General features: G+C 33.7%; 23 protein-coding genes and 1 non-coding gene across 35 annotated transcripts in view; 17 read left to right on the top strand and 7 right to left on the bottom strand.

Annotated features, from left to right (window-relative positions):
• The window catches only part of LOC106659329 (unc-112-related protein-like), a 54,059-nt gene extending 33,280 nt beyond the window's left edge, over positions 1-20,779 (top strand). Inside the window, exons 2-8 of one of the 2 annotated variants that reach the window (XM_014381827.2) lie at positions 17,484-17,717; positions 18,282-18,553; positions 18,614-19,033; positions 19,174-19,596; positions 19,679-19,894; positions 19,974-20,210; positions 20,277-20,779. In XM_014381827.2, coding sequence (XP_014237313.1) covers positions 17,484-17,717; positions 18,282-18,553; positions 18,614-19,033; positions 19,174-19,596; positions 19,679-19,894; positions 19,974-20,210; positions 20,277-20,477 — 2,003 coding nt within the window. In that variant the 3' untranslated portion in view covers positions 20,478-20,779. The remainder of the gene's footprint in view (positions 1-17,483; positions 17,718-18,281; positions 18,554-18,613; positions 19,034-19,173; positions 19,597-19,678; positions 19,895-19,973; positions 20,211-20,276) is intronic. The other variant, XM_014381836.2, reaches the window with a different exon arrangement.
• LOC106659382 (testis-specific serine/threonine-protein kinase 3-like) lies at positions 20,776-23,242 on the bottom strand. The gene is made up of 3 exons (XM_014381930.2): positions 22,793-23,242; positions 22,548-22,718; positions 20,776-22,467 (listed from the first exon to the last, which is right to left on the bottom strand). The coding sequence occupies exons 1-3, from the start codon at positions 22,874-22,876 to the stop codon at positions 21,781-21,783; spliced, it is 942 nt and encodes a 313-aa protein (XP_014237416.1). The 5' UTR covers positions 22,877-23,242; the 3' UTR covers positions 20,776-21,780.
• A 142-nt stretch (positions 23,243-23,384) lies between these two features.
• Positions 23,385-24,776, bottom strand: LOC106659388 (40S ribosomal protein S25-like). The gene is made up of 3 exons (XM_014381941.2): positions 24,597-24,776; positions 23,935-24,027; positions 23,385-23,735 (listed from the first exon to the last, which is right to left on the bottom strand). The coding sequence occupies exons 1-3, from the start codon at positions 24,759-24,761 to the stop codon at positions 23,472-23,474; spliced, it is 522 nt and encodes a 173-aa protein (XP_014237427.1). The 5' UTR covers positions 24,762-24,776; the 3' UTR covers positions 23,385-23,471.
• A 488-nt stretch (positions 24,777-25,264) lies between these two features.
• LOC106660406 (zinc transporter 7-A) lies at positions 25,265-27,333 on the top strand. The gene is made up of 2 exons (XM_014383366.2): positions 25,265-25,415; positions 25,803-27,333. Exon 2 carries the CDS (start codon positions 25,841-25,843, stop codon positions 26,960-26,962), a length of 1,122 nt encoding a protein of 373 aa, XP_014238852.1. The 5' UTR covers positions 25,265-25,415; positions 25,803-25,840; the 3' UTR covers positions 26,963-27,333.
• A 12,616-nt stretch (positions 27,334-39,949) lies between these two features.
• LOC106660102 (sphingomyelin phosphodiesterase-like) lies at positions 39,950-43,295 on the top strand. The gene is made up of 7 exons (XM_023461069.1): positions 39,950-40,246; positions 40,317-40,885; positions 40,975-41,337; positions 42,478-42,670; positions 42,732-42,916; positions 42,987-43,142; positions 43,223-43,295. The coding sequence occupies exons 1-6, from the start codon at positions 39,950-39,952 to the stop codon at positions 43,099-43,101; spliced, it is 1,722 nt and encodes a 573-aa protein (XP_023316837.1). The 3' UTR covers positions 43,102-43,142; positions 43,223-43,295.
• Positions 43,296-48,976: 5,681 nt separating this feature from the next.
• Positions 48,977-52,891, top strand: LOC106660472 (selenoprotein M-like). Its single transcript, XM_014383444.2, has 4 exons — positions 48,977-49,189; positions 49,708-49,778; positions 49,861-49,930; positions 49,989-52,891. The coding sequence occupies exons 1-4, from the start codon at positions 49,097-49,099 to the stop codon at positions 50,094-50,096; spliced, it is 342 nt and encodes a 113-aa protein (XP_014238930.1). The 5' UTR covers positions 48,977-49,096; the 3' UTR covers positions 50,097-52,891.
• A 340-nt stretch (positions 52,892-53,231) lies between these two features.
• LOC106659813 (E3 ubiquitin-protein ligase RNF185-like) lies at positions 53,232-55,988 on the bottom strand. Of its 3 annotated transcripts, none has more exons than XM_014382530.2 (4): positions 55,806-55,988; positions 54,132-54,304; positions 53,873-54,004; positions 53,232-53,803 (listed from the first exon to the last, which is right to left on the bottom strand). In XM_014382530.2, exons 2-4 carry the CDS (start codon positions 54,278-54,280, stop codon positions 53,533-53,535), a joined length of 552 nt encoding a protein of 183 aa, XP_014238016.1. In that variant the 5' UTR covers positions 54,281-54,304; positions 55,806-55,988; the 3' UTR covers positions 53,232-53,532. The 3 variants fall into 3 exon arrangements, with proteins under 3 accessions (XP_014238016.1, XP_014238008.1, XP_014238025.1); XM_014382522.2 differs by lacking the exon at positions 55,806-55,988 and adding an exon at positions 55,499-55,719; XM_014382539.2 differs by lacking the exon at positions 55,806-55,988 and adding an exon at positions 54,964-55,467.
• A 4,251-nt stretch (positions 55,989-60,239) lies between these two features.
• Positions 60,240-63,129, top strand: LOC106660187 (WD repeat-containing protein 78-like). Its single transcript, XM_014383110.1, has 8 exons — positions 60,240-60,335; positions 60,407-60,780; positions 60,852-61,218; positions 61,299-61,673; positions 61,745-61,993; positions 62,139-62,295; positions 62,360-62,754; positions 62,833-63,129. The coding sequence occupies exons 1-8, from the start codon at positions 60,240-60,242 to the stop codon at positions 63,127-63,129; spliced, it is 2,310 nt and encodes a 769-aa protein (XP_014238596.1).
• A 591-nt stretch (positions 63,130-63,720) lies between these two features.
• On the top strand, positions 63,721-66,278 carry LOC106659653 (glucose dehydrogenase [FAD, quinone]-like). The gene is made up of 3 exons (XM_014382332.2): positions 63,721-64,255; positions 64,346-65,637; positions 65,722-66,278. The coding sequence occupies exons 1-3, from the start codon at positions 63,769-63,771 to the stop codon at positions 65,857-65,859; spliced, it is 1,917 nt and encodes a 638-aa protein (XP_014237818.1). The 5' UTR covers positions 63,721-63,768; the 3' UTR covers positions 65,860-66,278.
• Positions 66,241-68,266, top strand: LOC106660260 (glucose dehydrogenase [FAD, quinone]-like). The gene is made up of 3 exons (XM_023461086.1): positions 66,241-66,752; positions 66,827-68,019; positions 68,098-68,266. Exons 1-3 carry the CDS (start codon positions 66,263-66,265, stop codon positions 68,233-68,235), a joined length of 1,821 nt encoding a protein of 606 aa, XP_023316854.1. The 5' UTR covers positions 66,241-66,262; the 3' UTR covers positions 68,236-68,266.
• Positions 68,267-71,999, bottom strand: LOC106659749 (solute carrier family 12 member 8). The gene is made up of 11 exons (XM_014382439.2): positions 71,818-71,999; positions 71,391-71,688; positions 71,149-71,329; positions 70,927-71,072; positions 70,628-70,859; positions 70,361-70,562; positions 70,035-70,269; positions 69,636-69,953; positions 69,410-69,568; positions 69,162-69,340; positions 68,267-69,091 (listed from the first exon to the last, which is right to left on the bottom strand). Exons 2-11 carry the CDS (start codon positions 71,571-71,573, stop codon positions 68,932-68,934), a joined length of 1,995 nt encoding a protein of 664 aa, XP_014237925.1. The 5' UTR covers positions 71,574-71,688; positions 71,818-71,999; the 3' UTR covers positions 68,267-68,931.
• A 533-nt stretch (positions 72,000-72,532) lies between these two features.
• On the top strand, positions 72,533-72,674 carry LOC111694156. The gene has a single exon (XR_002763568.1). It is a non-coding gene; the product is annotated as a small nucleolar RNA SNORA16B/SNORA16A family (small nucleolar RNA).
• A 1,200-nt stretch (positions 72,675-73,874) lies between these two features.
• Positions 73,875-75,673, bottom strand: LOC106660381 (survival of motor neuron-related-splicing factor 30). Its single transcript, XM_014383328.2, has 4 exons — positions 75,192-75,673; positions 74,510-74,880; positions 74,391-74,396; positions 73,875-74,261 (listed from the first exon to the last, which is right to left on the bottom strand). The coding sequence occupies exons 1-4, from the start codon at positions 75,228-75,230 to the stop codon at positions 73,967-73,969; spliced, it is 711 nt and encodes a 236-aa protein (XP_014238814.1). The 5' UTR covers positions 75,231-75,673; the 3' UTR covers positions 73,875-73,966.
• Positions 75,674-75,920: 247 nt separating this feature from the next.
• LOC106660172 (60S ribosomal export protein NMD3-like) lies at positions 75,921-77,786 on the top strand. Its single transcript, XM_023461083.1, has one exon. It carries the CDS (start codon positions 76,168-76,170, stop codon positions 77,686-77,688), a length of 1,521 nt encoding a protein of 506 aa, XP_023316851.1. The 5' UTR covers positions 75,921-76,167; the 3' UTR covers positions 77,689-77,786.
• Positions 77,787-78,679: 893 nt separating this feature from the next.
• LOC106659716 (pre-mRNA-splicing factor CWC22 homolog) lies at positions 78,680-82,291 on the top strand. The gene is made up of 6 exons (XM_014382398.1): positions 78,680-80,194; positions 80,278-80,749; positions 80,834-81,210; positions 81,291-81,571; positions 81,658-81,759; positions 81,834-82,291. The coding sequence occupies exons 1-6, from the start codon at positions 78,779-78,781 to the stop codon at positions 81,901-81,903; spliced, it is 2,718 nt and encodes a 905-aa protein (XP_014237884.1). The 5' UTR covers positions 78,680-78,778; the 3' UTR covers positions 81,904-82,291.
• A 1,409-nt stretch (positions 82,292-83,700) lies between these two features.
• On the top strand, positions 83,701-89,526 carry LOC106659463 (MATH and LRR domain-containing protein PFE0570w). 2 transcript variants are annotated; one of them, XM_014382048.2, is made up of 5 exons: positions 84,709-84,797; positions 84,874-87,145; positions 87,215-87,943; positions 88,037-88,274; positions 88,345-89,526. In XM_014382048.2, the coding sequence occupies exons 2-5, from the start codon at positions 84,912-84,914 to the stop codon at positions 88,615-88,617; spliced, it is 3,474 nt and encodes a 1,157-aa protein (XP_014237534.1). In that variant the 5' UTR covers positions 84,709-84,797; positions 84,874-84,911; the 3' UTR covers positions 88,618-89,526. The 2 variants fall into 2 exon arrangements, with proteins under 2 accessions (XP_014237526.1, XP_014237534.1); XM_014382040.2 differs by having other exon boundaries at positions 83,701-87,145.
• Positions 89,527-91,512: 1,986 nt separating this feature from the next.
• LOC106655228 (CSC1-like protein 2) lies at positions 91,513-99,091 on the top strand. Of its 2 annotated transcripts, none has more exons than XM_023461088.1 (12): positions 91,513-92,136; positions 94,228-94,351; positions 94,440-94,660; positions 94,749-95,025; positions 95,092-95,195; positions 95,273-95,465; positions 95,566-95,680; positions 95,762-95,958; positions 96,034-96,360; positions 96,434-96,709; positions 97,051-97,284; positions 97,367-99,091. In XM_023461088.1, the coding sequence occupies exons 1-12, from the start codon at positions 92,114-92,116 to the stop codon at positions 97,577-97,579; spliced, it is 2,304 nt and encodes a 767-aa protein (XP_023316856.1). In that variant the 5' UTR covers positions 91,513-92,113; the 3' UTR covers positions 97,580-99,091. The 2 variants fall into 2 exon arrangements, with proteins under 2 accessions (XP_023316856.1, XP_014231038.1); XM_014375552.2 differs by having other exon boundaries at positions 91,517-92,136; positions 95,563-95,680.
• Positions 99,092-100,331: 1,240 nt separating this feature from the next.
• Positions 100,332-108,028, bottom strand: LOC106650343 (histone-lysine N-methyltransferase NSD2-like). 3 transcript variants are annotated; one of them, XM_014368285.2, is made up of 11 exons: positions 107,302-108,028; positions 106,834-107,095; positions 105,868-106,259; positions 104,507-105,803; positions 104,203-104,425; positions 103,947-104,136; positions 103,444-103,873; positions 103,093-103,357; positions 102,790-103,013; positions 102,490-102,722; positions 100,332-100,736 (listed from the first exon to the last, which is right to left on the bottom strand). In XM_014368285.2, the coding sequence occupies exons 1-11, from the start codon at positions 107,497-107,499 to the stop codon at positions 100,572-100,574; spliced, it is 3,879 nt and encodes a 1,292-aa protein (XP_014223771.1). In that variant the 5' UTR covers positions 107,500-108,028; the 3' UTR covers positions 100,332-100,571. The 3 variants fall into 3 exon arrangements, with proteins under 3 accessions (XP_014223771.1, XP_014223780.1, XP_014223796.1); XM_014368294.2 differs by having other exon boundaries at positions 107,409-108,028; XM_014368310.2 differs by having other exon boundaries at positions 107,747-108,028.
• Positions 108,029-109,904: 1,876 nt separating this feature from the next.
• Positions 109,905-113,784, top strand: LOC106659641. 2 transcript variants are annotated; one of them, XM_014382319.2, is made up of 4 exons: positions 109,905-110,173; positions 110,281-110,504; positions 112,129-112,588; positions 112,665-113,784. In XM_014382319.2, exons 2-4 carry the CDS (start codon positions 110,349-110,351, stop codon positions 113,174-113,176), a joined length of 1,128 nt encoding a protein of 375 aa, XP_014237805.1. In that variant the 5' UTR covers positions 109,905-110,173; positions 110,281-110,348; the 3' UTR covers positions 113,177-113,784. The 2 variants fall into 2 exon arrangements, with proteins under 2 accessions (XP_014237805.1, XP_014237795.1); XM_014382309.2 differs by having other exon boundaries at positions 109,905-110,219.
• Positions 113,785-115,096: 1,312 nt separating this feature from the next.
• Positions 115,097-120,370, bottom strand: LOC106657745 (spermine synthase). 2 transcript variants are annotated; one of them, XM_014379447.2, is made up of 8 exons: positions 119,982-120,370; positions 119,097-119,386; positions 118,715-118,826; positions 116,073-116,195; positions 115,837-115,991; positions 115,660-115,749; positions 115,394-115,585; positions 115,097-115,323 (listed from the first exon to the last, which is right to left on the bottom strand). In XM_014379447.2, the coding sequence occupies exons 2-8, from the start codon at positions 119,376-119,378 to the stop codon at positions 115,177-115,179; spliced, it is 1,101 nt and encodes a 366-aa protein (XP_014234933.1). In that variant the 5' UTR covers positions 119,379-119,386; positions 119,982-120,370; the 3' UTR covers positions 115,097-115,176. The 2 variants fall into 2 exon arrangements, with proteins under 2 accessions (XP_014234933.1, XP_014234995.1); XM_014379509.2 differs by lacking the exon at positions 118,715-118,826 and adding an exon at positions 117,534-117,642 and having other exon boundaries at positions 119,982-120,369.
• Positions 120,371-122,126: 1,756 nt separating this feature from the next.
• On the top strand, positions 122,127-123,542 carry LOC106655381. The gene has a single exon (XM_014375792.2). The coding sequence runs from the start codon at positions 122,194-122,196 to the stop codon at positions 123,472-123,474; it is 1,281 nt and encodes a 426-aa protein (XP_014231278.1). The 5' UTR covers positions 122,127-122,193; the 3' UTR covers positions 123,475-123,542.
• A 1,581-nt stretch (positions 123,543-125,123) lies between these two features.
• LOC106655469 lies at positions 125,124-126,485 on the top strand. The gene has a single exon (XM_014375914.2). The coding sequence runs from the start codon at positions 125,236-125,238 to the stop codon at positions 126,463-126,465; it is 1,230 nt and encodes a 409-aa protein (XP_014231400.1). The 5' UTR covers positions 125,124-125,235; the 3' UTR covers positions 126,466-126,485.
• A 5-nt stretch (positions 126,486-126,490) lies between these two features.
• On the top strand, positions 126,491-128,410 carry LOC106655558. The gene has a single exon (XM_014376037.2). It carries the CDS (start codon positions 126,914-126,916, stop codon positions 128,123-128,125), a length of 1,212 nt encoding a protein of 403 aa, XP_014231523.1. The 5' UTR covers positions 126,491-126,913; the 3' UTR covers positions 128,126-128,410.
• Positions 128,411-129,635: 1,225 nt separating this feature from the next.
• The window catches only part of LOC106650734 (FK506-binding protein 5-like), a 13,744-nt gene continuing 5,539 nt past the window's right edge, over positions 129,636-137,840 (top strand). Inside the window, exons 1-6 of one of the 3 annotated variants that reach the window (XM_014368921.2) lie at positions 129,636-129,768; positions 132,205-132,318; positions 132,431-132,582; positions 135,681-135,744; positions 135,817-136,046; positions 136,126-136,447. In XM_014368921.2, coding sequence (XP_014224407.1) covers positions 132,217-132,318; positions 132,431-132,582; positions 135,681-135,744; positions 135,817-136,046; positions 136,126-136,447 — 870 coding nt within the window. In that variant the 5' untranslated portion in view covers positions 129,636-129,768; positions 132,205-132,216. Of the gene's footprint in view, positions 129,788-132,204; positions 132,319-132,430; positions 132,583-135,680; positions 135,745-135,816; positions 136,047-136,125; positions 136,448-137,840 lie in introns of all 3 variants that reach the window. The other 2 variants (XM_014368938.2, XM_014368929.2) reach the window with 2 other exon arrangements.

Raw genomic sequence — 137,840 nt, 5'->3', positions numbered from 1 at the left:
ACGCCCGCCAATGTTCGCTGACACGCAGATTATGCGCAAGGTTCGACCCAAGTCAGAATATATATTAATCTTTATACATGTAAATCTCATGGAATTTCAAAGCAGTAAAAATCCCGATGGATATCCAGTTGAGGGGTAAAAAACGGTGACTTCGCATATCACTTCTAACATAGCGCCAAAAAAGCGAGGCAAGCTTACGTAAAAAAGTGATAAGTGCGCAGACTAATAAGCCTTGGGACGTTTAGTCGGCGTAAATTCCTTTTTTTCCTTTTTGACACCCTTGTCTACGAGTTCGCAATACATTCATGTCAGCTCTCGTCTTACTCTAACTTACTTTTTCTCTTTTTTCGCGAATGCAGGCGCTTTGTCTGAAGAGCTTTGATAGCAACGCGCTCGTTTGGTGTCGTATATCTCAAATCTAATGGATAATTCCCGATAGATAGACGCGCAAGGGGTTCGTTACTCGCGCATCAACGCTCCTCGAACTGCGTGTGCCAATCTACTATAGCATTGGTCGTTAAAACGTCTCACGGTTTAAGCAATAGTTAACGAGCTATCTATGAACTTGTCAATTTTACTCAATGCCTGATCTCCTACGTAACTTTCGATCGAGAAATTTATTTGTTTTTTCTAAACAGTCGTTCTGGTTGCAGTATACTACGATTATGAATTCCTTAACGATAATATTTTATTTGTGCATTTTTTTTCGTCAGCTGTAGTGAATCGGGTTTCTACCTTCATTTCATTTGGTCTTCTTAAATTAAATCAAATGGATTCTATCTTTACTTATACACATTATTAAAATCTATTGCTTATGGAATTGGATGAATTGATGAAACGCTGTACCGGGATTAAAAACATTGAACGTCTCCTTTTTATTTGTCTTATCACGCTCGAGCTTTGCAACTTTCTGTGATTCTATATAGCAATAAAAGTAATATTAGAAATATACATGTTTATGAGAGTAAATTCACTTTTCCAAAAAATTTAAAGGGGCCTCTATACACAGTTTTGCTAAATCTAGTAAATTGGGATTGTCATTCGCAAATTCTTGACTTGACGTACATTTCTAATACACCCAATAACATTGTACCCATTAGCATTATTAAAGGAGTAAAGTAAAAACTACTAATTATCATAAACAACTAATAACAATTGATCATGATTATTCGTAATTTTCATTTTACTCCTTTAGTAATGTATTGGATTTGACGAAACTTGACCACAATGTTAATGGGTGTATTAGAAATGTACGTCCAATTGAGAATTTACAAAAAAAAATTTTTTGAATTTTTCAGATGTAGCATGAATGTCATGGTAGGCTAGCGTTACTATTAAGGTCCTCGCTGTGCTCGGGCTCTAAACTACGCCGTGTCAAAAAGGGTTACTTATAGCACTTGTATCGTAAATTACTATTTTTTTCATGACTAATAAATTTCACGAAGGGTAGAATACCTATGCTTTTCGATTCTACGAGGAAAGTCGTAAGAAAAGCTTCACTCAATACCCCTCTGAAATCTTTTCTGTTCCTTTTTTTTTGTTATCAATAAAAGATGAATTTTTCAATATTTTCCCCCTTATGTATGTTTTTACTTGATGTTAAAAGTAAGTTTTATGTTAATCTCACTGCTATTTACTGTTTCTCAGCTTAAGTTTTTGTGTATGTCGAGTATTAGAGCGCAGAAAAGACGTTGCCCGCAGCTGCAGTGGCCAACACCCTTCTTCCAGAATCTATAAATACAGCCGGGTGGTGAGCCACGCGACCCACTTTCTATAGCCGATGCTCGCGCTTAAATTATAAGACGTGGGCTAGAGGAAAAAGGGAGCGAGTCCAGATTTAGCTATAGCTACTATGTAAGAGCTCGTGCCGGCGAAAGTGCAACGCCGGAAACAGTTGCAAAAATGAGGGATTGGCTCGAGTTGACCCGAAGACGGGCTGGAGGGGACAATTCATTCAATTCATCGCTTTTTATAAACGTCGATGACCTTGTTCCATATACACGCGTTCAATTGTAAATAAAGAAACTCGTCTCCATGTCTGATGGGGTTGATTTATTTGCCCCCGTGGCGTATTCATATGTACATACTTATGCGCGCATTGACCGAATTGGAACGCACAACAATGATCATGCTATATTTGCTACGCCAACCAGCAGAGAAAAAGTAATTGAGTTCGTCTGGTTCGAATTTTTTATTAAAGATAGATGGGTTCGGATTCATTGCTCTATTCAAAACTAGGTTAGCTAATGCAAACACACGAATCTTATGCAATCTTCTGTACTACAGAAAGCATAATAAAAAATTTTATATTTTACTTACAAAACATGGTGCTATTTTTTCAAGTGAGACAATTGTTTTTTTTTATCAATCATCGATTTGGTCATTCGTGGATACTTGCAGCAATCGTGAATTTGTTAAACTATTTCAATGCGTGTGCAACAAACTCGATCTCGCTTATGCGTAATAATGTATTTTGGCAAAGTTCCCAATCATTTTCCGAAGTTGTGGTGCGACGCGTGCGTCGTAGAAACTTTCCAGTTGCCCGATTTTGTAGGTCAGTTATTTTCTTCATACGTTATTGCTCTCGTCGAATGTTTATTGTTCTTTTGTCGACTGAAAAGCATCGAAGTTTATTGAAAGAAATGAGGTGCGAGGCTAATTTTAAAATGATTTAGTAACATTTCCTTACGAAGTCGCAAAAACATTTCATGTAAAATACAGACACATTAAGGTATCCGTAAATGAGAAAAGAAAAATTCCAATCGTAATAAACTAAATTTACCCGTCAACATTTAATTCTCTGCAAATAATTTCTTGCTCGATGTTTCCACATTTATAGGGTGCGGTTACATTAATTAACTTTGCGTTCTTTGCCCTCTGTGTCTATTTAATTTCTAAAAACGCTGGTTTCATTTGTTATTAAGTGCATAACAGTAACATTAAAAAAAGAGGCCTCATTGGGTGTTCATAAATTTCTTATACTTTCTATAATATTATGCTTTCTTATTACAAATAAATTAAAAGAAAAGAAGAGAAATTTTTTTCAATGATGATAGAAATCTATGTACCAAATCCAAAAAAATGTGCATATGTAATATGGAAACCTAAATAAGATTTCATGTAAAAGGAATTTTTTTATGACATGAATTTTTAATTTTCGTGTTACATGAAAGACAGTTTTTTTACGTTCAATAAAATATTGTATGCCATAGTTAGGTGAAATTGAGAACAGAGTATCTGAAGAGATTAAATTTTGGAAATAAGATTGCGTGCTTTCAATCGCTAAAATAAGCAATGAGATGAACATGGAATCTTTACTAGAACTTCTTTGTAAATGTTTGAAAGCAGAATGTTCGAGTGATACTACAAACCAAAGTTTATGGACTGCAATTTATGTTTGGACTTCTCGTGGTCTCATAACGTTCGTCTTGATGCAATAGCTTTTCTGGAACTTCATTCGTAAGAAATTCAAGTGGGAGTTTTTTTCCTTTCTATCCAAGTATGCTTGCATGCATACATACTTTAATTGTGAAGTCATTTTTAGATAGTTGAAAAAGATGCATTGGAAATTACAGTTGAAAGGACATGCATAAATCCAGTTAAAGTGCAAATATGCTCTCAATCGAATTCGATAAAGATGCACTTGTAGGCAAGTTACGTTACTATTTCTGCAATTAAACCTATGATTCCACAAAGTTCAATTCTAATTTTTATGTCACTTAATACATATAACCTAATATATATAAACCATTAAATGCTCTCTTATGAAAACCTGGCATAAAAATGTTCATGGTGACCGAGTATAACCTTTTAATCAAATGCAGCAATCTAATACTTATTTTTTATGCATGTTTTGTACTTTATAGTTTTAGTGAGAATGTCTTTGACTGGCTGCATTCATAACTTCCACGAGCCATGTTAAAATTATTGTAAGATCTTGTAGGATCGAGTGAGATTAGAACATATTTTTCCTTTTTTAGTAGCGCCTTGCTTTATCTCACAGAATATTTTCTTTAAAACTGAAGAAATCAAAAAAAGTATCAATTAGTTTCTTTTTCGTTGGCACTACTACAAGAGGGTAGAAAAAGCATAAAAAAGCACACCTTTTCCATGGTACATTTTGTTTGTATATAAGTTTTATTTACGTAAACGGCACGGCTAAATGAAAGAGCACGTGTCTGTAGTTCTCTTTTTCTCTTTCAAAGTATGAAGTAAAGCATGAACGGTTTTATTATAAGAAAAAAAGTGCCTCGTGCCGAGTATACAGCTTTTGTTAGACATAACACCCGAAACCGACTGCCCTAATCGGTACAGGGCTCTATTGTGCCACTTCTCTGTTGCATTAAGCTTGAATATTTTTTACCTTCTGCGGATCAGATTTCATGAACATACACTCACAATCTTATATTTTATATAACGAGTTGTTGTAGAATATTTATTCAAAAAACAGCTACTGCTTTTAGACAATTTTCTTGAACATTTATTTCTACTGACTGATTTTATTAATTACAAGCTCTTAGCCCCTTAGAGGACCATCAATAGAGGAATTTCAAAAAAAAATTTTTCCTGCAGAAAATGTATCATCTGAGCAAACTAATGTAAAATATTTGGAGGCTAATGACTTTATGTCATGTGTCCTAACCTGGTTCTGTAAAAGTTAAAAGTTCTATGAAATACTTATCCCAATGCAATTACTTTCCTATATACTTTTTGGTAAGTCTCGTAACTTATAATTATATGTTTAACAAAATTGAATAGCTCCATGTACCAAGCCTTAGGCGTTGATTATTATCATAAATAAATTATCAAGTTCTGCGCGATCTAATTGATGCTGCGATACTTAAGTTTCATTTTAATAAGTGTCGATTAGAATGCTTGAATGAATCGTGGGAACGGAAGAGTAATATTATCCGAATAGTTAAAAGTTAAGTATTTTTTTGCATTGCAATCGGTATCAAGTATTTAAATCATTCTTATTGGGGTTTGGCTCATTCAAAAGCATAATAGTCGTACACAACAGGTATGGTAGCACTGCCGTGGTTTCACGATGCTTGCTGGTGCGTGAAATGAAAAACTCACCTGATAGCGACTCTAGTAATACTATCTATAATAACCGATCGTTCTAATTGTGGTAGCTTTTTTTCAACGCACGAGTGTCGCTAACAAATGACAAGTTTCAGTGAGTAGTGATTAGAGAATATTATTTTGCCTTTTTCTTTTGTTATTGGGTTACTTCGAACTGATTTCACGTTGTTATGGTAATATAGGAAAAATAATAATAAGCTTGATACATTCGGGGGAAAATGAACAAATTGATTCGAATCCTTTGTTTGATTGAGTAAAAACAAAGCTTGAACATTTTTTGTATCTATTGCTTGTCTTTGTGCTAAAACAAAGCTCTAACTGAGTACAGCATCTTCTTGTGCTCTGTTACACATCACAGAGTTCCTTTGTACCGATGTCTGGGAATCTAGATCGTCTGCATGTAGGATCTTTGAAACACGTCACAAAAGCACATCACAGAAATTAGAAATCGCATGAATTGACAATAACAAAAACGACAGTGTTTGATAATGATTTAATTGATCGGGTAAATTTAAAAAATGTTAGCCATTGATCTGGCTATGAGAAAATCGATAGGGTTATTGAGACAAAAGGATTCTCATCTAGTATTTCTATATGTCTCAGTTACAAATTATGTATACGTCGAGATTTTTCTTCTCTTAGGTGCTACTTGAGTCAGATTGCAGTACCATGAATTAGTCAATCGTAGGCAAAATGTTCTTGAAATCTATCGTTTTTTCAGGAGACACACAACTTGATATTGTTTGTTATTCACAAATTTTGTTTTTGTTAAAGTTTGTTGGGTGAAATCGAAGAGAACTTGCACTAAGCTTAATATATACGATTATCATCGACAGTGCAACGCCGGCACAACCAGCTAATGTTGCTAAAAGTTGTTTTCTATACAACAACGATTCATGGTTATTTTTACGATTTGAATTTTTCGATTTGCCGTTATTCTGAAATGGTTAATTTCCAATTTAAAAAATTCTAGTTCTGATATTCTGACCGATACAACTTCACATATTACGTTGATATTTATAGGAAAGTATATTTATTAAAAAAGTTTAAAGCGAAATTTACTAATATATAATTTTTTAGTAGTAATTTGCAAAAAATCTCTAGCACTCTGGTTCTTTTTACAATTGTAATTATAGTATTAAATCATTATCATATTCGTTAAATTTCGGGAGTGCTCATGAGGCTTGTCAGTAATTAGTTTACCTGCTCTAGCTCTAGAACAACAGGATTTATTACGGCATAATCTTATCTACCCCCAGTGTCATTTCCCCACACTTTGATGTGGTAGTAAAAAAAATAAATACACTATAAATTAATCTATTGTATAAAAATTGTTTACTATACTTGATCTTAGACTTGATACATGTCGTGTACATAAAAAGTATGTTATAGCACATGATAGTATACAAATAATATAATTGTTTCTGCGAAACTCGTAATTGGAAAAATGAGATTCGATCAGACTTTGTATTTTTCGAGAGAGTGTGCATTATTGGCAACTCAGTAGTTTTGCAGGATAAGCAGCGTACGCGTGACCTCGAGGCGTCACTAGAAAAACGTACGTAACACACGCATGAATATTCACTGATCAGCGATATGCAAGACTCGCTATTACCCGCATGCGTAAGTGCACTCGGACGAGGACGTTCGCGCTACATCACTCATTCGACTTGCGATTTCTCAAGCGTATTCCTTCGCCCGTGCGCGTCTGCGTTTATTATGTTTTGAATTTTTCGATGCTTTTTTCTTTGCACTGAAGCTTGATCCACTATATTTTTTTAACCGCACGCTCGAGACACAGCGCAGACAACTACTCTAGCCTGTTAATATGACATTCTGCATAGACGTTTTGTGTGAGTCGAGAGCATCTCGTAAACAATCAACTATCGTACTCGACGTTCAAATATGGTTATGTACCATAAAATTGCGATGAGCTTTACTGAAAAAATCAAAATTCTTCGTCGGGTTTGCCGGTGATGAAGCAAAAGCAAACGCCTCATCGCATGCGTCACCTCACAAATATGGTAAGAACCGTTTCTATATTTTCTTACGAAATGAGCATCATATACCGCTCTCAGGTTCGTCACCAATTCGTTTAGGGTCAACCTGCGCTACATACATTATACACATTGTGTGCAACTCGTCAACTTTTTACGACAGGCGAGACACCGTAAAAAAAGCGCACCTGACCTCAATAATTGGCGTCGCGTGTACGCGCTTGGATAAATCAACGCCCGTGGGATGACGACGCAAATCGCCGCTGTGATTGACATGTTAACCATCAGCCGATCGACCCACATAACTACTAAACTCTTCGCTCTAGTGTATATACAGGCGAGTCAAGTTACTATTGTGGCCTCTCTTAATCACCAATCGATCGTATGATCACAATAAGCGCCTTTACAATATTTTTTCGATGGAAAGAAATATCCCAAAAACATCTTTATATGTAAACAATTATACTAATCGAACCTCTCAGCATCACGGTTTTAATTTCATTTTTGACCGATTCATTTTTATTTCTTCCTTTATTTTTTCAGCTTCAGCGTTACTATTTCTTGGATAGATCTAATTAATGGTCGTTTAGTTTAAAGTTTTCGTTATGTAAGCTTTTCATTGACATATATTGAAAAAATTCAGATTTTCATTTTCGTGCGTAAATGAAAATTTGGCTCTACTACACCTCAAGCGTTTTAGCGTTTACTTTAAGTTGAAATTGTTGAAAGTTTGTTAGTCAAATTAGGGCATCAATAAGTAAATTCTTGTTTGTTTTTTTAACAAAAATTTGGGTTACTAAAAAAAAAACAAGACAGCTTTTAAAACAAATATGGGTGGGATGTAATAGCAAATTGTTTGTGTCAATTTTTATCTATGAGAAAGAGAAAAAAAAATTTTTTATACAATTTGCATATATATTGCGTAAACGGCCTTATGGCTCGTATGACTTTAAAATCATAGGGTACATTACTTCAAACCCATAGATTCTCCTGTCAGCAAGATTTGTTCCCCCTTCGTTGTTTTTAAGTGCATCATTAAAAAGCAAGTGCAGCGCAAGAGCATGACACGAATCAAAAGATAAGTTCACGCCCTTTTTCCATGCATCGAATTCACGAAAGCAAACTACGCAGAGTCATTCATGTACATTACAAAAATGTAATTCGATATTTACGGAAAATTTGCCTAGCCACAATTATTTAAAGAAGTGGTATATGTCGCTGATAAATCTAAGCATAGCTACAGCTTATAAATGGTACAGCAAAGAAAATATTGCTGGAGGTGGGCGCAAATGAAATATTTCAGTTGCGTTAGTTTTATTTGGAAGACTCAACGATTTTTTTCAACATGAAATTTTTTATCCGTAAATACGTGCTCTTTTGCTTTGTTCGCGCATCTACTATTGTATAAGGAATAAACGCGCGCACGTATAGTACACGCACCTACATTTCCCTTGTCGCCCTTATCTTCCCTTGCATGGCTCTCCAAGTAGCTCTTAGCTCTGCTCTATCAACTACCTATAGATACGTCTACTTTTTATACATATATATATTATATAGAGCATGGTGTTTGTATAGTCGAAAGACGTGTGCGAATAAACGCAAACAAGCGTGTGTAAAGCGCAAAAAATCCTCTGTTGTACTTCGTTGGTTGCTCTGGCAAAGCACGTAGGGGTTCTGCTTGATCTTTTGCTTGAGCTTACGCACACACGAATATTATTATTGCTTGCTATATCTTTATAATTACTATTATTATTATTATGGTGTACAGTACGCACTATAAGAGCTTGTAAGGTAGAATCGTGTGTACGGCGGCCCTCATCCCCCATGCGAAGACGAAAGCCAAAGAGAGTTAGTTAGAGAGATCCACCGCACTCCTATCTACATGGTTGTCGCTATCTGCGAAATTCCGGCTTTTGTGTTCGTGATTATGCCCAGCTCCTGCTTGTTTTCTTTTCATTTTATACGTACCCTCAAAATAATTATGAAAAATTATTCTATCATCTCGCTGTGAAGTTTGCGGTTTTCTTTGTTCCTCGAAACTTTTCTCAATTGTCACTGATCCTGGATTATAAATTCCTAAACCCTCTCTTGTCTGCGCACAGTGAAAATTTAATTTCACGCCATTCGTTTTTCAATTAAAGGATAATAATCGTTGGCCTCGCGTGTCAAGATCAATTCACTGCTTCAGCTTTGAAGAAATACAATACTATCTAAACGATCATCTATCACCGACCCTTTTTGTAATTCGCGCTCTGGTCCCATTCACAATGTTTGTTTTTACGTTATATATGAAGTCTAAGCCTTTTTGAGTAATACCACTTCACGTTCCTGAATTGATTCCTATCCTGTATTTTGTATTTTGTACTCATATGTACCGCCCGAGTTGAGCGCGGACTATAACCAGCATAAATCACAGGTACTAAAATATTTTACAATGCCATTACTATTACCTAGGATCTTTTGCGTTACTTTAAATCGTACAAATTCAAATTCTTGGTCACCTATCTTCGCTTAATAAAGCTATGAGTACTTTCGAGTTGGAATCTTTCCGGGATTGTGATTGAGCGTTGTCATGAGTCGTGAAATTTTTTGTTATACATATCATATGCATATTATGACTAGTTCAGCGTGGGTATCATTCTCCATGCATTTAAAAAAAATTCGAACCAAAAAGTTCAACGTTAAAAATTGTGCATATAGAGAGATATTTTGTTGAATGCATTTCAAAAATCACATATTAATATCAATATCACACAATGTTTTACAAATCAATTATTGATAAAATTTCTACGAATTTTCGAACCATAAATAAGTTTAAGTTGCACGAAATGCGTTGGATGAGACTAGTACAGTTTTAAAAATGTAATTGAGATGCTAGTTGGCATGAAAAGTATTGTATAAGAGTAAAAAAAATTTTCAACTTTTTATAATACACGTCTCCTTTTGTCACGTGCCACATGATTCTCATTTTCTTTGTTATTTGCGTGTGTTGAGCATAGTAAGGGTTCACACAGGCACGTAATAAAGCAACACGCGTGCTTTTGTTTTCTCAGCGACATTTCATCGGTCACGCAGAGGTTCTTCTGTCACTTGAGCTCGGCACTGTTATGACGCCAGTTCACATAGATTTGTCTCTTCATTAAAATACACTCCTCAACATTTTCTGTATTATATGTAGATGGATCAAATGAATACGCCCAGTTCTTATGAAAGGATGACATACCCAATAAAGCTTGCTAAAAAACTAAAAAAAGTATTCAGAAAAAGTACCAAATCACCAAGATGATATCAATAGAAAAGTTTAGCACCATGGCGTACGTTTCTATTTACACTGCTTATGCTGACTCTTGTTTTTAAAAATAGAATAATGTCTAGTTCCGAAAATAAAAACGCGTTATAAGCGTAGATTTTAATGGTGGTCCATTTCCGTCATAAGGTTTAAGAGTAATTTTTTTTTGCTTTGACTCGAGTAAAAGTACACGAAACACATACGAATTTCTTTTGCAAGCTATCGGTTTTTCTTTGAAATAAAGTTTTTACAATACTGAAAGCTTATCGTACGAGTGATATTCACTAGAGGAAATTTTGCGAATGATCAAAGGGCAAGAGAACGAACACATACAGTGTTTACGACTTCAACTCGTGCCAGGTCAATATTGCTTTGTGCAATCGAACTTTGGATTGTATGTTAAGCACACATACGCATACGCGCACGCCCACACACGCATTGAATTTAAAAATATGCTTTGTGCCTCCGATTGTTCATAAGTTAAAAATTTCAATTTACATTGTATTTTCAAAGGGATACATAGCTAGGAAAAATTAGCTTGTGTAATGATACTTTTTAGAATATTTTCAACGTTGTTTTTAAAGCTAACCATTGAAACTTTTCAGACTCAGAAACAGAGAAATAAAAAAAAATAAAGTCATATTGTTACGATGGAACGTGCAAGTTCGTGAGCGCACACCCCTTACATTTTACCCTTTTACACGCTCGATGCACTTGGATAAAGCATGGTAATGGTTTCTGTCAGGAAATTGAAATACACGCGACATTTAGCTTAGCTGTGTTAGCATGACAAGAGTCAGCCGCAGTACCTGTAGAGATTTGAGATGCTGGCCTGTTCTGTATCGTTATTTCGAATTGCCGCGACTATACTACGCGTTAATATACACGGTTTTTGATCTCCATAGCAGTGGGAGAGGTAGACTGAATAATTGACTCGTGAAATTTCGTTAAATGAATATGCATGACAAGTTGCCGCACAGTTGACAAGTATACTCGTTCGAGTTTAATACTGCAACTGCTAAGTCGCGAATTCAGTGTAGTAGGGATTGTTCCTATTTGTTGTGCGTGGGCGGCAATAAATAGTAGGCGCATCAGGTGAAATAAGCCAAGTTGCTGCTACGCTGAATACACAACTGTAGCAGTTATTACAGAATTAAACTTGAGGATACTTGTTAATTGCAGACAAATTTTCAGCTAGTAATCATTTGCATTTCATCTTGCTTGTTACTTTAACTGTTATTTTTAACATTCGCAGCGTACTCATAAAGATTAACATTGTATATGTTGCGTATTATATATTGTATTCGGATTTTTTTATTCTAAGAATTTGCGAGTGAGGAGACAGTGGAAAATGCGAGAGAATTTGTCGAGCGTGCAGAATCATATAAGCTTGACAGAAATTACCGAGATTTTTCGTCGTTTAGTTCAGCACAATCAAGACTCGCTAGCTTCGTGAATTCCGAAAATCTACGAGTTTAGTGTTGTTCGTGGCTTGTGCTCTGAAGCGTACTTTATATATATTCGTGTAAGATATATAAAGTAATTCGCGAGCATATAGTAAACTGCTGCTTATTATACCACCAGCGTGGCAGACTGCTATGTACGCACTGCTGACTGTGTTTCTGCGAAAAAGATGAAAGAAAGAGAGAGCAAGAGAGTAAGAGAAAAGAGCTCGTGGAGTACATCATAGTGGCACAAGAGGTGCTTTGGTCTGCGTATGCATGCGTGGGCAAGGGTAGCGTAAAGAATATATATTGCTTGCATGTAACACTGCGTATGTGCAGTGCGCTGCTGCATTTGGATCTAATCTCGTTAGAGGCCTCGGGTGAAAATCAGGTGCAAAGCGCTTCTTGTCTCCTTTCATTGCGTAATCTGATTCGAACAAGATGATGACAGAGTAAGACGCGAAAAGTGAAAACAGCTACTTCTCACATACACTTGAAACTGTATAGTACTCTGATATGCAATTTAAAAACATATGAAGACACGCACTCGCATAAAAAAAATAGTCACAGTTAAAAACTAAATAATTTTTGAAATTCATCGAAGCACAAATCAAACAAGTGCTTGACATCTTTAACTTATTGATATTATCTAATTGATTACGAATTATAAACTATTCGATTTTGTTATATTATTTATAAATATATTTTATTCTCTTGTTAATTTTCCTCATTTAATCGTGATAAGAGTAGAGTAGAATATCTGCCGAAAACGTGAAAACCAAGCATTACATTTTTGTTGATAACGTTTGTCAAACGTACGTGAAGGCAAAGTAATGGATATGTAAATTGTACAAACTCATTTCATTTTCTATAAAATAAAACAATTGAGCCATGGTCTTTTTTTATTGCATATTTTATACATGTGCTGTGTTTCTACCTACCCATTATACTCATGTCCAAGTCATAAAGATGACGCCGACTGTCTATACATGACTTTGACCGTGGAGTATTGATTTCATGAACTGTTGTTTAATTTGTTAGCAATATAATATTTCCAGTTTCAAGAGCGCCGATTCGATCATTGAAAAATGGACTCGTGTGTCGAACATATAAGCAGCGTATTACATGTATGTTTGTGTGTGTACTATAGCGAAAAGATGATCGTTCTCGTTTTTTGAGTGCTGAAGCTGCTTATAGTCCAGGCCCCAGCTTCGCAATGGTCAAAAAAATTTTTTTAGTCGAGTTTTTTACACATTCCCATGTAAAATTGCCCGCTGAATCCGAATTTGCATGTTGCCAGGCCAAAAAACGTGCCCAAAATTGTTTAAACAAATTTTGTTTAAACAAATGGTCAAAATTTATGTTTTTTGACCTGGCAGTACATTTTTTAAGTTAATTGGATCATTTTAAAGAGAAAAGGTCTCTTGACATTTTTCTCTAAAGTTGATAGATTTCGAGTTATTCAACATTTTATGGTGCAAAAAACTCGAAAATGTCCAACTTCGACATTGAAAAAATATGTGAAAAACGTAAAATTTTGATGTTGCCATAGCGTTTTCTTACACTTCAAACATCCCTTTATAAAGTCCCGAAGCGTTTTAGACGATAAAATTGTTGAAAACCTGTTTGTTATCAACTTTTAAATCAGCGAGTTTGACGGTAAGGTTAGCCATACGCATTGCTCCCGCAACTTGCGCTTGAAATTTTCATCAATTTTATCGTCTAAAACGCTTCGGGACTTTATAAAGGGATGTTTGAAGTGTAAGAAAACGCTATGGCAACATCAAAATTTTACGTTTTTCACATATTTTTTCAATGTCGAAGTTGGACATTTTCGAGTTTTTTGCAACATAAAATGTTGAATAACTCGAAATCTATCAACTTTAGAGAAAAATGTCAAGAGACCTTTTCTCTTTAAAATGATCCAATTAACTTAAAAAATGTACTGCCAGGTCAAAAAACATAAATTTTGACCATTTGTTTAAACAAAATTTGTTTAAACAATTTTGGGCACGTTTTTTGGCCTGGCAACATGCAAATTCGGATTGAGCGGGCAATTTTACATGGGAATGTGTAAAAAACTCGACTAAAAAAATTTTTTTGACCATTGCGAAGCTGGGGCCTGGACTATTATGACATTTCGCACACCACACGAGCAAATGGGCTCACGCTGCTAACTTTAAACATGTGTGCATCTATAAAGCGTTGAATCTTCTGTTTATTTGCAATGAACGACCTGCACACTCTGTGTTTTATACAAGACTAGCATTGAGGTGTTTCGAAAATTTTACTCATGCCAACTGTCTGGCGTAGGATATAATCGAGTGGAGCCAGTTGCCCCTTCAATCGATAACATAAAAAACATTGAGCACGAGAACCAACAAACATGTTAACAAATTCATTGACCAATTACTTTCGAGAAAAATATTTTAATATCTCTGTATATCAATCGATATCTTTTTAACTATAAATATCGAAAGGGATAAATAAATAGAACTTCACATTTGCCCGAAATATGAATAAGACATATTCTTTGAAATATTTTAGGATACGGCTTGATTTTATTATTTTTTCAAACAAATCCAGCGAATTCTACTATTTTAGATCAAGTTTACAAGTCACGAGAACAATAATTTGACATGGACTAAACTTTTTCAATTTTAAAATCGTAAAAAATTGACGTGAGAGTATAAAAGTAGAAGAATACGAACAAGTTTGCTGCATTTCAGCATACATCCTGGAAAAAATGCCAACCGCTACAGATGACAATAAATCTCCCATGCGCATCACAAAAACCTGGCGACATTTAGATATGAAATATGTTTGTAATACCTACGCGTATCAATACGTACAAAGAATATGTTCTTCGTGTAAATTGGATTGAAAATATCGCGGTCGTTGCTATTTTTCCATTTTACTGCAAATATTCGCCTGAATTGATAAGCTCCAAAGCAATTGAAAAATTTCTAGAAACGAGGTTTTACAAAATATACAGTAGTAGAAGTATTATTATAGCTGGTAAAATATCAACCCCATATCGATGGGAATATTTCACGGTTTATATATTTTGCACGTAGTTATTTAATGAAGTTATTCATTGAAATATTATGATAGACTACATAAAATCATTTATTCTATAAGTTTATTGTTTATTAAATTCATTTTATGGAGCAACATTTTTACGAAGCATTTTACAAAGTATTGTCTACTTGCGTATACATGCTGCCAATAAATGTAATGCACGCGTTAGATCGTATTCGATTATATCGTATTCCCCCTTGTTCTCGGAAATATCGAATGTGCTGTAGTGCCCAGGTGCATTTAACTGCATGATAGCTTGTAACCCAAACTGAATTAACGTTATTACCTTTACTTTTGCCTCGGCTACCAGGCAAGCTGTTTCATAATTCCTAGGTATTCATTAACACAGAAAATTGGAGGTACAAGTAAATCATAAGTGAGTATGGTAACATGAAAAATAAGTTGAATAAAATTTAACAATGAGAAAAACTTCTGAGATTGAATCATTTGCCTGTGCATTCAAAAATAAAGTTCATTCAACTTTTAAGGAGGCTAAAAGATTTTTCAAGACTTTTCAAAACAATACCGTGACTTGAAGAAGACCTTCAAGTGAAAATACGCTCAATAAAAGGGACAAAGAAAATATGGTATTTGCAACTTATACATATCAACTTCAAAGAACAGAAACAAAAGGGGGAAGTTTGGGAATAAGGTTTTGTATATAATTGAAAAATCAATGTTGTTTAAGGCTTGTTGGTTATTAGTTATTCAATCGGAAGATTTTTTTATTGATCGTAAATTTAAATATTTATGAGTTAAATTTTATCTGTCTTAACGTGTTATTGTGACTGCAAGCAAAAAGGTGAACTAAAAATTAAAATTTCTTCCTATAGTGAGTAAATAATTCGAAAGAAAAAATATCAGCACGTAATCATTGAGCTAAATAAACAATAAAAGCCATTGCAAATGCTGAGGCTCATAGCAGATCGTAGCACGGAAGTCGCTCTGAGCCCCTCGAGATGAGGAAGTGAAAAAAAGCAAAGAGAAGAAAGACAACTATATAACCAAAGCACATGCGGCACGAGAGGAGTGCATCTTCCTCAACGAGAGGCTGACGAACTCGGTGGTGCGTTCGCCGACGGAATGCAGAAGGGGAGAAGCGAGTCAACGAGCGGAAGCTACAAGCCGAGCTTCTTCTTTTTTGGTAGACGCTGAGAAATACTCGTCGCCTAGTATAGTGGTACCTCGCAGCTTTCTCTGCCCCTAGAGAGAGAGGGACTGATAGTCAAGAAGGCCTCGGCATCTTTGAGCGACACAATGCCAACAATGAAAGTGACATCAGTGCAGGCTTGTGCTGTGGGTTTTAATGCAGGTTTGGCTTGCTGTATTAAATTTTAACTGCATCGACATCGTGTGCAAGCTGCGAATGACTATGACGATTACCATCCTCAGAAGATGCAGTTGGCTCCTTGAGTTTCGTTGGTCCAAAATCTTTGTAATATCGTAAAGACAGAAAACGACGTGGACTAAACGTATGTCATGAATAGCTACTTATGCTTAGAACTGCTTGTGTAAACGAGCAGACTTTGAACAGACTTTGCCGTACGTCGTTGTTATACGGCTTATTCTCAACGCAACACGAGGACGGCGGCTGAAATTGTGCATGCGTCGACAGTTTAGGAACAGAGCTCGGCTTTTGAGTAAACAACCGAGCTCAAGTTTGTCAGGTTTAATTTAAGCAGAATTAGCGAGCTTGGCTCATATACCGTTAGGCATTTTAATTTGGCATGTCTGTCCAGCGTACCGCAGATAATATAGCTTGAAACAGAATTTTCGAATAGAAAAGGAAAATTGAAGATGCTTTGGTATATTTATGCGAAAATGGGATTTCATAATGAGGTCAGCTACGGTCAAGTGAGTCTAGCCATGCACGCACCTCAATACGTTTCGCAATAGCCTATTAAAATAAAGCCTTGACGCTGCCACGCATTAAAGGGCTTTATGTTCATTTATATTTGCTAATAGATGCCAAAAACATACAGATGCTTTCGAAGTTTAACTTTTGCGTGTTTCGACGAGTGCAAGCTTCAGGCAAAGTAAAAAGAATATGTTAGTAACCATGGCTTTATGAAGAGGAGCTTTTGAACAACTGGTTGAATCAAAACTAATGAATGTCTGCTGGTATAGGGAGGACAAATGAATTTAATTGGAGTTAGAAAGCGATGTGTCGTATAAAAAAGTTAATACATTGTAATTTTGTTGTAACTTTGGTTGGAAATGATACAATTGTTTAAGATGGATTTCTGGATTCGATGGGAAATTCCCTTCCATCCAATACTTACAATAATATGTTCACAATAATATTACATTTGCAATTGTTTACAATATTTCATTCTTTCATATTAAACATTTAATATTGATGTTATATAAACGCATTGAGTTCTTTAATAATTTTTAGTATGTTATTTGAATTTGTGGTCCTTGTATCTTAACAGAAATTTATAATTTTATTACATTTCTTTCTTAAACTGAGATTTTTCTGACGTCCATTAATCTTTTTCATTATTCAAATATAAATTGATTATTCGCGTTGAATGCTTTACAGTTGAAAAAAAACTGATTTTTGAATTATTTAAAATTTTGCAGACATAGCAATGGATTGGTCGGATCATGCTCTGTGGTGGCCTGCGCGGAATCACTGGCTTACCAGGACGCGTAGCACTCTTGATCAGTACGGCGTAGCAGCCGATGCTATTCTTCATTTCACCCCTATGCACAAGATCTTGAGGGTTCAGCTGCCGGATATGCGATACATTGACTGCAGAGTCGACTTTTCCGTCAAAACGTTCAATGCTGTTATAAATCTTTGCAAGGAGCTCGGTAAGTTTGAGTAGTGATTTTCTTTTCAAATTTTTATTGAAAATTTTTCGTGAAATGCATAAAAAAAGTCTATATTTGCTATTCAAGACTGTTTTTTCACGGGCTATGAAAACCCGGTTACATTATTATGCGAAGGACGTGTTAATTATGCAAGCCTATACCTTAATTTGAAACCTTTGTGACGTTCTTGTATCATTCATGAAACAAATATGGGCGTCCAAAAATCAAATTTTCCAAAGACGACCTTCTTTCATGTTCTTGAGGGCATTATGGAACCTTTTAGAGAACTTTTCGTTAGAAGAATTGTAGAACATGGAATTTATTGTTTGAGTTGTGGATTGGAATATATCCATCCCCTTAAGCATGATGGAATCGTCTCAACTTTTCTAATTCAAAGACAAAGAGGTTCTTTTATCCTATTTTATCATACCTCGGAGAATTATATTCGTTTCAAAGTGATTCAAATGAATCGAATGGATTCTTTCGATTGAAAAATTTCGAAAGATGCAGCGATTAATTGTTTTTTTTCTAGCATAAGCAATGAATAAAGATTGTTTGTTTTAGGTATTCGACATCCCGAAGAGTTATCGTTTTGTAAGCCACTGGAGGCCAATCACCTGAAATACAATTTGAAAGACATGCCAATAAAAAAGAAAACGGAAAATCATAAAAACGGGCATCAAGCGGTGGCAGCAGACACAAACACCTTCATAGCATCGACACAGAGTCCTCGAGGATCTATCAACAGCCTCGATCGATCGAGTCCGTTCATGTGCGGCCCGATGACGCCGAACAACTATCGGAATCACAGCACACCCATCGGCACTCCAGTAACGGTAAGAAAATTGATCCACGCGGTCGCTCGCGAATGCCTAATTGATCCTCTGGTTCGATAGCACACGAGCACGTGGAAGCGCAACAACAAAACCGTGGGCTTCGGCAGCACGGGCTCGTTCAATGCCAACAACAGCACCATGAGCCTCGAGGCCCTCAACGGCGGACTGAGCGAGCATCTGCTGCAGTCGCCCAGCAGCGTGCCTCCGGACGTGCGAGCTCGAGTGCTGCGGCCCCGCAGTCTCGTAGAGAAGGCCCGCATGAACGTCGCCTGGCTCGACTCCTCTCTTTCCATAATGGAGCAGGCCATCCACGAGTACGACACTCTCCGCTTGCGCTTCAAATTCTACTCGTTTTACGACCTCAACCCCAAGACCGACGGAGTTCGCATCAACATGATCTACGAGCAAGCCAAGTGGCAACTTCTCGCCGAGGAGATCGACTGCACCGAAGAGGAGATGCTCATGTTCGCTGCCTTACAGGTAACTCATCTCTCGCTTTTAATGCAGCTGTGCCAAAATATCGCCCGATCCTCGTAGACTGTTGGATTTTGGAGTTTCGAATCTTGTCCTGACCACTGTACGACAATCTATTATACATCCTTTTTATTGCCTGCTTTTAGGTGCAGACTAATCTACAATCTAACGTGCCGCAAAGCAGTGTAGACATGAACGGCACGTCGCAGTCGGCCCTCGAAGATGACATCGACGCCGCCCTCACGGATCTGCAGGTCACTCTCGAAGGCAGCAGCATCAATACAGGGCCCTGTGACATAACGCAGATACCCGAGCTTTGCGATTATCTTCGATTTTTTAAGCCCAAGCGCTTTACCCTCAAGGCCTTCAAACGCTACTGGTTCACTTGTCGCGACCTCCAGCTGAGACTGTTCAAGGGCCGCGACGATACCAGCGAGCCCGTGCACGTCATCAACTTGCGCGGCTGCGAAGTCACACCTGACGTTCATCTTGCCCAAGGTCGATATGGTATCAGACTCGAAGTGCCAGGCTCCGATGGTATGACTGAAATGTGGATCAGATGCGACAATGTGAGTAAAATATGGCTAAATTATCCACCGCGTCGGCACTTCTCGTTGCTCCAACTACATGCTGATATTTTATTATTCGCAGGAGCAACAATACGCCAAATGGATGGCCGCTTGTCGATTAGCATCTAAAGGTCGCAGTCTCGCTGACGCATCTTACGAAAGCGAGGTAAGCAGTATCGTTGCCTTCCTCCAACTACAAAGGCCCGCTCCAGCTCCAGCCATTAATCCAAATTCTCTTGGAGATATCGTACCAGAAAACTATGTGGCACCTCGCTTCGTGAAAAAATTCAAAAATAAAGTTTGTTGACACCGATTCAAAAAAATTCTATTTATTTATGTTCGATTTTTCAACTTGACTTTCTTTTCTTTTCCAACAGTTAGTTCAAAGAATTCTGGAAGCACATGCCAATGTAAAAGATTTGTCTTTGATTGAAGCCAAAATGAATTATATAAAGGCATGGCAAAATTTACCTGAGTATGGTATATCTTTATTCATAGTAAGGTTTAATGGTAAAAACAAGGATGAACTTTTGGGAATTGCAAATAATAGAATTATGCGCATGGACATTCACAGTGGAGATCACATTAAAACCTGGAGATTTAACACAATGAAGGTAAGCAACAAAAACCTTTAAACATTAAACACAATGTAATTTTTTCTTTAAAAAATTCTTTTTTAGGCTTGGAATGTCAACTGGGAAGTCAAACATATGATGGTTCAATTTGAAGAGGAAAATATTATATTTGAGTGTCAGTCAGCAGATTGTAAAGTTTTGCACGAATTTATTGGCGGTTACATATTCTTGTCGATGCGCTCAAAAGAAGTCAATCAGACGCTAAATGAAGAATTGTTTCATAAGCTTACTGGTGGCTGGGATTAAATCTATCACTTTAAAACTAGTAAGAATAGATTCTTCCATAATATAGGATTCTATGACTGGGATTCGAATCAATCAATATTTCATAAAAAGATGTTTACTTATACTTAAATACACATGCAAAGTTGAACGACAACTTTCAAATGCTTTTTTAAGAAAAGAGCCCATAGATTTTTATTGTAAATATTTATATAGAAATCCAATTATCATAAATTCTTTCCAATCAACTTTTGAAATGAATTTTTTATAATACTACGAAAGAAATAATTGTAAATGAAAAAAAAATTTTTTTTCTAGATTTTTTTAAAATGAATTAAGTGCCTAATAGAAAAATGAGAAAAATGTACTCATTCAATCTGTTCTTAAAATTTTATCGTTATGTCTTTATTGAATTTCACTGCGATTGACTTCCATTATTCAAATTAATATACTATTTTTTGAAGTATGATGATTTTTTGTATCTTAAAGTGTTCACTATTAAAGTACAGTTTACTAAAAAATTAGTCAGTGTTTCCTGAATAACTTGCTACACAGCAATAGTTGATTTTATTTTGGTTAGAGAGTGTATTAGTATACATTTTTATAAACGTTTGAATGGTGCTACTTGTTGAATGATTTCGATTGAAGAATGTGGATTATTTGCGAGCACGTGTAATCGTTATTAATTTTATTGTAAAAAATAAAAATATATATACACTTACACACCACACACATATACCGACTTGTAACTAAAATGTAATCATTGTAATATCTTATATGTATATTTACAATATGAATATGATGCATACCCGATATTGCAAGTTATTATTAATCATGTACCATCAATACATGTAACCAAAAATTATAGTTTTGTATATTAATCTAGAATATAGTTGTACAATGAATAAATCATAACTAATTTCATTTATATTCTGTATAATTATTAAAATTTTTACATATCATGATAAAAATGTTTGTACATCATCAATATAATTTACTAAAGAGTCAAATACAGTATTAAAATTTAACGTTCAGAAGCTTTTATACAATATTTGTAATTATTAATTAAATATACTCGAAATATGTTCTCATTCTTTTTTTGAAAATTCTATTCTTTTTGAATGTGAACCAACACTGTTTTTCAATGATTTTTCTCCAAATCCTTTGATACATAATTGTTGCTGATTTTGTACTTTCCAGGTAGATGGACCAATGTCAAACACAGCATTTTCATTGAGAATTTCTTTTTCCTGGTGGACAAAATTACAGAATATTCAAGGAAATTCATCAAATGATATGTAATTTATGCAATCATTTTAATTTTTTATTATTTATAGTTCACTTTTGTGATTACTTCATGATGAACTACTGGTGTAGAGTTCTCTTCAGAATTGAGACAACATTTTTCTGTTTTCATGCAAACCCATTCGTGGGACATGATTCTATCAACTGTATATCTTAATGTAATATCAGGTTCGAGTATTTTCTTGACAAGATTTTTAGCTGCAGCAGATATTAAATGTCGAATTTTTGGTTGGAATGCCCACTTTTTGTTCCATTGGTCTTTTAACAATTTATGTAAATGCTTATCATTAAATGGCATTATTCCATTTAGCATGATGAATAATATAACTCCGAGAGACCAAACATCAGCCAACTTGGGATTGTATGGTATATTAGCAACGATTTCTGGAGCAGCATAAGCAGCTGACCCACAGTAAGTTTGACTAAGAATCCGACGACCTTCAGCATTCACACAGTAGCGGGCAAAGCCAAAATCTGCCAGTTTTATGTGGAATTTATTAGTCAAAAGAATATTTTCACATTTCAAGTCTCGATGAGCTATATTCAATTTATGAAGATAGTGCAAGCCTGAAATCATTTGATGAAACCATAGTTTTGATAGTTTTTCTGGTACTGGACCAGTTTGCTGTATGAAATCCAATAAATCACCATTTTCAGCATATCGCATAAAAATAAAAAATTTTGGTCCTCTTTGTAAAATTTTATGAACCTACGGTAAAATTATTAATAGTCAAAATAATAACGAAAATAAAAGTAAAAAAATAAATCTGATTTATAACATAAACAAACATGAATGATATGCGGATTGTCTAATTTTGTGAGAATTTCAAGTTCTCTTGGAAAGCATCTTAAGATATCTTTGGGAGCATTTTCTTTATCAAAAATTTTGCATGCCAGTTTGATTGTTCTAGTACTATTGCCATCAAAAAATTTTGCTAAATGAACTGTAGCATGTGTACCCTACAATACAAACATTTCTGGAAGTTAATATTAGGTAGTATAATGTAAATGGTGATATTAAATCAAGTATTAACCTGTCCAATTTTTTTTCCAATGACATATCTTCGTTGCTGAAAATTATTTATTTCAGAATTTTGTAGGCAGGGTCGTGTGGCCATAACAACTGAATTAGTTCATAAGACAGAGCAATTTTAGTGGAAGTTAACCTCCTTATGACTGTTTAGAAATTTTCTTCTATTTACCAATACAATTATTTATAAACTTGTATATAATTTAGTTTTTATTTTGAAGTAATGTTTGACAAAAAAATCACAAAAAATTTGGTTCAGGCCTAAATTTTGGCTTTCACTTAGTGTTGAAAAAGGAGAACATAATATTCATGAAATTTTACTTAAAAACTGTCATTATTGATAATTTATTAAACAAATGAGAATTAAATTTTTAACCTTCAATTTATATTCAGATAATAGAAGAACGTGATGTCATATACATCTTATGTATATATATAAGTATATGAATATATGATTTTGTATTTTACAAAATTTCTAATAAAAAATGAATCACAATTGAATTTCAACACGAAAAAAGTATTAGTTGATTTTTACTACTTAATTATTAAACTAAGTTTGTAACAAGTGTTAAGTATGAAATTTAAATCTATCCAAATAAATTTTCAGAGAATTCAACTCATTTACTAAGTATAAACTGTACAAGTAATTTTTTTATTAAAAAATGTACATTTTTTGATTAATTTTATGCAACAGGATCATCACTTTTGGTGGTTCTTGTGTATATCAATTGTGCATGGTGTTGAACTACCTGTTTAATTAGTCCTTTTTGTTGTAGTTCAATTAGAGCCCTCCTTGCTAGTGATCCTCTAACCTTTAGTCGTTCGCTTACAATAGATGGTGTGATCAATTTATATGCAGGAACTTCTTTTAGAAGTTTATCATATGTACTTTTGTCAAACAACACCTGGTTATTCAACTTATCACGTACTTTTCCTTTAGACCACTTCTGAAATGGAAATATAACATGAGTTGTATCATTTGTTTGGGAAAAATAAGGGCTTCAACTTTTTGAACTTAATTTTCAGTCTCATTAAATCAGTTTTAAATTCTCATGGAAATCAAAATAAAAATTGTCATCATTTATTTTATATTTTTTAAGCACTAAAATCTAAAAAGTTTAATGCAATTTCTTTAAATTGACTTACCTTCTTTTTTGCTTTACCACCTGAACCTCCTTCTTTTTTCTTTTGAGTTTTCTGAGGTTGCTTTGCACCTGCCTTTGAATCTTTCTTAGGAGGCTGTAAAATTGAATGAAAATGATTTTATAGTAAAAAAAAAGATTGTGATCATTATAGAAGCAGCAGGTACTCCATGTTTTGAATAAAGTTGATTCGACATTGTAATACATTTTAATCAAAGATAAGATTAAATAGGGGAAAAAGAGGCTTAGAGGCAGTGAAAAACAAACGATTTTTCACGAAGCGCAGAAAGTCAATATCATCATAAATAGTAGTGAGCTTGATGTACTTTAGATTTGAATGATCAAATTAACACAAGTAATTTAGGTTAAGCGTTCAAAAATGCATACGTGTAATAGTTTTCGTTATTGTGAAATCGATTAATAAATAAAGTAAATCAAGAATGCGCATCAGTTCATTGCATATTTAGACTTGATCGTTTTTAGTGAAGTGCAAAACCTGGCAAATAGTCACGAAAACTTGTGCTTTATATCAAATTGGGATTGATATAGTTTTATGCCTACATTTTAGACACTTCATTGTTTAAATAAACCGCTATTTTGTGTGAAGAAAACGGTTAATTTATTAGGCAAATATATTTAGCAATGTTTATAAAAAGGCATTCTTACCATTTTTAATATGAACAACAAAAGAGGCGAGGTGTTGTAAGGATTTCGGCACGCTGCCCGCTGCCGCTCGTCAGTTGTCGTTAACTTTGCACTGCGATACGCGAGCCGACGCGAGGGCCAATTGGTGACCAATTCGAGTGATGAGTAGTTTGACGACTGACGCATGTCACTAAATTATTAAAAGCTGCATAAAATCGTAAACTGCACCGCGGTTACGACAGTCAGCTTATCCTAAACGGGTACACATGACTGTCACTTAAAATTTTAGCCTAACTGAAGTCCCAACTTAGAACAGTACCGCGAAAATCAAAAAATAAAAGAGAATATTCTCAGATAGATACTTTAACCCGTAAGTTTTCATATAAATTTAGGTTTTGAATTTTATTTAAAGCATTATTAAATATATTTATGTTTTGGATAGAAATACTGTTAAAAAATAAGGGTCACATTAAAAAAATTACCAGAAATTAAATGAAGTGTATCTGTAAGTACTTGATGCACATTTTGTTATTATCAAAATAACAAATTCTTAAAACTTGAAATTGAATAGAAATTTAAGAAAAGTTTACAATTTCGTATGCATTCGTAATTTGTTTTTCTTTACTTGCACTCGTTAACGCTTATTATAATATTATTAGATGCTTTGCGATTACAGTAGCTGCTTGCAGTATGGTTGACTACATCAGTTTGACATCATGATAACTCATATATAAACCTCTATTGTAGCTTACAATGGGATTTAAATAAAATTACGATTAGATTGGTTAAAACATTCAAGTACTTTTATTCAATCTAAACTATTGGAAGAATTTTTTTGAGGTGAGTTGATTTTGAATATAAGTAAACAATCCTTAACCTCCTAAATGAGATCGTGGACGTGTCAATGTAATTTTTCCGATGTAACAATCCATATTCTCCGGTGTCAACTAAATTAGCAAAGTTTGTCAATATGACTTGTTAACAGTGTATTTATTTACTATTGTCAGAATTTCTCTAGTGTTGACTATTTTTCATTTAAATTATTTTCCGATGTGTATAAACAATACGTTTACTTTTTTTAGCAATATTTCAAATTCTGTTTATATAAAATTATCCGCAGAAAAACTTAATTAATTGATGTAACTTCAATTTTTTATAAAAATTAATATTTTATTGTGTGAAAACTAGCTGTTATTCCTATTGATATTTAATTATAATTATTTTCAGAAAGTACATTTTACAAGACAACAACACTACACAGCAAAATGCTTCCTTTAACGCATAATGATTCACCGAGTTTTATGTTTGCAATAAAAGAAAAAATTCATGGATGGAAAAGACTAATATGGTCAGATAAAGATACAAGAAATTTGTTTCTCTTCTTCATTCTAAATTTTACTTTTGCATTTGTGGAGTTGTTATATGGTATGTGGACCAACAGCTTAGGACTGATATCTGATAGTTTTCACATGTTCTTTGATTGCACTGGTCTAATTGCTGGTTTGGTTGCATCCATAATTACAAAATGGAGAGCTAACGATAAATTTTCTTACGGATATAAAAGAGCAGGAGTTCTTGCTGGGATGGTAAATGGATTATTTTTAATCTTCATTGCATTTTTTATATTGTGTGAAGCTATGGAAAGAGCAGTAGAACCTCCCGAAGTTAAGCATGAAAGACTATTCTTAATTTCGGTACTAGGATTATTAGTAAATCTTGTTGGAATATTTGTATTCAATCATGGCCATGGTGGAGAAGGTTGTAGTCATGGACATAATCATAGTCATAATCATGACCATAATCACGATCATAATCATGGACATAGACATTCAAATAGTCATGGACATGTTCAATCACTAGGAGATCATAATCATATGCACAATCATCATAGTCATTCTCACAATCATCATGGGATTGAAAATGATCACCTTCAAGGAAGTGGAACTTCATTAATTATGAAAGGAGTTTTTTTGCACATATTAGCTGATACACTAGGTTCAGTAGGAGTAATCATTTCTGCAATTTTAATGCAGATGTTTGGTTGGATGATAGCAGATCCTATTTGCTCAATGATAATAGCAATCCTAATATTTATTAGTGTTATGCCTCTTATAAAAAAATCCATGATAATTCTAATGCAAAGGCAGCCCACAGAACTAGATCATGTTCTGCCACAATGTTACAACAGAGTCACACAATTAGCTGGTGTATATAGTGTCCAAGAACCACATTTTTGGACACTTTGTTCAGATATTTATGTGGGTTGCTTAAAACTAGAAGTTGCTAGAACCGTTGATCCTAAGTATGTTATTGCTAGTACACAATCGATATTTCACGCAGCAGGAGTGAAACAATTAACGGTTCAGTTAGATTATTCTTCATCGTGATTATAGTGCATAAACTAAGTGGTGTGTACGAATGTATTTTCAATAAGTGCTATCACAAAGGATTAATAATTATAGAAAAATGAAAATATTCCAAAATTTTTCTCATTACAATTGAGAGAATGAATGCTGTGTAGCTATTATATGTAAAAGATGTGATTTGAGTAGCATTTTTGTCACACTTGAATGAAATTGGTGTAACTATTGTATTGTACAAAGTGTGAATCGAGGTTTTCTATTATTCTTGTTGTTTATTTATCTTTGAAGTATAGTATTTTTAATGTTTTTAAAAAAATCTATAAACACAAAATATTGAAAAATAGCTCTGAAAATTATGGAAGTTCTTCTTGAATTAAAGATAAATTAATTACTGAGATAAGATTTTTCACTATACCCTGAACTCAATATTTGTAATTAAAATATTTCAATCTGTCACAAAAACTAGATTAAAATAACTGATAAAGTTGGAAATATTAAAAAATAAAGATTAATTGAATAATTTGAGTTATTATTTTTAAAAAGAATATATTAATAAATATGCATATATTTTTATTGAATCAAGTTTTGCAAACTCAAAAACAGTATTTTTTTAAATGTGATAAACTTGAATGTTATTATGAGGCAAAGCAAACATTATGTAATTTTTTCAATATTAGTCAAACTTTCTCCATGCCGTAAACTGTATTTGACTTACAACTTTCGAACCATTGTTTGGAAAGTCTAAAATGAAGTTTTACAATTAAAAATTAATTTTTTCCATGACTTATTAAAGTATTTAGAGTTCTTATCATTATTAGTAGTAACTAATAACAATGTTGTAATAAACATTCAATAGAATTTTGGTGTTTAAACTATTCCTCTTTAAAAAATAGAAAAAAATTATAACTTAATTACAGAATGCAAACTACTGTACTCCGGTAATACTCCAGTATACAATTACGGTACTCGGAAATAATTAAAATTTACAGGTTTTTTTCTTGATAATGTTCAAATATAGTCAAATTATTTACCTATTATGCTTTATTTCATTTATCATTCATTTTTTTAAAATAGATTGAAAATAAAGTATTAAAAAAAGTCTGTTAGAGAAATGAAAATTGTTTTGTTAATGATCCTTTATTAATGATATTTTTATTTTCACTAGAATAGAAACTAGTTGAAAGAACAAGAACCGCGCACAATATTATATCGAACATACCTTACTCGCTAATTCTTGCTTGGTTCGTAATGGAGCAAGAATATTTAAGAAAGCATGGAATGAAAATTGAATATTTTAGTAGGCGCTATAAAAATTAGAAAGATTAGCGAAACTTTTTTTCCTTCTTTCTTTCCTATTCATTATTATTTGTTACAATGTAACAAAATTGGGTATTTACTATAGGTATATACATTAGTTGTGTACCAGGTATTGTATAATAATAGTTACAGGGTGAATGTGGCATATTTTGGACTCTTGAAAAAACTCTTTGCTCATTTAAAGAGCTTGTGAATGACGTTAAAAAAAAAGTAAATTTTCGAATGAGCACATACACTTGACCAAAAAATTGGTGATAATTGTAAAAAAAAATGTTTAAAGCCAAATAAAAACGAATCGTCCATTTTTTGACTACCCCACTGAGTCGTCAATGAGCTAGAACTTGGAACTCGGTTAAGTTTTTATTTATAGTCAAAATATGTCAAAATACACTAATTGTTCCGTGACACTTGAATAAGTACACGAAAAAAGCTGAGTGCCTAGACTAATCATAAAAATTAAATTCTAATGTCCAGCCGCGGTTATCGTATCCAGTCGTAAAAATGGAATTGGATCTGTTTCAAATCGAACTGTAACAAAGGAACAGTCTAACGAACGTTCTGTTCTTTTTTCTTGGTGGGAAGGTAAAAATAAAATTATCAATATTTCCTACGTCTTCTCATATATTACTGATGTTCGATCAATTCAAATCACTACTGCTGAACTAGTCCTTGAAAGCATTTTTTCAAGTTAAGATGCTTTCATCGTGAATGAGAGCGTATTACTTAATAAGATGAGTAATGAGAGCGTATAATTTAATGTAGTTTTGAAAACGTTCTACAGTGCGCAATTTTATACTAAAAAAAATAATAAATAGTCTTTAAAGTTTAAGAGGTGCGTATGCAATTTCTAGAAAATAATTATTTTTGCTCTACGAACTCTCGGGTATTTATATTACATGAAAAATACCTTAACTCGGGAATGCAAATCACTCATTAAGTTTTGAAAAGTTTATAAAACTGCTAAAAAAAAGTTTAGTTAGTGACCACTAATTGCACAATCGAACGCGAGTAATCAAGCATCTTTATTTTAGTCTAAATTATATAGATTAATAAATTGAATAATCTATCTATATACATATATATATATGGGTCAGATTCAGAATTTTTCAAATAAACCTGCGGGCGAGGTTCACGGATTTTCCAGAAATTTTGGTATGTTATAGTACATGATAAAAAAGTGCCAAAACCAAAATTTTGGACCCCCTCCCCCCTCCTACCCCCCTCCTCCCCTATAGACGTCCATTTTCTATCTATATTTTTTCTGAAGGCCTGAAGCTATTAAAAAATCTGAAAAAATTCATGAAGGTACTTTTCAACAATCCGAACAATCTTGAATTTTTTCAGATTTTTCGAGTGCTTCAGGCCTTCAGAAAAAATCATTGAAAATTTAAATTATTTTATTTTCGGTGAAATGGTTCGATATACCAGACCGGAGTATTTTTTTCTGAATTCTGACGTCAAAAAACGATTCCTTGAATTTTTTCAGAATTTTTCATTCATGTCCATTCAGCCTAGAGCTGAAAAACCGCTTTTTTTCACGAAAATAATTTTTTTAAGGCGCTACGGAGCCTCAAAAAATCTGGAAAAATTTTTTTCTCATTTTGTTCATCAAAATACATAATCTCAAATTTTTTCAGATTTTTTAATTGAAGGCGATAGCGTCTGGAGCCGAAAAACGTTATTTTTAACAAAAAAGGTTCCTGGAACCCGATGGTTCCGGTAAAAAAATTTGAAAAAATTTTTTTTGAATTCCTTGTCAAATTTTAATAAATTTTGACCGTCGCAAAATTTCGATTGGAGCTTCCTAGCTCATTCTAGAGCATAACAAAGATTAATGCGAAATTCTGAAGACATCTGAAAAAAATTTAAATATGATGAATGTCTTCAGAATTTCGCATTAATCTTTGTTATGCTCTAGAATGAGCTAGGAAGCTCCAATCGAACTTTTGCAACGGTCAAAATTTATTAAAATTTGACAAGGAATTCAAAAAAAATTTTTTCAAATTTTTTTACCGGAACCATCGGGTTCCAGGAACCTTTTTTGTTAAAAATAACGTTTTTCGGCTCCAGACGCTATCGCCTTCAATTAAAAAATCTGAAAAAATTTGAGATTATGTATTTTGATGAACAAAATGAGAAAAAAATTTTTCCAGATTTTTTGAGGCTCCGTAGCGCCTTAAAAAAATTATTTTCGTGAAAAAAAGCGGTTTTTCAGCTCTAGGCTGAATGGACATGAATGAAAAATTCTGAAAAAATTCAAGGAATCGTTTTTTGACGTCAGAATTCAGAAAAAAATACTCCGGTCTGGTACATCGAACCATTTCACCGAAAATAAAATAATTTAAATTTTCAATGATTTTTTCTGAAGGCCTGAAGCACTCGAAAAATCTGAAAAAATTCAAGATTGTTTGGATTGTTAAAAAGTACCTTCATGAATTTTTTCAGATTTTTTAATAGCTTCAGGCCTTCAGAAAAAATATAGATCGAAAATGGACGTTTATACCGGAGGAGGGGGGTAGGAGGGGGGAGGGGGTCCAAAATTTTGGTTTTGGCACTTTTTTATCATGTACTATAACATACCAAAATTTCTGGAAAATCCGTGAACCTCGCCCGCAGGTTTATTTGAAAAATTCTGAATCTGACCCATATATATTTATATAAAGCGAAGTTGGTGTCTGTTTGACCTTTATGATCTCAAAAACTATTTGTCCAATCGGCTTGAAATTTTTACCACGTATTCATTATACCACTGCGCAGGTTTCTATCGTATTAAAACCATTATTTGCTTATTTATTTTTGAGTTCAGAATTTTTTTCGTATTTTACCACTTCATGCGCTCGCTCGCCCCTTGCCCGGTTAATTTTTGAGTTCAGAATTTTTTTCGTATTTTACCACTTCATGCGCTCGCTCGCCCCTTGCCCGGTTAATGGTTATAAAAAAGACCGAAAGCAGATGTTTTTTTTTTACACGCGGTGAATCGGAATACATTGTATTTGATGTGTACATGTGTTATTACGCTATTCGAGTTCTACAAGTGTGTGGACTCAACTTATACATTTCCTACTACGCACTTGACGTGGCCTGTTTAAGATCTTTTAAACAGTCGAATTTGTTAAAAAAATTGAACGTGGGCGAAGCCACGACGGGGTCGCTAGTCATATATATTTCAAAATGTATATTATACCTGTCAATGAATTTGAAAGGATTTATAAACATTTGAAATCATAACGGTTTTCATCTAGATACATATCTAGCCATTATATTTAACTTCACCGGCTGGTTTAGATGCCGATCATGCTCGAGTTTTTCGTTAAATTAAAAAAAAAAATTGTTATTTCAAATAGCATCTACAAATAGTTCTTTAAAAAATCATTTGAAAGTAAACAAAATAGTATAATTATTGCCCTAGACCTTATTTCGGCTTCGCCTCGGTCGCTTATTTCACGGGCCCTGGGACTTTTCTATTTTTCCCGGTATAGGCCAGTATACGATTTTACATACTTTGGACCCAAAAATAGCAATATCCCGTTTAGCGCAGCGGCAGGGAAATGCTACTTTCGGGCCGCTGGTAAACGCGGGACGGACACATTTTTGATATTTTTTTGAACCATCGTACTTTTGCTAAAAATGGGGTCTGGAGAACTTGCGAGTTAGCAGACTTTACGCAAAATTTAATGAACTTTCCGAATCCGGAGTCAGATTTTCGATATAACAAACAGGTCAAAAGTTATGGATGGTTTCATCCTAAAAAGCGTGATTTCGAAAAAAATAATTTTTCTTCTTTTCGAATTTTCACACGAAAATATTTTAAATCTTGGCGTCTTTGGTGCAAATAAAGCGTCCATGGGTCCTTCTCTTAAAGTTATGATGGTTCCAATTAGTGAAATATGATTTTAAGTACAAAAAATGGCGGCTGGAAAACGAAAATATATAAGGAAATTTTTGGAATTTTTAACTCAAAATGATGGATTTGAAGAAAAATTTTTTACTGATGAATGAGTTCTTTGATAAATTCTACACCGGATTCGGAAAGTTCATTAAATTTTGAGTAGTATATTCTTACTCGCAAGTTCTCCCGACTTCATTTTCAGGAAAAGTACAACGGTTCAAAAAAGTATCCAAAATGTGTTCGTCCCGGACTTAATGGGTTAACATGTATCAATATTTATTTCAGTTAAAAATATTTACTTTCAGAAATTATCTATCTATTAAAACATAAATAAAGAAAAAAACACGTTATTATTTTACCCTCTGAATATGATTAAAGGTATAAAAATGAACTGATATTGCTGAAAAATTTACAGCATTCTCATTCAGCATCTTAAATCTATACTTGGACCAACCAAAAATGTAGTTCGATTACTCTAAATCTAAAATTGTTTGAAGGTCTGTTAGTATCCAATTCGAAAAATAAAGTCTTTTGATTTTTATGTTTTTTATAGAGCTTATGATGCGACCTATTATTTCGAATCCTCGTAATTATTTTATCGTGACTAGAAAGGGAGAAGCCAGTGGGAAAATTGAATTTTTTTATTAGTATTTTTTTCTGAGATTTAGACTAAATAAGTAATAAGTTTCAGGGCACGTGTATATAATATAAGCAGCCGATATGAAGTCATGCCCTCGCTGCACTTGGGCAATGAAGCAATAGTTAAATAAGTCATCTGTAACAAAATAATATTATGTTACTATGTAATATATCATAGTATGGTACAATATATTATTTTATGTTATACTACGATAAAACGTTTTCCCTTAAATGTAAATAAAAAATTAATTTTTACAAGAACGTTCGAATTATACGATTTTAAAATTCGTCTTTTAGTTGATTGATTATTCATATAATCTAAATTTTACTAAATTAAAAAACTATTCTATTTAAATATACTCTGTTTGGAGCTTTTTGTTTAAGGAGATAACGAAACCAGGCTAAAATGTAAATTTTTAACCACTTTCTCTGAGTTTTCCACTTAATATTTCTCTCAAAAATTCATCAATCAAATTATAGATTGAATTCAATTGAATATAAGCCACTTTTTGTCTACAATTAACAATAATTTGTTGCTATTTGTCATACGTTTAGTAATGCCGGAAATTGCATTATCTGTTGGGCCGTCCTGACGAACCCATCGCCGACTTAACGAGTATATAATTTGTTTTAAGAATCGTTATTAATTATTATATTATGAATCTGATTTCATGTGAGCGGCAAGTGTGAAAAGATAGAACTTAATATATACTTATATCTTACATATGAACAGAGAGCGGAGAGTCGAAGATTTGCTATGAGAGCGAACGGAGCTCGAGTATGCGAGTTGAGCGCGACATCCTCGGGGATATCTACGTCGGATTGACGAGTACCGCGCGGGTAATAAGATCCTACGTCGCCCGAGTGAAGAGTGCGAGTGCCTGTACGAGTCAACCCGAGTGTGCGAGAGAGAACCAATAGGTCCAACGGCGGAGCAGACCACAAAGACAGCCAAGGGTTGATCTGAACTAGGAGAGGATCTTGATATCGTGTGGTGAGTCGGGCAGCCCAGCCCTCGGTCGTTGTGTTTGTGAGTCGTACGTGTCGACGCGCCCACCAGAGCTACGATCGTTGCGTCTGACGTCAACCGGGTATTCGGGTACTCTCTAAGGCCGTGTATAATGTTTATTGCATAAAAATAAACCTGGTGGTTGTTATTGTTAATATTGAGTGTTTTTTTCTTGGTGTGAGTGAGTTTGAATCCCTGTATTCCCCTTTCTTTCACCCTCTAGGAATATGCGCTGGAGAAGCTTCTACGCACTAGGACGGACCTGCAGAGCCAAGGGACACACGTGTCCCGCACGGGCGCGTAGAGCGTGAACTTTATGGGTTACAGTTTACACGTTTACATTGGGATTTTCTGTGTTTCATAAAAAATATTTTATTTTTATTTTGTAAAATTTTATGAATAGTTATGAGTTTATTGTAGTATTCATCAAAACATTTAAATTTAACAATTTATTTTTTGATACTTAAACTTTCAATTTAAATTTGCATTTTTGAATAACTGAATTATACGTAATTTTTTTAGAATTGAACGTTGACCATAAATTTTCAACTCATCAAATATGTATCTTTCTGCACTAAATCACATTTTCTGTAAAGTTAAAATTAAAACTAGTGGCAATTTTTGTTGCACAAAGCTGAGCGAAGTTAGGTGAACGTAACAATTAATTTTAGTTATTGAAACAGATTAATTTGACTTTTTTTGTAAATATTAAGTAACTTTTCAAATAAATTTCTCCTTATTTAGAATGATTGTATACGAACATATAAATTAATTAGGCGATTACTTAAAACTGCAAGAAATACTTATAAAAAATAGGTTGACATAAAATTGTAGATTTCTTAGAGCAGCGAAATTTTTTTTATAACAATAAGTTAATTGAAAGACTATTGATTCGCGGCATCGTTGGTCATCAGTGTCAACGCAGAAATGCATCGTGAGCAAGTACGACGGATTGATAGAGTAAAGTCAATTAGCTCAAAATTATATATATGTCCGATTCTCTGTGAAATCGAATGGCCAAAAAATTTTTTTTTCTGCAAATATGAAAAACTTGCTGTTTCCGATGTCAGAAATGTCCCCAAATTTTATTAGAATTTTTGGGACCATCTATCACTCTTTTTCAGGGGCCCGAAGTTGGCCATTTTAGGGTTTTTTTGAAATTCATGAAAAATCACAAATATTCAAATAATTCCTGGACCAGGGTAGAATGATTCAAAAGTAAAAGTGCCCAGTAACTTTTTTGTTGGAAATTGTCCAAATTTTCAGAAAAAAAATATGCCAAAGTGATTGGAGCCACCCAAAGAGAGCATAGTGGGGAAACATAAAAAAAAAACACAAAACAAGAAATCTACTCGAGTTCGAACAGGACTTTCATTTCCTAAACTATGTGAAAAGCTTCCTAAAGATGTCAACTAATGCCTGATAAAGTTTTGTAATGGGTCTTAAAGTTTAACGCAATGTAGACAACAATGTGTGGCGAAAAACATGCAAAAAAGGTCTGAAAATGGCTGTTTTTGGTGATTTTAGGCATTTTGGGCCTATTTTTGACCTTTTTTGCATGTTTTTCGCCACACATTGTTGTCTACATTGCGTTAAACTTTAAGACCCATTACAAAACTTTATCAGGCATTAGTTGACATCTTTAGGAAGCTTTTCACATAGTTTAGGAAATGAAAGTCCTGTTCGAACTCGAGTAGATTTCTTGTTTTGTGTTTTTTTTTATGTTTCCCCACTATGCTCTCTTTGGGTGGCTCCAATCACTTTGGCATATTTTTTTTCTGAAAATTTGGACAATTTCCAACAAAAAAGTTGCTGGGCACTTTTACTTTTGAATCATTCTACCCTGATCCAGGAATTATTTGAATATTTGTGATTTTTCATGAATTTCAAAAAAACCCTAAAATGGCCAACTTCGGGCCCCTGAAAAAGAGTGATAGATGGTCCCAAAAATTCTAATAAAATTTGGGGACATTTCTGACATCGGGAACAGCAAGTTTTTCATATTTGCAGAAAAAAAATTTTTTTGGCCATTCGATTTCACAGAGAATCGGCCATATATCAAGGCACAATTATTAAGTACGTGCTAGAGCTCTTAATTTATTTATTGCGTAAAATTCATGCTATGGCTTTTTCTAATGAAACATTTTTTTTTTAGTTAGTTTTTCGCAAATTGTACGTTATTTTAATCTTTATTATAATACTGCAGCAATTTAACATAAAGCATGTGAAGTTTATCATATGAGAAATTTACATTTTTTTCAGCAGTGTTTTGAATAAATGCACTAAATCGTAATTTGGGAGTTTTTAACTTAACGGGTTACATAGCTTCGTGTGACGGAAATTATTATTTTTTTTTTGAAAACTCATATTTTAAAAACGAAAAGTTCTATTTATTTGAAATTTTTAGATAACGAAGTTTATTCATTAGAAAAGCTGTACAAAAAATTTTCATATAAAAATATTGAAAATTGTTAATTTTCCATCAGTTTTCCACGGTCATACTGTTGTCCTGCGGTAGGCAGGATTTTTCTTGACAGAATCATCTGAAACCAAAAATTCGACATATTTCTTAAAGGTTATACCCTTGGCTAGTGATTGGTCGAAGGAAAAGAAAAAAAATGAAATTTGATGAATTGACAAGAGTTTGAATGCATTTTTGCCCTGATTTTTAAGCATTTTTCAAATTTTGACCATTTTTCACTTCAAAATGTTATTTAAAATAACAACGAGACGACCGATCAAAAATCCCTTCGATCAATCACGAGTCAGTACCCTAGAGAGGATTTGTGAAACATTTCAGCTCAATCGGTCGACTCACTCTCGAGAAATTATTCCTACCGCACGAGAAAACAAAGTTGTGAGAAAAGCGCGTTTAAAGTTTCTGTACTGTGATTTGAACGATTTGAATGATTTGAATTGTATATTATAGCGACTTACATCAAATCTTCGATTCCGGATACATATAATGATTCCTTAGCTTCACCTGCGATTTCTAGAGCAATTTTTCGATGTTGTCGATAAATAATTCTAGCCTCTCGAGTAGTATTCAAAGCTCTTAGCTCTTATACATGCGCACGGTTTTGTAAAAAAGTATTATTTTGACCCACATTTATAATATGATGGTGGAGTGAGCTGGAAACATACATTAATACATACACACATTTACATACACATATAATGATAGTAAGGTGAGCTGAAAACACACATGCATACATTTGTATACACAAGAAATATGTAAAAAATAATTATAAAAAAATAAAAATTTCGGAAATAAATAGCCGCCAGAATGAATTGTCGAAATTAAATTGTGGGGGTTTAGTAGTAACAAGATTAGTTGTAAAAGATTATTAATCCGCCGTCTTGAGGACGGATTTCGAAAAATTGCATAAAAAATGCACACAAATGATTAGAAAAGTGGTGAGATATAACGATGCGACGCAATAAAAAAAAATACTGACCACGCATGAATACAAATTTAACGGATTTTTTTAACATCTGTTATCAAAATTTGAAAAATTATTGAAAATTTTAAAAGTGCATAAAAATTGCATATAAATGCATTAAGTTGCGAGGTAACACCATACGACGCGATTAAAAAAATTAATAATGACCCAGTATCAATAGATAAAAAAATCCGTTGTCCAAAGATGGTAATTTATCAAATTTCGAAAAATTGCATAAAAAGTGCACAAGAATGCACTTTTTGCATACAAAAAACTTATCAGTCCCAAGGAATATACCCCTAAAATTTCAAAGCAATTGTATAAAAAGATTTCAAGTTATCGTATGACCGCGAACACACGAAAATTATTATGACTAACAATATAAAACTTACCATCGGTGCTGATAACTCCTACCAACTAATTAAACAATTAGTGTACAAGCTTCAAGATAAACCAAGCTTAAAAATAAAGTGTAATCTCTGCTTCCGTTCGTTGAGGGACTTATTGCGCATAATTTATTTAATCGCATAATTCTCTTTAACTTGGTTTACATATAGACTTGGTAAATTTCCATCACTTTCATCGGCAGTCTCACACAGGTTATTAAATAATTTTTAAAAGTATTCATTAATTAGGTGAAAATTAATTTATGAATTTATGCAACAGTAAATCTTTATATCTGATCTTTATATTTGATGTTAGATGAAATCATACAGAGAAGTAATTTCAAAATTATATTGTGCATCTGAAATATTATAAAGTACTATTTTGTTATTACAAATTAGTATATTTCAGCTGCCTTTTATTGCTCTTATTTCTTTTATTGCATTTGTGTTTTTTAATTTTTTTTAATTTTAAATATAACATTCGTTATTAATTAAACTTTTGGCAATATTAAATAAATTGTTGTGTGGTCATTGAACAATCAGGGATAAATAAAATTGTAGGGTTAATTATTTTTGGACATGATTTTAATTCAATTTTTTGAATAATTTACGTGTAAGCCCCTTATTTTTCGAGTCTGTTTATTTTGGCAGAGAACATTTTAGATCGTAATTGTATCACGAAAAACTATATTATGACTAGTATAGTTGCTAGACGCTACACTTGAGCATTAATTTTTGCGGTACTTTATATTAAAAGCTAAAAAATATTCGAAAACGGCCTTCAGTCTCAAAAAGTGTAAAGAACTTTTTTTATAACTTTCCGTCCAAAAGAGTACTTAGTAATGCTGAATACTTTTTTCGAATAAAATAATTTATGGTGGCCCAAGTACACATTCAAACGATAAATCTGTTTCAGTAATAGAAGGTCATTGTACGCTCAATAATATTACTTAAAATATGCATTGCTTAAACTAGAGAAAATTCACAAGAAAACTAAAAAAATTGTCCTAATGTATAATTGGTCGGAGATACAGCATTTGAAAATTAACGAAATTTCAATGAAAATTTTTGCAGCGATAATTTTATTGCGAAGTTCAGTTATTATTATCCTACTTTCATTATTTATTGTTATTTTTTTATTAATTTATGCTTTTCTTTTATTCAACACCCGGTAAATTTTCATTAACATTAAAAAAAATTCATTTTCATTTTTTCGAAGTTGATAATATTAATAAAATGAATTGTTATAAGTTGGTAGATAAACGTGATAAAGATAATTAAATATTTTTCTCAATCTTGATTTGCACTATATCCGTTTGGTATAGCATATATTCCTTCATAATTTCACAAGATAATTTCATATCAGTCAATTTTAAAATGGCACTTAAAATTCTTTTGTTATCGACAATTTATAAGTTTGGATATCAATCGATTATTCATTTCGGATATGAGATATAATTCGATATTTATCAACTTACTAGGTTTTATTGAAATTTCTTTCCTTTTCAAATAATGTTATTAATTTTATATTATAACTATAAAATACTTTGAAATATGTGTGGGAATAAAATTCAACAGTCGAACTATTCTCTAAAACCATTGAACAACTACTAAAATAACTTTTATACAATTTTGAAATAAAAAATTGCACTTATTTTTTATTTGAAACCGCATTTTTTATAATTTAACAACATTATTGATTTAAGAACTTAAAATATGCTGAATAGTATTTTTCAATATATATGAATAATATTATTATCAAAAATGTGTAGCACAAATATATTTTTAATCTTTCTAATCGGATATCTATAATCGCGTCGGTTTATCTGATTTTCAAGATTTCAAGCGTAACGCAACACTCAAAAAAAACAGTCAAAACATTATATTCGAGTAAGTCGTCTAAGAAACATCGAAAGTTATTGTTTTTTGACAAGAATCAAGTATCGTATGAGTAAGTAAAAAATATTAACATAATATTAAATCATGAAAAATATGAATATAAATAACCGTTTCATATGTTATTTTGTTTTATTTTGCAGAATTAAGTGAAATAAATTTGAACAAAATGACGAAATATAAATTTATTTTATTGTTTTTCATACTACTGATTTGCGTTTCTAATGCTGAACAAAAATTTTTTCAAAAAATACATCAAAATAAAATTAAAAGAGAAATTTCAAGAAGGGAATTTTCAGAACTTGAGAGTCCTGAAGTCGATAGTTCGGATCCTAAATGGCTAAGAAATGTGATTTCATTTGATGAACATTTTGTTTATAATCTAAATTACTGTGTAAAGAGCTGGTGAGAATGAAAAAATGTATGTTACAGATGAATTATGATCAATGGATTTCGGATATGAAAAATGCTTTTGAACATGGCAATTATTCCAAATGGGCAAGTAGCGTTAACAAACAGATGAATGTCGAAGAAATGGTACAAGAAGTTAACGATTTATATAAATCATCTGCTTCTTGTATTGGCTGTAAATTTTTAGTTAATATGGCTCGCATCATGATGCAAAAAGGCAAAAGTAATGATCAAATTCTGGATATTGGAACGAAAATTTGTAATGTGTTTAAAATTCAAACGCCCAGAGTTTGTGAAGGTGTTATGAAAATTATTGGCGTAAGTTTGTAATTTGATGAATGCACTATGGGAAATCATATACTGAATTGAAGCCTTATCATCATTATAGGTCGATGTAGTGGACGTTGTACGTCATTCAAATTTGAAGGGATCACAAATCTGCAGATTTTTTTTAGGTCAGCCATGTGTCAATGGGTATGCAGCACAACACGATTGGAATATAACAATATTTCCAGCTAAAGAACCAAAAATCAGACATCCACTCACTAAACCATCTGAAAAAGTACCACCATTAAAAATCCTTCAAATTTCTGATACGCATTTCGACCCTCTTTATGAAGTGGGATCAAATGCTGACTGTGGAGAGCCTCTTTGTTGTAGAGCCTCTAGTGGTACCCCTAATTCCACAAAATCAGCTGCTGGAAAATGGGGTGACTACAGGAAATGTGACACACCTTTGATATTGTTGGAAAACGCAATTAAGCACATAGTTAAAACTCATAAAGATATTGATGCAATTTATTGGACCGGCGATTTACCTCCACATGACGTATGGGTTCAAACTCGAGAAGATAATATTGCTAATCTTAAATTTACCTCTAAATTGATGGCAAAATATTTCAAAGGCATTCCTATTTTTCCATCAGTTGGAAATCATGAAAGTGTCCCGGTAGATGGGTTTGTAGCTGTGTTTAAATATCTATATTATTTTTGTATGTCTTTTATATAATACGCAATGAACTAACTTTCAAAATAATATAATTTAGATTCGCTCCGCCACATGCACCACCGCATAAAAACATGTCTTGGTTGTATGATCAGTTAGCAGTAGAATGGAGCCGTTGGTTACCAACTAAAACTCATGAAACAATAAGAAAAGGAGCATTTTATTCGACATTATTAAAAAAAGGCTTTCGTGTTATTTCTGTAAATGGAAATTATTGCAGCAGAATGAATTTTTATCTTCTCTGGAATAGTACTGATCCACTCGACCAGTTGGCTTGGCTCTCTAAAGAACTACAATCAGCTGAAGACAAGGGCGAAAAAGTACACATCATTGGGCACATACCTCCGGGTGGTAAAGAATGTCTTAAATCTTGGTCAAGTAGCTACTATGATATTATTAATAGGTTCGTATGATAAGGAATTATTTCATAACTTGACCTTAACAATTCTATCGATTTTAGTTTAAATTATAGACAGTTACCTAGCTTAGCTTACCTGAAGTTATCGAGCTTATGATTTTAAGAATCACCACCTAAATTTTGGTACGGAAATTTGAATTTTAAGTCAGTCAAACTAAAGATTGAGTGCAAGCAAGTATGTGGTATTTAATAGCAGAAGAAAATTTTGATTGTTTTTTCCTCGACCGTTTTGTTAGCTAACTGGTATCCTATGTTGAAAAATCGTTGACTGATCCCTTCTGAAATTTTTACTGCTTATTGATGGCATGTGTAAATATGGGTGGAACCTCTCACATGTTAAGAATTTCGAGTTTAAGTATATTTATGGAGCAAAAAATCGCAAAAAAAAAACGTATGGTATATATATATAATATATGGCCGATTCTCTGTCAACTCAAACGGTCTAAATTTTGTTTCTATATCTAACACGATAAACATGTTAGACAAGCCAGGAATATCCAAAAAATTTTAAATGATTGGGGCCTTCTATGACCCTTTTTCAGAGGCTCGAAGTTGGCAATTTTTGCATTTTCCCGAAATGATCAAATATCGCAAATATTTCATTAACTTCTAGCTCGGTGAAGAGTGACTCAAACGATAAAGTGCGTGGGAACTTTTTTGTTGAAAATTGTCCAAATTTTCAGAAAAAACAGGTTTCAAAGTTATCTGAGCACTCTGAAAGCTTGTACAATAGAAATAATTAGAAAAAAAATGAAAAACTCGAAATCGAATCAAGTATGATCCAGACGTTCCTTTCCAAAACTACTTACGCCCTATAGATGCTATTAAATATCAAAAAACATGCAAAAGATGCAAAAAAAGGCCTGTACAGCAGAATATAACCTTAGATCCTCAGATGGTACACATGCTAGACAAACTCAAACCTTAATAGTAGTTAAATATAGCCTTCAAGACCACAAAAGTACCTTTAATTTGGTAAACATGCCTTTTAAACATACCATATTAAAGGTAATTTTGTGTTCTTCATTTAATACATACATACATCATTTAATAGAATTTGTTTTTCATTAGCATTCAATGTGCTATTTGAACTAATATGTATTTACTTTTGAATATCATTGTTAGATATGAAGGAACAATTATGGCTCAATTTTTTGGCCACACTCACTGGGATGAGTTTGAAATATTTTATGATTTGGAAAATTTGAAGAGACCAGTAAATATTGGATACATCGCTCCATCTATAACACCTTGGGAGAACGTTAATCCAGCTTATCGTATTTATTATGTCGAAGGTGATCACCCGAAAACCAATAGGGTACGTTTTTATTCGAACAGCAAAATTTATTGCGTAAATGTTCAACTACATATTTGTGTAGGCTATCATTGATCACGAAACTTGGAAAATAAATCTTGACGAGGCAAACAGAAATGACAATCCTGTGTGGTACAAAGCATACAGCGCCAAAAAAGCTTATAATATGAAAGCTCTTTCACCAAAAGATTGGGATGATCTCTTGACTCGAATGGATTCTAATGATGAACTTTTTGATACTTTTTATATGTAAGAAAAAGTTATTTATTAACTTATAATTTCATGATAATCGAATTATAGCATTATGCTCATTTTGCAGGAATCATTATCGCAATTCACCAGTTAGGCCCAATTGTAATAATGATTGTCGGAAAGAAATTTTATGTAATTTGAGAAGTGCGAGAAGTGAAAGTCGAACAGATTTTTGCAGTTAGTATTAAAAACTTACGAGAACATATTGGAGAAATATATTCAGGTGATTAAAAAAAACAAAGAAAATTAGATAGTCAGGAGAGTCAAGATTTTGTGAATAAATAATGTTTTCCATTTTTCTAGCTAAATATAAACGAAACCTACATTTTTTTCATTGGCGATAAAAAGATTTAGCACTTCAGGACGTTAAAGTGACAATGTATTATAAATTCATATTTTTATAAATTGTTAAATCACTCATAATTAAGATTTTCTTTTTTTTAAAGAAACGTTAAGAATTTTTTTTTAACGTGACAAGAGTAAAAGATTAATTTTTTTTTTTGAGATCCTCTATAATTATTTCTTCACATCCATTTTCATATACTTATGTGCCAAACTATATTGCAAAAATCGTGCTTTGAATGAAGTATATGGCCTCGTTTGAATTAAAATTTTTTATTTTCTAAAATTTGTAAATATCGTTACAAAGATGAAATTAAAATATGCAATATGAATAATGATTAAAAAAAGAAGATTTCGTCGTACTCTCGTACGTGAAAAAGAGAATTACTCGTCACTGTGCTTCTGTCTGGTGTGCGGCGCGAAATACAAAAACTTATACCCATGTAGCAGGGACGGAGTGGATTTATGACGCTTCGAAGTTGAAAATGGAATTAATACAGCACATAGTTAATGAACTTAGGCTGGTTCAAGCAAAAGAGTCAAATTTATAACAATGAATTTCACTGTTTTTGGGAAAAAAGAAAATTCGCATTGGAACAATTTACGCACTGCTTTTAAATTTCGATCAAAAACTTTATTGAAATCTCAAAACTTAAGGGGGCTCAACACATTATGCAAAAGATCATCTAACATGATAAAACTTATATCAATCGATTTGTTCAATCTTCAAAATGAGATTCCAAAACAAAAAAATGTGGTTGACGAACTAACTTTCGAGATAAATAAGTTTGAAAATCGCGATTTTAACACGGGCTCTTATGGGACGCGGTCTTTTATTGTTCATAACTAATTTAAAAGATCAACCATCTTAATAAAAAATATATTTTCTGAAAGAGAAAGTTTCAAGCTTTCGATTGATATGTTAAAAATAACCCCTTAACGAAGTAACTAATGAGTAATTAAACAAAATCATTGATTTCGAATAGTACGAGTAGTTGTCTGCCTAATGCGAGAAAGAGACAGACAGATGTCTCGAGAAAGAGACAGACAGATGCTGCGCTGTACTATTGTTATGATTGGTGTAGAGCCTCCTTAATTGAGAATTCATGTGAAAAACTGAAACAAAATAAAAGAAAAGTTTTCTTGAATTGTCTAGTCATGCATTTTGTCTGGGCAACTGTGAGAAATTTCATGCAATTACACGTTTATAAAAGTGTAATATGAACTCTTTTAGAAGATGTATGTCAGTGAAAAAGGTAATTTATTCATCTTACACTTTTCAAAAAAGTTGAATTCATGAAAGTTATTTTTTTAAAAAAGTGTAAATGATTTAATTTATACTTTTCATCGATGTACCTCTTCTGAGAGATTTTGAAGAAAGAAGAGTATTTTGCGCATACGACACTTTGGTAAGAATAGAATTAACACGTTTGGGCTTAAAGGGACATTAATATTGGAAGTGGAAAAAAATAATCGATTATTTTTACATAAACGTTAATTCTTTACAATCATAAAAATACTCTGTTAATATTTTAGAACGAAATGTGTAAAGGAAAAGTTATGTACAATTATGCGAAGCGGATAGGTGCTCGATATGTAACAAAACAAAAAAAAACTTTGAACGTTTTTCTCGAAACCACTTTTTTCAAATGGTATCAACAATTTGAGAGAAAATTATAAGTCCGATCCTCATGTTTCGAATATCTTTTAAAAATTCTCTAGAAACCTCTAAAAAGTTTGAAAATATCATCCCTAATTTTTTACGGGGTTGGATCCACCTCTAAAATTGCTTGTTTTTTCAATTTTTCAGAAAAACTCAGGCCAAAATCGTAAAAAATCTAAACTTTTTAGAGGTTTGTCCTGTAGAAAAAGTTGTAACGATCAAAAATACATATGAAACGCGAGGATCGAACTTATATTGTTTTCTCTCAATCGTTGGTACCAGTTGAAACGAAGATTTCAGCTACTTCTTTCTACATCAGACAAAATGTGTCTCAAGTCCCATAAAAATGTTTTCTTTGTAGTTTAATATGCCAGGAACAATACCCAAAAAGTTCGGAATTAATCAAATTCATAGATCTAGAGAAAAAAAAATTTTTTAATTAATTTTTTTTATTATTTGCAATGGGAATGTTCCCTTCGCGTAAAATATGTTGTGTTTTGACAGTATTATTCTAACATCACATATATAATAAAAATGTTCAATCGGTATAATTCATAAACGATGTAGATTTTTTCCGTGGAAGTCTTTATCGGACAATAAAATGACTCGATATCAGTTAAGTTGTCATGATACAGATCATTTGTCGCTTCGAATGTCGTGAGGTGTAAGATTACAATCTAGTTGTATTTGACATCTTGTAAGACCATTGTGCGCGTAGAAGCTCATCGATAATTAACACCATTTCCAAGAAACTCAATTTTTTATGAATTTAAATTCATAACATGAACTTCAAATAATGTTTGTAACACCAGTTATACATAAAAAAATCGTTTGGTCATGCTTCACACTCGAATTATGAAAAAGAATCACACACGAGTTCTGCTATAGTACATTACGTAACTGAGGCAGGGGGTTGTCTATCTTGCAAGATTGACAACCGACTCAGTTACGCATTAGTAGATTACGCAACGGGGGCGCACACTAAAAGTTGCGTACACTAATTTTCGTTATAACGTGCGGAAAGTCGATTTTAAGATCGCCAGCCGCGCGCGAAAGTCGCACTTTCCGCACGCAGTGATGAAAAGTATTTTATCACAGCGTGCGGGAAGTTTGATTTCCCGCACGCTCAGCCGTGCGGGAAGTACGTAATTCCCGAGCAATACTGTAATAACGATACTTCTCGAAATTACATACTTCCCGCACGGCTGAGCGTGAGGGAAATAAAAACTTCCCGCAACTCGTGATAAAAAATAGTATACGTCACTCGTGCGAGAATCACCCACTTCGCGCACGAGTGACGTAATGTACTATTTCATCATCGGGTGTAAGAAGTCGATTTTAAGATTTTCCCTCATGGCGCGGTGTGCAGGAAGTAGCACGCAGTGATGAAAAGCTCATTTCGTTACTAGCACATAAACGCCATTCACGTTCGAGTCTCGTCGAGCTTGTTTCGGCATTATCGCTGAGTGAGCTTCATGCTCGAGTGCTGCTGAGCTTATATCGTGTCAAAATACTGAGGGAGATTTCGACTTTACCGGGAATTAAATCGCGCTCAAGTTTTCTTCAATGTATTTCGCCACTCAATCACAATTACTGAATATATTCAACAAAATGTAAAACAAAAAATTAATAAAAATTGAATATAATAAGAGGTGACTCTCCCAATATTCAATCAAAATTCTATTTAATAAATGTCACATTGGACTGGAACTTGAAAAAAAAAGTCATCTATGTATCAAAAAAATAGTCTGTGCAAAATTTCAGCCCTTTAAAATCGAGTTACGCCATGCCGCTAATCGATTTTAGGTTTTTAATTTTATTTAAATTATTTTTATAGCTCATTTTTAGCAAACTTTACATAACATAACACGGGCAACTCGTGTCCGGTCTGCCCTCTTGCAGTGGAGGATGACGAGCACGTCTTCTTCCATTGCCCACCATTAACGGTAGAAAGAGAGCAACTCCACCACCTCACTAATGGGCCCTTGGAGCCCGAGACTATAGTTGGGTTCATGCTTGCTGCAGTACGCAGCTGGGAAGCAGTGTCCTCCTTCGCCAACACAGTCATAGCAAGACTCTGAGAAACGATGAGAGGGCGAGAAGAAGATTACCGGACGATGCGGTACAATGAAGACGAAACATAGACTTACTAACACCAGGATGAGCTCGAACAGCCCTATGGCCTCTCCCCGCTAAATAATTCCTAGCGATGGTCCCGCGAGAAAAGAACAGGAGCAGGAGAAGAAAGGATAGGTTTTAGTAGGTATTAGTAGAGAGGCACACATTAGCCCATTTAACAACAGTACACAAACATCAGTACATTACTCGAGCCTGACATATCCTTGCGATACCGAAAGGTCGCATGTTGAATGGATTTCTTTCCTCGTTAAAAAACACACTCACACATACACATACATACAGACATCAGTCACAAATTCTGTCTAGCTTACAAATATGTAATCGGAATTTACAAGATACAAAAATTGACGAAAGTTGATTTTTGACCCATCACAGAGCTTCCTCGATGAGGAAGCATTATTTAAGAAACTATCATCTGTTTTATACTAAAAAACGTGTATTTTCATCAATTGAAACAATCTGTACTTTTTTTAAAAGCTAAAAATTTGTTTTAACTGAAAATTTCGCATTTTTTATGACGCAAATTTTTGCATGCCCCGCAATAAAATTATTGCAACAATAATTTTCATTGAAATTTTGTCAATTTTCTATGCTTTTATCTGCGTCAACTTTCATCGCATCGGAACGATTTTTTTAGTTGATATAGATATTTGTTCTGGTTTTAAGCTATATATATTTTTAGTAGGTTTGAGTCAAAATTGAGTTACCGCAGTCACACTTAAGCGTAACACCTCAAATGACAGACAAAAATGGATCGTTTAAACGTGTACCTGGGATACAATCTTTTTTTTAATTCAAATTTAACATACATCATTGCAAAGTACTCTTTTTGAAGAGTAATTTGAAAAAAAGGAGGTCTCTACAAGTTTTTTTAGCATGGTTTTGAAGATAATGTTTTAAGTACTCAAAATGCCTTGTCTAACGGAAATCTCATCTGATCAAATTGTTGATTTTGTATAAATTGAGTCAGAACAATGTATCTTGTACGTGCGGGGGTATAGGGCACTTGCTTGTGAGTACTGTAAAAAAATGCGAGTTCTTGTAGTCCCAAATATTATTATTTGTCTGGCTAACATCGCTCTAATTTAATTTTAAGTTAAAAAATGACTTTAGTCCAGGTACGCGGTTAAACGATCCATAGCATTATACTAAATTTAATGTTAAAAAGAGCCTAAGAATTTAAAAACAGACGCACTAACTGCATGTTGTAAATTTGAAGAATTGAAATATTTTTATTCATGCTCGAAAAATTGTGAAAGAAAAATACGTTTGAGATGAGTATACAGTATTATCCAGCGCAGCGGCATAAGAATTAGTAATTTCTAAGTGTTGGTATGAAAACAAATTTAGTTCTTTCCTTGTGTTTCGAACCTTTTTATTTTGTATTTTAACTCGTATATTGAGCCCCTTGATGCTGTACATGAATGCCAAATTCCCCTGCCATCAGCCTACAACTAGGTGCCTGTATAAAGATCCAGGATGGTTCTAACCGGGAGAGGCTGTTTCTAATCTGGATATTTATTACTTATTACTCAATCAGTAGGGTGCTGGACTTAAATTTAGATGATCACTGTTTCAAGTCCGATCCTGGGTAAAGAAAAATTCATTTTTCATTTTTTTTAAGTCCAAAATTGTTTATAATTTCTCACAATTGCTCAGAACATCCATCTTTTTTATCGAAAAAGAGGAATAATTTAAATAACACAAAGATGCTGAATTAAAAATTTTCACTCACTTTTGCAGTATTCATCGAAACTCATTTATTGAAAAAAATTGAATCTGACTTTCGAATCATTAGCGCGCTTTTGAATTGCGTAAAAGCCCCATAAAACTCAATTTACCAAGTCTTAGTACGACGTATGATGTACTGTGGAGTAGACTTACACAACTTTGCCCATTCTCGACTGTAGAAACTCTCTTCGTGACTAAAAGTCGTATGATTTAGAGTTTTGACAGGCATAATTTGTTTGTTAATTTTATTTGAACAAATCAAGTTTAATTAAAGTGATTTATTGAAATTATAATTTTTAGCAATGATTATGGATAAAGTTTTGCTATTTTTTGTAGTGTTTAGCTTAGATTCAGCTCGAGCCACTGAAAATCATTACGCCTATGCCGTAGTGGAGGTGTGTATATAAAATTATAAGCCCGCTCACACCCTCACGCACACTTACTTTCTCATAACATTTATCATACGTTCAACGAGCCGCTGATTATTATTTTCAATTTATACTTATTTACGCATATCAATGACTTCAATGTCAAAACTTTTGTGTTTTCTGTTTCGTTTTTTTCCAATTCTTTGATTAAAAATGCTGCATTTTAATTATAAATATAAGATGTTTATTTCTCCACCGATAATTAGATATTAAATGTATCGGTAAAGTTTACTTACGACAAAAAAGTCATACATATTACTTTAATTTTTATATGAGTATGAAAAAAATTTTGTCACGTACTTATTATATCGTTTATACTTCAATTATTGGTTTTCATACCATTAAAAAAATTCTGAAAGAATAGTGCAGTAAGTTTTTTAAAACAATCCATGAACGAGACTTTAATAAGAAGAAAAAATTTATATTCCTACGAATTAAATGTGTTAGTCGCATATAATTAATCCCATAAAAAAATCTTAACACAGAGCTGCAGAGGATGTCAATTGAACAGGCTGCCTGACATTAAAAGTTTCATTTTTGAAGATCTTCCGAAATAGTATCCTTTTTACATACAGCATTAAACTTCAACAAATATTGTATTATATCGATTTTCCTGAACAACATTCAATTAAACTCAGTGAAGGTGTTGAATTCAAGCATATACAAGGAGTACCACCGGAGCTCGTACTTTACAATAATGAAGAAAAGGTTGGAAAAAATAATTTAAATTTTTTATTTACAATTGCTATACGTACATTTTTTATAGGAAATGGAACGATTTCAATTGGCACAATTGTCGCGAAAAGAATGCAACGATCTTCTCATTTCAAAGGGTTTCAAGAAGTCTGTACCGGCCGTGAAGGATGAGATTTGAAAAAATTGAGCCTTATAAATGCAACCGAGTTCAATTTTTCTCGGAATAATTCATAATTTAAAAAAAATTAAATTTGTTTCAATTGTTATCGAAACGAAACTTTTACTTTGCACTCTCTTTGATGGTTAAAAATATTCATCGTATATACATTATAAAGTAAAAACATTAACATTATAATAACACAAATTTGAAAAAATTTATAGTAATAATGACCACTTGATATTATTACAGGTAAAAATATCGTTAATAGACTATTTATAAATTAAATTTGTGATACACGTACATAATATCATATGTAAATTATATAATGATGCACGCATTTTGTCCTTTCTTTCTTCTCTAAGTACCTTGAAATAGCGCATTTTCGAATTATATTTAACAATTAATTGAAGTTACTTACTATTTATAATTGTAAGTATAATCACATTTATGATTATTTTTTTAATTATTGCAACAAAAAATTGATTATCATCAGGTTACTATAGTACAGTTTCTATTTGTCTACAAAAACCTGTTTTTATTTCCATTTAACCAAATACCTGTTTATGTGCTAAGGTCCAAATATTTTACAAAATTTCTTAAGCTTTTATTGAGTGTCATTCGCATGAAATTAAGTAGAGTTTTATAGTTCTCTGACCAAATTAATTTTTGTCAGAAAAATAAGAATTATGCGATTGCATTCAAATTTGAAAGTACGTTCGATAAATGTTATCACGCAAATAATTGTTCATCGCATTCATTTTTTTGGTGAAAAAAAATGATTGTAATAGTATTATTAGCCGTAATGAGAGGGTGAGCGTAGCAATTTTTGATTTATCTAAAATTTGTAAAAACTCGCCCTCCTAAATGGAGCTGCAATCTGTGATAAAACCACTAGTAAGCCCGAGTATTTAACGATACAATTTGTTTCTCCACGATCAATGTCTATGTGAGCTCTTATACTTATGTTGAATATGTTATTTGAAAGTGGAAATATCAATAATATGGTTATACAACGAAAACAAATTCTAAATTGTTAGATTTAACTATAAAATGCTTATAATTTCATACAGGAAACAATATTTCACAATGTTTTTCAATATTATAGTGAAAGAATATCAAACATAACTTGTCAAAATTGAATTACATACGTACTACTTAATAGTATCAGCTTCGTTATAATAAATCAAAGAGTTATCGAATCCAATGTTTAAATAAAATTTTTCAAACCAATTATTCCAACGACCAATTCCAACAAACCAATTTTGAAACCATTATCTAGGATATTCTCGAAAAAACGATGTGAACGTTTAAAATACCTCAAAATGAAGACATCTCATATAGTTTTTGAAAATTCTCTCGTATTAACCTTGGCTTCGGTATCTCCTTGAGCTTGCTTGTTGATTTTAAAAAATGCTTAACCAAAGATTATACATGGAAATCGACGTATTTGAATTATTTAAGGTCGAAAACTTAAAAAAGTCAATTTTCAATTAGGCCAGTTTTCCATGTCTTCTAGTCTTATGCCTACCATTGTAAATGTATTGAAATTATCGCGGCGTGGATAGCATACGTAGTTATAAAAATCCAAGGTGTCAAATGCGTAGGACATAATTCACCTTATATCATCGCAATAACTTTGAAAAAAAATCGTCAACGTTTCCCTGCTCATATATATCGTCTAAGGGAGATGAAATTATATAAATTACATTCATTGAGTAATTTTTAACTGAACTTTACTATTTAAATAATGTTAAAACTAGTCCAAAAATTTAGATGACTTGATTAAAGGTGAATATTGGATTTTGGCCGGGTATTAATAGGGACACGCTACCTTGGATTATTGATTGCTAACAAAAGTATCGACTTCAACGCCGTGATAGTTTTAATAAATTAATTTTTCTATGAATTAAATCCTTGTCAACTACTATAAAAACTATTAAAACAAATCTCGATGTCCGTTGGATTGTAATTACTTAAATTATAAAATAATATAGGTAAAATCAGCTGTAAATAATGTTATAAAAACCAGGAGTTGATAAAGCTGCCCATGAAAGAGCTTGAATTTGTTAAAATTACAAAAAGTCAAATTTTGTTCATTGTTCAAAATCGTTCGTATTTATTCATGAATTCGTATCAATTTACAAGCGTAAAATTTGGTTAAAGTAGTAGGCATTAAAAATAGATTATCGTAATATATCATGAATATGCATGTTTTTTTATACTTTCTATTTTCACAAAAACATATTTTCTATTTATAACAACAATCTTATGAATAAATTGTAATAAATATGAAATGATATTTATAACTAATAAAGTTAGTTGTAAATCCTAGTATTAAAATACGATGATTATAATTTTTAATTATATTTGTTGCACAAACATATGCTTTTTCTCATCGTATATGGTCAATTCAACTAACACGAAAAAATTGCGGAAAAAAAAATCATGGTAAATTAGTGTATGTAATAAGCTAAATGCATCATATTTTCAATGATTATATTCATTGATTCAATCAAAACTAATTACTTTCGTTAAAAACTGTGTCAGAATTTAAAGTAACTTCAATGTTTTAGCGATCAAGTTTGCATGTACTTTACAAGACCTATGTTTTTATTAACTAATAAAAATCAACCTGATTTTAAAATATTTAATTAAAAACTTTACATTAATTACTGATTTAAGTAAGCTAAATCAAAAATTAAGTTTTAAATATAAGACTAATGTTACAACCACTCTGATTCCGTATTTAAAAATTACTCATATTATTATTTACTATAAATAACCACTTTTCCCAATATCATAAAAAATCATATCTATTTTTCTTCTTCAACTACATTTTATAATTGATATTAGTAATCACTGAAATTCTATTAAAGAAAAATAAAATTTTATTATAAAATAAGTCTAAATTTAATTTAATTATGTACATTTTTAATGTTTCCCTATATTAGAAAAATTTTAGTTAATTTATGTTTGACACTTGGCCAAAGTTCTTCAATTTATACATTCTATGTAATGTTCATAATTTTTACAAATTATTATATTTTATATACATAAAAATATGCATTTTTTAAGAACTGATTTTGATTTTTACATAAAAGATACTAGGTGCCAGTAGCAGAATTTCTTGAGTTAGTTACCAACTTGTACATATACTTGAAAGTTTGCTAATTTAATTGAAGAAAACTTTAGTAATAGCATACTAACAAGTTCATGATGAAAATCACTTAAAATATTTCATTTTTGTATGATCGAAAATCAATAAAGACAATATTATTCATACAGGTTATATCATTGATATGCAATATTAATTAAATAACTCAGTACACACTGTAGTTATATAAAAATAAAAGTCCTTCTATTAAAAGTTGTCAGAATATACACAAAAAAAATATAGATTTTACAAAATTTTGATGAACTGACTTAGCAGTCTAGGATTTTGATTAAACTTCAGTTATGCCAAAAGTAACCAGAAAATGAAAGCAACAGCTAACCAGATAAATAATTTTGAAAGAAATGTATCATCATCTAAATGAGGGGTTCCATGTGGTGCTGGACTTGGCCGTGTTTCAGGAAAATTGAAGGTTGATGTGAAAAATCCAAATGGAAATGCACCAATGCCAAATGACATATGAAAACCTCCATCTCCGAATCCAAAACCAGGAAAACCTACATTGGCTTCAGGTTCACTTCTTTGGCCCATTGGGCGCGGTGGAACATTATTTCTGAAAAAAAAAATTCCTTATTAGAGTTCAAAATAGAGTTCAATTACAAGATTTTGTTGAATATTTTACCTTGGATCTTCTTGTTTTGAAGTACCTCTTCCATAAAGTGGTATGACTTTTTCTTTGCTGATTGCCGCTTTACACACAGGACATACTTGCCTTGTAATACGTGTTTCTAACCACTGATGCAGACAAGGCCAGCTGAAACAAAGTTATTTCAATTAAGTTACAAAAAATATAAATATTAAATAATATATAATATTGAGAGAATCAGCTTCTTTTTTATCATTAAAAACATAATTTAGATTAGATGATACAGCAAACATACCAAAATAAGTGACCACACATACTAACAACAGCATCTTTGGCAGTATCTAAACAAATATTGCATTCAAATAATCTATCGTCTTTTTCTTTCTCTTCTGCATTTGATCCAAGTGGATTCGATGGTCCAGGTTGGTTTTCCGTAAGCACCATAGTGGATAACTATTTTCCTAATATCTGAAGTGTAACAAAACAAGTAGTCAGTTTAAATAACATATTACAATAAAAAAAGATTAAACACGTTTGGAAGTTTCGAGAATACCCGACGCGCGTACGGTACCGCATAGCGCATAAATATGAGTAAAAGATGAAGATTTATTTAAAAAAAAATGAGATCGAATTTTTCAACGGCTAAATTGGGAATCATTATGATATCCAATTGCATTATTTCATCTATACACAGCATCGGGCACGTTCCGAACTTTAAACAATTCTTTTGATTGTTTGAATAGCCGTAAACAAGTACTATCGTTGCCTGAATAGCAGCACAGTCTGCGATTATATTATCAATGTCGTCACCCGACCATTCGCACATCAACAGGATATAGACAATAATCTTGCATAAAGTATAGATAGGTCTAAGTCTAAGCCTGTGCGAACTGGTAACGATATGTGCATTCTTATAAAGAAGTAAAATCGAATGAATCGAGAAATTGAAAAATGAAAGAGTAAAAGAGAGATGATCGCTCGTTGACAAAAACGATATGTAATAGGCAGGAAATAAAATGACTTGAAAGATTCTTGTATAAAATTAATCATTCGTGATTTGCAGCCATGATCATAACACTAGACAATTCTAACGCATACAATACCAACTACAGCAGCTGCAGGCTCACCTTTTATCAAAAAATGTTATCAACTCCACGTTCGTTTTTAGTATTAATACTTTTCTACACATACGGTTGTAACGATTGTGGCATAGTTTGTTGTATTTTATACGAGTGACAGCAGAGTAAAAGAGTGAGACAGGGAGTAATAGCAAGAGAAAAAGAGATAGAGAGAAAAGGGAGAGAACTATATAATACGGGTATGGCGATATAAATCAGCACTTTGGCAATATTTGCAATGCAGTAAAACTGATTGATATTTAATTCATTATCATTACGTTTATTAAAATGCTAAGAGTTGGTACGCTTTAATTAAGATAATATGCGCATTGGAACACTCGTCACAGCAGAAGACGCGATTACAATGTACGCACTCATGACAGCCCCATCATAACTCATATAGCCCATCGATCGAACTTGAGTATTAAACACATACACAAGATTTCAGGCTTTAATGTTAAGATCTAAGTATGAAGGTCGTTATTAAATAATTAGGTTATAAACTTTAAAGGCTCGATGCAACAATCGGACAACTTGTACTCACTTGACGTCGATGACTTATTTCTCGAACAACACTCTTTGAAGATTTCTCACAACTTGTACGGCATATGGGTAGGGAAAAAACTAAACTCGTGTGCATTGGCTATACTGAAAACTGCGAATCACGAGATGTCACTTGTCGCAGATAACTTTTCATGTATACGACTTTGTATCTTTGTAGACTACAGATATATATATATAAATTTGAGAGGGGGGGGGGGGGCTACATTAAAACTACATATTCTTAAGCGTAATTATTAGTTAGCGTATATATAAACCGCTATCAGCAGCTCGAAGTTGTTTGGACTTACGTGGCTTTTCTTGCTCCGATTCGCGCGTGGTCAATAAGCTCGATGATCCAATGACGTTTGTCCGCGAGTACGCGCGTTCCGTTGCCAGTAATGTTGTTGTTGTAGATATTGTTGTTGTTGTTAATGCACGTCATGCAGGTCAGGTTACAGGTAGCTGATATGCAGGCCCACTTATAGCGCTGACTTATACCTATATTAACTATTGGGATTTGAAAGAGGGCGGGGCTTAGGTTATGACGGTACATGACGCGTCATTTCTATATATTTTGAATTTTGGCGGGCACGTCTGCAATGGGAGCAAATTCACTTAGAAAGACGGGACTAAACTCTAAAGTATGAACATCTTTATACCAGTAGAGGCCGACAATCACAATTTCCAATATGCTAAAGCCTGTATATAGTATTCTGGCAATGTATAGATAAAATCAAGTCCAATAAAAATTCATTACTATTAATATGCTAAAGCACTTCATTGCATATGTTGTATCCTAAGGATGCAGTTTTCATTTCCCCTTATCCTCCTGACCATTAAATCATCAATTCCCAGTTACAGAGCCGCTCAAATAATGTACATACAATTTAACTGCAATTGCCCGAGAGTCGAGACTGTGCAAAAATGACAAAAGCCACACTGAGTGGGCGCAGAATCATCATCTCACACGAATGGCCTGACTTTGACTTCAAACATACTCTTACAATACATGTAGCCATTAGTGCTCACGGCTTAATTAAATGTTGCGATTTCGAAATCTTGTAATACAAGATAAGGCAAAAAAATGATATGAAAAATTCATTTGTACTAATCATTATAGCAATGACTTCTCTTCCATTTTTCACTAATTTAATATGATCATCATAAATGTTCAAAATACACTGAAAAAAATCGTCGGTGCGAATCCATCAAAAGTGGACAGCTGGATCAGAAAAAGATATTTTACTGCCGAAACAAAATTATTGGACGATATTTGGCAGCTAAATTTTGCAAAATTATTTTGCTGTGGCAGTAAATATCTTTTATGCAATAGTACGACGAAAAATGTCTTTTTTCGCACATTTTTTAGTGCGCAAAAAGCGTTTTTGGACACTTGTGTGCGGTAAAATGCCTCATTTCGACACTGGTGTGCGGTAAAACGTCTCATTTAAATGAAAGTATTTTTCGTCTCCTATTGCATAAAATTTTGTATGCAACACCCCAGCTTTTTGGGCACTTGTTACATAATAGTTATTTATGTAACAAGTGCCCAAAAGGCGTTTTTGGGCACGAGTGTGCGGAAAAAGACACGAGTGCCGGCTACGCCGGCACGAGTGGGTGTTTTTTGCACACACTGTGCGCAAAAAGCTGGGCACGTGTTGCATACAAAATTTTATGCAATAGTAGGTGAAAAATACGTTCATTTAAATGAGGCGTTTTACCGCACACCTGTGTCCAAAATGAGGCATTTTACCGCACACCAGTGTCGAAATGAGGCATTTTACCGCACACAAGTGTCCAAAAACGCTTTTTGCGCACTAAAAAATGTGCGAAAAAAGACAGTTTTCGTCATACTATTGCATAAATAACTATTTTTCACCACAGCATGCGGGAAGTGCTATTTCCCTACCGGAATAGCGGTAAAATCTTCAAATCGACTTCCTGCACTCGATGATGAAAAAAACTATACGTAACTGAGGCCGTTGTCAATCTTACACTCGTGTCAATGCAACCCACGCTACGCTCGGGCTGCAAACTGACAATCTTGCAAGATGGACAACCCCCCGCTTTAGTTACGTAATGTACTAGTATGCAACACGTGCCCAGCTTTTTGCGCACCGTGTGCGGAAAAATACCCACTCGGGCCGCCATGGCCTGCACTCGTGTCCTTTTCTGCACACGTGTGCCCAAAAACACCTTTTAGGCACTTGTTGCATAAATAACTATTTCTGATTCAGCTGTCCACTTTTGATGGATTCGCACCGACGATTTTTTTCAGTGTATGATTTTTGAAATTAAAAAATATATATATTATATACCATTATGAAAAATATTAACATTTCATAACAGTAGGGAATACATAAATATACACTCTAAAGATTTCGTAATATGATATTCGAGCAAAGATTACCCACATTTTCATTGTGCAAATATATAACTGACATAATTTAGTTTATAAACTTAATTACGTCTTTTATAAGACGTATTATTTCAACAGTAATTTTAATTTCAAACTTTATAAACTAACGTTGTGTACACTGTATCAGTAAGCTTCAAATAACTGATATTAATTTTTACTAAAATCTTCAATGAATTATTTGAATTTCATGGAAATAAATAAAGTAATTGCACCATCCGACAAAGTGAACATTTCTCGCCGTATTTTATAAATTAATTCAAATTCGGAAATTTTCTTAAAACATTAATAAACTTTAATGCAGTTTTGTGCCCTAATAAAATGCTTAAAAATGTGCACAGATTATTTACCGGTCAAAAACCCCAATATATAGATTGGAAGTATGCATCCTTCCTTCAATTTCCTTGGTTACGCAAACAATACAATGAATTAAGAAGTATGCAAGGATATAAAATCTTACTTTTATTTAAAAATGTAGGTTATACAATTCTATTACCTCTGTGTTTATTTTGTGAAACAGAAGTTGTTTTGTGTTTCTGCAGTTATGAGCTAGAACTATAAGTCGATGAAAATCATATCTAAAATATCAGTGCATCGAAATGAAGTAAAACCAATATGTAAGTAAATCTCGTGAAATTTTAATATATTTCTATTCAAAAATAATTGTTTTTTAGAACAAACTTGTGTAACTTTTTTTGGAACTTACAAGTATTTTAGAAATCTGAAAAAATATAGTGTCCATTGAATACGGGTTAGAGCCTTTAAAGATTTGAAAAAGTATGAATTAGTAAAAGTAAGAATTTATCTTGAGATTGTACAAGGTTTGGGTAATTAGGCAAGCCATTACGTAGCATTTTTTTTTCAAAAGTACAGTTTCAGTAATCAGAGTTTAAAAATTAAAAATAGGATGAGTTGAATTTCAAAATTCATAAAGGACGCCATAAATTGCATGTTTTATTTGAATTCGTGTTTATGTCAAATTAGAAATTATTTTAAGAACAAGAAAAAATTTAAAATTTTACATCAACATTACCAGGAACGTGCAATGGAGAACTGAATCACTGAAATCTTCTTTGTTGTCAGATCCTTAGAGATTTAGCTGAATGTAATAAGTATATCATTGTGTCAATAGCTCAAGTGAATTCAATCGTTAAATTAACCATACTCATCGTCTAATTTATAAAAAAAGTGTGTATTTTGATTGAATAATATAACAAATAGACAATAAATAGTTAATTTAACGATTGAATTCACTTGAGTTTTTTTGTCGCAATGATAAATTCATTTAATTCAAATAAATCTCTAAGATTCATTCTTTCAGTAAAATATACTCCTCAATAGACACAACCGACATTTTCTGAGTAACAGCACAACTCTAATTTCAATAAATATTATAAACATTGCATCAAATATTGATTTCCAACAAACTAATGCGTGTGAACAATAAAGTTGATTTTCTCGAGGTATTCTCACGAGCTTTTCGAATGTATTAAAAATTCATTCATATGCTATACCAAAAAAAGAAATTATTATTTCCATTAAAAACTATTTTGTAACATGAACTTAATCATTGGTTAGTTCAACTAAACCATCATGTTGTTGATTCAATTACATTTATTTCTATAATAAATTATATATTCATTTGCGCAAAAAAATTTTTTCTCAGTGTAGATTTAAATTACTATGCAATACTTATTTTACGATGGTCGTTTGTATCTGAAAATTGTTAAAAATAAAACATTGAAGTTTTTCTGTCTTAGTATTACATTAATATAATACATGACTAATTGTAACTAACGACCACGAAAAATATACACCTCGAATTTATTGTTCCAAGAGTATTTTAATCATTTATACGAGGTGATTATATTGAAGAAGGCGTAAAGATCACGAGTTTCATTTTCAAAAAAGTGTTGTTTTAAATCATTTAATCATTCCTTGTCTTATCCATATTATCGTATTTTAGTTTGAAATACTTTTTTTTATAAAAATCCAATTTCATTGTTACTTTAACAAACAGTATATTGTATCCATTGTACTATCTGAAGTTTGGTCGATCATAGATTAGTTATTTGCCTGTTAGTACAATTATCTGTTCTTAGTACCTAAACCGTATTTTGATACGGTCCGCCTAAACCGTACTTGGATACGGTTTAGGTACTATTACTGTTGTAACGGATATAATTTTATCCGTTATAACAGTTTTTCATAATATTGAATTTTCATAATCATTTACGCAGATGATAAATAAACGAATAAAGCAAGAAGACGATAATAAAGCAATAAAATGCGAAAAAAAACAGCAATATCCATTGCACCATCCATCATGTCATCACAATACAACAGATCGGTTTCAATGGCATTTCGGGGGGGCCGTCTGAATCGTCGTAGTTCAAGGGTTTCGAGGTATCAACCGACTCCGGTAAAGTGTCGAGGCAAATTTTCCCAGATATCAATTGATATGTGAAAATATAAATTAATCGGCTGTTGCAGATTACTCGACCAGGCGGGGCAGCGACGACTTTGCTGCAAAAACGCGACCGACTGCGGGTGTTCGACAGCGGCGACGACGTCACTCCCCGAAATCTGGTGCATCCGCTGCACGCGACGATCGGTCAGCTGGGCGAGCGCCGGACGGCTTTCGATCCCGTCGTCGCCGATCCCTACGACAAATCTTCCAAAGTCGAGACGCAGCGCCCGAGCTTCGCCACATTATCGTCCTTCTCGTCCGCCTACACGATCGACGATGCGAACGCTAAAACGGATAAGGTCGAAGAAGACCTCGGCCCTCGAAGCCCGACGCGGCCACTCGTTTTACAAGATGTCGTCGTAGCTCTCGATGCTCCGTCGCAGTATCACTTGTCCAGGTATGCAAACGAGCGGCTAATTCACTTGCATCTAGTTGATGTAAGCAGCTATCCTTTGCTTAATTTTGCAGATTAGAAGAGGAAGAGCTCGATCTAGAGGATGAAATTTCCATACTGCTCAAGGAAACGGACACGATGTTTCTTTTCGAGCTACCTCAGTTAATTGAGTACGCCGATACACCGGAAGCTCAAGTCCTATTGCGAGAAAACGAGAAATACCAATGCATAAGGGAAGGAAAAGGTCGTAAGACTGTCAACGCGGAAACTCAAACGTATGAAAAGTACTACAAGACCATCGGGACTCATGCCAAGCGCAAAAGTCGTCGCGATTGCGGGACATTCGTCAACGACTGGGTTATGTATGACACCTTTAATCAAATAAACGATATCCACCCGAGTAAATCCGATGAAACAGTCGAATCAAAAAAGACAAATGAGGTACTTGTACAGTTAGCATTACTTTTTTTGTCATTTTCTCAGTTGATTTCTAGATCTCTTCTCTAAAATATATATTTCAGATAAATCGGTTCAAATTTCCAGCCCCGAAAATAGATAAAAAAGAAGCAGCTAAACGAGCATATGCTTATAGATACATGGATGAGCTCGAACAGCAAATGGCCGAACTGATGAATACGGAGACATTTCAAGACGTTGTTCGGACGGCCTTGCGAATTTTGGCAAGCAAAACCTACGACGTTGCTCAAAAAAACTTCCTCGGCCTCATCGAGTCGGATCCGTGCGATCCAGATTTCGAGCTCGTTTACGGCCTGGAGTTACTCTGGGAGCACGAGAACGAGCTTATCAACGGTAAAACGGTTGCAGCTTTCAAGTGGAACCCGTTGAAAGATACAATATTGGCGGTTGGTTACGGATCGGCGAATCGCGATCAGAAGGTTTGCATTTTCACGTAAACAAGGCGTGTCCTTGGAAATGGTACATTTTAAGCCAGTGTCATTTTCGATAGCAGCAAAAATCGCAACCCTCGGAAGGCCTCATACTCATTTGGTCGATAAAAAATCCAAGCCTGCCAGATCGAAGTTTTCAATTCAATAGCCCCGTAAGCGATTTGGATTGGAGCAAGGCCGATCCAAACTTGCTCGCCGTCGGCTTCTACGACGGCATGATTCGCATAATCGACGTGAGCGAAAAGGAACTGACCGTCGTTCGCGAGGCTGGCAGAAAGTATTCGCCGACGTTCGAACCGCATTGGCAGGTGATACAGATGCGCGATTCTTGCCTGATTTTTCTTACCAAAAGTTAAATTTATAGCACTGCTTGCTATAAAACTCGTGTCTAACGTATCAATATCTCGAGTCTAACGTATCGTAATATGCTTTTACGACATTATGAATTATCAGGTCCGATGGTGGACAACGAAGGACAATCGATTTTTGAAGGATAATGCCGAAGAGCAAATTTTCGCCGGCAATCAAGACGGTCGAATTCTGTACTACTGTTATTCGGAAGAGGCTGATTTCGTTCCACACCAAATCATCCGGCTGCAGTGTATCGAAGGTCAATATTATATATCGACTAGAACACAGAGTGGACGAAGACAATTACTGTACCCTGTGAGCAGGTCACGTTCAAGGAATTCGACGTACCAACTACAGTCGTGGCACAGAGGTACCGATCAATCGGCACACGGGCATCAGAGTTCTGCGACTGCACCCCAAGAGCCCGAACGAGTTCTACGTCGGCACCGAGGAGGGGGCCATCGTGCGCTGCTCCATCGATCAGCCGGACTTTTACCTGGATCACTTTCTCGCTCACGACGGAGCCTGCTACACCATGCAGTACTCGCCGTTCTGCGAAAAGATCTTTCTGACCTGCGGCGCCGATTGGTTCTGTCGCATCTGGGCCGAGGGGGTGACCGAGCCGCTGATGGAATTCAGCACGCGCATGACCAGTGTCAGCGCGGCCACTTGGTGTCCGAAAATTTCCACGATATTCGCCACTGCAAGCCTGAACGAGGTCTCGGTCCTTGTCAATTTTTTTCTTCCGATAAACAAAACAAAAACACCAGCCCCAAGTCCGTTGGTTGTGTTGCAGGTCTGCATTTGGGACATAAAACGGAAATCGCATCGTCCGGCTTCGGTGACGGAAGTGGCGCCGGCGAGAGCGCGGATCACCCAGCTCGAATTTACAAAGACTGGCAAACAGATCGTTAGCGGAGACGATCAAGGCACCGTATACGTACACAAACTCGAGGGTATACCGCTGCTGGTACTCAATCAGACGGAAACTCTGGCCAAGACCATAGGTAATGCTCTGGTCATTAAGCCCCACTTGCTCAAGAAAGTGCGTAAACTCGGCCAGCCCTTTGACTTTGAGGAATTTTTCGACTGAATCAACAGATCCATGCAATTGGCAGGATCGATACTAATTTTAAATCGGGCTTATTAATCTTTAGACTATTTTTTTTATTCGTTCAGTACTTATATGCGCCGATAGTCGGATATTTTCGACGCAGTATTTATTATACTTATTCTTAGAACGACGACAACTGATACTGTTCAAATCATGTTTGGTTTTTTATACATATATATATATATATCAATGGATAAATAAATTTTCCATTCAAGTTTCACCAACCTGTATCACCATTACACTCAATTAACAGAGATTATTTCACGTAACTTCTCTTCGGTTGAATTGTTGTAAAAATTAAATCGTAATCATTATTAACTCTTAACTACGTAGCCACTTAACGAATGAAAAATATTCCGAGCTATTTGACAAAAGTAGTTGTATTATATAATTCAGGTCTTTCGTCACAGCAAGTGCAATAAAACTTACGACAATGAACTTGAAAGTATGCGTATAGATATTATTTGTCGGAGTATTATGATATTATTGCAAGTCGTAGCGCAACTCATTATTTTCCGTATATAAATTGTAAGTTCTCGGTTAGTAAAACATTTAAAGTCGTGTCGCATGCGTAAAAGTCACCCTATCGATTGCTGCAGCATCAAGCCATCGAATAAAATGACCAAGTGGCTACTGCCATTCGTTATTTTGACGTTACTCTCGTGCTCGCCGAGGCCTTGCTCATCGGTCACTATTTTCGATTACGTGGATGGACTGGCGGACTTTGTGGTCGGTGCCGCGGGCTTCGTCGTCCAGAGCTTGGTCTATCTGAGTCAGCAGGTGAGAGACACGACGCCGTCGCAAAATCAGGAGTACGACTTTGTGATCGTGGGCGCGGGGACGGCCGGGGCGACTCTGGCCGCCAGACTGAGCGAGAAGCCGAACGTCACGGTGCTGCTGATCGAGGCCGGCGGCTACGAGCAGCTCATCATGGACATTCCTGTTCTGGCGATCCTAGTCATGTTGAATCCATTGACGAATTGGGGTTACAAGACCGAACGCTCGAACGAGTATTGCCTCGGTATGCGCGATCGTCGCTGCTTGCTGCCCGTGGGCAAGGTCATGGGCGGCTCGAGCTCGGTCAATTTCATGCTCGCAACCAGAGGTACACCGCTGCGTCCTATTCTCTAATTGGCTTGCTCGGGGTAGCGAGCACGAAATTGATCGAGCTCGAGCTAATTACGATTGCACGCAGGTAACGAGAACAACTACAACAAGTGGGCTCGATTGAGCGGCGACGAGACTTGGTCCTACGACGAGGTTCTGCCGTACTTCAAGAAATTGGAAAACTTCGGCGTCGATTCGGCCGATTACGACGACGAGTATCACGGATTCGACGGGCCGATCAAGATAGTCAATCCGGCCTTCCGCAGCCGAATGGCCGACGCGTTCGTGGAGGCGGGCAGCGAGCTGGGCCTGCCGCCGAGGGACTACAACGGCCCCGTCCAGCAGGGCATGCACTACACGCAAACGAACGAGGACAACGGCGAGCGAGTCTCGACGAATCGGGCCTACCTGATACCGGCCAAGGGCCGCGCCAATCTCCACGTGAGCATGAACAGCCACGCGTGCAAGGTGCTCATCGATCCCGAGTCCAAGCTGGCCCAGGGCCTCGAGTTCAGCAAGCGCAGCCTGCTCGGATTCAGAAGGCGCATCAGGGTGAAGGCGCGCAAAGAGGTCATCCTCAGCGCCGGGGCTCTCGGCACGCCCAAGATCCTGATGCTGTCGGGGGTGGGGCCCGCGGAGCATCTGCGCGAGCACGGCCTACCGCTGCTGCGCGACGCTCCCGTCGGCAAGAATCTCATCGATCACGTGACCTTCGCCGGCATGACGCTCTTGGTGGACGAGGGCGCGGGCCTGTCGGCGAGCGACTTCTTCAACTCGTCGAATCACCAGGCGGCCGACTACTTCAACGCGCGCAGGACCGGCCCGTTCACCGTCGACTCCGGTATCGAGAACATGGGCTTCGTCGATATCGACCAGCCAACGAGCACCGACACCGAGCCCGACGTCGAGATATCCTTTGGCGGCTTGCAGCTCGGCTACGCCTACTTTTTCCATCTGCCCTTCAGGATAACGCAGGAGCACTGGAACGACTACTTCTCCCATAACCGAGGCAAACAGGGATGCTTGATTTGGCCGACTCTGCTGCAGCCCAAGAGCCGCGGAGAGATATTACTGAGCAGCAAAGATCCCTTCGATCCTCCCAAGATTTTGCCCAACTACATGTCTCACGCGGACGACCGTCGACGTTTGATCAAAGCCGTCAGGCTGTCTCAAGCCCTGGCCAAGACCGAGTCCATGAAAAATTACGGCTCCGAGTTGTACGACAGACCAGTGCCGGGTTGCGAGCACCATCGATGGGACTCGGACGGCTATTGGGAATGCGCCATCAGAACCTACACCATCAGCTACTGGCATTTCGGTGGCACCTGTAAAATGGGAAAGGACGATGATCCTGAGGCAGTGGTTACTTCAAAATTGCTGGTAACTAAACTATAACGCTATTTCACTTTGGCTTAGCTTTCATTTTCATCGAGTCATGATTTACGCTTCGATACATTGCAACAGGTCAAAGGCATACGTAATTTGCGAGTTGTGGATGGATCTATCATGCCAACTGTACCCAGTGCTCACACTAATTTACCTATTCTCATGATAGCCGAGAAAATGGCCGACGTCATTAAAAAGGACTGGAACTTGGATTGAACGAGTAAATTTTATTATTAATATAACAGTGTCTAACTAAAACTAAACTTCGATTGATTACTCGAACCAACTGTCAAATTTAATCTACTCCAACTTCCTATACACAATTACTCACGTATGTAATTTTTTAGACATTTTTTTACGCTATCGAAATAAACTTTTATCAATCACTGATGTCGAAAAAAAAGGAAAAAATTTCTGTGAAATATCTAGAAAATTTTTAGAATAAAATACTTGTAAATTGTATTTGACTCCGTAAGTAATCAACGACATGATAATATTACGCCTCATAAGTTGTAATTGTAGCAATTTTCACGTCATTTTCGAGTTTATTTTTTATCGCTCTGAATAGATAGAGCTGCACAGTGTTGCATGGTAGTTTATACATTGCCAAGTTGAAACTATGTATCTTAACACAATGAATAAGTTTATTTTTTTAATTTTAATAATTGGCTCGTTAACGAGAAAATCTGAGTGTGGCACCCTCGACAGTATAAAAAAGATAGCATCACTATTTGTCGATATTGCCCGATTCAGCAAAGATTACGTCAATTTCCAATCGGAGCAAGTATCGGACTCGACTCCTCGGGAGAATCAAAAGTACGATTTCGTGATCGTCGGAGCCGGCAGTGCGGGTAGCGTACTTGCGTCGAGACTCACGGAAAACCCCAACGTCACGGTCCTGCTTATCGAGGCTGGTGGCTACGAAAATTATTTGCACGACGTGCCTCTGCTGGCCTTGGGAGCTGGCTTCTTTCCCTTCTCGCACTGGGGATACCAGACCGAACGATCCGACGATTATTGCACTTCCAATGTCAATCACCATTGCAAACTGCCCATGGGGAAAGGTCTCGGAGGAAGTAGCGCCGTCAATCTTATGATTGCTACTAGAGGTGTTTATTTTTATTCATTTTCTCACGATTGAAATTATAATTTTTCTTTGCTTTTTCTTTTCGAATGTGATCAGGCCATCGAGAAAATTACAACGAGTGGGCCAAGATTACAAACGACTCTATTTGGTCGTACAATAACATGTTACCGTACTTCAAAAAAATGGAACGTTTCAATGCACCTCTGGTGCCCAACATTGATTCAAATCTACACGGTTTTGAGGGTCCCGTTGACATCGTTAATTACGATTTTAGCTCAATCCTCATGAAAACCTTCGTCGAGGCGGGAGTGGAGCTGGGACTGCCTCCCGTCGATTTCAATGGTCGCAGTCCGAATGGCTTCAGTTACATGCAAACGAATCACAGAAATGGCAAAAGGCTTACTTCAAACAGTGCTTATCTGAACCCGGCAAAGGATAGAAAAAATCTCTTCGTCACTTTGCACAGTCGCGTTAACAAAGTGCTCATCGATCCAAATACCAAAACTGCCTATGGGGTTGAATTCGAGAAGAGTAGTTCGTTATTTTCAGCTAAGACGATCACGGCAATGGCTACGAAAGAGGTAATACTGAGCGCTGGTCCTCTGGGATCTCCGAAAATTCTCATGCTATCGGGTATAGGGCCGGCCGAGCATTTGCAAGAGCTTAATATCGATCTTATCCAAAATGCTCCGGTGGGAAAAAATCTCATGGACCACGCTGGCTACATATCGATGCGTTATAAAGTCGATCAAGATATTGGTTTTGGCCTCCAAGAGATTTTCAATTTATCCAACAACTATCTGTTGGGTTACTTGGAAAATGGAACTGGCCCAATCAGTTCCAACAGCTTGTGCGAGGGTATAGCATTTCTGAACATCGATAATCCCCACGATGAAGATTCTGTACCTGATGTTGAAATTTTGTTAGCAATACTTAGCAAGAAAGAATTTTATTTCTTACCGATTCTCATTCAGCCAAAGAGCCGAGGTCAGGTTTTGCTCAAAAGTTCTAATCCCAAGGATGATCCCGTTGTAGTCCCGAATTATTTTTCTGAAAAAGATGACGTTAGAGTCGCTGTGAAAGCTGCTAATATGGTGTTGAAAGTAATGAAAACAAATGCTTTTAAAAAGTACAATCCAACATTGCACGCACCAACTGGTGCAAGATGCAATAAAATCGAAAGGTTTTCGAATGACTTTTGGGAATGCGCTTACAGAACGAGAACAATCAGTTTTTGGCATCACTCGGGCACTTGCAGTATGGGCAGCGTTGTTGATTCAAAACTCAAAGTCGGTACAATTCGTAATGTGCTTTACATTTTTTATCTTGGAATTAAAAACACACGGCATAAGTTGATTTTTTTACAGGTAAAAGGCGTGAGAAAACTACGTGTTATTGATGCTTCTGTGATGCCAAAAATCCCTTATGCTCATACAAATATTCCTACTATGGCTATAGCCGAAGCAGCAGCTGATTTCATTAAAAAAACGTATAATACATTTTAACCAAGTGTGCGTTGAAAATAATAATTTGGGCTCAGCTAATGGACTTTTTATTAAAAACACTTTTTTGTTATTTCAGAAGTATTATTTTTTTCATGGCAAACAATCTTTGTATGAATATAAGTAATACTTATATAATTTTTTTTTTCTTAATCTTTAGACAGAGTATCTTTAGACATTGTTTCACTAAAGTTGTACCTATATATGAATGTGTAAAATTAATTGTAATTTATTTTCATCACGTACTTTCTACAAATAAACAAATAATCTCACAAGCATACAGCTACAAATTAATATAATAATTCTATAAAAATGAATGTAAAAGTGGACCCTCATTTTCTTTGGTTATAAGTTACAGTTTCAAACATTCAGCATTATAAAATACATACGGTCAAACATCTTAACTCTTACACATTGTGCGTAAAAAATGTCATCATCATTATTCCTAAAAAATAAAATACTTACATAACTAGTATCGTTAATTACACAATGTCTGACAAAATTGATTCATTAATTCACGATTTATTTTACGACCATTAATATTTTAATAATAATCGTTCTTCTCACTCAATTATTTATCACTATTGAAGTTAAGTCAGATGATAGCACAATGGCATAATTCGTAGGAGTTAAAAAATAGTATTTTTCTCTTTTTCTCCTCTTTTGTTGTAAAAAAACAATACAGAAGACGAGATGCAATTATTGTACGTCGATGTATTGACCTGTAACGTTGGCTATTTGATGATATCTGCGTCTTCCTGCAAAGTCTTCATTCTCTTCATTTAACTGGGCTTGACTGGTTGTAACTCCTGGATGCACAGGAGTTACAACAATTTGCTCATAGTCATAAACATTTTTACTAAAACATAAATCATATTTTAAAAATATTCAACAGTTGTATTTGAATAAAACAGTAAAAATTAACCTACCCCATCATTCTCATAACAGCAAGTTTAAGCCACTTAAAAAATTTAAATTCGGCGGCTATACCAGGTTTTACGGCTGGATTAGCATGACCAATATAGCTCCAAACAAGGAAACAAATAATAATATTAGCTAGTGCATAATACCAATGCACTAAAAACATTATCAGTAATTTGACCATGGCCTAAAAGATTTTGAAATATTATTAATAGGATACTAATTTATATTAGTTAAAAAATTAATTATAACTAACTCCAAGTAGAGAAGCCCATCTATTGCAAAATGGACTATACCAGTTTCCTAACTTTCCATGAATATGTACTTTTTTTGGAGTATCACTAGCTACACTGTTATTTTCGTCAATGCTTGGGGAAGAGTCTCCAAAACCATTACTGTCTGTACTTGAATTACGCTGAAAAATATTTTAATATTTATTTTTTTCATCTAATAATGACTAAAAATTTAAAATAGTTAGTTACAATAAGGTTCTTGTGACTCGTTCTTTCAGGAAATAAAGTGTCAAGATCATTTTGAACATTCACAACTACATGTCTATCTGATGAACCATAACTTCTGTCTGCTGATTCAGATTGAGCAGAGAATCTTTGTTCCCTTGAATGTCTTATGTCAAATGTTTGTGCAAGTGCAAAGTATGCATAATCCATACATGCATATGTCAATAAAAATGGCATAGTTACTATTGGTGCAAGCGTATTAATTTCTCCAGCCATGATAAATGAAAGTGTAACAGTAGCAACTACTATCATTGCATAAATTGGAACTTTATTAGGACCTCTCTGAAATTGATTTTATTAAAAGAAAAATTATTTTCATGATTCAACAAATGAATTTTCTTTTCAATAAAAGTTATGACATACTCCTCTCTGTAAGCAGCTTATTCCTGGTATAACATTTTGACCTGCAATTGATTGTAAAACGCGAGGTGTCCCATACATGGCCCCTAAGCAGCTACTAAATGATGAAACATAAAGCCCAGCAAGCAAAAGAACAGAAATAGCAGATACTGTTGATGCAATCATGTAATTGGATTGTAATGTGAGTCTTGTACAGGTTGCAGCAAGAAATAAGGAAAAGCACAAGTATAGTACTGTACTGTAAGAAGTAAAAATTAATCATTTGGTTGCTATTTAAGTAAACTTGATTTTTCAGGCTTGTTAAATCATAAATTGTTTTTATAAATTACCTGACACCAAGAGCAGCTAAGGTACCATTTGGAATATTTTTAGATGGATGTTTCAAGTCACCGCTCATATTTATACCTGCTAATACACCAGTGACTGTAGGAAAGAAAACTCCAAAAACAGTGAACCAATTTACACCTTCTTGAAACTCAGCTAAAGTATTATTTCTCAAAATTTCAGTTGACCAACCATTGAATCCAGCCTCTAATAAAAAAAATTTACACGATTATTAACTTTTTATTAAAAAGAATAATCATAATAATGAATACCTGGATTTACATGAGTGAAGCTACCGATTATAAAATCAAAACCAGCCATCAATAAAATAAGCAAAAGCATAAATTGTAATTTTATAACCCATTTCACACCAGCTACATTGATTATTGATAAAAGTATAACTGCTCCACAAGCAAAACCCCTTTGAGCCCATGGAGTTTGAAGACCAACTAGTCCAGCCATTGATTCACCAAAACCTAATACATTTAAGGCGCATCCCACTGCCTGTAATTGAAATAAAAAGTTATATTTCTTATAGCTAGTAAATATTATACAGCAAAAAAAATTCAACCTGTCCAAAACAGTACAATAAACCAATAGAACCTCCTAATCTTGAACCTAATACATGTGATAGCAAAAAATACACTCCACCACTTTCAACTCGACATCGCTCACAAATTCCTACTGCTGAAAGGACTGATACTAATGCAACACATACTGAAACAAATAATTAAAAAAATTATTCGAAAATTAGTGAGATATAATAAAACAAAAATAATTGCATTGTAACTACCAGAAAAAAGTATTATTACAACAGCATTCAATGCACCAGCTTGACCAACTATCCAACCAGATCTCAGAAATACAATGACTCCAAAAATGTTTATAAGACAGGATGTAAATACTCCATCCCAAGTTCCAAACAAAACTGGTTGAGATATAAAAAAATTTGACTTCCACCACGGATCAGCATTCTGAAATTTAATTTATTTCAAAAATGTCAAATGATTGTAATATCTTATTAATATAACTTACAAATTCTTGAGCAAAGAGTTCATTTTGACCAGTTTGATACATTTCAGAGCTCAGTTGATCATGATTTCTGTTTTCTGATTGTGGTGATCTGCAGTTTTGAGACTGACCCAATCCATATCGACACCAATCGACATCTTTATCATTGGCATCAGGAGTGTCATTTTGCCTTTCATAGGAGCTCATTTTAAAAATTTTTAATGTTGCAAGGAACTCTAATTCAATTCACTTTTTATTTAACCTTTTCATCTTTCGATTATTTTGTAAAAGTAATAACAATTTCTAAAATACTGGTTGGTTCCTGAAAATGTGTTTTTCTTTTATAAAAAAACATGTTGCAGATTGATGATTTAAGAAAAATACTAAGGACTCATAATTAATTTACAAAATGATGTAAGACAGTCAAAGCTGTTGCATGCGTGGAACTCACCTGACACTTGACAGATTTTTGTATTCTATTTATTGTGGACGCAGATTTATCAATCTTAAAAATACTCGTTTCTCTTAAGATTATACGACGTAAGCTATTATAGGTATTTTCAACGATATCGCGTCATTTTTTCTTATATTAACGAGATAACGGTGTTTCCCGCACGCGCTTTCTCTTTTTTGCAACAGTTGTACATATACATACATATATATAATAGGTATATAATACACACATATATATAGGTATACGAAAATGAAGTTATCGATTGAGCTTGAATGCTGCAGATTGCCCAATAAACCTATTATGTGTTATATATAAAATAAAATTATATGTACACATATCAATATGAAAGTTGTAATTTAAATAATGTATATAGCAATACGTAAATAGATAAAAACCTACTTATCAGCTATCATTTTTCTAATAATTCAATTTCTAGACTTATGTTGATATAAACAAATAAATTTATGAATTATAGGTAAATTGTTAAAAAAAGGTTTAATTTCTTTTCAAAAATATAGGCATCTTAGGATTTAATTTTAAGAAATAATTAATAGCTTTGATCAATATGAATTTATGTTCAATGCAATACGTCTTCTTGTGTTATCCACTTAATGGCTAAGTAAGTTAAGTCATCGCTTGACAAGCTCGATGCTCCACGGGGACGGAGGTTCAAATACTCTTAAAACTTCGGATATTTTTCTTAACGTACGGGAATTGGCCTGCATCGAAGCTATGTTAATTCTACCTCCAATTAATGTAGTCAAAATGTGGCCTAAATTAAAACTATTCTCTCATAAGGTCACTGATTAAATTAATTATATATTTCTTCAGTATCACCCAGAGAGAAGACATTAACTCTCAATAGGTTTTTAAAAAATATTTTTTGATAAAATTTCAAAAATTTTCTGACTGATTTTGACATTAGATTAAGCAAAATATTTTTTTTTACCCAAAATAATAATTTTCTTGCTAAAATACTTCTTAAAAAAAACTTTCACTGAAATGCAGTCATTTTTGTGAATCATTTTTGTACATTACACTGAGCATGAACATTTTTCTTTCATTTGCATTTACTAAAAATTCAAGTTTTAAAAAAATGCATTTTACCTATTGTAACTAAAGTGATTAAAGTACTTACACTCGTACAATTTTTTGTATTATTCGTTTTTTATTTTCGAAGGTAACTTATTTTACAACTACCTCACCTCAGGTTACAACTGGAGCCATTAATAATTTGAATATGTGCACACCAGCTGAGAGCTATCGCTTCAATGTTTGGCTCTGAATATGTGAAGTTTTGTGGAAAACATGAAATTTAAAAATATGCAATGAAAGGGTAAAAAGAAATCTTTGATGTAATATTCTTTTTATTGAAATTTTCCTTTAAAATGCTTCAACAAATTTTGATTACTTACCAATAATATCGTAATTAAAAAATGTTGCCGCTCACTAGCTTCCATTGATTTTTATGTATTGTTTATAATTATCAAAATCTTGAACGAAATGATTGAATCAGTAACTGTAATGAATTATACTAATAATGCAATTTTAATACAGTTTTTATTAACGAATGAAGTATTTTTTATTCATTAGTCTTAACTTTATGGCAGAAGGCATATTGAATAAACTTTTGTTATAAATTTGATCTTGCATATATTTAAACTACATCAAATATTTAAATAATTATGCTCTAATAATTAATGCTCATAAAGAATACGATCCATGTCTTGATGAATGTTTTTATATACAGAGTTTATGTTTAACATGAAAAATTTGTTGTGCACAACAAATAAATTTTTTTATGAAATAAAATTCCTTATTAAAAATACCGAAATGTATGCAGTTTCAAAATGACGATTTACAGATCAATGCAAAATTTAGATGCAAACGTTTTTTAATGATGATACTGATTTTTCTCATAAATGATATTACATTATGAAAATTATGAAATTGAAATTTATACTTGAAAATGCTACACTGTATTTTTACTATAATTGTTCCATGAAAAACACACATAAATTATAATATTGCATATATTAGAACTTATTAAAAAATAAGTTCAACTTATTATTGATAAAATAATTAAAATATACAATTAATTTCTAATCCTGAATAAAATATTAGAAAGCATGATATTTAAGATAGCCTACGTTCCTCGTCTCCACTTTTCACCATTGGTATATTTTGTCATTTCTTTTCCACTAACACCACAGGTACCTATTCCTACTCGTCCATTTATATTTTCTGGTGTAGCAAATATACTTTTTTTGACGACACCTTTTTTTGACGCTTTGGTAGAAAATGCAAGCCATTTATTTTTCTCTTGTTCTCGTTCTTCCTCAATTTCTTTGAATCGTTGTAATTTTTTTTGTTTTTTCTTTTTCAAATATTCTTTTTGCTTTAAAGGATCCATACTCGCAAGAGCTGAATTTTGAAGTTTCCTGAAGAGTAAAAATATAAACTAAGTAAAATGGGCTTCACTATATTAGAATTAGTTTTTAAAATTAAAAAATGGTATTTACAAAAAGTAACGTATATATAATTTTATTAATAATAGGAAAATATCTTACTTCATTCTGATTATTAGTCCCAATGGTAAGCACAAACAGGATCACAAAAAAAGAATTAGTCATTTAAAATTTTAGAATTAATAAAAATAAACGTGCATGTAATTTCAAGCATCACTTACTTTGATTTTTGATCAGCCCAATCCGATGCTGGACGTTTAGCCATTGACTTTAAGCACTTAAGCGAAGTAACATCTTTGTTTTTGTATTCATTGAATGTAACATTTACAGATCCATCTTCACTTATTGCATCTATTGTAGCCTCATAATACTTTCCATCTTCACTCCAAAGAGCCATGCATTGATCACCTACTTTCCATTTAGCAGCTAATTCTGCAAGTAATTTTTTTTCATCTTCATCAGTTTCTGTTTGCTTTTTTTCTTGTTGTTGTGATTTAAGTAAATCTTGATGAAGTTCTATAATTTCTTCAAGATCAATCTTGAGTTTTATTAGTTCTTCATTTCCTGGATCAGTTGTTAAAGCAGCTTCGACCTAATAATCAAACAAAAATTATTCAATTAAGAATTGATATTAAATTTAATTAAGCAAAAATAACATTTTAAAAATTATTTATATATAAACTATTAGATAATTATAATTTTCAGGTAACCCGTCATATGCATAATTCATGATTATCGAATATGAAAACTAATTTTTTCCATCAGAATGAATACTAATAGAATTAGACATTTTTAAATTGATAGTAACAATAAACTTAACCTTACTTTACTCATTTCGTAATAATATTTTGTCTAATACTACTGAAAAACTAACATTTATGTTAAGTTTAGGCAATAGCTTACCTGCTGAAGCTGCAATTTGTGTGTTTGTAGATCACTCATGTTTGAATCAAAGTTTAATTATTTGTGGGGATATAAAATTAAAACTGAGAGTTCGCAGAGAGTTAATGAATTTACAAGTTCTGTACAAATATGTTTACAAGCTCAATACTTTAATTGATACCAGGCCAGTGCAGAAAGGAATTATGGAAGGTTTACTTCAATGGTAGGCTTTTGTGTGTCTACAATCCTACGTCAAAACTTCTATTACATTTAGGTGTAAGTATCGTGTGAGCCTATATGTGTAATAGATTGGTAATAGATGCACACGAACAGTTTACACAGTGTGAAGTGTGAACTGATCAGCGGACGGATAAGTGAGGAACGTGGACCGTAATGGAGTATTGAAATGTCAAAATGAGAGCCTAAGCAGCATCAGACATAACTGTGTAAAATTTAGTCGGAAAAAATAGAGCAATTTTTAGAATAAAATATTTTTCAAATGTACACTTGAGTTTTATTTTTGCTAATGTTCAATTGTTAATACTCTGCAATCTACTATTATATTAATTAGAAAACAATGAATAATTTGATTCCCCGCGTTTTACTAGTTCACATACCACTTTCCCTATGTTCAGTCTATACCCTATAGCCTATTGGTCAGTGGCCCTGTGCGTAACCACTGGCGCCCCCAGTTTGGAAAGATTTCCTATGTTATTTCTTATAGGGAGAATTTTAGTTCGATGGCCGCCACTGGTATATTTGCAAGTAAATACTTTCCATAAGAGCACATGTTAAAATCGATGTCAGCACTGCTATCCCCTCCATCCATCACATGCACACAGCACGCTGCGAATAGCCTATACACAAATATGGTATAGCTAATAGCAACCTTTACTATAAAATCACAGCTAGTTGTGTGTAACAGGTGGTTGTGGAAATACTTGTTTTTTTAATTTTTACCATTTTATAATAAACAAAAAAATTTGTCCGTTCAATCATGGACGAGGATCAATTCATGGAGCTTCCAGATGAAGCTTTGCAAACAACAAAAGCCCGTATTCTCTGCTGTGAATGTGCTACGCCGATTGAGCCGAATCCCACCAACACGTGCGTTGGCTGTTTACGTTCAAGAGTTGATTTAAGCGAAGATATTCCGAAAAGTGCTACTCTTTACTTTTGTCGCAACTGCGAACGTTATTTGGTGCCACCGGGTGAATGGATCAAGGCAGCTTTGGAATCTCGAGAGCTGTTGCAACTTTGCTTGAAGAGATTAAAAAATTTGCAAAAGGTAAAGCTCGTAGACGCCAGCTTTCTCTGGACGGAACCCCACTCCAAAAGAATCAAAGTACAGCTAACAATACACGGTACTATTCTGAACGCGACCTTAGAGCAAGTATTCATTGTTGAGTATGTTGTGGCAAACCAAATGTGCGATGATTGCCACAGAACAGAAGCTAAGGACTTCTGGAATGCATCTGTTCAGGTCAGACAGAAATCCATCAATCGCAAGACTTTTTATTATTTAGAACAGTTGATTTTGAAGCATAAAGCTCATGAAAATGCTGTTTCTATCAAACCTAATGCCGATGGCTTGGATTTCTTTTTTATGAAAGAATCAGCAGCAAGAAAATTAACTGATTTTATCATTTCTGTTTTGCCATGCAAATATCAACACTCAAAAAAATTGATTTCCCATGATTGTCACAGCAATGTTTATAATTACAAATTTACATTTAGTATAGAATTGGTGCCTTTATCAAAAGACAGTGTAATTTGTTTACCAAAGAATTTGACCCATCAATTAGGAGGAATAACTTCTGTATGTGTAGTGCATAAAGTTTCTTGTAGTATTCACCTTATAGATGTGTCATCAGGACAAGTTGCAGATGTAAGTGCCAATGTCTATTGGAGATATCCCTTCAATAGTATATGTAATCCCAAACAGTTAAAAGAATACACAGTTATGGATATTGAACCAATATGTGAAAAAGAAATTAAAAAATTTCCTGGACAAGGACATATTTCCAAGAAACATGTTATTGCTGATGCATGGGTAGTAAAAACTGAAGATGTAGGATTGACACAAAATCTTATTCATACAAGAACTCATTTAGGTGGAATACTCAAGCTCGGAGACTTAGTTCTTGGCTATGCTTTGGGAGAAATGAATGTAAATGATCCGAACTTTGAAAAGCTCAATCAAGATACTGTACCAAATGTTATTCTTGTAAAGAAATTCTATGGTCACAATAAATCTGCTAGGCGAAGAGCTAGACAGTGGAAGTTAAAGCATATTGCAGATGACATGGATATTGGTTCTGAAAATAATGACTATAATGAATTTTTGGATGAGCTTGAGGAAGATCCTGAAATGCGATCAAATATTAATATTTATAAAGATAAAAATAAAATTATACCAGTTGATACAAGCTGTATTGATCCATGTATGCCACAGATTACCCTTGAAGAAATGCTTGATGATTTAGTCATTAAAGATGTTGATATGACAGAGGATTAAATAAAAGTTCTTAGTCAATCCTATAATAATTATTTTTCTTTTTTATCAACAATAACTGATGTTATGAAAATATTATAAAAATAAGATATTTATTACTGTTTGCGAACAAATATTTGAATACATATATGTATTTATATAGATAATTTTGTATGAGTGATCTATTTTGAAAAATAAAATGACTGTTGTACGGAAAAATATCTTTCAGAAGAATTTTGTTTTGAAATTCCTTGATTCTACTTTGATTAATTGGTATTTGACAATTAATGTCTTCCCAATGAACTAAACAATTTTAAAGTCAATTGTATACTATTAATATATTTTCATCACAAACCAAAATTCCAAAAGTCAAATTTCATGAATGTCAACAAAAAACAAACTGACAGTAAAAGTAAACATTTATTGGGTTCAAAATCTAGAATGGTCTCCTTGAGATCTTTCAAATTCTAAAAATTTCTATTCGTTTATGTATAATAATATTTTAATTTGTGCATTTATTTATTTCTCTCTTTACAGGATGCGGCAACAATAAACATAAATCATGTGCATGCGTAACAGTGCATCAATCTCATAGAGTATAAGATTTTGATCTTTAATTTGTATAGTGATGCTTCATATATATATTTATCATATTTCATTAGTCCCATTCTGTTTATTGAGATAGGCCGCAGCAAGTCTTCCATTGAAACTAGTACTATACATATTGAAAATGTAAAATTTTTATTTACTATTCTGTTGATTTATATTATATTTGTTGATAAAGTAAAAAATAAAAATGCTAAAAATCTGAAATATTGGAAAATTTCATGGTTACAGTTCTAAAAATATGTATATTTTTACAATTAATATTTTTTCAAACTATCAAGTGCAAAAATTAAGAGATGATAAAATGTTAAATCTGCCGCTCATATTTTAGTTGGCAGCACCGCATCACATCTAGTGGCAAGTTGGCAACATTGGAAACTCAAGCTTGAAGTGAGTGCGCACGCTTCGGTCCGCTCGGGTCCAAACTCCAAAACACAACGAACTGCAACTTTTAAGGAGCAAGTCGCAATCACAAACAATTCATAACCAAGTATTATTGTCTGTCACCATGTCTGGAGTGGAGAAAAAATCGGATAATAATAAAAAAAGACACAGAAAAAGTAGTTCTTTACGTAAACACAGAAAAAGACATAGAAGTACTTCTAGCGAGACAAATGATATAAGGTATGAAAGAAGTGGATCTATAGGTGAAAAAGAAAGAAGGCATAGAAGAAGTAGCTCCAGTGATAACAGTGAAAAGAGGAATGAAAGAAGTGGATCTACATGTGAAAAGGAAAGAAGGCGTAGAAGAAGTAGTTCTAGTAATACCAGTGAAAAAAGGAATGAAAGAAGTAGGTCCATGGATAGAAATAAAAAAAGGCATGAAAGAAGTACTTCAAGTGATACTAATAAAAAAAAGTATGAAAAAAGTAAGTCCAAAAATGAAAATAAAAAAAGACACGAAAGGAGTAGATCTATCGATAGAAATAAAAAAGAACATAATAGTAGTTCTAGCGATACTAGTACAGAAAAACATGAAAGAAGTGGGTCTGTAGAAAAAACTAAAAAGAGACATAAAAAAAGTGGGTCCAAAGACAAAAACAATAAAAGACATAGAAGAAGTAGCTCCAGTGATTCAAATGATAAAAGGTATGAAAGAAGTGGATCTATGGATAAAAATAAAAAAAGTCATAAAAGACGTGGGTCCATAAGTAGGAATGAAAAAAGATATAAAAGACATGGGTCCACAAGTAGGAATGAAAAGAGGTATAAAAGAAATGGGTCTGCAGATAAAAATGATAAAAAACATAGAAGAAGTATTTCCAGCGATACAAATGATAAAAGATATGAAAGAAGTAGATCAATAGATGAAAATAATCAAAAGCATAAAAGAAATGAGTCCTTAGGTACAAATAATAAAAGATCTGAAGGAAGTAGACCCAGAGATGAAAATGACAAAAGATATGAGAGAAGGGAAACCATAGATAGAAATGAAAGAAGATATAGAAGAAGCACATCTATTGAGGCAAATGAAAAAAGATGTAAAAGAAGTAGATCAAGAGATCATGATGAAAACAGATATACAACAAATAGTTCTGTAGGTAGAAAAGACGGAATGAGCAATGTTAATGAAATAGGCTATGAAAATGTAGGCCCTAAACCGATTAAAAAAGAAGAGCTTTTGACAACAAAAACTGGTGGTGCTTACATACCACCTGCAAAGTTGAGGTTGATGCAAGCAGAATTAAAAGACAAGAGTAGTTCAGCTTATCAACGTATTGCATGGGAAGCTCTTAAAAAGAGTATTCATGGTTTTATAAATAAAGTCAATACATCCAATATTGGCCCTATTACAAGGGATTTATTGAAAGAAAACATCGTTAGAGGCAGAGGTCTATTGGCAAGATCTATAATTCAAGCCCAAGCAGCTTCACCTACATTTACTCCAGTTTATGCTGCATTAGTTGCCGTTATCAATTCAAAGGTACAGTTACTTGTTCAAAATATAAATTTGAATATTTATTTGAATTGAAATGATGAATAAACTAATAAATACTTATTTTTCAGTTCCCTAACATTGGTGAGTTGATTGTGAAACGACTCGCAATTCAATTCAAAAGAGGATTTAAAAGAAATTCAAAAGTCTTATGCATATCTTCAGCAACATTTATTGCCCATTTAGTAAATCAGGGTGTGGCTCATGAGATATTGATACTTGAGATTTTAACTTTGCTGGTGCAAACTCCAACTGATGATTCAATTGAAATAGCTATAGCTATTTTAAAAGAAGTAGGGATGAAGCTTACTCAAGTTTGTCGCAAAGGCATTGAGGCAATATTTGAAATGTTACGTAATATCCTTCATGAAGGACATTTAGATAAAAGGGTACAATATATGATTGAAGTTGTATTCCAAATCCGTAAGGATGGATTTAAAGATCATGAAGCTGTTAATAAAGACCTTGATCTAGTGGAGGAAGAAGATCAAATGACTCATTTAATTGCTCTTGATGAAGCTACAGATAGTCAAGATATACTTAGTAAGTTTATGAACTTTATTAAATTCTAAGAGTTCTTTTTTATATTATCTAATTTTAATACTAATATTTCACTTAAATTTTTAGATGTTTTCAAATTTGATGCTGAGTACCTTACTAATGAAGAAAAGTATAAAGAACTAAGTAAAGATATTTTAAATTCTGATAGCGATGATGACGATGACGATGAAGGAAGTGATGAAGAAGACGATGAAGACGAAGATGAAGAGGATGAGAAAACTGAAAGTGGTGGTCTTATCATTGATAACACTGAAACTAATTTAACTGCACTCAGAAGGACAATATACCTTACTATCCATTCTTCTCTTGATTTTGAAGAATGTGCCCATAAACTGTTGAAAATGCAATTGAAACCTGGGCAAGAAATGGAATTGTGTCACATGTTTCTTGATTGTTGTGCAGAAATGAGAACGTATGAAAAATTTTTTGGACTTCTGGCAGGAGTATGTTATGAGAAATAATTTATTTTATAATACAATTTACTTCGAAATTGTTATTAATATTAAACTCTATTAATTTACAGAGATTTTGTGCTATAAATAGAATATACGTTGGACCATTTGAAGAAATTTTCAGAACTTCATACAACACAATTCATAGGTTGGATACCAACAGATTAAGAAATGTAGCAAAATTTTTTGCTCATTTACTTATGACGGATTCAATTTCTTGGGCTGTTCTATCTGAAATTAAGTTAAATGAAGACGACACCACAAGTTCATCAAGAGTTTTCATAAAAATATTATTCCAAGAGTTGTCTGAATACATGGGACTTCCAAAACTCAATGACAAATTAAAGGACGAGTGAGTAGTGCAATCAATCTATTTACTCAATGACATAACATGGTTAATCCAAGTAATATACAATCATTTTCGGGTTTTTCTTTCAGAGAAATGCAGGAAGCATTTAATGGATTATTCCCAAAAGATGATCCACGCAATACCCGATTTGCGATAAATTTCTTTACATCAATCGGCTTAGGAGGACTGACGTAAGAAAAAAATTATTAAACTTATATTTAAATTAAACAATAGTTCAAACTAAATTTTTTCATGAATTTTGCAGGGACGACTTGAGAGAATTTTTGAAAAATCGTCCAAAAAAAGACGTTCCGCTTGTTAAAAAGGAACCATAATTACACAATTTGTGCTACCACCGAAAAAATGAAAAATTGTGGGCATATATTTTGTTTAGATATTCAGTAACTACAAAAATAGTTGTTTAAATTTTTATGATGGATGTAATATTTTTACCATACCCATAAAATTTGTAAATAAACTGTCTATGATATTTCACTAACAACAATAAAATTTTAATAAATTATTATACACTATGAGGTGACTGTGTTTTCTTGGAAAACGTCGAATATTGATGCTGTACATATAATCTAGAAAATAACATTTTAGTCACGTGTTCGGCTTGTCAATGGTTCATGTTCCATCCATTTCTGTAATAGAGGTAAAAGATGGTCGATCTTGAATAAAAAATAAATTGTTGAATAAATATTACCGATGGAAAATAAATTCCAAGTGCTTTTCTTAAAAAAAACCATAAATATTTTACCTTTTGCAGCAAAAGATGAACTATGAAGTATCTTTCTCTTTGCTGTAGGCCTATTGATAAGATGAATGAAATTCGTTAGAAATGTAATTCTGTAATTTTCCGTCGAAAATGAGTCAATTCCGACTGCTTGTACGCATGATATATCCACATTAGGGATATTCACAGAGGTCAACACAACCGTAGTGTCCGTAGTACAATGGATGGGCCTCGCCCTGGAGGAACCGCCTTTCTTTCTGATCATTCAATTTTTATTAGTTGAAAACAAAGCGATTTAATTATCTTTACAGGAAGTCTTTTTTTAATGCAACATCCGTAATTATTTCAACAATTTTACGTGATTGTCTCCCGACTGGAAACTAACAAGAGCTTTTCAGGTCCGGGTCATGGATTTGCTCCAAAATTTTTTTGCGGTCTCCTGGTACCCAATACTGAAGCTCCCTGTGCTTAGTTTGATCCAATGGGCCTTAGGGCCCATTTTTTAGAAGATTTTCCACATTATAAAAAAATCGTTGTTATTTACTATATCGATATATATAGAAGTACTTGAACGAAAAAATGCAACGATCAAAATTTTTTCAGAATTTTTGGGACCATCTACCACTCTCTTTAAGGAGTCCTAAAATCTATTAAAATAGCGTCAAATTTGGGCCTTTCGAATTAAGTGATAGACGGTCCCAAAAATGCTGAAAAAATTCAAGCAGATTCTTTGAAAAATTTTATAACTTTTGATCGTTGCATTTTTTCTTTTGCTTGTGCTTCTATACCGATATAGAAAATAACAAAGATTTTTTTATAATGTGGAAAATCCTCTAAAAAATGGGCCCTAAGACCCTTTGGATCAAACTAAGCACAGGGAGCTTCAGTATTTATTGGGTATTAGTACTAGGAGGAAAAATTTTGGAGCAAATCCATGACCCGCACCTGAAAAGCTCTCCTTGTAAGTACAGATTACTCAACTGATAATTTGGCCCCGACCTGAGAACACTTTTGGAACCTGAAATGATGCATCATTTTTTTTCAGCCCTGATTTAGATTCCATGATTTCAAAAAACGTAAATAATGAAATTAGTTCAGCATACATACATTAAATGTATTATTTAGTACATTGTGGAGTTGCAAATCCTTTTTGCATAAAAAATCAAGAAAATTCCCTCTCTTTATATTAAAAAAACATTTAACTATTAACGATGTTCAAAACTCCTTATTTTTAATCGTATGTAAAATTTTTGGGCGCAGCGCATTGATTTAAGTTCTTTAAAAGAATTGCTTCCTTACTTATACAGATGTCGCTTTTTATAGTCAACCGTCTCATTCCTATTGACGCCAAAACAAAACTTTTTTGGGTCGTTAGCTGTTTTTATAAGTAAAAACAAGTATATAATGATGAGAGATATCATATATCACATTAATGTGTATGAATGTAAAAAATATTAAAGAAGGGAAGGGATCTTTTTTTTTTCATCAATAGAGCTTCAAGTCACGGCCCTGAGTTATATTTACATGTGCATGAATTCGGTTCATAACATGTCTAAACTTGAAAACATGTAGGTACAGTAGATATATAGGCTGAGAAACATACACTATGTATACATGCTTGTGTAATGTGATGATTGATAAGTGGACGCGTATTGTGTTTGTACACACACTTATGTATTCTGTTGTTTTTCGGCTCGATTGTGCATTAACCTCGTTAGTTGATACTTATTACTGTATACGGTTAATTCGTTATTTTAAAACTTTTCACGAATTTAAGCGGTATTTAATCGTATGGAGCTGTGATACAGTTATTTAACTTGAAAATTTAGTGCACCGAAACCGTGTTCCATCGGGTGTGAAATGTGTTAGCATTATGTGAAGAGAGCTGCAATTTAATTTTTCATTTGTTTTGTAAAAAGTTACCACAATTTGCTCAAAAACAATATGGCACGAGGCAGAAAAAAGAAGTTGCAGCCTAACAATCCGGATTCTTTCGTGGAGTCCTTCGCGGATTCAAAATATCCATTGAGAAACAGGCGTAGCTCAATGAGAGTCAATTTAAGTTATACAACGAACTTGACAGATCCCAATATTGAATTATCAAAGTTAACAGCTGCAGGACAAAGTGAAGCAGTGAAAAGAAAATCAGTGTCACCTGATAAAGACCCTTCTGAGTTAAATAAAAAGCCAAGAAAAAAATTGCGAATTTTACAATCAAATGAAGAGTCAGATGCACCTGCAAACTTTGCTGATATAACTGTCATAAATGCCAGAGAACGTCTCTTGGCAAGGTACAATAAAACTGCTCAAGATCCTGAATGTGTAACTTTAATTGATATGAATGAGAAAGAGCAACAACTTAACAAAACCTGCATGGAATTGAAAAGTGCTATTATTTATAAAACCCAGGCTTATTTTGATAAAAAAACTGAACTAGCCATTAAAACATCAGAAGTACTATCATCTGGAGAAGGATCACCTAAAAAAAAGGTAAAAGAAGATCTTGATAAAAGATCACCCAGTGTTAGAGTTGATTTTGGAAAAAATGATCAAATTATTATGTCAGGTGATGGCAAGAAGAAGAATCCAGTCCAAGTGAGCAGCATGAGGAAGCAATTTGCAGAAGCCCAACAGTTGGACAATCAAGCTTCAACAACTTCTGACGAGGATACTGTTTATAGTCAGAGTATTGCTAGTACTCCTAAGAAATCTAGGTTAGATAACATTCAAGACAGTAGTGAGTCAAAAAATGATGAATCTATGAATATTCCAGTTGTTAGATTATTTGCCAATATTTCATGTCATTCTGATCAGGATGAAAATGATTGTATAGAACCAACTACAAAATCAAAAAAAATAATTTCTGATATACTATCAGATGACAGTGATTCATCTTGCTCTGATAAAGAAGAAAATGAGAATATCATCAGTGAAAATTATATTAGAAAAGATCAATTAAATGATAAGCTAAACGAAATTATGCATAATTCAAAATCTGACTCTAAAATTTTGGTGAATTCTACCTTTTCTACTAGTCCTATATTAAGTCAGGGAATCAAAAAGCCTTGTCTATCTTTAAAACAAAAGATGAATAAAAGTTTGTTAATCAACAAATTGAGGCCTAGTATTGCTGCAGAAAGTTTCATTAAAGGTCTTCCTACAACATGTTCAACATTCATAGACAAACAAGAAAAAGTTCTTGAAACAAAAGAATCAAATGAAAAAAATGAGACAATTTATGTGTCAGATAAAAGTGCTTCAAATAGTAATTGTAAAACAATTATTTTAGATGATAATCAAAACAGTCAAAAAACTATTGATATTGGAAGCATGGAAAATCGTTCATCAAATATGGATATTACTTCAGTAGTATCAAAAATGCCTATTATTCGTAGGTCATTTCAAGATACTATAAGACAATCTTTGAAACTTGATAAAATTCCTTCTTCAATTGATGCAAGTCAGAATAATGATAACTTGAGACAAAAAACTTATACAAATAACAATAAAGTTAATCATCCAGATGACTGCAGTTCAAATACAACGTGTGCTTCACTGAATGTTAATACATCGCTTGATCCAATTAACATGACCAAAGATGTTATTCAGAAAGAAAATAAAAAACCGAATGATAGGCATGTAAAAAATAATTACAAAAACAAGCCCCGTATTGAACCATCATGCAATTTGGTTAACATGCAACAATCATCAGCTCTACAAGTTAATGCTATTGAATCAAAACAAATTACACCCAATAATAGTTGCATTGAAGAAGAACAAACCAAAGTTGAAAATATTTTACCTCTTAATTTAAAAACAAAATATCAAAAAAAATTGGTCAAGCCAAATGATTTATCTAATGAATTGACAACATTTAATTCTAATGAAAATGAACAAAAATCAAACTTACCTGTACGAGCATCTATGCAAGTAAATACTTCTTTAGATTCTATTTGTAAATCTTCAACTCGTCCAAAAGAATTAAACTTTGATAAAATTGTATCCAGCATAAAAAAAACCAGAAAATCTGATGTTAAAGAGAGTATAAAAAACAATAAGCATGTATCAAAAAAATTAGTATGTTGTTCTAGTTCATCACAATCTTCAAATGATGAAAGTAATACTAGTAAAAAACAAAGGAGTAGTAAAAGGAAACTTCTTTCAAAACTTTCAAAATCAAATTCAAATCTTTCACAATCTTCAAATGAAGGAAATAAAACTGATGAAAAAAAAAATCCAAAAAACAGTAAGAACTTGTCAAAGCAATTGATACGTTGTTCAAGTTCATCACAATTTTCAGACGTTGAAAGTTATCATAGTAAAAAACTAAATGATAAAAAAATAAAGCTCTCTGCAAAAATTTCGAAATCATGCTCAAATCTGTTGCAATCTTCAGATGAGGAAAATAAATGTTTAGATGAAAAAAATGACTCTAATTCGAAAACATTGGAATCACAAAAAATGTTATCAAGTACTAGTAATAAACTAGAACATCAAATTAATACAAGAAAATCATTGAGAAAAGGTTCATTTTCTAAAAAAGTACAAAACAATGAAAGCAATTCAGTAGAAGATGAAGATAAATTGATCAAAGAAAAAAATTCTATTTCTACAAATATTATCAACAAAAAAAACCTTAGAAAATCTTTAAAAGCTGAAAGTGCTAATTCAAGTGTTGTTGAAACAACACCATTTCCAGCTAGTCGTTCTTTTCTGTTCAAAACTATGATAAAAAATAACTTAGCAATGACAAAAAGATTCATAGAATCTTCTGAGGATGCAGCTACAACAGAAATTGATTCAGAAAATGAGCATTTGCAAACTATGCCTTTAAAGAAGTAAGATATTTTGAATATTTTTAATTTAAAAACTATATGAATCTTGTAAAATAACAATTTTTTTTTCAGAAAAAGAAGAAGTATTTATGCAAGGGATAAAACACCAAGCCCAAAATTATTAGATACAGTTCTTGTAAATTCATCTGACGAGTCATCCTCCGAATCATCCCCAAATAAACCAAATATTCTTATTGATGAAACTACAGAGGAAGCAAGTATTAAAAATAAATCTACAGCATCAAAAAACATTATTGTTCAATCAAAGAAGAAAGTAGCTAAGCGTAAGTTGTTGAAAGAAAATTCTGATTTAGTTTCATTTAGTCCTGCAGAAGAAGATTTAGAAGATAGAAAAGTAACACCAAAACCACCTACAAGAAGAAGAAACAATTCAAGAAAGAAAATGATTGAAAAAAAAATTAAATTGATAGACAATAAGAAAGTAGAAGATAAAAAGGAAACAAAAAAAATTAAAAATACAAAAACTAATCAAATAGAAAACCAAAACTACACAAGTGTAGAAAGAGATGAGGTCAATGATGTAGAAAATAATCAATACAATGAACCAATGAAATCTAATAAAAAGTATAAGAAAATTAAAAGCAAAAAATTTATTGTTAAGAAGGGTAATATTAAGAACCCTTTAGAAGATTTACTGGAAGAACCTCAATCTTCGACATCAAATGAAAGAAGTTCTTTACGGGAATTTGATTTGAAAAACCTGAAAAGGCAAAATGTAGAGGATACACAGAGACCTAAAAACCATAAAATTATTATAGTAATGACAGGATTGCCAAAAGAGTAAGTTTATTAGTGGTTATTAATATGTTTGAGTTTTTATTTTTATTTTTTTTTCATAAAAACAATTTTTTACAATTAGAAATTTTATTTCAGAGACAAAGATTTGATCAAATCAGTAGTCAAAGCTTTAGGATTAGCAGTTTTAGAATTGAATGTTACTTCTCGCACAACCCATGTAATAAGTTCTGGAGATCGTACAATTAATTTGCTTAAAGGTATTTTAAGGGGATGTTGGCTTTTAAGTTTGGAGTGGGCTCTAAAATCACTCGAAATGGGTAAATGGTTGGACCCAGCACCATATGAAATGTGCCATTTTTCTAAGGCAGTAAAGGTAAAAAATATATTTATAAAATTGAAAATTCAATCGTGCATTTACTCAACTTTTTATTGTGAAATAATAGGAAAACAGACGCGATCGACAACTGTTTGGAAAAGCATATGTACCGGAATTATTTGTGACTTGTGGTTTTATTTATGTAGAAAATGGCACATCACCTCCTACATCAGTTCTTAAAGAATTGATTAAAACTGCTGGAGGTAGAATAACAGAAGATCCGCTTAATGCTAATATTACAATAGGACAAGAAGGTTTAAGAGAAATCTGGGTTTTAGATTCAATTACGACAGGTGATGTTCAACCCCAAGAGCAGTATAAAAGAGTTAAAAGTAATTAATTATTTTTAAAGGGGAATTTTACATAAAATTTCAAATAGTTATGTATAAAAGAGTAAAAGTACAAAATGTGAATTACTGGAAGTACAATTAATTCATTAAATTTAATATATTATTTGAGTAACAAATTCAAAATTTCTCGTGTATTAATGTTTATTAATAATATTTTTTTTTTCATTAAAAAAAACATCATGTGATTTCCGAAATGCGACGCTATAGTTATGATTTAATTTCAAAGTAATTGAAAAATCGATCAATCATTAATATTTTGGTGATGTTACAATTAATTAAAGCTGTAATCATTGAGTAGTTCCAACTATTAAAAATTAGGTATTATTTTTCCAAGTGTTTGTATTATACATTGTAAATAAAATTAATAGTTAATATTGTAACAAAATTTTTGTAAGAGTAACTGTTAATTTCTGTATAGTTTACTCTGTGTGATAAACTGTAAAAACTCGATATTAAAACTCTTAAGAGGAGTATACAAAAAAAAAAACGCACCATTGTGTTAGAAATAAATCATTTATAATTCAAATGTCAATAATGTGATACTTGTAATGTTTGGTACATTCGTTTATCAATAAAAAGTTATGATCTATTATTGGAAAAATGTAATCAAAATCATTCTAAAAATGCCAGACTTATTTTTAGCACCGTTTTATTGTATGCAAAAAAATAATAAGATCCTAATGTTAAGTTGGAAAAACAATGAATTATCAATTAGATTAATGAGTTTTGCCATGATCCTCGTTTATAATTTTTTTTACCTTATTTCTGTAATTTTTTTTTTGTAAATTTCACCACATAAATACGCTTAAAAATGCATGATGAAAATATCTCGAACCTAAGGAAAATTCTTTAGACCCTAACTCTTGACTTAAATGAAATACGAGGTGTGCTATATAATTATCCGATTAAATCGATGTTTAAAGAAGAAGACTACTATTTCAACAGAATGATTTACTGTAAATGATCACATGATACAGCAAAGCCGTTGAGCATCGTCTTTTTAGAAAAGGCCTACACTTTGTATAGATGTATAGTATACAAACGCGTGTGTATGTAATGTATAACAACAATGTGTCATTTCGATGCTTGTCTTGATAGTGTCGAATATCAACTCCCGAAAGCGTTCTTTGAATGCTTTACAAACCGACGAAATTTTTCGGGTTTTAAAAAGTGATTCTTTCCGTGTGTGATTTTAGATACGGGTCAGCGACAATTGAATCATATTTTTAAATGATTGATTCTTATCAGAAATTAATTGTTTCCACACTTGAAAATTCAAAGTATCAAAAATGTTGGTAAAATACCAAAATGGATAATGTATTTTATTGGTCGCAGCAACAAAAATTAATAGAATAGCTCAAATGAAGCTATAATGATAATAAGCATCATGAAATAAAATATCGTATAATAGACTTTTTTTTCTTAATGTTAAATTAAACGGTGAACGGTGATGTATTTGGATAATCGACTACTATTTCAAGTATATTCTGAAATAAGAATATATTTTCTTAAAATAAAGGTCCTCGAAAATTATGTGATTCAGATGGAGGCGCTTTATCAAATAATCAAAAAATTATTCAATTCTGTTCTAGAAAGTTTTTACTTGCTCAAGCAATTAAGAAAATAAACGAAGCAATTTTTAATTTTAAAAATAATTCGAAGGACAGAGTGATTACAACATTGAAATATATTGTATTTGAATCGGAGCTAACCAACTGTACAACGATGTAATTTTAAAATTTCATTGCTCGCTAATGTTCACGAAGTTCCAAATTGTAATTACTCTTTTGGTTGTGAAAAGTGCTATTGTATTTGACTGCTTATCAGACTAAAGTTATTTACAACATTTAAAACTATTTTCCAATTCTAGCTTCCACTTAATGTAAATAAACACATGTGCAGACATTGACATTGTACGAAACGAGTACTATATTCACCAGCTTGGTCTTTTTTAATTTCACTTTAACCAATGATCAAGAGTTAAAGTCTTTTACTGGTAAACAATGAAAAAAATATTTAAAAATAGAATATTGAACAAGATGAATGCTATTTTTATTATTCGACATTTTATTAGGAGATAACATTTTTTTTCCCACTCTAACCTAAAATACGCAACTTTGCCGCTAATTTTAGGCTCTCGTAGGAAAAAATAGTATCTCAAACTGGTGCAGATATGGTTTTTTAACAAAACTCGTTACAGCACTCGCCTTCGGCTCGTGCTATAATCCCTCGTTTTGCTAAAAAACCATATGTGCCCCCGTTGAGAAATATACTATTATCCATAAAGCTACATTTAATTTTTAAGTACTTGATAATTTAAAAAAAAAATTGTTCGACGGGTAGTTAAGTTTTTCGAAATCCATACTGTATACAGTAAACATCGGCAAAAGCTGTGCCGATAAGTATACATCAATTTATTTTCGCTTCTTTTACGTTGTTAGGAAGGGCATGCTGTTTTATTTCCGAACACTATATTTTATTTGGTAACGCATAACGTTTGAAAACAACATCGGAATAGATTTCTACGTAGTATAAATAGTAGACTCCGTGCGAGTTCGAATGTAAAAAAAGAGTGTCCAGTGTCTCCAAAAACGTAAGGCTCCCTTTTCCCTCTTTGCTGTTGAGCAATTTCTATTGGAGCAATATTTGTAATAAGCGCAGTGCCAGCACAACTCGCGAGCGTTCATTACTGGCCGATAGAATCAAGCAAGTGCTCCGAGAAAAGACGAAAAAAGAGTCTGGCACGGCGGTATAGCAGACGGTAGCGCTGCCGCGTCGTATTTCAATTTTCAATGGCTTGATGCCTCGCGCGTCTCGAGACGCGAGTTGCGTCTGCGGTATTCCTCGACCCTCGACTCACATGTGAAGATATACGTACAACGGCTCTGGCATATTGACGAGTGGGGGCTGACGGAAAGTCGAAAGACGATTTGCTTCTCGCAGTTAGTGCGCGTTTAGCCGTCATTGATTTCGCCACTGTGTAGTGTAGAGTGCAACAACGATGATAATGTCGCGTTACGACTAACTTTTGTGTATACATATATATATTATATACTTATATGTATATATATCTTATATATCTTACATTTATCATATATATATACCCATACATACACATGCGATACACGTCAGGTGTATATCGTGCTTCGTGCATTGAAAACGTTTACTACCTATATACATATGTCGAGGCGCAATCGACAATAGTTGTATAGTGAGCAGTAGTCGTTTAGTGCGTGGTGATATATCGTACATATATCAGTAGATCGAAGACATCATCGCAGTGAGCAGAAGCTTTGACTTTTCTTCGTCATCTCGCTGCAGTCACAGAGAGGTGTGATCGAGGCAGTAGAAAACAGTTTTCCTGCCAAAAACGGCGATGTGTCAGGCCGCTGCTGACACATGCAGCTACGGTACCAGTGAAATGTTCTGCGCTCGTCGTCAACATCAATTCATGAAATTAATAATAAAAAGCAACGCCTGACCATCATGGACGCGGACTTATATCCCAAGTGAGTCTTGCGCGAGCTTGCTTCGACGCGGGCCCGTTGAGTTTTTCTTTTTCCTACAACGGTCATGCATTCAATATTATACACATTATAATAAGTTTTACATTCGTCCAGGGCTCGATTGCGATACCACGCATGTTTATAGAGTCGTTTGCTGCTTAGTATTTTTATATGCAATTGCAGTTATTAGAATAGTCACAGCTGCAAAGTATATAGCTACCAGCTACTAGCCTCTCACTTTTTATATTACATGTGCAGCATACTGCATACATTTTCAATGAATTTGAGCGAAAGTCGCTTTACATGTATGCGTGCGTAAACGGTAGTGTCACGTCGTATACGTATACGATTGCTCTGTAATATTATATATATATATATATATATAAAATCAGAGGCAACAATGAGCAATGATACCAAAGCACACACGCATGCACATACACTGTATACACACACGCACATACACACTCACACCCACCCACCCACACACTTACTCACACACACGCATTTAATGTCATACCACGCAACTGTTTTTTGGAGCGTCACGATTTCATTTACTTGACAAAAATTTCGAGCGATTGCGTGTTAAATCATTAAATGTATTCAATGGTTCGTCAAAAATTTCTGTACAGCAGGTGCCGATTACTATTCCATCATGCAGTGGCTACGTACGAGATATGTTACGACACCTAATAGCGCCTACTTGCATCAAAATACTCGTGTATATTTGTATGTCTATAATATAATGTGCATTACAAATGCAAAATATATCATCAAATAGAAAAACGGCGCGCACACATGCAAAGAGGTTTGGTTAATATAAAAAGTTGTCTGTTTTGTTCTCTCCGATCGCACAATCTTCGCATTATCATTTGATCGCGAAAATATCTAATGCGAGCATCTGTCGTTTTATAGGAGTAATGTAATATGTTGCGAGCTACCTCGAGAACCGAAAAAATTCAGAAATCAACGTAACATTATGTGACTTACAAGTCACCACCGCAACCAATTATTTCATACAAGAAAAACTTTCTCGACGCAACGATGCTTTTATTGCATTTTTGCCTGCATAAAACTACTGCATATTTTTTCACTTTTCTCGTTATTATTATTTTCAGGCCTATAGGCTCTTGTTACACAGCATTTGCCTTTATGACTTTTGTATTCGTTTTATACAACTACATCATCGGTAACCATATGTGTATGTGTATATTACATAAACACGAAGAAAAAAACTGTCACAAATAATTTTCTTAGGCTTACAATGTGCGATAACGGACATTTACCTGCTGCACAAAAAACACATCGTATTGTAGGTGTCTATTAACATTTTGCTTTGTAGTTTACACTATAAAATAAGCATTTTTTTGGGCTTCAATTTTGCGTCATTTGCCGTCGTATTCTGCGAAAAAATTTAATCGTGTCATATGTTGAACATAACTATATATTATTAGATGTTTGACTATATATTATTAGATGTTTGACACGTGAGAACGCATACACACATTTGAGGCGTTCTTTTCCTTATTAATATTAGGTCACGATTCAAATAATGTATTGGTAATGATCTATGTTTAGAGCTTCGAGTAGCGATACAATTAGAGTACTTTAATTCTGTCGGACGGAACGCCGGAATTTCCTACGCTTATACACGTTCCATTATTCTCCACTTAGTGTACACTAGACTCAATCTAATTCTGACCGGTCCAACAGAGTAGTGGAACGTGTATGAGTATAGGAAATTCCGGTGTTCCACCGTACAGAATTAGATTGCTGTCATATTTTTGTATATACTGGCACTTCGTTTGAAACAAAAATTGCATTCATATTATTTAGTTGCAGAGGCTAAGTATTTTTCGTTAACACAGATATACTTTATGACCAAGCGAGTAATCCGCATCTGTTTGTTGCTTACTTAATTCGAGAGTAAAATTATATTCGTAAAGCAATAGCGAATTTTTAACTTGTTTGGCATCTTAAATCTTATTTTACTGTTTTCAAAAGATGAATCTCCAGACCGTTACTAAAATATGTTGAATCTTACATTTAATAATTTCTTGTCAATCAATAAAATAATCAATTTTTTTTTTTTTACAGTCCCAGTCAATACACTCCACCATCTATTGACCAGTGTATGATAATTCATAGGAACCGTACATTAATTTTAAATCTTTACAATGGAGTTCCAGACAACTTGCTAATTAACAGTTTGGCTTTTCTTGTGAGTTTTATTTTATCGTATTTTAGTAAGATTTATTATAATTCTATTTTCATCAAATTGTCTTATTTTGTTTTTTTACAACTCACAGCTTCTTGTATTACTATTTGGTTTGCTAAGAAAGAAAGCATGGAACTATGGAAGACTTGCATTATTGCACAAATCAGAAAATCGTTGGATGGAATTATTTTATGGAGAACACGATTCAAGAGATGCCGAAATCCAGTGCATTGAATCAGCCTCTTCAAGTTCCCATCTGTCTCACTCGGATAGGGGATTTTTATCATGGATCGTTACAGCATTTCGGTTACCGTTAGTTAAATTGACATGAATTAAATAAGTATTAAATTTTTTTAGAAACAATAATGTTAGTTACTTTGCCTGTAATTTATACCCATAGAGATGCAGAGCTTTTAAAACGAGCAGGGCCCGATGGTCTGCTATATGTCTCATTTCAAAGACATCTAATTTTGCTGACATTCATGATGACAGTTGTTTCCCTATGCATAATCTTACCAATCAACTTTCATGGTAACATAAGTGGAGATCCTAGTGCCTTCAGTCATACTACACTGTCGAATCTTGACTCTAGATCGCCATGGCTATGGGTGCACACAATAATACTTTTATCATATTTACCTATAGGAGCATTTGTCATGAGGCGGTTTATTAAACAAGTAATAAAAACTTCTTTGATCCCAAGTGATGTTAGAGTTTTTGATAATTATTTAATTTTATGATAGGTAAGAGATATGAAGCCAGGTGGTGAATTAACTGCTAGAACATTACTCATTTCGGAAATACCCAGGCACCAATGCAACGTTGAAGGCTTGACTCAATACTTTAAGTAAGTTTCAATTTTATTGTTTGAATATAATTTTTTATAAATGATCCTTTGTTATTAATATTGAATTCTTATTATAGAGAGGCTTTTCCTACTTTGAGTATAGAGGATGTAACTTTAGCTTATGATATCAGGGAACTTTCTAGTTTAGATGCAGCTAGAGATTGTGCTGAACAGGCCAAGCTATACTGTGAGAATTACAATAGAAGAAAAGGTCCCTTGAAATTGTATCCCAAACCTTGTGGACAGCTCATAGGGTGCTGTTTTAGACAAGTAAGTTCAATTATCCATAAAAAAATTGTAAATTTTCAATCATTTAAACCAAATACAATAAAAAACATTTATATTTAAAATATTTTATTGTGTTTAGAAGCAAGTAGATGCACTCGAATTTTATACAGCTGAGGAAGCACGTTTGACGGCACTCGTAGAAGTGGAACGCAAGACTGCTCTGAGTCGTCCAATCGGTGTGGCTTTTGTAACTCTTGGTGAGTTTTAATGATTAAATTCAAAATTATTTTTGGCATTTCCATGCACTATTAATTTATCAAAACTTTTGATTTAAATAGGTACACCTGGTGCTGCAAGAACCATGCGACGAGCATTACGTTCGTCACCATCGATTAGATGGCTCGTAGACTATGCGCCCTCTCCAGCTGATATATTCTGGGAAAACTTGAGTATACCAAGACCTTGTTGGTATTTAAATGCTATACTGATAAATGCAGTTCTTGGACTTATCCTTTTCTTCTTGACTACACCAGCTGTAAGTATATTCTGTAAGTAGTGAATCTCTTATTCATAATAATTTAGTACATTATTACTTTTTCCTTACATTTAGGTCGCTGTCACAGCATTGAATAACCTGTCAACAACAGGAGAAATAAAAAAATTAAGTCCTCTGTTGTCAGCATTTGTACCAACTGTTCTCCTCGTGACTGTAGCCGCTTTGATGCCGGCTATAGTCGGAAGAAGCGAATCATTAGTCAGACACTGGACACGAAGTGGTTTAAATCGTACTCTTATGCGAAAAACTTTGTTACTACTTTTACTCATGGTCCTAATCCTACCTAGTCTAGGATTAACGAGTGCACAAGCGTTCGTCGAATGGACCATCAATGCTAATAACAACACAACTCCTTGGCAGTGTGTTTTTCTACCAGACCAGGTATATTAAAATAACAGTTAATACTTTTGAAAAGCCTTAAGATATGTTTCTCATAATATTTTTTTTATTACAGGGTGCACTGTTTGTAAATTATGTGATAACTGCTGCTTTACTTGGCACTGGAATGGAATTAATGAGATTTTCAGAATTAGCACTTTACACGTTCAGACTGTGCATAGCTAGAAGTCGAGCGGAACGTATTTACGTTAGAAAAGCAGTCTTGTGGGAGTTTCCATTGGGTGCCCATTATGCCTGGCTTCTTCTTGTATTTACCATGACAACAGTTTACAGTCTTGCCTGCCCACTAATCACACCATTTGGATTGCTTTATATGCTTATTAAACATGTGGTAAGATTCAGCACAAACGAATGATTTACTAACTATTCAATTTAAAAAAATGATATTATAATAATTGAGCGACTCAGCATTCGAGAAGCCTTTTTACTTTTATTGAATCTTATCTTGGTTTTATTCTTTTTAATAACTCAATAAATATCTATTTTGATTCATTTTCTTTTTAACAATTAATTAATAAAATAGGAAAAGTGAGACAAGTATAATTTTCGAATATTATGTATGTTATTATTTCCACATTCGGGTATGGAATTTTTCAAACAAATTTTTGTAAAATTGTATTTTCTTGATCTAGATGTTTTTGTTTTAATTCATTCATTTTAAAAACTTTAAAGGTGGACAGACACAATTTATGCTTTGCATATGGCCCAGCTGTTGGAGGAGGTCAATTAGCAGGTTCAGCAGCTAGCGCTGCTGGTGCAGCTCCTGTTTTAGCTCAAGCAGCTTTCCTTGCTTTAGGTCTTGTACGAACAGGTTTATCTCCATTAGCTGCTGTGCAGCTTAGTGGCCTTGCTATTAGTATACTTGGACTTGTAACTGGAGCTACTTTACCAGCCTCCAAACCTAAAGTTAGTGAATTATTTTCTTCATATCTTTACTTTTATACATAAAAAACGTTTATAATAGTAATTGCATATCATATGTTTTTAGAATCAATCATCTAAGCGAGATTTATCTGCCGGACAGCATTTCGTCGCACCTGTATTGAGAAAACGATTAATTGTCGATAGTCCTGATGAAAATATATCGAATTCTACATCTGTACAAAGCTCACCGAGCACAAGAGTTTATACAACCAATTCTTCTAATCAAGGAAGCCCAAGATTATATCAGGACTACGGTCGTGAGCCGACCAATGTATGATCTGATTACTTTCATCATAGTTAAACTAAATACTCTTTACAATGATTTATTTTTATGCTAATAGAAAATTATTAATTATATCGTCGGTTGTATCAATCGGTATTTGAAAAAGCACGAGTTTTATATATAAAATTTATGTAAGTTAAAAAAATTTTTATTTACATCACGTTATAAAGATCTATCTAGGAATAAGCTTTGATTTAAAATAGCTGAAATTCGATTATTAGTATATTGCTGTCCTAGGCCACTATGCTATTTTTTATCAAAGCGGGCGGAAAAATCTTAAAATCGACTTCTTGTACTCCTTGACTAACAGTACACAACAGAGGTGGGACACGGTTCATTTTTTACGATTGTCAAATTTTCAGTTCAAGCATAGCTAGATTTTGCATAGTGTGCGGAAAGTCAATTTTAAGATTCTCGCACATTGTGACAAACAGTACAATATGAAACTAGGGCTGTTGACAATCTCACACTTGTACAAAATGGACCTACCACCTTAGCTACGTAATGTACTATTTTTCATACCCTGTGTCTCGAACATGGCATTTTCCGATTTGTACAGCGACTGGCAACTGCTACTTTCTGGTCACTGGCGTGAAAAATACTTAAATGAACGAAAATTTGCTAAACACATCTATAGGTCAAAAACAAATTTTCTATAATTTAATTTTATTCTTTCATTTTGAAATAACGATTAAGTTTTTTAAAGCAAAATAACAAGAAGAATATCATAGTTAAAATATGTAAAGCAAATTAAGCTTCAATAGCAATATAAATTTATATACATACATTTCTACTACTGTACAGATATTTTAATAGAATTTTTGTTTAACGTTGATTTCCGTGTCGTATCATTGTGGAGTTAGCTTTTAACTTTTACAATATCCTCAAACTCGTTGATTACGATTAATTGTATATTTAGATTTGTAATATATATTATATATTTATGAGAGTGATAATAATATTTATGAGTTCAAACAGAAAATTACATTGTTGCTGTTTGCAATCTATGTGAAAATATAAATATCAAATGAATTATTGTAATTGATGAATTAAATTATTTCAAGTATGCGACCAAATTTTTAACAATGACCTATTCTTTTAGAGTGTGCAAAGGTATCATGAATTTTATTTTAATAAAATATTAATGAGTTTCATTTGAAGTATGTACAATGAATTAAGTAGATAAGAGTATTACTAAGATACTTAACTCAAAGTACACAAATAAATATCAATTTTATTTATTGTAACTCTAAGTTTTTTTTATTTTTTAGCTATTATTTTACACTTATGCCTATTGGATTTAATAGAAATAAAAGTATGACTGTAACAGTTTCCAGTGAAAATAAGAAACATGAACAATTAATAAAATTTTTATGCATGAACTAAACAATTTTCAATGATGAAATAATTATAAGATATATATGTATATTTGAGTTAAAGTGATTATTAAAAGACTTTTGTCGTGCATTAAAAGAAATAAAAATTATAACCTATATTACATATCAATGATTGTATTTCATTTACACTATACGCATAACATGGGTTTTTTCACCTTTGTAAAATATTTCTCAATATAATTCAAATAAAACCATTAAGCAATTAAACATGATTATTTTAACAGACTATTTGTACACAAAATAAGCTACATATAAAATGTACAAATTGTATTATACATTATTTTTTTTAATACACTCAGCAACAAAATTATCGTAACAAAAAATTTCATCAAAATTTTGTCGATTTTCAAATGCTTCTATCTTGGGCTATATTTATTGTATCGACACGGTCCTTTTTTTTGATTTCTTGGAAATTTTGTCCCCTTTAAATCCATATTATTTACTATGATAAGATTCGAGTCAATGTCGAGTTACCAGTAGTGTTTGAGCGCAACACTAAAAATTACTGGAAAAAATTGATTGTTTAAACGTGTCCATGGACTACAGTAATTTTTTTATTGAAATCTAACATACACCACCGCAAAGTACTCTTTTCAACGAGTAATTTAAAAAAAAAAATAGAACTCTGTACGACTATTTTTGCGCCCTGTAGATTGTTTTGAAGGTATCATTTAAAGTACGCAAAATGTCCAAGAATCGAGTCGATTTCAGCTCGAGGGATTTTATGTACTTCAAATGGTACCTTCAAATCGACCTACAGGGCGTTAAAAAAATCTTAGAGAGCTCTGTTTTTTTTTAAATTACTCGTTGAAAAGAGTACTTTGTGATGGTGTATGTTAGATTTCAATAAAAAAAGTACTGTAGTCCATGAACACGTTTAAACAATCGATTTTTTTTATTACCTTTTAGTGTTGCGCTCAAACACTACTGGTAACTCGACATTGACTCGAATCTTATCATAGTAAATAATATGGATTTGAAGAGGACAAAATTTCCAAGAAATCAAAAAAAGTCGTGTCGATACGATAAACATAGCCTAAGATAGAAGCATTTGAAAATGGACAAAATTTCGATGAAATTTTTTGTTGCGATAATTTTGTTGCCGAGTGTAGTTACACTTCTCATGAGAAAAAAAATTGTTGATGTAGAATAATGAAAATTCTTAAAAATTATCATTTTAAAAAGATTTATATACATGTGTATTTCATTACTGTAGCAATATGTAATTTACATTATTGCGTTCACTTTTCAGCTTAAAAATAGCTTAGTGCTAAAACTATGTTCATATCTCCATTTAATAGTTTCGTCACTTAAATTAATTGTTTAAATAGAAAATGAAAAATTTTAAATCAGTCCTTAGATTACTTATAATTCAGTCCTTAAATTTAAATAACAGTCTGTATATATACATTACAAGGCAAAACCATCTTTACAGTCAGATGTTGGTCTGCCATTAAAAATCGGTAATATTTTTATAAAAATGCGCTCATTTCAATAAATTGATAAAAAAAATTTTCAACTATCACGTATTGAAAATCTTAATTGAATTAAACGGTAGGCCTCGGATTCTTCCTAGGCCTACCGCGTCCTCATTTAACAACGCCTATAATAGCTGCAATTTGATCGGGTGTTAGATCAATTTTCATTTTTTCTTGTTTCAAACATGATTTGGTCTTTGTATTTGAAGGTAATGATACATCGGATCCATCATAGCCTCCAGTTAAACGAATGTCATCATCGCTGCCACCACGAACCTGCAATATCACATTTATGTTAATTAAGGAATATATCAAAGCACTACATCAGTTGATGAATTATTGTTTTATAAGTCAAATTTTTATAATATATATTTGTCATTTTTACTATTTTTGAAACTCTACATAAAATTTTATAAAAATATAACGACGCTGTTTACAAAAACTAACACTTTTCTACAAAAATTGACACAGAAAAGTGCTAGATTTTGTAAGCATCGTGAGTTAAAAACTGATTTGAATCTAAAGTTGAAATTATCAGAAAAATGATCAATACTTTATGATGAGTTAAGGGATACATGTTTCAAACTGCTTCATTTGTTCAAATTTGTTTGGAAATTCCAAACAAATTGTTTAATATCTGTAATTTAATTTTCAATACTATCAATAGATACAAGTATTTATGCAGTATCATCAATATTAGACAATGTATATTATTTAATTATTTCAATGATACCAATCTTTATGATGAAACTACTAGATTCAACATCTACCAAAATAAATTATAATACTTAAAATATACTTACTCAATGAAAGATGAAATAAAAAATAAATTGACCATATAAAACACTTAAGTCACTATTCTTATGATTTCAATAGATTTATTAAACTCAAATGATTATTTTTTTGTTTAGTATTTAATGTACCATACCAAGAACTGGATTTTGAAAGGAAATTTGTGAAGGAATTATAAAAATTGTTTTTTTATACCAGATAATACCAATGAAAATATCAAGCTTTGTCGAAATGAATAATATATTGGGATATAGATTATATCATACACGGATTTATAAAAGGTAAAAACAAAAATATTCCAATTATAAATAAAACAGATTCTATAATATTATTGTATAAAACAAAATAATACACGTTATTTCATATATACTAAATTTCATGAAGTTCTTAATTTACAATTTGTTTTCATAATAGAGACTAAATTAACTATTTCCTATTAATATATACATAATTAATTAAACTAAAGCCAACTACTAAATTAAAATTACAACCGTAATTAGCTTTAATTTAATAAAGAAATCGAAATTTATTTTAAAAACTTCTGTTTTTAAAAAAATTAATTGGGCAGCAATCAAAGGCACCATGAGAAATGATGCATCCACGCATTCAAGTATAAGTCCAATATTTTAACTACCATAAGTATATCATAAAATATATATTATATCCAGAAAAAAATTAACGCATTCATTTTCAACGCTTTAATGAAAGCACGTTCAACAAATGATATTTTCAAATTAAATGTTTCATTGCACTGTTAGAGCCTATTTGTGTATCAGTTTCTTTATGCATCAGAGATAGGCAAGGCAAAGTCACGCTAGAGACTTTAAGATTCCTTATTAATATAATATAACAAATATTAATAATAATATTTATGATTTGATATTTGCATGTATAGATCGTTTTCAAATATTCTCATATTTCGACTTTTAAGTTGACAAATTTATGACAAATAAAAATATGTTCGTCTTTTACTGTTTGATAAAACTAAGTAGTCAGCTATTCATACATTTAGAGATACATTATAATTAAATCATGCAAGTTCTAATAAAACAGTAAAATAAACAAATTTACTAAAAATCGAACTTCAAATAATGAATTGAAATAATATTACGTGAAGCTGAAAATCGCGTGAGAAATTCAAGAGGACATTGGGAAAATGATAGGATGCGCGTGAAAAATTGATGAGCATAATACGCTAGTCGATGCACTCTTGTTTACTCCTCGTTCGATGTCTTACCTCGACGATGGAGCAACGTGAATTTGGCATGGTCTCATTCAGCTGCTCATCTTCGATGCATGTGCTATTGGCAATAACAGTTTCTTCTGTTAGTATTGAATCGTCTTCATCATCATCATCCATTAGACCTTCTCCTAGCTCTCCATTTTCAAACATTGCGTACTCTAACGTATGTTTATAACATACGAAACTGTTTGTAGGCTGATGCTCTTGTATGTTGCCTTCCATGTGATCTGTTTGATGAGTTTATATATTGAGTAAATCGAATATTAAATAATTATCATTACAATAAATAATTACTTTGACAAAATGCATTGCAACAGTAACTGCATCGAATACTCGTTCTTTTAAAACATTCAGCACAAAAATGCCATGGGCAATGAAAAATTTGATCAGGGCCATCTTCAATTGCAATACAAGTTGGATGATAAATTTTACCACATGTTTTTTGGTCACATTTGTGGGCTTCTTCTGGATTTACTATTTTTTCATTACAGTTCCAGCATAAATGAGATTTTTTATTTCTAAAAACCAAAATTGATAAGATTTAGTTCATTTAAATATAAAATAAAAATATGATCATTTTATTTGTATTAAACGTACTTTCGTTTCTTAATTTTTTCGGTTTTCTCAATTTTTTTTTCTTGCGCCACATTTGTTGATTGTTGTTTAGCTTTCAACCCTATGAATCCACTGCAATTAGGTGCTCCACAGAGACAAGGTTTTTTAGTTTCTCCATCGCAAGCTAAATTATAATTAAATGTCAATTCTTCTCCTGGCTTAATATCACGTACGGCAAATAAACCGATTCGCGTATCGCCATTGACGGTCCATTTTTGCGTTGCGCAATTCGGCAAGCAGGAATGATCTTGGGTAGAAAATTAAAAATATTGTAAGTATTAATAAAAAAAATAAACACAAAAAATTAAAAATTTTTATCGTTATTGAACTTACTCATGAAACGACTGAGATTTCCTTTTGGCTCAGCATCAATCATCCTATTATTGTCAATAGTTAGAAAGTAATAATTATCATTTTTTCTTTCTCGTTTTTGAGCTAGTCTGAGTCTATATTCTGCTTCGTCAATAATCTCGCCAACATACTCAATGATAAATTGTCCTGCTTTAATATCTTCAAGAGTTTGAAGACCCCAGCCACGTTCCTCGACGTGCATAGCTTTAAGAGCAGGGTACGCACGTTTTGTGAATAGTTGATTCTGACACTTGTCGCCGGCTGGACATGCATCTGCACTGCATTCTATCATTAAAAGTCGGTTCAAACAATCAGACTCAGGTGAGCATGGATATGGTTGATTCGGATCGCATTCACAAGCTTGCATACTATCTGGTTCTGGAATTTTGACATTACCGACTGGTTTATTTATCTGAAAGTACATAATACATGGAGTTACTGATTGAATAATTAAGTTATTTGTATAATACAAAATATTTATTTACTTTTAACTTCACGTATGGAGGTGGTTTAAGATTGCTATTGTCCTTATTCTTATCCAGTGCTCTTTCAATTACATAGTTATCATGGTAAGCTTTAGCTTCTAACATAGCTCTGTTGAAAGTTTCTCCTTTTTTTTTAGATCCCGTATTTTTTGCTTTGGCATCACCATCTTGGTATAAGAAAACTTTACCTCTAAAATTTTCAAAGTAGTTAGTTGATTGAACATAATTTTATTGTCAAACTTTTTTTTTAACATACCTATGAATCCAGTGATAATCATTACTACCCAAGAACATAACACAAAATTCTCCTGTTTTATGAGCAATATCAGAAATGTTTTTGGGGATTTCTTGAGGATAACAAATAATTGAAGGCCACCACCGGTAATTTCCTAATTTTACCCATACTACTTCACCGTATAAGGGTAGTCGTCCAGTTTCACAATCTTCGCATATATAATCGCCATCTGGTGCATCAATTCCTACAGAACATTAAAAGTAATGATTTATTGAAGCTTGAAACCATTTGAACTTACTCATACAAATATAAGAAACTAAATTACCTAGACATTCCAAATGGAATGACATAGGACAAGTATCACAGCATATAAGACTGCCACCTCTATCACATAAAAAGCACCAGGTAGCATTGGTAGGTGGTTGAGATGATTTATAATGTTTTGGACAAACTATGTGACTGCCAGTAAGTATGTTTGAACCTGCAGGTAAACATGATATTGATGTGTGATAACTAGATGGACACCTAACACATCTCACGATTTTTTCGTTAGAAAGTCGTTGCCCATTTTGTGGATTATCTGATACACAAGTATGACACACATGATATGGACAACAGAGTCTATCACCTTGCCATTGACTTTGAGGCCAACGTTTAAGGCAATCTAAATGATAGTGTTTTCCACAAATTAAAACTGAACATTTTATTCTTTCACCATCACGTAGATGGCAAATGAAACAAGGAGGTGCTATGCCAGATAAACAATCAAAACACTTGAAATCTTCTTCAAGATTTTCTTCATACTTTGGCTGCTTTTTCTTTTGTTTTACTTTATCCTTAATTTTCTTTAAAACTTCTTTATTTGCTTCATTTTCTGTAATATCATCAGTTTCACTGTTTTCAGTACTTGATTCACTAGGTTTGACACAAGTTAAATGGAAATAGGAGTGGCAAGGTCCCTTACAACGAATTAGTTTACCAGTATTTTCACACAATTGACACACTTTTTCATTCTTTATACCTTTAAAAAAGTTAATTGGACGAGGACGTTTAGAAATCTCAACAGACTCATCTTCATCACTATCTTCCTTGTATTTGTTCTTTTTCATAACTTGTTCAAAGTCTGTTGATTCCAGATCATCTGGGTCCGAATGATCACGTCGATTAGGTTTAGACCGACGGTTTGCAGATTTATCAACAGATTCTGATTCAACAAAAGTTGTTTCATCTTTATCTGCTTCACTGTCAGTGTCTTCTTCATCCTCTTCAGTCTCATCCATAGAAAAAACATCTTTAAGATAGTCAGCGCGATATTTGCTTCGTTCTTGCTCATTCAAATTTTTCCAGAGATCCATCAAATATGCTTTGATATCAGCTTCAGAGGCTTCTGGATCCAACTCAAGGGCTGATTCTTTGTTTCGTTCGCAAAAAACTTCAAAGCAACCGTCCTTACCATTGTTTTCTCTCATAGATCTACATTTCAATTTCAATTTTTGAGATATTGGGGCTTCATCCCCCGAATCTTTGTTACTTGATGGAGGTGTCAGTGGTGATTCAAGATTCACATTATTTTTGGAAGTATTTTTTTGATTCGATTTTTCATTTGATTCTAATTCTCCATTCTAAAAAAAGGTAATTTCAGTTAACATTAAAGTTTTATAAAAAATAAGCAGCTTTTCTACTTACATTGGTTTTTGGTTTTTTAACTTTTATTTCTTCTTCAGAAGTTGTACTTTGTTTTCTTTTTTTCTGGTTATCTACTTGGTAGTCAACTATTTCGAGTAAAAAACTTTTTGGTTCACCGCCAGGTTTGAATAATTCAATTCTATCTTCAAGGCTTTGTGAAAATAATGCAGCAGCTTCAGTTATAGCATTTTCCCAATATCGTTTTAAAGATGGTTTTATGATGTAAGCAGTACCATATTTTGCTCTTTTCTTACTGTCTGATAAAACTTCAGCACTAAGCTTATCAAAATCACTTTTACTTGTGAATGGTAGTACATTATTGCAGAATACCCAATTGTGTCTTCCTCTATCTGCACAAAATCTTAAATGGACCTGATTCCGATTTTTTCCTCCTGTACAATGCAATTGCGTAAATATTGTTCAATAATTATGTCAAATATAATAGATTTTATTTTCTGAGTTTTAAAAATACTCTGCAAGATACTTTTTTTCTTTTTAATTCACAATCTATTCTAAGTTTATACTAAATATCTATTCTAAAATGTTTTTACATTTATGTTAATAAAGTATTCATTGGGGGTTATACATATTGTAATAAATGAACTGAATTCCAAATATACCTACGAAACTCACAATCATTTGTAAAATAATGCTAATTTACTTGAAACTTCCCTTTTTTCAATTTATTTTTATAACAATCTTAAAAATGGAATTACTGTGATTTATTATCAATGATTTTGAAATTTCCAATAAAAAAAAATGTTTAAACTCAGTTGGTTCATGAATCATTATGTTCCAAGTTGAGTACTATTTTAGTAGCAAAAAAAAATATATACATATATATATCTATATATGTATAAATATTTAAAATTATCTTAAAATTATATTGAATTTAATGATATAAATAAGATAAATATAAAATCGTACTATTTTATAGGTACAAAGCAAATACTATTTATTACAAACCTTTTCGCTGATATGATTGAGTCACTGGATCTAATGTAACAACACTGGGCCAGTATGGATAGCCACCCATTTTAGCCCATACTACTTGTCCCAAATGCCATGGGCATTTTATTGGATCTTCATTGTCAATACTTTCATCTTTTGATACAATTGAATTATCCAAACTGCTTATTGAGTCGCTTGTGACGCTAGATGAATCTTCCATTTTGTGTAGTTCATCCTCAGTTTTCTCTAGCTTGATACTTTTTGGTAATTTAGCATTCTGCAAAATTTGTTGTAGATAATTCATCATTAGTAATTTATGTATAAACTATAAAACAAATTTTGAAAAAATCATTTGTAAACAGAGTTTATTGTCATATTTATTTGTTACGCTTAATTTAATTGAACAGTCACAGTAGCTTGCAACTTTTCAGGCTACAATCACTTTAGTTTAAGAATCTTGAATGTTGTTCAAACAATACATGCCTTTGGCGAATCAAATACTACAGTACTAGGAGATTTTGGCTTGATAGTTCTACCGAATCTACTAATACTTGGTAGTAATTTGGGTGAGTAAGGCTTGTTGGTGGTACCATTAAAAAGACATTGTTCTTCTCTAGCTTCTTCGACTGATGATGTATTACTTGTCTTGGAAATACTTCCATTACGTATGGGTGAATCCATGGTTTAAAATCCTTGTCATACTCATTATTTTGTTATCAACTAAATTTTTTTCCAAGTTTTGGTAATTGATTAAGAACCACAATTAGTTATGTACAATTGAATTAAGTGAGTGAATCAAATGGCTTGTAATTTTATCACACTGGTAAAATCATAACCTCATGTGTAAGACGAAGAAAAATTCTCTCGTGTACACGAGAATCATAATGGATTAACACTAACTTAGCAGAGAACTAGACACAGCACTCACACGCGTAACTAATTTCTCAATGCGGCCCAGTAATGTCGAAGCTCTGACTGACACAGCACAAGATATTCTAACAATCACAAGCACATCATATGAAGTTCTCTAGTATACTCTTTTTGGTAAAAAAGTCAAAAGCTACTGCAACTTTATGTTCCGCGTGTATATCAACATTGCAGGCTTACACGATGCGTAGGTGTAATGTGTACTGCGGTATTGTATGTGTGTATAAACCGAGCATGCTACATAGCACACTGTCGAGTGTCGTATGCCTTGAGGTTTGCTAAATTTGACGCGCGCTGCACTCATTTCCCGCGATTTTTACCCGCGCAACTTTGTTGATCACGTCTTGCGCATCATATAGATTCATATTGAACAAGATTTGATATAAATCTGTATTTCTGATGGGAAATTGTGTTCCAGCACATACAATACTTATTTAATCTTTAGGAAAAAATGAGTCTTTATAAATTTTTCCAATTTAAAATTTTTTTATCATAGTCTATGGAATAATCTCAAAAAAGTTCAAAAATTTTAATCGACTCTTAAGGAGATATAGAAGCCAGCCAAAATTTCAAAATTTCAATCCAGTTTTCAGAAACTTCTACCGAATATTTTGCCAAAAGGCTCTATGGCGACCTAAAGAACATCAAAATGAAGGTCGTCTAGAGCCTTTTGGCAAAATATTCAGTAGAAGTTTCAGAAAACTGGATTGAAATTTTGAAATTTTGGCTGGCTTCTATATCTCCTTAAATATTATTCAAAGTATATTTTTATAAAAGTTTAGATAATGTTTTTTTCCAAAAAAGCATTCAAGCAAATGTGCCTGTGAGCTTTGATTGGAGTGTATAATAGTTTATTATTATGCACGGAATATCGAAGTTTCGAGCTTTATGCAAATGAATCGCATATTTGAAAAGAAAAAACTTTACATCCGTCTATATACTTAAAAGAAAACTGCACAGTGCTATAATAATGCAAGACTCGCTGCAATATAGTAAAATACTCTGGACCGATAATTATCATATGAATTCTCATAGGAGTTTCTGTGGCCAAATTCAAATTCATTTCATGAGATGCTACAGAGCACGACATATCACATATTCCATTATACTTCGCGCACTTTATTATATGACTATTACATGTGCCCGGATCAAACCGGTTATTTGCTGAAAATAAAAATTCACCTGGTTGACTCTTAGCAATTCGCAAAAGAAGTTTTGAACAGACAATCATTTGTTTAAGATGAAACGTTGTAATTTATTCATCAGAAAGCGTATTTTAAGCGTAACAGCCTCGAAGAAAATTTTAGAATAGCTTGTTCAAATAGTTGAGTAATCTTAAATGAAATAATCATTCGTACACTTGAACGTCGACACACGAATGCATGGCGTTCTTTCCTGTTTCAATTTTATAACTGATTGCACGATAAGTAGGTATTAATAGTATGATATTTTTTTATATATTCTTGAAATGCCTATCGATTGACGCTCAAGAGCCTTGTCAATTTTTTGGCCGGTACATTGTATTCCGATTTATCAATTAAATTCTTCGATATCAGACCTCAACTCTACTATGAGGTAACTGAAATACAGTAATGCGCCTCCTGCTGTCACTAGAGCGCTATACAACTGATTCGAGTAATTTATTTGAAGTAAAAAAGTCGGCTTGGTGTAATTAGGAGCGCGTCACGAGCCGACGGATCAAGACCGGCTCTTATCTATACATCGCACTGCCGTTGCTATTAATAACATAAGTAGGCGCAATTTGTCGAAAAATCGTGCGATCCAGCAATCTATGTCTTTTATTCTACTCGACTTTCCGTCGAACGATGATATCCGCCTGGCTTTCCTATTTATGGGTATACTGACAAATTCGCAGGCTCCATTTAGGTTCTCGGGTGGTTCATCGATCTAAAACTCCAAGTCATTGTGTCCGCTCGGCTCAACGAGACTCGTCGAATGTTAGGGCAATGCGAGTTATAATACCAACAGCGAGCGCACAGCCGGCCTACGATAGCGACGGCGGCTGTTGCTCCCTTTTCATTTCATTTATTATTATTCGGTCGCTCCGATACATACCTATATACATAAAGTATGTATACAACACACACACACACACACGCGCCCGCGTATAATATGTGCACATCTGCTCAGCCTGTGGGCTGTGCCGCGCGTGCCAACACTGTTGTAGTTTGCTACTTGCTCCGTGAGCAGCAGAAACAGTCGCACAGCGGTTGAGTTTTCAAGCACGTCTGTATGGGCGCATACAACTACATATTATATATACTTGTAACATTGGCGCTCGAACACTATTTTTCTCTTCAAGTCTTCGCACACTAAGCAGCCAGCAGTCGCTCAGGCACAGACTCTGCCTTAGCTGCACATTTAGACTGAACAACGAGCGCTCGCTCATGGTGTCGGCTATACGATGGTGCGCTGCTAATTTTCTCTCCGCGTATTATCCAACAGTTTGCTTTGTTAGTATACAGCTATATATAAAGAGACAGACGACGCACTCACATTTTTTTTCGTTGACAGTGCAGAGACAATACGGAAGCATAGCTACATGAAAAAAAGTGACGGTTTTGTGAAATAAAGCCGAGGATATGGTTGGTAAAGATGAGGATTTATCGTCGCCGTCGTCACCCTCGTCTCCTTCGTCTCCATCGTCTCTGTTGTCGACGGAAATCGACGACGAGAGTTTGTCCAGAGTCAAGTTGATTGCTGACAAGAAAAAACAATTGGATCTGGCCGCCGAACAAGTGCGTTTTTTCCTTTTGAGTGCAGTGTTTTTTCTTTTTCACGTTTATATCCCGTATTACAGATTGGGTGCATTGTACTGCAATGTCTAAAGCTCATGTTGTTACGTACTTACACCTATTATCTCTTCAGATAATTTGATGCGGTGTAGACAACTAACAAATAACGCGACAAATTAAATTTATCGATATGATGATTCAGTGCTTCCAAATTGCGCCTTGTTTTATTTAACCAAAAATATAAGTATATAATATAACAATCGCTTTCGAGTTTATAAACAGAACGTATCCTACAAAACAATCGTCAAATGTCAACACTTGCTTCTTTAATATAATCTCTTGCTACTCTTATCGTACCCGTGCAAACATTATATTCAATAAAGTTGCACAACGGACAATTGATTTGTTTGTATTATCTTTAATGTCAAATGGACATTGCAAATATTCTTTCGACAAATTTAGCAAAATCTAACCTATAATTGATTTGCAGCACATTAATTTAGCGTATGTCTGTAGGATAAACTACTTTCATTGTTATTTCTCAGCTAAAATATTCTATTTTAAATTCTTGTTACTATTTTTCATAGATTCTTTCGGACAATTTGATATCATATTTTATGAGGCTATCATCATTTTTAAGATAACTATTCTTACGTTTATTCGTGCTAATCGATATTATTACATCAAAACTTTTTCGAGACTTAAAAAATTGAAAAGACTATACGTTGTATCGCGGAATTAAGTACATAGAAAAAATGAACTCTATCATCATTGTCAGAAATTTTTTTTCCGATGCATTTTAATTTTGATGTTATAAAATTTATTTTGGATTTAGTATGAATATACTGAAAATGCTAATAATTTCTAGGTTTTTATATACAAATAATAAAAATGTAGAAAAAAAAAGAATTATTTCGATAATAATAATTGAAAATGTTTTAAAAATTTGTTATCTATTGGACTTGAGAATAGCAGAAATAAATAAAATAGTACAATTACTGGTCTCTGTATGAGTTCCCGTTCATAAGTAGAGTCAATTTCTGCATTAAATTTGCATACGATTGTTCCAAATCGGTAGCCGCGAATTGCCGAATCAGCTTTTTAAAACCCCGAGTTCAGTTGCCAAGAATTCGAAAGGCTGTAAGAAAAAAGATAGTTGGACGCGTGAAAAGCGCTAAAAATGCGAGTAAATTCATTTTGTAGAGGTTCGCGTTGCATCGAACAGCGAATTGTGGAAATAGTAAATACTTAAAAGCCTTGACTCAATAATAAACGGAAATCATGATAAGTTTGAAAAAATGTATTTTTATAAATCGGATCGCTCGTCCTTGGACAGTAGCTGAACTATTTCTAATCGTTGTTCCAGTACATTGCTATTATAGCGGTAAAGTTCGTTTCCCTTAGTTCCCACGTTGAAAGGGTGAAAAAAAAACGGGCGAACGAGAGCGTAGTACGTACCTTTGCTGCTTTTGTTATGTAGCGTAAATATAAGCGCGCTTGTACGGTATTTTCCTCATTCTCTACGCCCATATACTCGTATGTATATGTATAATAATAAGAGGAGAAACCGGGACGAGCGTCCGATCGCATTGATATAACGAGATGCTCGTTTTTTATTTTTTTGCAGGTGTGCCACGAAATAAAGAACAGCTTCGCTCGCCTGCACGATGCCTTGGCGCAGCGGGAGCGCCAATTGTTGCGCCAGGTCGAGGTGGTGCATCGACAGCAACTGTCCCTTGTGCAGTCAAATTGGGCGATTTTGCCCGCCGACTCGATGCTCAGCGCCGAGTTCAATCAGGAGCCGGAATTGGTCCAACGTCTGCTGGATTTCGGCAAGATTGACCTGTCCAACAGCATTGCCATAAACGAGCACGAGCCTTACAAAGCCGAGGAGTACCAGGAGGCCAGCGAAGATTTCGTCAGCTTCGACAAGTCGCTCAAGAGCGAGGCCGACGAGTTCGACGTGAGCAGCGTCATTCGCAAAAAGAGAGACAGCTTCGGCAGGCCGAGTAAAAATATAAGCATCAATTTAAATCCTATGAACTTTGAGTCGAGCAGATCAACTGCGCTCGACGTTATTCCTTCCGGTAAATGAACTTTGCTGTGCTTACTTTTTCGTCGTCTAATGACTCGAAAAATCGAATTAATTATTTCTTTTAACAGTTATAGCGACCACCCCCAAACAAGTGATCAAAAATACTTTGACAGCTCGATCAAGCGAGCAAGCGACCGGACTAAAGCTACAAGTAATATCAAACGATAACGGCGTCGCCGACGTCAATGACAACGATGACAACGTCCCGATATCTTTGGATGTTATCGATCGTATTCCAGGATCTTTCATTGAGACAGTAAACGAAAATACTGAAGTAAATGAAACGAGCTTTGTCACAATCTCCGAAACCGAAACTTCGATTTTACCCAACGATGATACAATTGATAACCTAGATTCAAGCATTGATAAGAATAATACCCCTGAAAGCCAAGTCACTGCAAAAACGCAACAAATGCAAGCCAAATCAAATGATATCGGACACGAATATCCGATTCCGATACAACAGTGGTTGCGACAGATACTAGCCGAAACGGAAACAGAGCCGATCATTCACGAGATTGGTCAATTTTCAACAATATCCAATGCGCAATCATATCGGGATTTTCCCCTGGAAACATAAAGTTTTCTCGGTTCAATTGCACAAAGATTTTCGAATTCTCTATAAATAGCCTTTTTTGTACATTTAGCTACAATTAACGCACGCGTTCAATTCACGCGCCTTATTGTATACCATTGATAAATCAATCCAAATTGAGAGCTTGCCGCGAAGAAATGAAATGCACAAAATACCGTAAGCTTTTCTGTGAATCATTTCTTTATGCTGACTACACAATATTTAACACGTCGAATTTTTATGTGAATCAAAGTCTGATGTGTCTGTCAGTAAGTTATTATATTCTAAGATTATAGATCAAGTCGTTCACTTATTAAGTATCGTTGTAATTGAATTAATTTTTAAGTGTTTTAGATGAATAAATAAATGTTTTTTTATGAAATACGTGTACTTACAATTTGAAACGCGTCCAACTCGAATAATAGATCAATAATTATCTTTGAATGCATTTAAATGAGATGAGCTCATACCTATAATAATGTAAAATTAATTGAAGTACATCAATAATATTCGAAATTATCATATTTGTTATAATATTTAATTCTATTAATGTATCAACTACATTACCACAAAGGGTTAAATAAAAATCCTAAAAATTGGGTCATCGATTGAAATATATTTCTTTTATTTCTCCTTATCGATAAAACATGAATGATAATAAGCTCTATAATATTTGTTTCAGTATTCGGTTTTTTTCTAACAATATAAATATTATTGAAGTTTATTATTAAAGTATGTTATTGTTTGTATTACAAGTTTCATATACATAATGCGAGAATACATTGATTACTTAAGAGTACGAAGAAAAAATACATCAATGGAATATAAAAAATTCTAGCTTGTAAATAAAATATTAGTAATTCAAAACAACTGATCTTAAAAATTTCTAAATGGTACTGATCTACAGTTTAAAAAGAGCATTTTCAAAAATAATTTACTTGACCCTACATAATCGTTAATTTATTAAAAAATAATAAAATGGTAGGCTTATTTTTCTTTCATTTTTTCTATGAAAATATTACAAAATCCATTGCAATAGCTACTGTGACAATGTACATGTAACATCTATTTACCATAATTAAAATAACGTTCAACTTTTTAGAAATGTGTAAATTCGTTCTAAACAATTAACTAATTTCATAGTACATTAGGCATGTTTTAATGTACGTCAAAGAGTAAGAATCTTGATTCAAAAATACATGAACGCAATTGCACTTGTTCACTAGTATGTTCCAGTTTGATTTTTTGGTAACTTGAGTTTCTTTTTTGAAGACCATTATTAATATCAGATGTATTATTTCAACTAACAGATCTAACTAATGTATATTCTCAATTCCGTAGATTTTTCTTGTTTTCGATTTAATAGTACAGATTTAAATTTTATTCAAGACCAAAAAGTTTTCAGTTGATTAAAATAGAAAGATCAATTCACAACTTTTTATAACGACTGTTTAACTTGCATATAATAAATAAGACAAACTCATATGGTTATTTTTCTCGCTTGTTTTGCACGTGACATTAGTTCAACTATGTGTAACATTACTTTTTGACATTAACACACTAAAAAAAGGTAATATTTGCAGGATTAAATTTAAATTCTTTTTAATTTTACTAAGAAAATGTTCTTATAATTTTCTTAGTCAATACTATGGCTGTCATTAATTATTATCGTTACAAATATAATTATTATCATAATAAGCAGTAATTTTTTTCCTATGTAATTGCAATACTTTTCATTTAAATTTTTGTAAAATAGAAGCAATTATTTATTTACAAAAAAACTGGTCGATTATAATTGATGTTTATTATATTGTTAAATGTTATATAAGTTGACTTCATTTTTTGGAGTGCTATCTGATTTGGGAAACGAAGGAACTTTTACAATAAAGAAATATACTTGAATTCAAAATAACGTAAAAATACAACTCGTGTCATAAGAAAGGTGCTTTAATGTGACAGAGTTGTTTTGTCAATGTTGAATTGGTATCATTTTTGTGACTAATCCATCATTTGAGCGAAACTTGATAAAAGACCCAATTTTCAAAGAATGATGGAATAAATGCTACATCTTTGGTAAACTTAACGGGGACTGCCAATTGTTGCAAAACATCTTCGTACATAGTCAATGATTCTGGGCACGAAGTGCCATTACCCTAAAAAGTAAATAAAGAATTTTTTAAAATGATAATTGAGATCGTCGTTGAGCTTATAGTATCTATTTACATGGGTCATATATTTGCCAGTTGGTTTCAAAACTTTCATCGAAGCATTCAGGATAAGTCTGATAAAGTCCCAAGCATCACCGTGCGGAGATGTACTGATTGGAATGTCTGTGAGATCTCCAAAGACGTAATCAAATTGACGTCCCTCTTCAATCATGTGAGTCAAGGTTTTCATACAATCACCAACAATAATCTGTAAAATTGTCATGATGAGAGTTTATAGGATGACAAATTCACTTCTGTGACTTGAAAAAAAGAATAAATTACCTCGTAATTGGAAGTCTTCCTTTTATCCAAACAATCGCCACAAACACTTCTCATATATTGACTACAAGCCTTCATAACAACATCGTCAATCTAAAAATATACAAAATAATCGATAGTTATCCGACAATGCAGTTGTCCGTATAATATACATATGTGTGTGTGTGTGTGTGTCAATACCTCAAGCATGGTGACATGCTTGGGATTTTCTTTGAGCAATTCCCAAAGTAAGCCACCGTCACCGCCACCAAGAATGACTATTTCTTTGCCTTCGTAATTTTCTTTTCCTCGCTGCATGAGGGTCTCGGTGTAGATCAAGTCAGCCTCTGACATATCTAAAAAAATTATAACATAAATGAGATGTTCAAGTAGTATTGCGATGGCAACATTTTTCAGAAAATTCTTCATGTACATACTCTGAAGTTCATCAAGGATCAGCATATTTCCAAGCGACTTTGAGTGACATATCTGCACTTTTTGATAGGGCGAGCGAGCTTCGAAGACCAACTTGTCAATGTCGTATTCGAGCAATCTTTCGTCTTGAGAAAAAAAAATTTTTTTTAGAACTTTCTTTCAATAATTAATTTAATAGATCAATTCAAGTGTGTTTTTATTGATTTCATTTTTTTCTATATTAATGTAAAATTCACTTATCTACGAAATAATTGGTCTTCAAACAATTACATGTGTTAAAAGCTGTGACAACACTTTCAAGAATAACATTTTCGTAACTTTTTGAAGAACAATATAATAGTGAAGAAAATATAATATATCGTAAATTGATCGTTTTGATGGTTTAAAAGTTAAAAAAAATGCAGAAGATAATACTTACAAGTTTTCGATTTTAGTTTTGAGTTATGCGTTTTCTATCATTACATTGCACTAAATTATTAACTCAAAGTTTTGCTTCTTTCCGATATTTTATCAAAAAGTGAACGTTAGTTAACTTGATAATAAATGAATGATGGTCAAATTAAAGAAAACAAGTTTTCTTTTTGTTTATAATTTTCGAGTTTTCAGGTACGAAGATTTGAGTACTTTTAACTTTTTTACAATAATTTTTTGAACTTCAAAATAGAAACATTAATATTTAGATGGAAATAGTAATTTCAGGGATATTCCTGTATTGATCACCATTGTAAATCGAGCAAAGCGATGCATGCAACGTGATATTGGGAACAAGCGTGATTTAAAGCAAGAATATAGATAAATGAACAATAATAAACGTGCGTTTGTGAGTGCTAAACGAAGTGAATGAAACTAAAAGAAAAACGTATACATGACATACGCAATCATCAATACCAAACCACAGATTCATTGCACACAATCCAGAAGCTCACAGGCTCATTGTCATCTTGTCTGATCGAGTGTTAGATTCGCAAGTTAATATGATAGCGCATATCCTTTTGTATCATATAAATAGTCAGTCTTATTTGTGTAACTTGAATCGATATCACGTGCCTCAAACTTGGACTAAGCAGAAATTATTTACGAAGCGGAGCACCAAAGATTGCATATGCATATGAAAGACATTTTTATGAATGTATCTTATAGATGTATATACACATATATTATCAATATAAATATAATATATGATATGTACACTTGACACTAATATTTCTTAAGAATTCGAAACGCACTCAATGAAGAGAGTTGGACTGAAAGAGATAATTTTTAACGTTTGTTACGAGAGACGCCGAAAACAATATTACAATACATTATACAAGAAAAGTATATAGAGAAAAGAAAGTTGTATTATATAGCGACACCAGTGACCATTTGTTAAAAAAGTTGATCGAATCAACTGAACGCATACCCCGTTGTCTTGAAAATTACAAGGTGTTAGACAAAAAACATCAGAAAAGATGATAACTCACCAGAGGTCGGAAAGTATCTGTCAAAGCCACCACGTTTAATCGGGGCTATTGTGTGTGAACGTGAGGCAGATGTGGCCGACTGTAATGTTGTCTCCAATTCTCTGCCGGACTATACGTTATAGTAATTTTTTCGTATATAAGAATAACGATCATTTTCAGCCATCATCGTGTCACAAGGCAAGCATCACAATCAATCATCGCAGTTTAATTTTTTTTCACCAAAACAATAAAACGAACAAAATAAAACGATGAGTGGAATATTTAAATAATAAATATAAATATACATAACTAAACACATAATATGATTGCGGTATTTTAACGTGTTACATATTGAACGACGATTAGTTTATATTATATTTAGTAATTTTAATGATTATTGGAGAAATGTATAATTTAAGTTTAAAAGTGATCATTATTATTAATTGAATTTTATCTAATAAATCAAACAACTTGAAAATGAATAAAAAAAGTGTTTAAAATGGCGATTTGTCATTAAAAGAATTTTGGCTAAATCTAAGTTACAAAACAAACGAAATAATTTTTTAATATCATGGTAACACAGCTACAATACTAGTTTATGCAATTTCTAATTTATATCAAGTCAATGAGTGCTAAAATACTTGACTAGATTGATACAAGAACGATTATCATGGTGCTGAAGGGTTTGAAAATTAACTATAAATCTAATTAAACTCAGCTTCGTTTATAATCAACCCTCAAATGCAAAAGGTACAAAATACTTGAATGAATTTTAATTAGTAACATTTTTTAATCTATCAACATAATTATTTTAAAAGAGTGTACTTTATTACATTCTTTTAAAGTCTACACATTAGACTTGTTCTATTTTTTTGCAAAACAACGCCAAAAAACCTTTTTGAACCATGAAGATAAAAATGAATTTCAGCTTTGCATCTCTCAGACACACTGTTTACTTGATATAATTTAATACAATTTTAAAAATTTTTGGTGCAAATTCTTCTATTTTTAAACAAAAGCCAAGGTCAAATTCAACTTTTTCTTATGATACTGGGAAATGTAGGCTTTTGAGGGTTAATAGTAAATGATAAAACTTAGTACTAAAATTAAATGACTGTAATTAGAGATTTGCTTTAAAAATATAAATATTTGGAATGATTTTTTCAAGACTACAAATTCATTCGAGGTAAAATATTTTCTACCTGAAAGGGTCAGATAGAGTTCATAAATGGTCCCTCGTCTTACAGGTGGCAAACGTTTGCTGCGCTGGCTGTTCAAAGCCATAGCAACATCAGCTTCCAAGTATTCCCATTGCTATAATATTCTCTCAGTTATATATTTCTCATGTTTATTTGTATGTAATAGAAAAATGTTTTATAACTTTTACCGATTCAAAAAAGAATAAGTTATCAATAAAATAAATATTACAGAAAAGTTTATGTCAATTATAATAAATAAAAATTTATAGATTTAGTGAAACAATACAAAAGATTTAAAAATTTAAAACATTCACCATATCCAAATATGTTAAAAATTTATTCCATTTGGTAATAGAATCATAAGACTTAAATATAAATTAGTTACCTTGAAATCTAGAATCGCATCTTCATCGTCTTGTTTATAGTATTCAATGTTAACCGTGACCAAACCTTCTGGGTAAGCACGCACTGTTATCAAGCTACCCTTTGGACCAGTAAACAAAATCAACAAGCTGCCATTAACATTGGATTCAGTCAAATTTTTCAACCCAACAAAGTATTCCTCGAGAACATTAGTGATATTTGCTTTGAGATTAGCTCTCTTTTCTACATCCATGACTTGACTAGATGGTACAGTAAAGTCAAGCAATACAGTGTGAGCCACCATTATTGAAACTGCAAAAAAAAAAGTAAATAATTATAATTTTTCACGTTAGTAGGTTTTACCACCTAAACCCGACTCGATCGGGACTGCACCGAATTTTCATGGCTAAGCGCACTTAATCGTGAGTTGATGTCAGATTAAAACAAGTTTAAGCTAGTTCAAGTTTTAATTGGTAAAAGATATAATTGACTTAAAAGCAACAAAGCGGGTCACGCGTGCATATACCTATGTATGCCAAGGATAAGTAGACTAACTATATATTTTGTTGCACTGTGTTACACACGCTGGACAACCAAGGTTCAAGCACCTACAAAGCCCTCGGGCTCAAGTATATCACGCGGTAGGGAGACACTACGTGAAAAATGCTCGACATTGCAGACACGTTTCAAGGAAGAGCCAACCTCCGAAAATGACTCTTAAAATAATGAATATTTTGAATGAAAGGGCTGAAAACGTTGTAATTTTTTGATACATGACGTAAAACGTTCTTGAACTATTAAACCGCATCTACTTTTGTTTTATTTTTAACGTAGAATTAAAGATATTGTCCATGAGGAGTGTTCCAAGGAAATAAAAGTACAAAAAAACAGATCGATCAAGTCTTACCTTTATAGTCAAGGGTTGTTTACTGTTATCAGAAGACGATCAATAAAAATAAGCAACGGATGATCTTAACGACAAAAGAGAAAATCAATTCCTCTGCAGCGTTAAGCAAATGTTATGTTATATATATTTGAAGAACGGCGTGCTGAAGGTGCAGGTAAATTGAGAAAAAAACTGCGAGGGATTCACTTTTTCTGCGGCGATGTGAAAAAAGTACTACACTGAGACTGGACTTGCTCGCGTGCTGTGCGACGATGCTCTGCAGCCTCATGCGCTATTCGCTATATATGGAACGGCCGAGTAGGCTGCCTGTACGTTATTGTATGCGATATTACGCTCTCTCGCAGCTGCGTCGCGCACACGAGGAGCTCATGCGCGTTGTGATCAAGGGCGGATCAGAACCAGGAATGATTCAGTTTGCTACACTAAAGCCCACAATATTGTCTATACCTATATGTGTTGGAAGCAAGTTATTATATATAAATATAATACAATGTGAACGATTAGACGTACGAATGTATGTACGTAATAAATTTAGATTACATCCAGCAGTGGGTCAGGACGCGACTGCCAGTGCAGCAGTGAAAATTCATCGATCGAGCGTTGATAATGCAGTCGAAGAGTTTGAGCTTTTTCGCGAGGAAAATTTTATCGCCTGAAATTTATACACAGGTCCATCATACAATTTCAATGTCACGGAGATTATTTTTTAGAATATCTATTTGAAGATGAATTTTGAACGCGCGTCATAAATTATAGAATATCATATTTACTCATTTTTATGATCCACTGTCGTAAACATCATCATGAGTAGAAGCTGATCATTAAATGAATTTTTTTAAACAATGCTTAAATTTAACACTCAAAATGAAACAAGTTTTAATCTTTTAAATTGATGCAAATAATAGTTATTTCCAGTAAACGAATAAATTAAATATGATTATAAAACTAACGATGTGAGTCTATATTTATATTTCTAACGCACTTTTTTAAACTTTACATAGTTACTACTTGATACACATTCTTTGCGACTTTCAATTCAAATTAATTTATAATCGATATTTATTCCCAATTTCATAGTAATTTTGAGAAACTTTAGTAATTATCGATCTTTTATTAAATTTATATTTAGATTATATTTAGATATTACATTTAGATAATTTAAATAGAGGTATCACCACTCTAAGATTTTCCAAAAATTTAATTTTTTGCATTAAAAGCTTCCTTTAGGTTTCTAGAATAAAACCAAATTAGTTTTATGTGGTAAGAATAATTTTAAAAAGTTTTATTTTTGATTTTTCTACACCGTTTTATGTGAAAGTCGCAAGAAAAACTTTGAACGCGTTTTTCTCGAAACAACATTTTCTGCTGAAATTTCAAATCAAGATTCAAAATAACATTATTAAGGGAAGTAGTTTCCATTTTTATAAACGATTTACAGCGAAATTTTTTCACAAAACTCGAATTTTTTTTGGAAAGCTGCTATTTCCACAATTTTCACTTTTGGGTTAAAATTCTACGTACTGACCTAGAAAACCATTCAACTTCAAAAGAATATTTTTATTTTGATTCTAGGTGCCTTAGTAGTCAAAAAAAGTTACCGGTGAAGAAAAATCGCTTTTTGTAAATTTACGATATCTCTTCCAATTTATGTTGAAAATATGTATCGGCCTTTGTCTCCAAAGTCTCATATTAAAAAATATCTCATGCAGCCTCCACGAAATTTTAAAAAGGTTTTATATTTTGCTGCACCTAATAAAAGTGCTAATATCTAAAATAATAACCATAATGAATTGCAAGGTTTAAAGTATATTTACCTTTGATTAAAAACGTGATACTTTTCACAAATTTTTCAGTAATTTTACAAAGTTTACTTTTACTATTGTAGTGCTTTAATGTTACATCGTATACTGCTCTGCGAAATATTATGGTAAAATTTTAAAAATGGCATCATGTTACACATTGAGATGCAATTTTTATCGTTAATTATAATTTTTTTATTAAAAAGACGAAGCACGAGGGAAACGTCAGATAGAATTATTTGCAAAGAAAACACCACTAAAATACGTTTTAAGAGCTAACTGATAGCGAAGTCAAATATAATGTGAAAAGTTCATAAATAGTCGATCAAATCGTTCGCAACGGCTTCCGTACTTGAGCGCATGTCAGTTGCTTGTAACATCAATTACTACTTTTCAAACCGTTAGCTTGAATAATGGAGGCCGTGATACAAAATAATAGTGAAGAAATGTTCAATAATGATACAAATAAATTCCTGTTCAAAGGTACGAGTGCCATACTTACGAGACAAGACGTCGAGGGAGTGACGAAAAAAGCGCTTGGGATAGACTTTAAAATTATCAATTACCACGTAAAGGCTTTCTCGGAAGAAAAGGTTGGATTTATGGGAGATCATCAATTTCTCGTGGTAACAGTGTTTAGAAAGAATCGCATCGAAAAAGAGATTCACTCGTTCTTTTTGAAAAGTGTGCCTTACGGTGTTGAAGCTCAAGCCGAAGTCATCGAAAGTTGTCAGTCTTTTTACAAAGAAGGCCAATTTTACAAGTTCATTGTTCCAGAATTGATAAAAAGCTCAACGGACAATACGTGGCTGGTAAATTGTTATCTCGTCAAAGATGACGTATTGATATTTGAAAATTTGAAAATGTTGAATTACGACACAAAGGACAAAACTTTGGATCTAGATTCGGTGAAATCGTCTTTGAGTGCGTTGGCCAAATTACATTGTGTCTCTATTCTGGCCGAAAAGCGATTGGGCAAGACCTTCTTGGAATTGTATCCTCGCGCCATGAAAGAATGCATCTTCACAAATTCATCTTCAAATAAATTTCATGAATGGTTCCGGACCGGAGTTAACTTAGCCGTTGAAATCGCCAACATGACTGGCTTGGATTCCAGCTCGATTCGTCAAATATGCCAGCGAGTCTTTGAGAAAATTTCGGCTTCAAAAAAGTGGAGAAACGTCGTTTGTCACGGAGACGCTTGGTCCAACAACATCATGTTCAATGACGCACGGCCCTTGGCGGATCGCGCCATTCTGGTGGACTTTCAATTGGTTCGTTACACATCTGCCATGAGCGACGTGACGCAATGCCTGTACTTAAACCTGCGAAGGCAAACGAGAGAAAAAGTCGAGCGCGAAATGTTGAAGTTCTATCACGATGTATTTTCCTCTGAACTGAGCCGGAATGACCAAGACTTGGATCAGCCCGACTTTCAAGATATGCTACAAGAATTCGAAGCTATGAGACTCGTAGGAATTGTCACTGCGATGCTGTATTCTCCAATAAGCTACGTTGAAGGCAAATTGTGCGCTGAAATAACCCAAGATTCTGACGGTTTCATGAATTTACTGTTTCGCGACAGAATTGATTTGGTTCTCAACATTATGGAAAAAGACCCTGTATACAAAAGTCGAATTTTGGAAGTCATTGAAGAATTGGTAGAGAGGTCCGAACAACTTTTAATTCTGTAAAGTCTTCAGGAAAAATATAATTCTGTAAAATATTATTACTTGTGAATTCTATTTTAGTTTATTTATATAGCATTAAAAAATGTAATAAAATATTTTATTGAAGTATCTTATTGGAATGCATTACTTCAACTCTTTATGCGGGATCCTTAACTGAATTCTTTTATCTTTTTATACATAAATACAGCTAACTTTTTTTATAATTTAACATGAATAATTTTCAATCAGTTTATTATCACTTTTTTATCACTAATATATCTGATTTATTTTGAGTTTATATTCCAAAAATCTATGATGTTGATATTATCATTTATTCATTTTCATAAAAGATTAATTATTCAAAAATTCATTTATAGTTTGCTTGATTGGTTATTTTAAAAATTAATCGGAATAAAAATATAATCAGAGTTACAGAGCGACTCTTCGGCATAGGTATTATAATCTTTTTTGCTGCAATAACATAAACTTTTATTTTTCAGTATACTTTGCAAATTATTCATCTCGAAGAGATCTTATCTCTGTATTTAGTGTCTAGTTCAGGTATATTGGCAAGCAAATAATAAATCCATTAATATGGCAGTAAATAAGATGAATGACAATTTTCGTGAGTCCGTATATATTTCAAAAGGTCATTTCTAGTTATTAATTTGCATTATAAGTCTAAAGGTGAGGATGAAATTTCCTTTTAGAATCTTTAAGGTCCATTTTTATTTAGTTGTTTTATAATTGCTGTATTAGATACTATACAGTCAAACCCCGTTATCCTCGGGGGTTCGGTTCCAAAAAAGTACCGCGTATACCGAAACCGCTGATACCGAAGCATTGTTCTTATGGGAAAAGGGGGGCTCGGTTCTTCGTCCAGCTGAAATGTTAATGTACGAAAGAATAAAACAACTTTTTTTTTTTAAGTCAAAGGATTTATTCATTTTCGAGTAAAAAACTCAGTCAAACTTTCTTGCTTCGCTCTGCGCATCAAATCTTTGTATAAATTTTCATAACACTGCAATGATTTTGTTTTATCTTGCTTGAATTGAAGGCTGCGAGTCATTATTGGCTCATGATTTATGGCTCGTTCAATGAGTTCTGATCGAAGACTCGTTGACGTCGAATCTTCTTGCGAGGGTAGCAAATTTTTCATCAGCTACCAATGCATTGAGATTTTGATATTTTCGACCAATTAAAGGCGCTTTTTTTCGTTTGAAACTGATTTTTTGACGTTGGTCGAGTCATATTTAAAAAAAAATTAATAAAAAAATGTTTTAATTTTACGCGCACAAAATGTTAACCTCCAGAAAAAAAACCGCGGGTCACAAATGAGGGTACCGCGGATACGAAGAATCGCGGATAGCGAATCCGCGGATAACGGGGTTTGCCTGTATCCCATTTACACAAAGATTCAAGGTCTCTTGTCATGGATTATTAGACTGCTAGATTTCTTAATTACTTTGAAAGCTTGATATTCTGAAAAATGTAAGTGACAATAAATCTGAGTTATTTCGATTTTTTATACAAAATTTTTATTCAAAAATTTAATTTATAGACTTGTTTAATGATGGTAATGTCTACTGTACTTATTTGTTTTTCATCATTGCAGTAAAGATCATAAATTTTGATTAATCAATGGGTCGTAAAAACTCTTCTTACATTATTTTATAAATAAGATGTATATATTCACTTATACTTGGTGCCATGTTCATTGTTTCAGAAAATCAGTCGTGAAAAGGTAGTGTGGTTTGATCGACGTGACAGGCAGACAGACGCAACATGCAAGATATGAATGGCAAAGGAAAATCCAAATTTCGTGATGGAGATCCAATCACTCGAGAAGATGTTGAATATGTTGTAAAAGTGGCGTGTGATTCTGATTTCAAAATTGTTAATTATCATCTACGAACTTTGTCAGCTGAAAAACTTGGATTTTTGGGAGCTCATCGTCAATTGATTATTGAAATATTACAAGAAAATGGATGCACAGTCCGAACGCAATCATATTTTGTGAAATCCATTCCTTACGGCATCGAATCGCAGGTATCTATCATTGAAGGATGTAGAGCTTTCTATAAAGAAATTCATTTCTACGAAAAAATCCTGCCAGAGCTGATGAATAGCTTAAAGGATAAATCATGGATAGCGCAATGTTTTTTGATAAAAAAAGACGCCATGGTGTTCGAAGATCTGAAATTGAAAAACTTTACGCTCAAAGGAAAGCTACTAGATGTTTCAGATTTGAAAGCAGCTTTGAGTGCTTTCGCAAAATTACACGCCTCGTCCATGCTGGTTGAAAAGCGCCTGGGTAAAACATTTCTTGAGTTGTACCCTCGAGTGGTGGAAGAGAATATCTTTTCACGTTCAAGCGTATTTCGCGATTGGTTCGAAAGTGGCGTTAGCGCTGCGTCGACCATCGCACAGCACCTCGGATTAGATGGTTCCACGATTCGTCAGGTGTGCGATCGTATTTTCGATAAGATTTCAATTTCGGCAAACAGAAAAAACGTTCTTTGCCACGGCGATCCTAAATCGTACAATCTTATGTTTGACGATTCACAAAAATGTGTTCTTGTTGACTTTCAATTAGTTCGATACGCACCTGTGAGCGTCGATATTCTTCAGTTGTTGTACATCAATACCGTGAGAGATCTTAGAAATAAATATGAATTAGATTTATTGAAGCATTACCATCGAGAACTATGTACAATTTTGAAATCAAGAGACGAAAAATTCCCACTGCCTAAGTACGACGAGCTTCTAGAGGAGTTTGAAGAGTTGAGGGTCGTTGGAGTCGTGACTAATTTGTTATACACTCCTTCCAATATGATGGAGGGAAAGGAATGCGCTAAAATGACGGAAGATTCGGAAGGATTTTCCAAATTGTTGTTCAGTGATAGATCCCAAATGATTTTGGATATGATGGAACGAGACTCTAATTACAGGGATTTGATAATTGAAGGAATCGAAGAAATTATTGAGAGATCGGATCAACTATTGAAATTATAATTACAGTTATAATTTCACTGTATAGGTGTAATCTATGAAATGTAAATAAAGGTTTGTAATGAGAAGGAAAAATCTTCACAATTCTAATTTAAATTTTAGCTTCAATTTTAGTTTAGCTTAATGTAAAATATGATGTGAGATAACATGCTGATTTTCTAAAACACAAACAAAGCTTAGTTTCTCATATGCGTATGGAAATCTATAGTATATTATATAATACGACAAATATAACAGTTGCAGATCTTATCTGCGCATAACAAGAGCTAATTTCGATTTAATTGCTTTGTGTACGAATTAATTCCAGTTGAATGTCTCTGTCATCTAGTCAGAATATTATAGTGTTTGGAGATAAGATAAAAACACTTTTGCTCAGCTTATAATTGAGGCGTCAGTAATAAAAACACGCTCTTATTGAGAAAAAGTGTCGTATGCTTTTTTCTGGCAAAAAATGTCAATTTTAAATTTTAAAGATATTAAATTAGTGATTTCACGCGCCCTTAGTCCCGAGACCGAAATTCTCAAGTATCGCTTCAAGCCGTTCACGAAGAGCAAAACAGGCTGTTTTGGCACTCATAGCTCCTTGGAAGTTATAACTCAGCAAGAGGCAAACAAAAAAAAGTATGTCGTGTCACAGTCGTTTTTCGTTAAAACCTTTCCCGAATCTTTTTTAATCAGAGAAGAGCTCATGGACGAAGACATGTTCACCGAAGAAGTTCATTTTTACGATGAAGTTCAGCCTTTGATGATGAATAAACTTAAACTTCAGAGGTGGTCACCGAAGTGCTACCTCGCTAGGGAACACACGCTTGTGTTTGAAGATTTAAGAGCTCAAGATTTTAATGTCATTGCGAGCAACGAATTTGATCTATTGCATTTGAGGGCGGCACTGTCAGCTTTATCTAGATTCCATGCCTCAACGATATTGACGGAAAAACGATTGGGAATAACTATGAAACAAGCTTATCCGAATGCATTCAACGAGAAATTATTTGCGTACCACAAAAAATTTGCTAGAGGCATACCAGTTGGCTTCGATGCCATCGCTTATATGGCCAAAAAGTTCGGCTTGAACTCGAGCATTGTGCCAAAAATTTACAATTTAGTTTTTGGTCTCGTAAAAATGCAAGGCAATGGTTGCAACGTCATTTGTCACGGTGATTTATGGAAGAATAACATTTTATTCGATAAAACAGTACCTCATCCAAATTGCGTAATGGTGGACTATCAATTCTTGAGATATGCATCCCCAAATACCGACGTTGCTATGCTCATTTACTTGCACACGAATCCAGAGTTTCGACAAAAACATGAATTGGACATGTTTAATCACTACTACTCGAGTCTGAATGGTATACTGTCGAGGAATAAATGCGCACTTGAAGAATTTTCTTACGATGTCATGTTGAAAGATTATCACAAACATAAAATAGTGGGAATGGCCCTAGGTTGCTTATATCTTCCTGGAGTATTTTTGAAACCGGAACTTTTACAGAAAATAATGAACGAACCAGAAACAATGAACGCTTGGTTTTTAGGAAACAGAAAAAAAATAATACAACAGAATATGGATGACCATCCGGACTACGAACAGAACTTGAAGGATAGGATCGTTGAATTGATACAGGAGGCAGAGAAAGTCATACTTTCTGGATATAATTAAGTATTTTATTTAGTTCATCAGCACATTTTTAAATTCCAACTGACCCTATAATAGTTTCACCTTTATAATTGTATTATCAATTTTTAACGCTTTATATTTTGGAAATTAGCATTTAATAAAGAGTGTATTAAAATTAAAATAAAAACGCAACATTTTATTTGAAAACTTACAGAATCTTGGAATTGCCAACGAATGTAGAGTGATAATAATTTTACTCAATTATAAACAACTCGTATTGAGTCTTATATTATTTTGACAATTTTTAAATTAAATAATTTATGCAATAGTATGACGAAAAATGTCTTTTTTAAATCGATTATTCAGAAAAAAATTTCTGAATAAAATATCAAAATGTTACATTTCAATTTAAACACGAAAAATTCAAAAGCTTAAATACAAAGTTACATATATATTTCAGCGTCAATACCATTTATATAATAAATAAAAAATAAAAAAGTCAATTAATAAATCAGGTATCAACAATCTTCATTTTTATAACTGCACGACAATATACTCGCAATAAATCATCTACAACGCTATTTATTTGAAATGATCATTATTTTACAATTGATATTTTTAAATGTGTTTTATGAACTCAGCCAATTGAAAAAGCATCAATAAAAACACTTATTCATCAGGCTAAATACAATGGAACGTTGTCGACAGCTGCATAAGATCAACATTTTAACCATACAGGTACAAAACGGCATCGTCAAGAAATTGGCTGTCCTGATTTCCGCAATGTATTCAGCAGGTCACATTTTAGATGCTCTCAATAACAGTAAACACGAGTTTGTTTAACTTTGTTTTTCATTTATGTACGCATATGAAGCCGGTCGAATATGTGTAAGCAACTACTTTGAAGCGCGCGGACGCCACGTACAATTAATAACAAGTAAATATTTTGTAGTTGCTCGAATTTAGTGGTCAAGCTCGAGATCGAGAGTACCACTGCGATTGCTAATTTGCTTAGTCGATCTTACATAACGTTGGAGCCAAAAATGTGCAGCCCGGGACATGCAAGCCCTATGAGACAAAGAGCGGCAGCTAATTAAGCTAATATTCGCAATATCATTTGCGCTTATGCGAAAAATCAAGGCTCGCCTCGATCCAAATAGATCGCTGCGAGCAAATAGCTCGTCGCAGCGGAGGCCGGACTCTGCAGCGCCGGCTGCATAAACGCTGCAAGCTGCACATGAGGCACAAATGGCTAGTCGCCGAACAATCGTCTTTTCTCTTTCCCATACTTCTTAGATATTTGCAGCGAGGGCAGTGCTCAGCGCTGGCAGGGCTTATCGTGACACAGATTTTCCCTTACGTGTTGGCGTTATGTAGCCTGCAGCTTTTAAGTATGGCTGGCAGCGCCGCTGCTCTCGACACTCGAGGAAAGAGTTGCTATATATTTTCTGCGGATCTATATGGTCCCTCGTTCGTGGAGAAAACGCGTGAGCAAGAAAGAGAGAGAGAGAGAGAGATACAAACAGAAACAGCATCAGCGGCGGTGGCGGCGACGGCGACTACGGTGGCAACGTTAAAGCTCATCTTCGACTTTGCACTTTAGTAGCTTGCAAGTCTCCACCACCGTCGTTCTCGCCAAGAAAAATTGCTGAAGCGTCCACCGCGAGCTTTCTTATAGCCTTGCAGTGAGCATCTTTTTACGATGTACACTTTTTTATATCGCTTTCAAATAGTTGCTTCTTAATCTTGTTTTTTCTGTAAAGTAGTGCTTTTTAATCAACACTGAAACAAGTGTCATTAAATAGTTTGAGAATTGAAATTTGAAGCTTTCCTTGTCTTAATAAAATGTGCAGTTGTCGCTGAAGTTAGTTTCAAATCGCGCGTATTGTCGGTGAATACATGTTGCACTTGCAATTCAAATTTTATCAATGGTTTTTCTTAGTAATTGCATTTTGTACTTTATTATTATTTCAAATTCATTGGAAAGTTTTAAAGCTCAATTTTTTTTTTAATATCATTAAATTTATCACGCATCGTACACTTGCTCGAATCATTTTCACTTTACATATAAAGTATTGTTTTCGTAATTGCTACCAAGATTTTCATACACGCTTTTCGTTCATTATCGGCATCATTCTCCATTAAAAGATTGCGGATACTCAAGTTGGTGCTAACTAACAAACAAAAATAAAAGAACAAAGCTTTTGTAATTAAACTTTTTTTGCTCGCCAATGAAGTGATACTGTGTAAACTTGTGTGCTTTTGAAATTGTGCGCCGCAGTAGTAGTGCTACAATATATAAGAGCGAGGCATTAGAAATCGAGAGGGTTTTGTCTCGGCCCAGCTTTGACGTGAGATCCTGTCACAGCGAGAGCACATCAGTCGTCTATAAGTATAACCATTTCACTCATCGGCGGTATAGATCGTTTAACGTTCATTCACATCGAGAGCCGCTCTCAAGTACGAGCTTTTCGCATGGCGTGTAAAAATAATTTATCGTGTCCTCGCGCGTGCTTTATTTATTGGCGCAACCGTGTGGCTATTATAAACAAAATATAAGCTCTCGACATCTGTCACAAAATTCTACGTTAGGCCGACCGGGAAAATTTTCATGGGTATATTAATTACCTTGTTCAAGGTGAAACCTTAACCAATCTTTCTGTTTGTCTGTCTCTCTCTCTCTCTCTCTATCTTTCGTTCGTTTTTGACTCTCGCGAAATACTTGAATTATTCCGTGACATTGATCGGTTTGGTTATAAAAATGAATAAAATTTCTTATTACGACCACTGAATCATTGAAATGAGTCAGTTTTATAAGCAAAGATTAAAAAACGATATATACAAGCAACGAGCACGATCGTCGTTCATCGTCTTATAGTTCGTGAGCGCCACTTCTATTCTTGAAACTCTTTTGCTCTGGTTTCTTTTTTACATTACGCTCGAACGCCGGACTGCCGTAGTGGCTGCAGTAACCGGCCTTTTTTCTATTGGCTACTTTATGTGCTTCGCTTAAATACTTACGTCTATCGTCGTGTGCTTGTATAAGATTCGGCGACGCCGACTGCTCTTTTTCCTCTTCATCGACCGACATAGATGATTAATTTTATACATACTGCTCGCGGTGACAAGTATATAAATTAGCGTAAAAATGTCGAGCCGTGCGACAATCGAAATCGAGCCATGTATAAAAATTCAATGCGCGTAAACATTAGGAACCAAGTATAAAACTTTTTATAAATGTTCTAAACGATGGGCTGCGCGCCATATAAATATATATAAACGTTTAACAAAATAGTTGGTCCGTCGAGAGATCGGTATGCAACTCACGGCCCATTTTCGTATACGAATATTTGCATCGTACGAGACGAAGCTGCTGCACCAGTCAAAATTAAGCGACCTGGAGAGTACATATATATTAAAGAGCAGCTGTGGCTCTTTCTCTCATTACTTTCTTTCTTGGTTTCCGACTTGGTTTTGGCATGAACTTCGAAGGCTAGGCAATATTTTCATTCTCTAGTGCAAATTCACATTTAGCAGAGCTGTATATTTTAATTATAATTATAACAATTATTATTATCATTAACAGTTGAATCTGCGAGTGAAATTTTATGGGAATCACGATGTGCTCGGATGTGCTGCCAAGCCAATAGTGCGAAAGTAGTTTCAATAGCTTATGTAATCGATACGCGTGGATCGTCTTGAAATGAAGGAATAAATTCATTCTAGATATAATTTTACGGTCGAGATGCTGTACGTCTCATATCCAATGAAAATTTATCGTTGTTGCAACTCTCGCGTATCCACTGAGTCTGTACAATTAAAACTGCTCGGGCTTAAACGGCGTTAATAAAAGCGATTCAAGTGGATGAAAATTGTTTCCCATTACCAAGCTTGAATGTGATCCAACGTAAGATTCCATTAGTGTACCAGTGGAACATCTCGAAAAGTAAAAACCCGGTAAATGCGAATAATGAACGAAGAATTGCGTACTAAAATGTTTACGTATGCATTTAGAACGTGATTTTAGTGGTAAACTGAATGAGCAATTGTCGATACGTGGAAAGGGAGTGTTAAAAATTGAAAATAATAGTTAAACAAAAGGCCACTGAACGATTTCTCAGATGTAGAGTGACATGGCTCTGCTCGACGTTAAGTTTACGAAATTCGACAACCGGCCATGGGGCTTTCGTCTGGCGGGAGGGAGCGACTTCCCCGAGCCTCTGACTGTCATTAGGGTAAATATCGACGATACGCTAATTTCGATCATTTTTATGCGTATGCCCAGGCAGAGAGTATAGTAAAACAGAAAAACTTGTGTGCGACAATTTTGGAAAAACCAATTTACAGGTAGCAGAGGGAAGTCTGGCAGAGTGTATGGGCCTGAAAGTTGGCGATATAGTCGTAAAACTAAACGATCGAGATATAAGCGACTTGACACATGGCCAGGCTCACGAGGCGCTAACTTTAGCCGGAAACAATTATGTTTTATCAGTTAAAAGGTAAGAACCCTTCTCGGGTAATTTTCGTGTTCTATACCCGTGTATCCATGTATTTTATTCCCTCACCCTTCAGCGATTCATCTTGTAATTCGACCCAATTATCGTAATTTTTATCTGATGGCTAAATTCTATGTATCACCATTCACCTTTCGTAAATAAAAGAAATTGTCAACACTGTGTTACCCAAAAATAAGAGCCAACCGGTAAATTAATGTTAATCGGTAGAACAAATCATGATTGGTAAACAGGTTGTATTTTTGAATGCTACAAATGAATTTATTCTATTTATATCTTAAATGATAATTCGAGCCTGTGGTCAACAAGGTGCCTAAGTGCCAAGTTCATTTACTCGACTCCTCGGTCCAACGGAGTTTACCGCGATATCAACAAAATAAAATATTCTCAAGCGCCCACACGCGCACGCAACGATGTTTTCATATTCTGATGATTCGGACATTATAAATAATTATGCGAGTGTACTGCGTCTGTTGAAAAGTTACTCAAAATTCATTCTACACAACTAAATATAATCGCATAATTCGATTAGAGAGTATGTTGACAAAGTTAAAATTAACCGAGGTACATAGTTTATACTTGGGTTTTTTAGTTTATTAATGGATTCATTACATTGACTACTGACGAATACGACGAAGCACTCAAACCCATGATTATTAAAATGTTTGAATTTTTCTCTAATTGTATTTTATCCGTTAATAATATCTATATTCATTCATAAAAAATTGTTTTTTTAATAAGTGATTTATATTGATATTTAAGGTATCTTTTGTCGCACTTTGAATTTATCTCGCGGTCAGCACAATTCGTTGAAATAGCCGATGATATATCATAATCAAGAAAAACAAGCCATTGAGCTCTTAGATTAAGTAGAGTCAGATTTTCGCGAATAAGCGAAAATCATGGATATACAGCTGTAAAAACTTCACGAACATTAGGCGCCGCGAAAACTAGTGCGAGTAAAGGCTTCATGATATAGGGATAAACATCGAAAGTGCAATAAGATGCGTTCGCCTTGAAATCAAAGCGCCGCATCTCGCTCTTTTTAGTTGAACCTATAACGACAATGTCGTGGGCTCAGCCAACATAAATAGTTAACCCAGAAATCGCGAAAGACGCTCTTTTGCTCGCATTCACGCGAGGTGAGCCTGCAAAACTCGTCATTATACACGAACGCGTACACGCAAATTTCCTCGCACTTGCATATGTATGCGAGCTTTCGAGCTTTTTTCAACACTCGATGAGTCTATTTCGAGCTTGCTTATAAATTTTTCACTCGTGACATCTCCTTGTTCATTCAACTCTTGCCGTGACGAGCTCCGATGTCGTTCACATTTTTATCAATGTACGCAAAAATTGCCACATAAAGGAAGTTAATTTTGGTCACCGAGTGTCATGCAAGCTGCATACGCACCATTAATTTAGCTTGATATATCACATAAAGGATATACGTTGTTTTTATTCATTCGAGCTTTTCCAGAGCCGTCATATTTCTGGTCGGCTAAAAATTACGTTGGCTTTTTTGAGGCAATCGGCTCTTCTCGATTGTCTGCGCGCATCATAACTTTTTTGCATACTATACTCGTGTATTTCTTTCGAGTCGGTACAATTTTAATTTTTTCAAACTTGTAGCGGGTTAAAAACTTTTGGGTTTGGATTTGTAGTATTACCGCTTCGATCGTGGTCTTTAGTTGTAAGAAATTGCGTCGGATCATGATCCCAATTTTCACTTGAAATTTATATATATGTAGGATATGATATCGTATCATTAAACTTTCTGAAGCTCAAAAACTGCGGACAGAGTTTCAAAACTTCCTATCTCGTAAGTTACTCGGTGAAGCCTATACCGTTTCGAATAAGCGCGCGACTTGAATTCCGATCTTGGGGCGGAATTTGGCAGTTCTCCCTTGTAGAGACGCATGCCCTCGGATTCGTCCCAATTCCTCTTTTGAATCATCTCGCTCAGCTGCAGTAGCCGTCGCGTAGCTCAAATTCCAAAATCATATTATATGCTTACAAGCGCAGTTTCGATTATTATAAGTTATCAAACTACGCAGCACATTTTCAACTGGCAGGGTGTGAATTTCAGCCGTAGACATTGCCATAAATAGAGTAGATTTGCAAAGACTGCAAAGACTAAATGTAGCCGTGATGCAGCGAGACAACAACATCGTCTCGCGCACGTCGAGAAGATTTCGCTTTATTGTCATTCGACACTAGTAATTTTTGCGCGAGATTTTCGCGGATCAGAGTCATGGTCATGATATTTTGTTTTTACGAATAATGCATAAGCTCGCAGACGAGGCGCCTCGCGTGCGAGACTGCGTGCACACGATGGCGCTATATTTAAATTGGCCGCGCGCGCTCGGCTTTATGAATGATCGGCCGGGCTGCGTGAGCACACTTGCGTCTTTTCGTCGAGATGTTTGAGGCGCTGACGGATCGTTAAAGGCTTTGTACAATTGTCAACGTGTTCGAGGGACCCAACGTCGGGAATCGATGCGTTATTGATGAATATCCGAGGCGCGCCAGATGCAGCTGCTGCATGCACTCGTTTGGCATTCGTGTAATCGAATGCGTCCGTGGTCATCGATGTTTTGCAAGCTCCTCTAGCTGCAGCCCTGATGATGTTTGCTTCTCGCTTCCACGCGTAAATAATTTTTGTTTTGGCTTCTGCTGTTTTCGCTGTACACGCTTGCGATGCGCACGACTCATTTGAAGATACAATGAGGGCCGAATTATATTGGTATATAGACAGATCTTTCAATATTATTCGGTTTTTTCAAAGAGTTGTCCACTAATTTTCAAGCTTACCGCGTTGAGTCTTGTTAAGCCAATTCACTTAATCATAGAAAATTAGACTAGTAGCTTGTACATTTTTTAATAGCTTTATTGGTATGTGCTGCTCTTACGTAAATTGTAAATAATTGATTAAAAATTAACTTAATTGATGAGTCGACATCATAAAAGTTCACTGCTAACGAAATTTCTGTAAATGTCTTGTTCTTTTGCTTAGATTATCATTGGTATAAGTTTTTACTTTGAATCTTGAATTATTTGTATGCATTGCTTTTGTTTTATAGAAGGGAAGATCCAAGCGCAGCTCTCGAGGGTATCGAAGAGAAGATCGAACCGTATATGCGCCCTGTACGTTTTGCTCACATAATTTACATTTTCAATAGCCGGGGTTTTTTTTCATGGATGACGTTTATTTTTCAGATTGAACAAATCTTATTCGATTCAATTGAAGAAACTACTGAAATTATAGAAGAGACCAGCGAAACAATCGAGGCAGAACCTGAAAAGGAGCCTGTTGAAGAATATCCAGAAAAACCACGGGACCAAAACAGTGACCCTGTTCCGAACAAAAACCTAACGGATGAAGAAATTGCTCAACTGATACTTGACGAAGAAGAAGTTCTCCGTGTTAAAGAAAAGGGAGTACTAGGGTAAGATACAATTTTGTTCATTCTATCAAGAGACGCCAAACATTTATAATATAATAAAATTATTAAAAAATTTTTTTAGGGTTGATTTCAAAAAGCTTCGACCTCGGGCACCCCTTTTAAAAGAGTCCAAAGTATTTGCGGAACTACAGCAAGAGGCTAATACCGATCCCGTAGAAATTCAGAAGCAAAACGCTCTTAGCTCGACATTTTTACAAAGGCCCGATCGTCCTGTGCCGAAGCCTCGCTTGAATTCTGTTTCCGAATCAGAAGCGGAAGTCGAGCCCTACAGAGTCGTGATAAAAAAGCAGCCTAAAAAAAGCGTGACAGAGAAACTTTTAAAAAAGGGTTTGATCGACTCGTCGCGTCTGTCGCAAACACCCGAACCAACGCCACCAGCGGAGGTAAACGAGCTCGAGCTTTATAAGATTCCTCGAGGTATTGCAATCCAAGTCCTATTAATCCGTTGATTCCACATCGAGTCAAGCCGATAAATAATATGTTACCAATCAACGAGTCCATCGAGGATCCCACGATTTATCCAGCGACTCCCCAACCCGTCCAGGAAAGCCCACTCGTGCCGAAAATGTACGACCAAGTTAAGCCGGAAATTCGAAACGACTTTGTACCCGTTAGAGCCGGCAAAGTGAGGTATCTGCGACGCGGTAAATACGCGAAACGTTGCATCGATCAAGCTTTCGAGTCGTTTAGAATTCCGACGGGCAAGACCAAGCCGACCCTGCTGAAGCGCGCCCACTACTTCGAGCGCATCGTCGGCGACGTGAAAAAGTCGCTGAACGGAGAGAAGGACGACAGCAACTTCCTGCGCGTCATTCTGCTCACGTCGTTGGCTTACAGTCTGAGGGACACGTACGACGCGGAGATACTGCACAGAGGCTCGAGTCGCAGAAACTCGCGCCGCATGAGCAGCTGTAGCCGGCGCCAGTCGATGGTCGAGAACCTCTGCCCGTACGAGAACGGCGTGTACGTGTTCCGCGGCCGCAAGAACAGCGAGAGCTTGCAGAGCTTGCAGAGCACCTGTGCCGAGGGCCGCCGGCGACTCTCGGTCATGGGCATGCTCGTGGCGGACAAAATCAATTACGCCATGCGCACCGATCTGGCACGGGGCTTGGCTTACGCCATGGTGCCCTGCGCCTCGGCCTTGGCTTTCTTCATGTTCAATTACGCGAAAAGATTCAATAACGACAATCAGCAGGCGGCATGAGAAAAACCAATGTGCCAGCGGAAAGACTTCACAATCCGGACTTTCTTTTCTCGAACGTTGCTTAGACATTGACACATTTTTATATAGATTTGTAGATTGTATTTTTAAGAATTACGCTATTTAGATATAGGATTAGCTTATCGCGTTCGATTCATTATGCGCGAAGACATTGTTTTATGATTTTTGCCATATCATCTGTCGAGCTTTTTTTTACCGAAAAGAAATTTTGGCAACATCAACTTTTATTCATCACTTCGATAATATGCTATGTTGTAATAAAATCCATCATGAACAGTTGAAAATATTGTACTTTCAGCACGTACGTCTGTAACTTTATAACACACACAAAAATTAGGTTAAGTAAATAAAACAATGTAATGATCGTGTTAAAATCAACACTGAATTTGAATTTGACCTAAAAATAAGAAACGCTTTAAGAGCGAATTGAATTTTTAACAAACTATTGAATACCGTTGATGATCAAGTACATGTGCGACTATTTTAAGAATAAATTATATTGCAAATTATAAATGAGTTATATACATTTTCGTTTACTTAAAGTCTCTTATCAA

This window comes from Trichogramma pretiosum, unplaced genomic scaffold (assembly GCF_000599845.2).
Source record: "Trichogramma pretiosum strain Unisexual culture from Peru unplaced genomic scaffold, Tpre_2.0 scaffold34, whole genome shotgun sequence".
Classification (NCBI taxonomy): Eukaryota; Metazoa; Arthropoda; class Insecta; order Hymenoptera; family Trichogrammatidae; genus Trichogramma; species Trichogramma pretiosum.
The sequence above is the reverse complement of the archived record's forward strand: the minus strand, read 5'-3'. Positions and strand labels throughout refer to the sequence as shown.

Excerpts from the sequence above, each read along its gene's own strand:
- LOC106659382 (XM_014381930.2), bottom strand. The coding sequence starts at position 22,876 with ATGGCCACACGACCCTGCCTACAAAATTCTGAAATAAATAATTTTCAG. Across the intron at positions 22,719-22,792 it reads TTGGAAAAAAAATTGGACAG|GGTACACATGCTACAGTTCA; the intron begins GTTAATACTTGA and ends TTTGTATTGTAG. Across the intron at positions 22,468-22,547 it reads ACAATCCGCATATCATTCAT|GTTCATAAAATTTTACAAAG; the intron begins GTTTGTTTATGT and ends ATTTTACCGTAG.
- LOC106660102 (XM_023461069.1), top strand. The coding sequence starts at position 39,950 with ATGAATTATGATCAATGGATTTCGGATATGAAAAATGCTTTTGAACAT. Across the intron at positions 40,886-40,974 it reads GAAAGTGTCCCGGTAGATGG|ATTCGCTCCGCCACATGCAC; the intron begins GTTTGTAGCTGT and ends AATATAATTTAG. Across the intron at positions 41,338-42,477 it reads TACTATGATATTATTAATAG|ATATGAAGGAACAATTATGG; the intron begins GTTCGTATGATA and ends TATCATTGTTAG.
- LOC106659716 (XM_014382398.1), top strand. The coding sequence starts at position 78,779 with ATGTCTGGAGTGGAGAAAAAATCGGATAATAATAAAAAAAGACACAGA. Across the intron at positions 80,195-80,277 it reads TTGCCGTTATCAATTCAAAG|TTCCCTAACATTGGTGAGTT; the intron begins GTACAGTTACTT and ends CTTATTTTTCAG. Across the intron at positions 81,572-81,657 it reads AATGACAAATTAAAGGACGA|AGAAATGCAGGAAGCATTTA; the intron begins GTGAGTAGTGCA and ends TTTTTCTTTCAG.
- LOC106655228 (XM_014375552.2), top strand. The coding sequence starts at position 92,114 with ATGGACGCGGACTTATATCCCAA. Across the intron at positions 95,681-95,761 it reads TGTGGCTTTTGTAACTCTTG|GTACACCTGGTGCTGCAAGA; the intron begins GTGAGTTTTAAT and ends TGATTTAAATAG. Across the intron at positions 97,285-97,366 it reads TACCAGCCTCCAAACCTAAA|AATCAATCATCTAAGCGAGA; the intron begins GTTAGTGAATTA and ends ATATGTTTTTAG.
- LOC106660172 (XM_023461083.1), top strand. The coding sequence starts at position 76,168 with ATGGACGAGGATCAATTCATGGAGCTTCCAGATGAAGCTTTGCAAACA.
- LOC106659749 (XM_014382439.2), bottom strand. The coding sequence starts at position 71,573 with ATGAGCTCCTATGAAAGGCAAAATGACACTCCTGATGCCAATGATAAA. Across the intron at positions 69,954-70,034 it reads TAAGCTGCTTACAGAGAGGA|AGAGGTCCTAATAAAGTTCC; the intron begins GTATGTCATAAC and ends AATCAATTTCAG. Across the intron at positions 69,569-69,635 it reads CGAGTCACAAGAACCTTATT|CGTAATTCAAGTACAGACAG; the intron begins GTAACTAACTAT and ends AATATTTTTCAG.
- LOC106659813 (XM_014382530.2), bottom strand. The coding sequence starts at position 54,280 with ATGGTGCTTACGGAAAACCAACCTGGACCATCGAATCCACTTGGATCA. Across the intron at positions 54,005-54,131 it reads ATGTGTGGTCACTTATTTTG|CTGGCCTTGTCTGCATCAGT; the intron begins GTATGTTTGCTG and ends ACTTTGTTTCAG. Across the intron at positions 53,804-53,872 it reads TCAAAACAAGAAGATCCAAG|AAATAATGTTCCACCGCGCC; the intron begins GTAAAATATTCA and ends TTTTTTTTTCAG.
- LOC106655381 (XM_014375792.2), top strand. The coding sequence starts at position 122,194 with ATGGAGGCCGTGATACAAAATAATAGTGAAGAAATGTTCAATAATGAT.
- LOC106657745 (XM_014379447.2), bottom strand. The coding sequence starts at position 119,378 with ATGGTGGCTCACACTGTATTGCTTGACTTTACTGTACCATCTAGTCAA. Across the intron at positions 116,196-118,714 it reads ACTCTATCTGACCCTTTCAG|ACGAAAGATTGCTCGAATAC; the intron begins GTAGAAAATATT and ends TTTTTTCTCAAG. Across the intron at positions 115,324-115,393 it reads CTGGCAAATATATGACCCAT|GGTAATGGCACTTCGTGCCC; the intron begins GTAAATAGATAC and ends TTTACTTTTTAG.
- LOC106655469 (XM_014375914.2), top strand. The coding sequence starts at position 125,236 with ATGCAAGATATGAATGGCAAAGGAAAATCCAAATTTCGTGATGGAGAT.
- LOC106650343 (XM_014368285.2), bottom strand. The coding sequence starts at position 107,499 with ATGGATTCACCCATACGTAATGGAAGTATTTCCAAGACAAGTAATACA. Across the intron at positions 107,096-107,301 it reads TAGTATTTGATTCGCCAAAG|AATGCTAAATTACCAAAAAG; the intron begins GCATGTATTGTT and ends CAAATTTTGCAG. Across the intron at positions 100,737-102,489 it reads CACGTTGCTCCATCGTCGAG|GTTCGTGGTGGCAGCGATGA; the intron begins GTAAGACATCGA and ends GTGATATTGCAG.
- LOC106659653 (XM_014382332.2), top strand. The coding sequence starts at position 63,769 with ATGACCAAGTGGCTACTGCCATTCGTTATTTTGACGTTACTCTCGTGC. Across the intron at positions 64,256-64,345 it reads TTTCATGCTCGCAACCAGAG|GTAACGAGAACAACTACAAC; the intron begins GTACACCGCTGC and ends GATTGCACGCAG. Across the intron at positions 65,638-65,721 it reads TGGTTACTTCAAAATTGCTG|GTCAAAGGCATACGTAATTT; the intron begins GTAACTAAACTA and ends ACATTGCAACAG.
- LOC106660187 (XM_014383110.1), top strand. The coding sequence starts at position 60,240 with ATGTCATCACAATACAACAGATCGGTTTCAATGGCATTTCGGGGGGGC. Across the intron at positions 61,994-62,138 it reads CGTTCGAACCGCATTGGCAG|GTCCGATGGTGGACAACGAA; the intron begins GTGATACAGATG and ends ATGAATTATCAG. Across the intron at positions 62,296-62,359 it reads CCGGCTGCAGTGTATCGAAG|GTCACGTTCAAGGAATTCGA; the intron begins GTCAATATTATA and ends CCCTGTGAGCAG.
- LOC106655558 (XM_014376037.2), top strand. The coding sequence starts at position 126,914 with ATGTCAATTTTAAATTTTAAAGATATTAAATTAGTGATTTCACGCGCC.
- LOC106660260 (XM_023461086.1), top strand. The coding sequence starts at position 66,263 with ATGTATCTTAACACAATGAATAAGTTTATTTTTTTAATTTTAATAATT. Across the intron at positions 66,753-66,826 it reads TCTTATGATTGCTACTAGAG|GCCATCGAGAAAATTACAAC; the intron begins GTGTTTATTTTT and ends GAATGTGATCAG. Across the intron at positions 68,020-68,097 it reads TTGTTGATTCAAAACTCAAA|GTAAAAGGCGTGAGAAAACT; the intron begins GTCGGTACAATT and ends ATTTTTTTACAG.
- LOC106660406 (XM_014383366.2), top strand. The coding sequence starts at position 25,841 with ATGCTTCCTTTAACGCATAATGATTCACCGAGTTTTATGTTTGCAATA.
- LOC106660381 (XM_014383328.2), bottom strand. The coding sequence starts at position 75,230 with ATGAGTGATCTACAAACACACAAATTGCAGCTTCAGCAG. Across the intron at positions 74,881-75,191 it reads ACAAATTGCAGCTTCAGCAG|GTCGAAGCTGCTTTAACAAC; the intron begins GTAAGCTATTGC and ends TTTGATTATTAG.
- LOC106659463 (XM_014382040.2), top strand. The coding sequence starts at position 84,252 with ATGGCACGAGGCAGAAAAAAGAAGTTGCAGCCTAACAATCCGGATTCT. Across the intron at positions 87,146-87,214 it reads CAAACTATGCCTTTAAAGAA|AAAAAGAAGAAGTATTTATG; the intron begins GTAAGATATTTT and ends TTTTTTTTTCAG. Across the intron at positions 87,944-88,036 it reads ATGACAGGATTGCCAAAAGA|AGACAAAGATTTGATCAAAT; the intron begins GTAAGTTTATTA and ends ATTTTATTTCAG.
- LOC106659388 (XM_014381941.2), bottom strand. The coding sequence starts at position 24,761 with ATGCGTCAGTCGTCAAACTACTCATCACTCGAATTGGTCACCAATTGG. Across the intron at positions 24,028-24,596 it reads TGTTGTTCATATTAAAAATG|CCTCCTAAGAAAGATTCAAA; the intron begins GTAAGAATGCCT and ends TCAATTTTACAG. Across the intron at positions 23,736-23,934 it reads GTGGTAAAGCAAAAAAGAAG|AAGTGGTCTAAAGGAAAAGT; the intron begins GTAAGTCAATTT and ends TTTCCATTTCAG.
- LOC106660472 (XM_014383444.2), top strand. The coding sequence starts at position 49,097 with ATGATTATGGATAAAGTTTTGCTATTTTTTGTAGTGTTTAGCTTAGAT. Across the intron at positions 49,779-49,860 it reads TTTGAAGATCTTCCGAAATA|TGAAGGTGTTGAATTCAAGC; the intron begins GTATCCTTTTTA and ends AATTAAACTCAG. Across the intron at positions 49,931-49,988 it reads TTTACAATAATGAAGAAAAG|GAAATGGAACGATTTCAATT; the intron begins GTTGGAAAAAAT and ends CATTTTTTATAG.
- LOC106659641 (XM_014382319.2), top strand. The coding sequence starts at position 110,349 with ATGGTTGGTAAAGATGAGGATTTATCGTCGCCGTCGTCACCCTCGTCT. Across the intron at positions 110,505-112,128 it reads TGGATCTGGCCGCCGAACAA|GTGTGCCACGAAATAAAGAA; the intron begins GTGCGTTTTTTC and ends ATTTTTTTGCAG. Across the intron at positions 112,589-112,664 it reads GCTCGACGTTATTCCTTCCG|TTATAGCGACCACCCCCAAA; the intron begins GTAAATGAACTT and ends TTCTTTTAACAG.